Genomic DNA, 144179 nt, shown 5'->3' on the forward strand with positions numbered 1-144179 from the left:
CCCGCTGGCCTCGTTAATCACCACTGCGGCCCATTGTAGACCCTTTTTTGGCCAGTTTGGGGCTCTGTATGGTGGCACGACCGCCATTTTGCCCACTTTCACACATGCACAAATGGCCTCTGCAAGGCCTGTCATGACCCAGGGTCTTGAAGAGGCCATTTGTGCATGCATGGCTGCCATTTTTAAAACTTCTAATTAATTTTTTTTAATGGCCACCGCACGTGCGCAAATGGCCTCTGAGAGGCCCTGGGCCATGCCAGGCCCCTCAGAGGCCATTTGTGCATGCACAGCGGTTGGCAAAATGGCTGCTGCGCCACCATACGGAGACCCGAACGGGCCAAAAAAGGGTCTAAAATGGGCTGCAGTGTTGATTAACGAGGTCGGCGGAGGGAGGGTGAACCTTCACGAAGGCCCCTATGGCCTAGAGGAAACCCCCTGAAGGAGCTAGAGGTTAAAAAAAAAACTTTAAAAAACCAAAACAAAAAAACTTTGCGAATCCCCCTGGGACCGAAACGGATCGAACTGGGGTGGGGGTGGATTCTAAGGGGTGCTGGACTGAACTGGTCTGGTCAGGTTTGAGTCCAATCCGGACTTGAACCAAACCAGGCCAGCCGGTTCCATGCACACCCCTACTCCAAACTGCCATACCTAATATTAGTATACTAGCTGACCTGGCGGAGAGCATCTGTGCCTTAGTTCTCCCTATCTCCCCCACATCTTCATTTTGTGCTCCCCTCCTTCAGCCCCAGTTTGTGCGTCTCCCCCCCCTTCAGCCCCATTTCATGCTCCCTTGGCAGCCAGGCAACCGGCCCGCCACTTTTCCTCCCTTGGTGGCCAGCCAGCCTGGCCACCGCTTCTCCTCCCTTTGCAGGCCAGCCTGGCTGCACTTCTCCTCCCCAGCTGCTTGGCCATTCTCCTGGCCAGCAGTTTCTTTCTGCCCGCCCCCATCACGAATTGGCAGCTTGCTTGCAAATTTTCGTAAGAGCTGCCACGCATGGGATTAGCAACGGCTATGTTTAGGAAAATTATATATATATATGGCATTGCCTCAGATAGTGGCAACACAAGAAAGGAGGAGCTACCAATGCTATCGATGGAGAGACTCTGCCAATAAAGCCAATTTTGCTTATGATCCTTCATGGAATGTCACTTGTAACAGGTGCAAAAAGGGGACACTTTGCTAAGGTTTGCAAGTCTGCAGTCCACTGCATTCCTGATTCACCATATGATGATGAGGCCGAGGAACCACTTCCTGACAGTGTTTTTAGTGTGACAGACTCAGAGCCTGCTTCTCCACCTTGTCAAGTTAAACTTAATGGCCATGATGTGTGAATGCTGGATGATTCTGGTTCTCTGTACACTATTATTTCTCATCTACTTGACAAACAACTCCTTACTACATCAGATCTCCACTTGAAGCCTTCAGACACCCACCCATGGGAATATAGAGGTTCCCCTATTGCCATAAATGGATACTTCACTGCTTTCCTGGAATACAAAGGATTTACTGCAGAAGGGAAAGTGTATGTGTCACAAAAAGGAGAATCAATTTTGGGATGGAAATATGAGAAAGATCTATGGATAGTGTTGGTCCAAAATAGCATGGAATCTGTAATACAGATGGTGGAGCACCCATATGCTGATATGATTGCTGATTTCTCAGACATTTTTGCTGAGACTCCTGGCACTGCCATGCATTTCAAACACAAAATTCTCATGAAGACAAATGCAATATCTGTACAACAGAAAGTGTGGAACATACATATACATTGTTCCAACCACTCAGAGAGGAACTCTTAAAACTACAGCATGCTGACATCATAGAACCTGTTTGGGTCTCTCTCATTGTTCTTGTGCAGAAATCAAATGGTACACTTCTAATGTGTTCGAATAAAGACATGTGAACTCCAACATGGTAGTGGATTGTCATCCATTACCTAATATCAATGAAATGCTGTTTACTCTCAAAGTGGCCTCAGTGTTCACAACTTTAGACTTGTCTCTGGCCTATCATCAAATTCCTCTGCTCAAAAGTTCTCGAAAATACACAACCTTCATTAACCCAGAGGGTCCTTTACAATTCAAAAGACAACCCTTTGGATTAGCCTCTGCAGCTTTGGAAATCCCAAAGAATGATGCATGCAATTTTGGGGACTACAGATAGCATCACTTACTTTCACGATGACATTTTAGTGTATGGCAAAACCATTGAGGAGAATGATGCTAAACTGACAAATGTCTTAAGGAAACTCTGACAACACGGACTTACTATCTCTGCAAAGAAATGTCAGTTTTGCACACACTCAGTGATGTACATGGGACACACAGTATCTCAGAGTGGCATACCTTAAACCCTGCTAACTTGGGTTAGAGGCACCTTTTAAAAATGGTGATTCTCTTTATTGAGTAGGAGGAGAGCAACTGGCCCTATCCAGCACAGCATCCATTCAGTGGTTGTTGCTGGTGTCTATCTTATGTTTCTTTTTTAGATTGTGGGCCCTTTGGGGGACAGGGAGGCATGCGTGCATGCATGCGTGCACACACACACACACACACACACACACACACATTTATTTATTTACACACAAATACATATATACACTTTGGGAACTTTTGTTGAAAAGCAGTATATAAATATTCGTCGAATTTTACAAATTCACCAAAAAAGACTTGGTGAAAGCTATTCAGGAAGAATCAGAGATACACAAGGATGCATTTTGCTCATTTTTAGGACTTTGAGTATTCCTCTCAATTTGTTAGACAATTTGTCTAAAAAATAGCTTCTTCTAAAAGGAATATAGCATTTAACTGGGATATATCCTAGAAGGCTAATTTTTAGACTATCAAGTCAGCCATTGATGTTCTCACTTCTTTTTGACATCAACAGGCACATTATATTGATTGATTGATTGATTGATTGATTGTTAAATGTATACCCCACCTTTCATTAAGAAAATGAATATTGGGGATAAGGTCGAGCAACCCCAGGAATAGCCAAAAGGATCACCACATCTATGTATTTTGATTTCCAGGTAGAATATCTGCCAAGTATATGGAATACAACTGCAGATTGTTTATCTTGACTTCCACTTCCATGCCAAGAGGAAATCACAGAAAAAGAGGAAGAAGGAGTAGTAATTGTGCAAATACCTTAATCCGCTCATGGAGTGATCAGGTTTTCTGAGCGAAAAGCAGCCCTCAGTGCTGATAACGTGTTTACTGAAATTAACCTTACATAACTAATTTATGGCCATGCAAGAATAAGGTATCTGAACATCTTTTACCATAGCAAGTGAGCTATCTCTTCTCAATGAGCTGATGCTGAGGACTGATCATTTGGTGGTTCCAACCTCCTTAAGCAAAAGTGATCAAAATTGCCCACAAAGATCACCTGGCATGAGCTTGACTAAAGGACAAATCAGAGAGGTTTTGGTGGCTATGGACAAACACATTGAAAATGTACTCTGGCACTGTATGGCTTGTGCTGTATGTGACCAATTGCAGAAGACTTTTGCCACCCCCTAGACTCCAGTAGAGTATCCCAATGGTCCCTGGGGGGAAGCATGCTCCGGAGATAATGGGGCAATTTGATGCCCAACCCACAAATGAAAGTTTTCTTATAGTGGTGGTTGATCACTATTCCAGGTGGCCAGCAGTTTCATTTGCCGACATTACTACAAACAAGATGATCTAGTTCATGGCTGCAGTTTTTGTGAGAGAAGCTCTTCCTAAAGAGCCCGTGGCTGACAATGGGACACAGCCATAGAGAAAGCCTTATCTTGAGTCACCACCAAACAAGCTGGTGGCAACTGTAACTGGAATTCTCCAGACAAACTTAGTAGATGGCAGGGGTCATGACAAAGGAAGCACTTTCTTAAATACTCTGGACCCAAGTTGTTAAAGTACGTATGTATATAAATCAAATCAAATCAATCAAGGCTTCATAGATAATAACCAACACTTCATATTTCACTCCGGAACATATTAGTAGCCTGTGTACTTTTGAAATCACTGTTATATAGACACTGAGAGAACTTGCATTTTGGGCAGTATAAAAATGTGTGAAGGAAGGAAGGAAGGAAGTCTCTTTGGGTTGTCCCAGAGACCAACTGGCTGCCGTATTCTGCACCAATTGTAGTTCCTGAACTATGTACAAGGCAGTCACACATAGAGTGCATTGCAGTAGTCAAGCTTGGGGGTTCCCAGCATATGTACCACTGTTTTAAAGCCATTTGTCTTCAGAAATTGGTGTAGCTGATGTATCTGCCGAACCTGATAGAAAGTACTCCTGCCACAGCCTCAGCCTGAGAAACCAGAGAGAATTCTGGATCCAGGAACACTCCTAGGCTATATTATTTTTCTTTCTGGGGAAAGAAACCCAGAAAGAAAGTAACCCCATCCAGAACAGGTAGAGCTAAACCGTCTTGTGAGTCCTGGTCCCCCCTGCCCCCCCCCCCAATCAGTACCTCTGCCTTATTTGGATAATAAGCCCATGACACATTTTTTCCCCACAAGAAACAAACGTTTTCTATATGTTTTAGGCTGATCTGGATGTAAGCTTCTGATCCTCCTTCTCCTAATCTAAACTTATTTTCTCCACATAGGGTTGTGAAATAGGGATGACAAGGGGGTTCAAAGAGGGCAGGTGGTGCAAGGTAAGGGGGCTTGAACTCTTCTGGCTCCTCTAGCCTTGCCTGGATTCTATCAGCTGCCCCCCCTCTGTTTTTGGAAGCTCCAGCTCCGTTTTCCAGCCGTGGATGGAGTGTAGCCTGTCTGCCTGTCATGTTGTTCCAGGTGACCTTCTTCCCAGATTGCCTGACACTTCCCACCTATCGCTGGCTTGAGAGCTACTCATGAAAGGAGGAGATGCTGAGTTCTTGGAGACATAAAAAAGGAGGCATGGGGGTATGGCTTGCTGCCAAGCAAGATGGCTGCCTAAGCTGAAAGCTCTGGATATAATCAGGCCTAGCGGTAAATATGACAAAATATTCTCCAAAAAGTATATAAAATATGTGGGAATGAGCTTTGGTCACTCACAGAAACGGAGTCTTAAATCATATTTTTCTTTGCAAAATCCACCGAGCTCTTCAGAGGCCTCAGAGGGGGAAGATTGTTGCAATATGCTCCGGGGCCCTGGAAAGAACTCTCAAAGCACCAAAGTGACTGAGAGCAGTTCTGCAAGGAGCGAGCTAACTACACTGATTAGGCAATTAAGACATGATTTATCAAAAGATTGGGCTGCTGCACTCCAGCCCATTGAAACTAAACTCAACAAAATGTTAGAGAAGCTGGCAGATCTAGTGGAGACAGCTAACTCAGCAATGAACTTAAGCTTGAAGCACTAGGAAAAGACTGAGGGACTCACTGCCATAACCAGAGAATGCCAGATTAAACTGGAAAACCTGCAGGAGAGGAGGCTCTGGATGAATATCCGAACTAGGGGCCTGGAGGAAAATATGGAAAATTTCTTAGTCATATGGCTGAATGAAGTTTTCCCCTCTCTATAGGTCTCCCTGAGTGACTTATAAGCTCTTTGAAAGAGCTGACCATGCCCTGGGTTCTAAAAACCCTTAACAGCCAAGGGACATAATAATCCGTTTCACAAGGTATGCTTGCAAAGAAAAAAAAATCCTTAGAGCATTAATCACCTTGTATCCACTGGAATGTAAAGGCAATAAAATCTAAATATTTCATGACTGGTGTCCAGAGACTCTCCATAGGTGCAAATTGCTCAAGCTGTTTACAGAACAGCTCAGAACTATAGATGGGGCTTCCAATTTAAGCTCACAATAATGCATAATCAAAGCAGCTCTGTGGAAACAAAAAGTGACTGAAATATTTGAAGCTCTAGATATTGTGATCCTGTGACTGACCAGTATTTAAGAAGGAGGAGAAACAAAATGGGGAAAGCCCCTTCCCTGGAATGGCAACACAAGCATGCTGTCATGGCTCAGACTTCTGACTCAGAAGAGTCAGAGCAGGAGGATTCGGCTGCTAGTGAGGGCTCAGAGGCACAGCAACCGGATTTGGCAGGGAGACCAGACTCTGGAGCTGAGGATTCGCAACAGCTGCCAGACATGATTTCTGATGGGGAGGAGCCTAGGATTTCACCTGTCTTGAAGTTGAGAAGACGTCTCAAGAGGCAAGCTCAGTGGGAGTCATGCAGGCGCAGGAGAAAACAAGAGAGGAAGCTGAAGTGCTGACTCAGGGAAGCCTGATTGGCTGCTGGTTCTCTTGAGCCATATATATTTAGCAGTCTCTCAATTGCTCAGATGCTGTTTGCAACTTTCGCTGGCCGCAGACTGTGTGCTATTTGAATTCCAAACTTTTCCGAGTTCCAGTTTGCCTTGTTTATGCTTTCCTGCTTTGTTCCGTTAATTCCTTGTTCTGGTGTCCTTCGCTCATTTCATTCCTTACTTTGTGTTTTCTTTTCACTTATTACTCAGTTATTGTTAGAGGGGGGTACCTAGTTCAGTTCAGGGGACTTAATTCATTTACTCTTTTCTTTGTGAGCTTTTTCTTCTCCTTCTTGCAGTTTTGCTGCTGCTTTCTGTTATCTCATAGGGGGAGTGCTGAAGGGGGTTGTAAATCCTGTTGGGTTAGCCGAGCTAACAGATTTATGACACATGCAAAAAAAGAAGCAGAAACTAGACCCATAAAGAGACAACTTCCTAAAATATTTTCCACCAAGTTATCTACTTCTGGGGGGATGAAAACTAACTTGTATTCACGACTATGCCCCCCACCCCACTAGTTGTTTAACAGACGCCATATGTGGCTCATTTGAGCTTGGCCATAAGATGATCCAAGTAATGACATTTTGAAGCTCTTCTCACAATCCATGAGAAGAGCTTCTGTTGGGTCTGCAAGGAGAGCTGGCTTAGCCAGCTCTCCCCGCAGACAATCAAAGAGCAGCCCTGGGGCAGCTGGATTGGCTGTCCACATGACTGCCTACTCCGTCATGGAGCCGGTGGGGGCTGTGGGGATCGGGGGCCATGCTGCACCTGGAAGTCCCAGAATGCCCCGTTCGAGTGTGCGGGGCATCCTGGAATGACCCCCAAGTGGCTGGCGGCACCCTCCTGGTTGGGGGTCTACTCATGTGTTGCCACGCACCGCAGCAAAAAAATGAGGTTAATGGAGTACTCGCTGTGTTCACCCCATTTAAGGGGAGGGGGAATTAGATGGGCTAGCTGCCTTGGGAGCACCAGGCTCGCCTGCGAGCCTCGTGGTTCCCACGATCACTGGGAAGTAGCCCGCTTTCCAGTGATCATGGGAATAGCCTTTTTATCTCCTAAGATACATGGCTTTGCCCTGTTCCCAAACTCGCCCCAGGCCAAGTAGACCTGTTGGGTCTGATTGTGTGAAGCTCAGTTTGAGAGCTTTACTCCTATGAGTTTTTTTGTTCAGTTCCAAGTTATTTGTGTTATCTGTTATATGCCAGAAACTGTATTGTTGTAGTCCCAGTATAAGTAGAGTATCTAAGTTTAGTTCGACTGCTAACAATGGCAGTTCTGTTATTGTACTACCTATATGGGACTCTGGATAAACTTAAAATAGTTTCTTATAATGTGAATGTGTTAGGGTGCACAGTTAAAAGGGCCTGGGTTGAAGCAGTGTTGAAAAAATAACACCCTGATCTGATCTTTCTAAAAGAAATGCACCAGAGAATATCTAGTTGCAAAGTCCTAAAATATACTGGGTTTAGAGAACAATTCTCTGTAGCTGGCTCATCTAAGTCATGAGGGGTTGCTGTGATAGTAGCAAAAAAAAATGTCCTTTTATGGTGCAGGATGTACCCAGCGACCCATGGGGCAGATATGCCCTGGTAAAGGGCAATCTACGGAATTATCCAGTAACTTTGTTAGGTATTGCCCTAACAAACAAAAGCAGCAATTTCTCATGGACTTCTTAGACAAATTGGAAGGATTTATAAACATGGGTCAATGATTCTTGGTGGGGATTTAAACCATGCTCTAGAGCAGGGATTCTCAACGTTGGGTCCCCAGATGTTATTGGACTTCAACTCCCATAATCCCCAGCTCCAGTGGCCTTTGTTTGGGGATTATGGGAGTTGAAGTCCAATAACATTTGGGGACCCAACGTTGAGAATCCCTGCTCTAGACCCTAAACTAGATAGAAGTGGAATAGAAATAACCTCTCAAACAAAATATGTGCCTATTTAAAGGAGACAATTAAGAAGCATGACTTATTTGATGTTTGGAGGGAGCACATTACAGGAATCAGAAACTACTCCTTTTACTCTAATAGACACAAAACATATTCTAGAATAGATCTTTTACTTTCTTCTGCTAAAATATTACCTAAATTCCAGGATATTGAAATATGTGTTATCTCTGTCTCTGACCATGCCCCTATTTTGGCTTCACTAACTCTTAAGAGAAGCAGAGCCACATTCTCCAATTTGACATCTTAAACCCAACCTGCTTCTTAAAAGTGTGGTAGTTACCAAGCTCAGAGAAAAGCTACAGCATTTTTTTAAAATAGAGAAAATGAACACCCTACCATATCACAAGTACTTCTGTGGGATGCAATGAAAGCAGTTGTGAGGGACTACTTAATTCAAGAAGCTAGCCTCTTGAAAAAGCAATGAGTGGAAGCTTAGCAGACTTTGTTAAAGGAGACAGAGGAATTAGAAAAAGCTCATAAAATTACAGGGAATCAGAAAATCTACAGGAAATTGTGTGGGAAGAGGGCAGAATTAAATTCGTCAGAGGTAGTTGAAATATAAGCATCCCTAGCATATTTAAATCAATGTTGTTATGAATTTGGCAATAAAAGCTCTAAACCTTTAGCCAATGCCTTGAGTGGTGTGGGGCGGAGGGAGACAAAGGAATTCTATACCCCAAATAATAAATACACATTGAGAAACCATTTGGCATACTAAAGATATTAATTCACTCATTTTTAAAAAAGAATTATATGTTTCCACTAATCCAAACTTGAACCACATTGAAGCCTTATTAGGAAAAATAACCATGTAACAACTTACTAATGAACATAATCAATCTCTTAATATGCTAATCTCAGAAGCAGAAACCAAAGCTACATTGATTGATTAAGAGCCGTCAAGTCAGTGTCAATTCAAGCCAGCATGGTGTAGTGGTTAGAGTGCTGGACTAGGACCGGGGAGACCCGAGTTCAAATCCCCATTCAGCCATAAAACTAGCTGGGTGACTCTGGGCCAGTCACTTCTCTCTCAGCCTAACCTACTTCACAGGGTTGTTGTGAAAGAGAAACTCAAGTATGTAGTACACCGCTCTGGGCTCCTTGGAGGACGAGCGGGATATAAATGTAAAATAACAACAACAACAACAACAACTCTTAGCATCCACATAGATAAATTCTCTCATAAGAACGTAAGAACAGCCCTTCTGGATCAGGCCCAAGGCCCATCTAGTCTAGCATCCTGTTTCACATAGTGGCCCACCAGATGCCGCTGGAAGCCTACAGGCAGGAGCTGAGGGCATGCCCTCTCTCCTGCTGTTACTGCCTTGCAACTGGTACTCAGAGGCATCCTGCCTTTGAGGCTGGAGGTGGCTCTCCAGGATGCTCTGTCTTCAGCTTGGCCTGTAAGGTATCTCAGTAGTGCATTCATTGCTGTTGTAATTGAATCCATCCACCTTGCTGCTGGTTGTCCTCTTCTTCTCTTTCCTTCATCTTTTCCCAGCATTATGGACTTCTCAAGGGAGCTGGGTCTTTGCATAATGTGTCCGAAGTATGATAGTTTGAGCCTGGTCATTTGTGCCATGTGTGAAAATTCTAGATTGATCTGTTCTATGACCGATTTTTTTGTTTTCCTGGCTGTCCATGGTATTCTCAAAAGACTTCTGCAGCATCAAAGTTCAAAAGTGTCACTACTTTTTCTATCTTGCTTCTTCAAAGTCCAGCTTTCACATCCATAGAGTGTCATGGGGAAAACCATTGTCCGAACAATTCTAACCTTTGTAGGTATAGACATGTCACGGCATCTAAATATCCTTTCCATGGCCTCCATTACAACCCTACCAGTGCTAGTCTGTGGCATATTGCTTTGGGGATATGTTTTACAGAACTTTTGCTGAAATTCTAATCCCTCATTTGAGATCTCTGTTCAACAGCATTACGGAGGGAGCTGAGATCCCAGGGACTTGGAAGCGATCTAGAATAGATGTTATACCTAATCAAGCCAAAGACCCCTCATCCCTGGGATCCTATTGCCCCATAGCATTATTGAACCAGGACTTGAAAATTTTGACTACTATCTTGGCCAATAGGATCAACCTTTTCATCACTGAGTATATTCCTGAGGACCAAACAGGTTTAATGCCAAACCGACAAATAGCTGGTGCAGTTAGATGAGTGCTCAATATAATTCATTATGGAAACAATAGCAAAACACCTATTGCTCAGATGTCTTTAGATGCATTTAAAGCGTTCGACACCTTGGAATGGCCATTTTTAGTCACGCTATTGAACAAACGCACTTTTGGGGACAAATTCTTAACAGTCATTAAACAATTATATGCTAAATCAGAGGCAATTATACACACAAATGATCTAGATTCAAAACCAATCAAGCTACATCAGGGCATGAAGCAGGGCTGCCCCTTTCCCCCAGTGCTCTTTGCCATTACAGTTGAAGTACTAGCTGACTTAATTAACAAGTTGTTCTAGTAAGAACTAATCAGTCTACTTTCCTTTCACTGCCTCTACAACTGGACTAAATTTGGTTCAAATCAAGGTCCACAAGCTAGATCTCTTGCACCTCAAATGTTCATGCATCCGCCATCTTGGATCGGGGTGGATGACATCATTACAGATGACACCATTGAGTTGCCCCTGTATGTCACTCACTACAACTGTACCAAATTTGTTTCAGATCGGTTAGATAGTCCTCAAGTTAGTGCACTTGTGCCTCAAAACTTTGTTTGTTTGTTTGTTTGTTTGTTTACATTTTATATCCCACTCTTCCTTCAAGTAGCCCAGAGCGGTGTACTACATACTTGAGTTTCTCTTTCATAACAACCCTGTGAAGTAGGTTAGGCTGAGAGAGAAGTGACTGGCCCAGAGTCACCCAGCTAGTATCATGGCTGAATGGGGATTTGAACTCGGGTCTCCCCGGTCCTAGTCCAGCACTCTGGCTACTACACCACACTGGCTCATTCACACATCCACCATCTTGGATCGGGGTAGATGACATCATCACAAACTATACAATTGGGGCATCCCTATGTGTCCCTACAGCTGTAGCAAATTTGGTTCAAATCAGTTAAGCAGTTCACAAGTGAGCCCATTTGTACCTCAAAAGTTTATGCCTCCACCATCTTGAATTGGGGTGGATGACATCATCACAAACTATGCCATGTGGGTGTCCCTATGTGTCCCTACAGCTGCAGTAATTTTGATTCAAATCGGTTATGCGGTTCACAAGTTAGCTCACTTGCACCTCAAAAGTTTACGCGTTTGCCATCTTGAATCAGTGTGGATGACATCATCACAAACTATGCCATTGATGTGTCCCTATGTGTCACTCACTGCAACTGTACCCAATTTGGTTCAAATGTGTTAGGCAGTTCACAAATTAGCCCGCTTGCACCTCAGATGTTCATGCATCCACTATTTTGAATTAGAGTGGATGACATCATCACACAACATGTCAATAGGGCATCGTTATGTGTCCCTACAGCCAAAGACGCTCTTATTCCTGGACTTCAGGGCAGAAGTCCAGGGCCTTTACAGCCCCTGGGGCCTCCTAAATCCTCTTTAGTCTGTCCCTGGTGTTGTGGTCATCCAGTCGAGCATGATAATGTTTAATTTGCAGGGGAGTGGGGGCTCGAAAGACCTTTAGGTCCAGGATCCAAAATTACCTGGGTGCACCTCTGCCTACATCTGTAGCAAATTTGGTTCAAATCGGTAAAGTGGTTCACAAGTTAGCCCACTTCCACTTCCAAAGTTTATGCATCTGTCATCTTGAATTGGTGTGGATGACATCATCTCAAACTATGCTGTTGAGGTGTCCCTCCCTGTGTGTCCCTACAACTGTACTTGATTTGGTTCATATTGGTCCAGGTGTTGCAAATTTGATAGTGGGGGACACACACATGGACATAGAGACAGAATGCTGGGTGATCTCATAAGCCTACTGGAAAGTAGGCTAAAAATGACACAAAAATTAATGGAATCCAAATTAATGATAAAAGAACACACAATCAACTTATTTGCAGACAACATCATATTACTTTTATCTAATCCATGGGAAGCAATACCAGCAGTCAAGGAAATATTAACACTTTACAAACAAACAGCTGGTCTAGAAATAAATTATCAGAAGTCAGAACTTATATGCATCAACATTTGTATGGAAGAACAAAAGAAACTGCAGCAAATGTCTAATTTACAATATCCAATTGTAATATTGTAATATTACAATTCCAATTGTAATATCCAGCAAATGTCTAATTTACAAGCTTACAATATCCAAGCTTCAAATGTCTAGGGTTGATTATTCCAAAGGATCTAAAACAATTAAGAAAAAGAAACATAGACTCTCTTTTCAACCAATCAAAAAGGTTATTAAAAATTGCACTTGACTGAATCTCTCCTGGTTAGGGAGAATATCAGCAATTAGAATGGTAGCATGGCCAAAATTTCTTTTTCTTTTTCAAATTTACCAATTTGGATTCATCCCAAAAACTTTAAAAAGTGGCAGAGAACACTTGAAGTTTTTTGCAATTATAAGAAAGCAAGAGTAAACAAAAGTACACTATATAGGCACCCAGAGAGGGGTGGATTCAGGGCCCACAAATTTAAGCTTTTTTAAAAAAATGCCTTCCAACTGAAGCAACTCATTTCATATCATTCAAAATGATCAGGTGCTCCCATGGGTTTCTATTGAGCTTTCCTCAGAAGCTTAAACAATTTGAGCTCTCCCCTTTAAACAGGTCACTGAAGCTAAATTATCAGGTTTGAGTAACCCCTTCTTGGCCACCACATTGAGAATCTGGCATCTCTGGGCCAAGAAATTGGCACCACCCACTTCACCACTCTTCCCTATTGTAGATCACTATGCATTTGCAGACCCAAACAAATATCAACAATATGAGAAGTGGGAGTCAAAAGGGATTTACAGACTGAGGGATATTATTGAAAAAAAGAAAGCCAATATCAGAAGCTAAACTTGATACTATGCTGATTCCAATAACTTGGATGCAGAAAATTCAAATCCAGTCCTTTGCATCCCAGTTGCTACAGAAAGGAGAAGCTACTAGATAGTTGACTATCTAAGAAAACTTGTGTGTCTCACCAACTAATAAAATAAGGGGGATAGCCTCGCTTATATACAATACCCTCATCTCCAAATCCTGTGGTTCGTCGGGAGGGCTAAAAGCAACATGGGAAACTGATTTAGGAACCTCTCTTGAAGATAATGAATGGGAAGCAATTTGGCGGAAACAACCACTTAGAACCACATCTGCCCAGATAAGGGAGGCAATATTAAAAGTTGTACATAGATGACATCTCTTACTCCAATCAGTATGCACTATATCACCAAAATTTCTTCCCCATTTTGTTGGTGGGGTTGTAAACACAGAGGTACTCTCCTTCATTTATGGTGAGGTTGCCCATATGTAAAGGGCTATTGGCAATAAATAAATAAATCATATAATCTCTGAAATAGTCCAACTCGATCTTCAGCCTGATCCAGTGTTAGCATTTTTATCAATTTACAAAAGTACTCACAAAGATATACCTCATAAAGATCTAATAATTGCTGCTAACAGCAGCCATGATAGAGGTAGTTAAACACTGGAAATCCTCAAAGGGTCTATGCATTGAAAATTGGTTCAATAGGGTCTGGAAGATCACATTATCTGAAAAGCTAACCCATCAAATCAGGTTAGCTAGAGGAGTAACAAAACAAGACAAGTTTTTGGAAATACGGTATCCATTTATTGAATATGTCAATAAGGGATGGTGAGTTTGTAACCCTCCATCCACTCAAATCAAATTTTGGAATGATGTTCTATCTTGAATTTTGTTTTCAATTGTCACCTATTAAGTTGTACCTGCATGCTCAGCAACCGACAATCTCTTCTTAACACTGGACTTGTGTATACTCTCAAATGGCTCTTAATTTATGGCTTATATTTGAATTATTGTTTGTTCTTTTCCATTGCTGCACAGTTTTTACACATGTGTTGTATTTGTTGGAAATAAAATAAAATTTCCAAAAAAAAAAAGGAGTTACGTGCCACTGTTCCCTCTAAGGCGTGTGCATGTGCGCACGCTCACACATTTTCTGAAGTCCGCTCAGTTAATTTTAGATCCCACTCAGGTTGAATCAGGAAGGCCCTATTCTGAATGCAGGTGCGCACACTGCCCTGATACTGCCGCCCAGAACAAAACTCATTCTGCACACAGATGAAAAAAATTTGAGAGAACACTGGGCACGTCTGAAACAGATAGGAGGACAGGAGGGGTGCAAGGTAAGAGGGCTTGAATTTTGTTGGCTCCTCTAACCTTGCTTGGATCCGCTGCTGTTTTTGAACACTCCAGCTCCATTTCCCAGCCTTGGATGGGGTGTAGCCTGTCTGCCTGTCTCCTTGTTCCAGCTGGCCTTCTTCCCAGATTGCCTGACACTTTCCACCTGTCACTGGCTTGGGAGCTACTCAAGAGGGGAGAAGCTGCTGAGTTCTTGGAGCTATAAAAATAAGGAGGCCCGCCAGAGGCACAGCCGATGGCATAGCTGTTGGACCACCTGTAGGGGACTGGCCTTTGGTGCCGTGCCTTCAGGGTGGGACTGGTGTCTGGCAGGAGGTTTTGTTCGGGTGGGACTGGGGTTTTAGGCTAGAGTTTGCTGCCCCTTCATTTTTATTAGGTTGTGCCAGGCCTGTTTGCAGGTATGTGTTTGGGTTCTTTTGAGAGGGATGGTGCTGGGCAGGGGGGTGTCTAGCGGTTCTGAGGAGACTATTACTGTAGTAGTGGGGAATAGAAGAATTGGTGCTGGCAGAGCAGCTGGCCATTACAGGAGAGGGGAAATCAGTAATTTAGTTACTGTTTCCACTTCCAAATGTGCTGTCAGCTCTCAAGTTTCAGGGTGCAGTTCCGACTACCCACAAAGTCTAGCCTTGCTCCTCTGCAATGCCAGGTCAGTACAGAATAAGACCAAAATCACACATGATTTGATAATGGATGAGGGAGCTGACCTGGCATGTATAACTGAGAGCTGGTTGCGGGAGGCAAGTGGTTCAGTTTGGGCCCAGCTTCTCCCACCAGTCGATTCTGTTGTGGAGCAGGCTAGGGAAAGTGGGTGGGGGGAGCGGGGAGTGGCTGTGGTCCATAAGAATGCCATCTCCCTTACCAGTGCCCCTGTGAGACAGCTGACTTATACTGAATGTGTATTTTTGAGACTGGGAATTAGGGATAGCTTGTGGATTCTGTTGGTATACCGTCCACCCCACTGCCCAACTGATGCCCTAACTGAGCTGACGGAGCTGGTTGTGGAGTATGCATTGGAGTTTCCCAGACTTTTGATGTTGGGGGATTTCAGTGTCCACTTGGAGCTGGCTTGTTTGGTAAAACTCAGGAGTTCATAGCAGCCATGACAACTATGGGCCTATCCCAATTGGTTTCTGAATCAACTCATGTTGCCGGCCACAGACTCGATTTGGTCTTCAGTTTGGATCAGGGGGGTGTTCTGTGGGTGGGGGATCCAGTGGTTTCCCCATTGTCATGGACAGATCACTACCTGGTTAAGGTTGGTTTCACAGCTACAATCCACCCCGTAGGGGTGGAGGACCTATTAGGATGGTTCGCCCCCAAAGACTGCTGGATCCAGTAGGATTCCAAAAAGCCTTGGAGGGTTTTAGTGTTGGTGCTGCCAGTGATTCTGTTGATGCCCTGATGGGATCCTGAAATAGGGAACTCACCAGAGCAGCAGACATGATTGCTCCTAAGTGTCCTTTCTAAATTGCTTCAAAAATGGCCCCTTGGTATACAGAGGAATTGTGGGGGCTGAAGCAGCAGGGTAGATGTCTGGAACGCAAGTGGAGGAGAACTCAGCATGAATTTGACAGGATACAGTATAAGTATAGGACCCATTTGATAGTTTATGCAGCGGTGGTGTGTGCGGCAAAAAAGCAATTTTGGTCTGCATGCATTGTGTCCATGGATTCATGGTCAGCGCAGCTTTTCTGGGTTGTGAGGAGTTTAATTTCTGCTCTTTGTTTTGAATCAGTCCCTGGGAATTTTGTTCTGCTGTAATGCTTTTAAGGGGTTCTTTGCAGATAAAATTTCCTGTATTTGGGCTGACGTGAACTCCACTATTTCTGCAAAGTCTATGAAGGGGGTGTCCAGCAATCCCTCTTGCAGTATTAGATTGGATCAGTTTCAATCTGTGACTCCTAAGAATGTGGACAAGCTGTTTGGGGTGGTGCAGCCTACCACTTGTTCTCTGGATCCTTGCCTGACTTGGCTGCTACTGTCTAGCAGGGAGATTGTTGGAGGTGGCCTAGTTAATATCATAAATGCATCACTGAGGGAGGGTAGAGTGCCTCCTTGTCTGAAGGAGACAATGGTTAGACCGTTTCTCAAGTTGCCTTCTCTGGATCCTTTAGCAATGGATTGTTATAGGCCAGTTTCCAATCTCCCATGGTTGGGCAAGGTGATTGAGAGAGTGGTGGCTGACCAGCTTCAGGAGGTTTTGGAGGAAACTGATTATCTAGACCAGTGGTTCCCAAACCGGGAGCCTCCAGAGGTTGCTGGACTACAACTCCCATTAGCCCTAGACACAATTGTAGCTGGGGCTGATGGGAGTTGTACTTCAGCAACATTTGTAGGCTTCCAGTTTGGGAACCACTGATCCAGACCCATTCCAATCTGGCTTTAGAGCTGGCTATAGGATTGAGATGGCCTTGGTCGGCCTGATGGATGACCTTTACCGAGGAATCAACAGTGTGACTCTGTTGCTTCTTCTGGATCTCTCAGCAGCATTCAGTACCATCAACCATGGTATCCTTCTGGATCACCTAGGGGAGCTGGGGATAGGCGGCACTGCTTTGCAGTGGTTCCACTCCTATCTCTTAGGTAGATTCCAGATGGTGGAGCTTGGTGACAGTTACTCCTCAAAACAGGAGCTGTTATATATAGTCCCTCAAGGCTCCATTTTCTCACCAATGCTTTTCAAAATCTACATGAAACTGCTGGGTGAGATTATCAGGAGGTTTGGTGCTGGGTGTTATCAGTATGCTGATGACACCCATCTGTTGTCATCTTCACCATCAGGAAATGGCATTAATTCCCTAAATGCCATTTGGAAGGAAGGAAGGGGGCAAAAAGGGGACACAGGGCTTTTTTGCTGCTACTGTAATGCTCTCGGTAGCATTAGAAGGGGGAAAATGAAGGGTGGTTTTTTAGTTGCTGCACTGGAGAGTTCAGCACCCAGTGACTCTGTTTATGGTAAAAATTAGGTCACCCACTCCCACCTTCCATGGTATCACTCACACAGAGATAAAAGTTTGTCATAGATACAGTTTATTAAAATGAGAAAGGGGAAGGATACAGAAATATATCTGGGCTAGAATTCACTGGATTTTGTTTACATGATGCCTTCCTGCCCGTAGGAGCACCAGAAGAAAAAATAGCAGTGACACAGAAGGGGCAAAGTGCATTTATGGGTGGGTGAGCTGTGTCCCACATAAAAGGTTTCTGAAACAGAAAGTGGGGGGAGCCACTTTTCAGGGTGGGTCTGTGCTTGCCAGCACTGCCACCCCTCTGGAGCCACTCTTGCCTTCTAATGATATGCTCTCTAGCTGAAAATGTAATGCAGTCATCATGAGTGCAGCCTGAGACCCTGTTGCAAGCACCGAACACACATATAGTGGCATTGGACCACTTCCTGAACAGATGAGAATCTCTGAACAGCCTGTTGTTATCAGTAAATCAAATCTAGTAAAATTGTTGAGCTGCACAGAAGCTAATTTCCTGCCAAAACATCTCTGAAAGGATTTATTTGTTAGCAAAGGAAGGGAACCTCTCAGCCTTACAGATCTGTATGGAGGATTTGAATACTTTCTCAGTTGCAGAGGACTTCAGCTGTGCACCAATAGTTCTCATTATGTGCCATGGCAAGCTTCCTTGATGACATCTCATTATTTCTTGACAAAAGCTGTTCTGACAGGAGCACAAACTATGTGATTTGGCTGCAGGGTTAGGCAATGTACATTCTTGGATAGACACTAACATGAGATCTGATACTCATCAGAAACTGCAACCATTTATTTCTGGATAGCTCTGCTGCTTTCCATGCAATTCTTGTTATGTAAATTAATTGCATATTGTAACCAGTTTATTTTCTGTAAGGCAGAAGCCAGTAGAGCTAAAACAAACACTTGGAGATATTTGAGCTTCAGTAAATGTCACTGTTCAAATCTGAAAGGCAACTTCTGAATTTGAAATTAAAATCTATCGTTTTTTCTTAAGATTGAAGTGCTGCAGATTTTATCTCTTGGCAGGCATCAAAGATGAAATGTCATATGGCTGAGAAGGTTTTGAGGAAACGTTTGGGGGAATTTCAGCTGTAGAAGTCAGCATCTCTTTTTCATCTTTGTAGGAAGAAATCGAGACAATGGTGACCTCCTCAAATGGTTGGTGGCTTGAGGTATTTGAAACTTGTACTCAAACCAGGGCCCCCAAATGCCTGTTGTTCCCCTGCTGTGGAAAGAATGCGGACACAGTCTTAGATTTTGCTCTGCTTGTATAGAAATGCAGTATTGCACATGTGAGACAAAAAACAAAATATTAGCTCCTTGAAAGATGAGACAAGAACCTTAGGATGGCCAAAAGCCTGCTCATTTCTAGAGGCCATTTCCCACAATCCTTTGTTTTTATAATGGTTTTGATCATTCAAGTTTTCAAATATTATCCTATAGTACACAGAGAACATTGAACACCACTTCATTTGTTATTCTGACTATAGTGTAGTAGCTGATAGAGATGGTCTGTTTTCCCTCAGATATTCTTAGATAGCTTGTTAGCTATCCCTGTTGCATTTTCTTCTGCCTTGCTTTAAATTGCCCATCTTTCAGATAATAAGACAGCTGAGGTTTCACAAAAGGGTATGCACACATACTTGCAAACAGACTGCGCTTTCCAAATGCATACTCTGATCTCAGTATCTGAAATTGCCATTCAGCTGCTTGGTTGCCAGTATCATTAAAAAAAATAAATAAATCACCACAGTCATAACTTTTTCAACAATTTGATTTTATTCCTAAAAATTTGTATTTGCAAAAACATTGCCTGTAGTATTGAGGATTATGAGGAGGCAATGGCTTCACTGAGCTGCATGTGCAGTTTCCTCTTCACATAAAGGACTACAGGAAGGACTCTAGATGCAGTTCTAATCCGAGCCTCCTTGTGTTTAACATTTCCTTTGGTGCCACCTTATGTATGCATGGTAAATGCAAGAGTTATCCATACAGTTTTGCATAGTGGTTAAATAAATGAAATTCCAAAATGTATTAATTAATTTAAATGTTAATTAAACATTTAAATGATTACAATAATGGCTGACATTCAGACTAAGGTAGCATCAGTGCTATGTGAGAAGTGGTGGGTTTCCTGCAGACTTTGGCTAACTCTCACTGAACGATAGGGGAGCCATCGTTCAGCTATATATTTCAGCTATCTTCCCTCCCCACCAGAAACACTCTGCCACATGAAAATATGTCACTGAGGGTCACACAGCCTCAAGGGACATATTTTTGTGTGACACAGCACTCTTTCAGGGAAGGGGGGGTCATTGAAATTTGCCCCTCCCATGTGAGTGCCACTACAACATATGTTGGAAAGTCATCAGGAGTGCCACCATTTCTCATGTAGCACCAGTGCTTCCTTAGACTGGGAGTTAGCCAATGGCCACACTAGCACGTAATGTGAAACCGGAGGTTGCTGGACCCACAGTTAATTTTTCAAACCGTGAATCGCATCACAGATGTTCATCCAACTGCAGTCCAGAAACCTCTGTGTTCAGGGCAGGGGAGCCCCTCCCGATTCCTGGTCTGCCAAGGCCACATCCCAGCAAACTCTGTAGCACTTGCATTGCCAGATTGAGGGCATCAGGATGTCTCCAGGGCAGCAACCATTGGCCACACTCTTCAAGGGGGCATGCTGAGTGCTATTGTGCCTTTTCGGAATGGTCCACCGACCTTGGCAGGGAAAGGGCATTTAAATGCCTTTACAATGCAATGCACACCCTGCAAAGCATTTTTTAAAATTATTATTTCTTGTTTACACAGTCAGACAGGTTTTATTGACTGGTTTGTTTTATCCAGACATCGAGTCCTTCCCAAGGACCGGGGATGGCTGAATTTTATTGTCAATTGTTATAGATATCGTCGCAGAATATAGGCTGTTCCCAGTAAAGCTGCTTTTTGTAATTGGCTGATGGTGATTTCTGTGGCCCCTATGGTGTTGAGGTGCTCTTCAAGGTCTTTTGGAACTGCACGCAGGGCGCCAATTACCACTGGGATTATTTTGGTCTTTTTCTGCCACAGCCTTTTGATTTCAATTTGTAGATCTTTGTATTTGGTGATTTTTTTCTATTTCTTTTTCTTCTATTCTGCTTCCACTGGTATTGCTATGTCGATTATTTTGACTTGTTTTTCTTTCTTCTCAACTACAGTGATATCTGGTGTATTGTGTGGCAGATGTTTGTCTGTTTGTAGTCGGAAGTCCCATAATATTTTTACATCTTCATTTTCTTCAACTTTTTCAATTTTATGGTCCCACCAATCTTTGGCTACAGGTAGCTTGTATTTTTTGCAGATGTTCCAGTGTATCATCCCTGCTACCTTGTCATGCCTTTGTTTGTAGTCAGTCTGTGCAATCTTTTGACAACAGCTGATCAGGTGGTCCACTGTTTCATCTGCTTCTTTACAAAGGCGGCACTTGCTGTTTGTGGTGGATTTTTCGACTTTTGCTCTTATTGAATTTGTTCTTAGTGCCTGTTCTCGCGCAGCCAGTATTAAACCCTCTGTTTCTTTCTTCAAGTTGCCATTCTTAAGCCATTGCCAGGTCTTGGTGATGTCTGATTTTCCACTTATATTGTGCAAATATTGAGCATGCAGGGGCTTATTTCTCCATTTTTCTGCTCGGTTCTTGACTTGTTCTTTCTTGTAGGCCTGCTTTGTTTCATTGGTGTTGAATAGTTTCTCGTTCTTGACCATTTGAAGTGCATCTTCTTCACTGTCCTTGATATATTCTTCAAGGCCTCTTTTCTCCTCCTCTACTGTTTGATGGACTTGCAGCATTCCACCTGAGCTGTGAGGGAGGTATAGCCTATCGACATCACTGCGGGGGTGCAGAGCATGATTGATGGTCATTATTTTCCTGGTCTTACGATCCAGAGTCTCTAGCTCTGCCTGGGTCCAGTCTATTATTCCTGCAGTGTATCTGATTACAGGTATAGCCCAGGTGTTTATGGCTTGTATGGTGTTCCCACCATTGAGTCTGGACTTTAGGATTTTTCTAACTCTCCTGATATATTCACTTCCAATTTTTCTTTTAACTTCAGTGTGTGTGATGTTATCAGCCTGGAGAATGCCCAAGTATTTGTAATGTTCTTTCTCTTCCAGGTTCTTGATGTTGCTTCCATTGGGCAGTTCTATTCCTTCTGTTTTTCTTATTTTCCCTCTGTTCATTATTAATGCAGCACACTTGTCTAGTCCAAACTCCATTGCTATATCGCTACTGAATATACGGACAGTGTTTAGCAGTGATTCGATTTCTGACTGGGACTTTCCATACAACTTCAGATCGTCCATGTACAGCAGATGGTTGATTTTACTGGATGTTTTAGATGTTTGGTATCTGAGGCCTGTTTTGTTTAGTATTTGTGAAAGTGGGGTCATGGCGATTACAAACAACAGAAGGGATAGTGAGTCCCCTTGGAAAATGCCTCTTCTAATGCTAACCTGTCCAAGTGTCTCGCCACTGATTGTTAACTGTGTACTCCACATGCTCATTGCTTTTTTTTATAAATATCTGAATGTTTTTGCTAACACCAGTTGTTTCTAAACATTTTAGTATCCATGTGTGAGGCAATGAATCGAAGGCTTTCTTGTAGTCAATCCATGCAACACTTAGATTAGTTTTTCTTCTCTTGCAGTTTTCTAAAATCATTTTGTCAATCAGCAGCTGGTCTTTTGTGCCTCTGGTGTTTGGGCAATTTCCTTTCTGTTCAACTGGAAGCTGTTTGTTAGTTAATAAGTGTTGCATCACTTCATCTGCTATTATTCCAGTTAATAATTTGAACTTATTATTATTATTACATTTTATATCCCACTTTTCCTCCGAGCCCAGAGCAGTGTACTACATACTTGAGTTTTTCTTTCACAACCCTGTGAAGCAGGTTAGGCTGAGAAAGAAGTGACTGGCCCAGAGTCACCCAGCTAGTATCATGGCTGAATGGAGATTTGAACTTGGGTCTTCCCACTCCTAGTCCAGCACTCTAACCACTACACCACGCAATGCAATGCAATGCAATGCAATGCAATGCAATGCAATGCAATGCAAGCTCTGCTTCTGACAGCGATTGCACTGCTACATTTGTAAGAGCCTCACAATAAAACAGTCCAGCACAAACATAATTTCTGGCAGTGGGGGGGATGCTGAGGAGCACTATTCTTCTGTTATTCAGGAAAGTGAAGGGAATATGATTACTAGTCTACCTAGGAGGGGATATGTATATGAGGGAGGGCAAAGGATCCTGTCGTCTGGCCCACTGTGACCAAGGATGCACTTCCGATGGCTCACATTGGCAAAGCAGTCCATGGAGACCAACCTACACTCCTGCCCCCATGTTGGCTTCCCACCTGGGGATTAACCAGGTGGCAGATAGATCTAATGGTAGACCATTTGCATAGCTACCCCCTCCTCTCCAAGGAAACCTTTCATGCACCAAAAGGAGATTTCAACGCTCCATGTGTCTGGGCATGACTGGGTGGGCAGACTGGGGACAGATTTTTATTCTCATTCAAATTTCTGCCATATGCAGATTTGTCACAATGGGGAATTGTGGGAGAAGGGAGCTCTGATTTCCAGTGACCCCAGGAGAGTGGGTTCGCTGTTCCTGGCAAAAATAAGGATGGACATGTTCAAATGGGTGGACGAGCTGACAGAGGGCATGCTTTGACTGCTTCTTCATGGCAATCGCCAAGACAGGAAGACATGTTGCCAGGGTACTCATCACCATGGCTTGCTTGTATAGAGCAACCTCCTGTTGCCCGACCCCCATGCATGTCTTGTGAGAGAGTGGTCTGTGGGAGAATGGATGTAACTGCAAATTATTAGCAATTTTTGCCTCACACCCCGGTCCCCACAGATGGTTCTTCTCGTGAGTTATGAAGGGATATCCCTGTGGACTCACACTCTCATGAGTGAACAGTCCACTCAGGAACACCATCCATCCTCATCACAAAGGAGGGATCTCCCCTCTCAGTGTTGGCAGTGCTGATCCTGCTGCCCAGCCTTTCTCATGAGTAAGCCTAGGGACTGCACACGTACCCTCAACATTGCTGTACAAATAATAGACCTTAGCCATTCAAAAATCCCTGGTTGGGACTGCCTGTTAAAACCAACCCTCATTATCACCACCCAGCCATATGTTGCCCACCTAATGGGTTTGCCCTGTTTATGTTGCCACCTTGTGTGCATTTGCTTGTGAACATACATCTTTGCCACCTCATTTTCGCAGAGCAAAGCACATGGTGCCCATCTTGCCATCCTGTCCCCTTTCTCACCTGATTGGCAGGTGAGGGGAGCAAGAGACAGACTGGGAGCAGGGCGTGCCCCTGTGTGAGTTTGACAGGCTGACAAGTTTGGGATGCAATGTGATGGTGTCCCTGTTGGACTGCTTGGTTGGATTGGAAACAGGGGGTGGGGTGAGTGCTCGGAGAGGCAGCCAGCGAGAAGCACTGCAGGCAGGGAGCGGGTGTGATCTCGAGCAGGTCTGTGCCACTGTCTCTATGATTATGGTCCCAGACAGTGAATGAAACCACGGTTATGAATGAAACCATGGTTATGGCACCATCCGCGTTCGGACATAATTCTGCTGCCAAAAAACCTTGTTATGGTGGCAAAACTCACTACAAACTGAAAGTTCAAACTGGAATTTTGTGAGGCAAATCTCAAGTCACTTTTGACATGAAACTGTGGATGCACACATTTGGATGTCACAGAGTTCCAACTTCTAACCCATTTAACTGCGGATTCACATTATGTGTGAATGTGGCCAATGTGGCCAATTTTGTTTGTTCCTAACCAATTTATTACCAGACAGTGAAGCTCCTTTCTTATTTATTTCCAACCTCCTTTCCCCCTTTATTTATAGCATTTCTCCCTCTAAAAACATCTTCTCAGACGCACTTGGTTAGATTTCAAAGATACATATTGCAAGATTTTGAAGACAAGGGGTTTTTTGTTTTAAAGAAAAGAAGATAATACAGTTTCATTTCTGGGTATTTCAGTATTTGGTATGATATAATCAGTCTACATTTGGTTTTCTCCTAAAAATATCCAGCTCCATTTAGAAAGATTGCAAATTTAACTTGATTTAGCAGCTTCATCTGCTGGAGGAAGAAGCCAAAGGCAAAGAAGTTTTGGATTAACAAATCAGGTGGAAATGACTTTTCCTGCAAGGATTTATTTCCTGTAGGGGAAACTTTCTTAGGGAAAAGAGTACTCTAAAAATACACTGTTAAAAGAGAAATCTGGGTATTTTTATATATGTACTTTCCCTCATAGAGTATCACACAAGTGTAATTTAGTTGCCAAAAAGATATTTTTCAGCATCTCTGTAATATTAACCTGAGTATAATGGCTGATATCCTGACTAAGGAAGCACTGATGTAGCAAGAGAATCAGAACAACAGCATTTCCCAGACTAACTGTATTGTTGCACCAGAGAGGGGGTGATTTTTTTTAATGACATCCCCTTCTCCAGGAACAGGGCAGTGACTAACAATGCTATTCACTGTGGTTTTGATTATTTAGTTAGATTGTTTAGCTAGAACACCCGACTATGACTTGGGAGACCATGATTTAAATCCCCCTTCAACAATGAAGCTCACTGGGCCCCTTGGGCCAATCACTCTTGCTTTGCCTAATCTATTTTACAGGGTTGTTGTGCAGATAAAGGGGACAGAGAACCATGAATGCTGGCTGGAGATAACCTGAGGAAAGGCAAGATAAAAATGTAATAAATAATAATGTAATAAATTAATGTAATAAATTAATGTAATAATAATGTAATAAAATTAATTTATTATACATTAATAAATTAATGTAATAAAATAATAAATAAATGTAATAAATAATAATAATGAAAAAATAAATAAAAACATTGTAAATCCTTAAAGGCTGGGGTTAAGATGGTATTTGGTGCCATATTTGAATTTGTATATCGACTTTTATTAAATAATCCCAAAGTGAATTATTGGATTCCATTGTTTTGCCTTAGGCATAAGATGATGATGATGATGATGATTAATGATGATGATGGAAGGGAAAAAGCCAGAGGGCACAAAGCCCACTAGCGGAAAGTACTGCAAGTGTCCACTCACACAGTCCAAGGTAGGACTTGGAAACTGAGGGTGAGAGACAGAGAAAGCAGAGAGAAGGACGAGACGGCGGGAGAGGGAGAGAGAGAGAGAGAGAGAGAGAGAGAGAGAGAGAGAGAAGCAAGCTGCCTTTGGACATAACAGGGAACCTGAGGCACCTCAGATTCACCTGCTGTGTTGTCTGATTGATTGGAAACATGGATCCCGAACCCAACCATAGTTCTGATTTTGCTGCCAAACCTCAGAATGAACCCTCAATCTCTAGCAGAGGCGTAACTAGGGAAAACGGCGCCTGGGGCAAGCACTGAAATGGTGCCCCCCGCCCCCCACCCCCGCCCCCAACATACTACATTATACTTAGGTTTTTCCTCACAAGTGCCCGCCGCCGCCGCCAAGCCAGGCCACTGACTGGCCACCAGGTGCCAGCAAAACAATGGGGGGGGGGCGCGGGTGGCGTGGAAGGGACCGCTCGTGGGGGAGGGGGTGCCGACGTGCTCCCTTGACTGCTGCAGCGCTGCTGCACTGAGCAGGAAACATTTGTATTAACAATTTTTTTTTAAAAAAAATTAAAAAAATTTTTTTGGTCATGGCGGCGCCCCCCACGTGACCAGAAAATATGGCGCCCGGGGCACGTGCCCCCCTGCCCCCCCTATAGTTACGCCTCTGATCTCTAGTGAGCTTCACTAGAAGCTCAGGATAGAATTGTGATTGTCTGGGAGCAAGCGGGGGAGGGGGATGGAGACAAACTGCAGGTCTATTGGACCCACAGTTTGCTATTATGTGGAGAGAGAGAGAGAGAGAGAGAGAGAGCACACCACTTCCCCTTTGTGACCAGCCTCCCAATGCAAGGAGGCCTCATTTATTACTGGAGGCCACCAGATGGTAGAAAGGGCAAATACTGTATGCTAGTCCAGAGTGGCCTAAGAAATGGGGATGCCCCACATTATCATTGTTATCATGCTGATTGCTGGGGATTCCCTGTGACCCACACTTCTTCACCCTGCGCTACAGCAGGAAAAAAATTAGACCCTCACATTGGATGCCCAGTAGAGCTCATTGATTTACAGATGTGGAGAAACCATCTGAGAAAATTCTTCAATGTTTTTTCTTGGGAGGAACCCTGCAACTCTCTTTTGAATTTCACTTGGAAGAAATTTTAGTTTCAGTTCAAGCTTGGAAGGGCCTAATGTTGCCATGACACAGTAGCAGCAGGATTGAATCAGGGTGAACACATGGGGCCTTAAATGCCTTCCCTATTAATAGGGAACTTGTACCAGTAAAGCAATCGGAGGCATTTTTTGAACCTATGAAGTAGCCTTATACCAAGTCAGGCCACTGGCACAACTAGCTCAACATTTTCTACATTGTCAGCTTTGAAATGGCAGCAGTTCTGCAAGGGTCCTGATAGGGGTCTCTCTTAGCCCTAACTCATCACTGAGCTACAATCACCAAGGTGACGTTCCTTCCAGCCAGACCCTCTCCTTTGTTAGGAAATCACTCATCTGTGACTGTTGTATTTTTTTCCCCTGACAGCCATCTATGATAATTCATAGTACATTAACATTACTGGATTTATTTCACCATTTGTAGGTAATTGATTTTTTTCTCAACCTTTGCTACTAATCACACACCTGTAATGCTATTATTAACTAAAATGTTAATATCACTTTCCTGTTAATCATCAGGTTGTGCTAATTAGCAGAGGTTCTATCAGAGGGTCCCTCCTACACCTACACACACACACACACACACACACACACACACACACACACACACACACACCATTGTAAGTAGATACTGTAACTGGATCATACTGGACTGGTTTGGGATTCACATACTTAAGAGCCTGCCACTTCCACTCAGTCTCTTTGTGACCTCTAACTCCAGCCAAGTGCACATTCTTGATTGTACTGTTTAATTGATGTAGTGGATATGACGGAGGGCCTGCCCAGTGGCTGGTCTCTAGTTCTGCAATCCTCTGGAGATTTGCCAGTGCTTGAGCAATGTGATCTAGTGGCTAGAACACCCGATTATGACTTGGGAGACCAGAATTTAAATCCCCATTCAACAATGAAGCTCACTGGCTCCCTTGGGCCAGTCACTCTTGCTTTGCCTAATCTATTTTACAGGGTCGTTGTGCAGATAAAGGGGACAGAGAACCACGAATGCTGGCTGGAGGTAATCTGAGGAAAGGCAGGATAAAAATGTAATAAGCAAAAAAATTAAAAGCATTGTAAATCCTTAAAGGCTGGGGTTAAGATGGTATTTGGTGGCATTTTAGTACTCTGAGTAAACCACTGGTATCTTTCCTCTAGAAAGGCTCACTGAACAATGCAAGAGCATAATCAGGCTCCTGTATAGCATCTGTGCATTCTAGTTTAGGCTTCAGCACTAGATGTTCCTAATAGACTGTATCCATGATGCTCTACATTGTAATATATGATGCTCTACATTTTAATACAATGTATATTTTATGCAAGGCTTTTGTTTGAAAGTATTTTTGTCTCACCCAATTCTCTTGAAGTTGGACACTGACTCTGCCCTCACTGATTCAGGCCGCTGAACTCTCTAGTTGCATATTGCCTATGCAACCGGCAGAGACTCTCCTGTGTCTCAGGCAAATGTCTTTCCTAGTTCTGTTACCTGAAACTCTCAGGTTGATGCTGGAATTAAGATGCTCTCAGTTGGAGATGATGGGAACTGAACATGGGATCTTATGCATGCAAATCATATGCTCTACTACAGTGCTAGGGCTTTCCTCAAACTGGAGAAGGATGTCTAACACCTATAACAACAGTAAATCACAAAGTATCCTGGCTGCCATTCAGAACAGTGCCATGTTCCCATTTACAGCTATGGTGCATGGAACTCTGAGAGCTTATTCATGGGTGATCTTTCCATGAGGCAGAGTGAAGTAGTTGCCACAGGCAGCAGATTATTGGGCACCTGCAAGGCAGCAAGATGACCTCCAGCACTCTGCTTTTTAAAGGAGTGGGGAAGAGTGGGATTCCTGCAAGAGGAGTGGCATCTGGCACTTTGTCTCAGGTGGACAGTGGTCTTGAGCTACTAATGAGCCCATTGCTGCCTTCCTTGGCATCGCTGACTAGGGGTGTGCATAAAACCGGCTGGCCCGGTTCGGCTCAGATGAGAAGTGGACTTGAACCAGATCAGGCCAGTGTGCTTTGGCACCCTCTCGAAACACCCCCCCCCCCGCCATTCAGTTCGGTTCAGGGGGTTCACAAGCTTTTCTGGTTAATTTTTTTTAACTAATCACCTCTGGGGGGCTTCTCCAAGGCCTCCATTGTGGCTCAAATCACCGTGTTCAGGCAGTCTTTGGCCCATTCTGGGCCTCACCCCTATCATTATTTATTTAATACATTTATATACCACCCCAAACCAAAGTCTTGGGGCGGTTCACAATAATAAAACAATACAAATAAATAAAACATTAAAATCAATTAAAACATCAATCATGGTGGCCATTTTGTAGGCTGTTGTGCATGCCCAACACCCAAGTACACTTTTTTAAAAAAAGTATTTTAACCAGAAAAGTTCACGAAACCCCACCCCCAACAGCTGGCGAGGGGTTTCGATCCGATGCTGAACCGGGCCGTTGAACTGAATGCAGGAGGACTCATTCTTCTACATATACAGCTACTCCTGAGTTCCTCCCTAAGTGGGATTGGATTCCAGGATTCTTCTTGGGAGGAATTGTTTCCAGACTGGAACAGTGATTTGCTGAACTCCAGAGGCTTGTAGGGCAGTAGCATCCCCCCCTCCCTGCACTCCTCCACCAGTATGGTTGTATGGCATAGTACAGATCCTGGAACCCACTCTGCAGTTTGGGCAGACTTCAGAAGTACATCTCTGAGGCCATTACCAAAGCATTTCAGAGCAGAAATGAGTGGTTCTGCCCATCCTTGACATCACCCCTGGTTTTGTTAAAACGATTTTGCTATTTAAGCAATCCAAATTCCGTTGTGCAAATTTCACAGAAGATAGGGCCAAATAATTAGCTCTAAAGCAGCCTGCTGCTGCTTACTATGTGAATCACTGTATCACCACCTACTGCAGAGCAACCGTAGTTTATGACAGCATAATGAAGCCCAAGATTTTGATGGCTGAAGGCTGCAGAATGAACTTGAGTGACTCTCCAGCTTGCACATCTTTACTGTCAAGTCTTGTTGCATTTTTTTTTCTAACCACGTTCACCAGTTTGATGGTAATACAAGCACTTCCCCCCTTCTGTGGTGAAGGCTCATTTTATGAGTCATTTTTACTCTCCTACATAAAATTGTTTCTTTTTTCCCCATGTAAAAAGCATAGCTGATTAAATCACAAGTAATTGCTTCTCTAAAAGAACAGTATTTTACATCTTTCACTGTGAGCTTTTCAAATCAAAGCAACTTCAGTGAATCATTAAGTGTTTCGATATATCCAAATTCTCACAGCTTTAAGAAAATACACAATTTCTCTCCATGTCTTTTCAAGTTAATTAGCTTATTCACATTGGCCTCAACAGAATTAATGCTTCCAATGCTTCAGCATGGTACTGATTATTCAATAAAATAAAACAGAAAAACATAAGAATGGCCTTGGTGGATCAGACTAAGGACCTATGAAGTCTATTCTAATGCCTTGAGATGTTCCCAAGCAGATGATGAAGGTCACAAGGGCGCCCTCTATTGTTTTGTTCTCAGTTTCTCATTTGGAGGTGTGCATTGCCTTTTTCTGCATATGAAGGTCTTGTTGGCTATCCAGATGGATCAATATTCTCCATGAATTTGTCTAGTCCTTTTAAGAATCAATCAGACTTGGCATCACTACAGCACTTCTGGAATCTACAACTTGTGTCACATCTATTCATCTGTTATCTCTGTTTTAATCCTTACCACAATCCTGCAAGGTAGATAAGGATTATTAACCCCATATTGCTGTAGAGGTTAAGAATAAGTGTTTTCCTCAGGCCACCTGGTGAATCTATGGCAGATGTGAGATTTGGATGAGGGAAGATTTGATTCACTGCACAGCACCACCTCCTGATGTAAGCTACTAGCCATTACCATGGCCACCTTCGCACATAGTGTGAAGCTGCAGGTTGACAAAACCAAGGTTAAATGCCAAAAATGGGAATAAATACCATAGATGATTGTCCAACCGTGGCCCAGAAACCTCTAGTTTATGGACAGAGGAGCCCCTCCCTCTTTCTGGTCCACTGAGGCCAAATCCCATCAAGTGGCAGGCCGCTCACATCGCCAGACTACAAGCAGGGCGTCATCAAGGCAGCCACCACTGGGCATGATCTATGAGGGGAGCGTGCCCAATGCCATCATGTCTTTTTGGCCCTGATAGCTGCCTTTGGCAGAGGGAAGACATTTTAACCCCTTCTTCAACACACTCACGGCAGTGCCCTTGCAGGAACTTCTAAGGCACAAAGTCTTGCAGAAGCACACTCATTTGTACCCAAGAATGGCAAAGGATACTTCCAGATGGCAAGGGCTGCTTGCTGGGGTGGGGATGGGGGGAGAGGTGTTCTACACTAGAAAGAGTTATCCCATGACACAACCAAGCAGCTGCTCCTCCAGCCCAAGGTGGATCTCATGCAAATTAAATAGGAATGGTCCTTCTGGGAGATGTTACCTGTCCGGAATGGTGGCGCCCCACCAAGGCATGTGGCCTCCACCTTTGCTCAGGAGGATTTGCCTGCATACTGTGCATCTAGAATTCAGAGCAGGGATGGCAGTCTCCATACCTACTTTACAATCACAGCATTGGGAAGGGCTGTGGTGAGGATTCTGCCCCCACCACTTTCAATCCCTGTGCTTAAGCAGAATCCTGCCATTCCATGGCAGCCCAAGAGCAGCAAATAGACTCTCACTAGGGGGAATCTCGCTAGGGGGAAGCCATGATTCTCAATAAATAGCAAAATAAATGGCTATGTATTGATTAATATGAGGATCCCTTTGTCCCCCTTTGTGGAGGTCCTCTTTTAATCTCCCCATGGAAAGACAAACTGTCTGCTCCAGTTGGGGAGAAAGGTACTTGGGGCCCCTTCCTCCTGCAAAAGAGGTTTGGGTCACTCTCTTCCCACCTTTACAGTTCAAAGATAAACTGAATGCACCTTGTGATCACATCCACACCTGCCGGTGCCTTTTCCACCAAACAAATAACCCATAGTGCATAAGATTGGGAAAGGGTCCCTAGACAATTGGAGAGAACAAAGGGGGGATCAGGATCCCTGCCCCCCACTGCATCTGTGCAATGGCAGACAGCAACAGGTTTCTCAACACCTGCTTCCAGCTATGCTCCTGATTACTCCTGCTCCTGTTGATGGCACAAGGATATTGGTTGCCCATTGTCCCCAGTAACAGGGCATTGCTCCTGTGGGTCCAAAACCACCAATTCCATGCCCCCCACCTTATTTCCCAAAACACTGCCCAAAGCAGCCGCCCTCTTCCCCATCCAAAGCCAAAGCTGGCTCCCCACTCCACAGGCCCCTGCGGTGACTCCACAGTACAATGCAAGCAGAGGATAAGGAGCGAAGATCAACACCCTAGATCCTCTTGAGTGGGGCAGTGGCATGCATTGGAGCCGCTTCCCCATCTTGCCTGGGCACCTACCTGCTCCTGCTCTCGCTTCCTGGTGGGGATGCCCAATCTGGGTGCTCCAACAGCAGGACATTTACCCTGGACTTGCAGATGTTGTACAGGATGCAGCAGGTCACAATGACCTTTGGGACAAGATCCTCCTCAATGTCCAGCAAGTTGTATAGAGCACACCAGCCGGCCTTCAGCCTCCCCAAAGCCTGCTATACTGCCATCCTCACACTGCTGTGTCTGAAGTTGAAGTTCCTCTGGAAGTTGCTCCAAGGTGAATGGTAGGGGATTGCTAGCACTTCTGAAGGCTGTATCCATGGCCCCCAAATATCACTGGCTTCATATGTTGTCCACCAACAAGCAAGGGTGGTGCATTCGAAATCGAAATTGAAATAGAATTAATAATAATAATAATGATTCAGCCATGTCCTGGCCCAAAGCTTTGATGTGAGTGGAAAGGTCCAGAAGATTGCTATGTTGTGGCTTCTCCTGGACACCCCAGCATAGACATCCATGAACCACACGGTGGAGTCTACAACACCATTGTAGTAGGTTCATTGTAGGGTCATTGTGTAGTAGTAGTTGCAGCTGTAATACTCGTCATGGTGGTGGTGGCAGCACTTAAATCTCCACATGTGTCCTGTCTATACAGCCAATGATTTCTAGAAAACCTTTCATTGGGAACCCTGCCATCACCTCCTGTGAGTCACCCACGTGGATCCCATCTTCAAAAAACAGTTCCACCAACAGGATGAAATAACTTACCTGAAATCCTGTATGTCATTGAGGCGCTAACCGCAAACAGGTTGCTGAGTGTCCAATAGTTTGAGTTGCAGCTAGCTTGTGCAACGTGATGGCCAGGTGCTTACGAACTGGAGCCATGTGGTGCATGACTGTGTCCTGGCAGTGGAGGACTGACTCCATCTCTCTGGCAAGGCAGTCAAACTTCTCTCTAGACATCCCGAGGCTGCCCATGAACTGCTCATCATCCCACTCCCAAGTATCTTCCATAGACTGCCAGGTGTTGTCATATCTCGGCATTACCCACCTACTTTCCGCAGACCAGTCCTCCTACAGAAGGTGAGACAGGGAGCAGAGGGCCCCAGCACGTCTCTGGATACTCACCATAGCAGCTCTGGGGTGCTCAATCCACTCATTGCATCTTGTGAATAAATTCTGGAACCTGGCAGCTTCCTGACAGGCAGCTGCTTCCCCTGTGGTTCCCAAGCCTCTGAGAGCATGAAGCAACTCTCTCCTCTGCTGAGAGCTGACTGATTTCTTCCTCCATGCTGTGAAGCTCCATTTCCATGCTGGGTGCCATGCCCACCATTGCATTCCTCGATGCTGGGCAAACAGCTGGGATTTGGCTGCACACACTCAAGGGACTTTTCAGTGTGCAGGTCCTCAGATGAGCATCTCCAATTTAGTGGGGGTAGGCGGGAGTATGTGCCCTTTGACCTGTTAGCCAAGCATGTGACAATAGGCAGTGTTCCAGCAGAGGAGGGAGCTGTACTGGCGGGTATCCTTCCACTTGGTGTGTGGTGGTGGACAATGTGTTTCCTGCTTATAAGAAGATCTTGAGCAGTCAAGGCTCAGACCAGAGAAGGCAGCAAACTTTTGATTTCTCTCCTAAAGAACACAGCAAGCAAGCAAGCAAGCAAGCAAATAAACCAACCAACCAACCAACCAACAAGAAAACAAGGGGGAAAGGATAAGCGAGGTCTGTTAGGGTTTTCTAGAGTTTGATTTCTGACTGTTAAGAGATTTGTGTTTCTGAAAGGGCAGTTTGTCTTGGTGAGGGATTAGGTCCAGGTGAATCACACAGCTTGTGGGAGGGGCCACATTCCTGAAGTGGCTCAGTTTAGAAGCAAAGCTTGAGCAGACAAGGCTCAGACTGGGGGTGGGGGTCTGCAAACATTTGATTTCTCACATAAGAGGAACAAGAACAGCCCTGCTGGATCAGGCCCAAGGCCCATCTAGTCCAGCATCCTGTTTCATACAGTGGCCCACCAGATGGCGATAGAAGCCTACAGGCAGGAGTTGAGGGCATGCCCTCTGTTCTGCTGTTGCTCCCCTGCAACTGGTACTCAGAGGCATCCTGCCTTTGAGATTGGAGGTAGCCTATAGCCCTCCAACTAGTAGCTGTTGATAGCCCTCTCCTCCATGAAGTTATCCAAACGCTTCTTAAAGCCTTCCACGTTGTTGGCTGTCACCACATCTTGTGGAATAGAATTCCACAAGTGGATTATGCGTTGTGTGAAAAAATACTTCCATTTGCTGGCCCTAAATTTCTTGGTAATCAATTTCATGGGATGACCCCTGGTTCTCGTGTTATGTGAGAGGGAGAAGAATTTCTCTCAATCCACTTTCTCCACACCATGCATGATTTTATAGATTTTATTTTATAGAGGTATAATGTCTCCCCGCAGTCATCTTTCTTCTAAACTAAATAGCCGCAGGTGTTGTAGCCTTGCCTCATAAGAAAGGTGCTTTAGGCTGCTGATCATCTTGGTTGCCCTCTTCTCCACCTTATCCAGTTCTACAATGGCCTTTTTTAGATTTGCTGATCAGAACTGTTCGCAGTATTCAAGGTGTGGCCGCACCATCGTTTTGTATAAGGGCATTATAATATTCGCAGTTTTATTTCCAGTCCCCTTCCTAATGATCCCTAGCATGGAATTGGCCTTTTTCACAGCTGCCGCACATTGAGTAGACACTTTCAACAAGCTTTCCACCATGACTCGGAGATTCCTCTCCTGGTCAGTCACCGACAGTTCAGATCCCATCAGCGTATACTTGGTTGGGATTTTTTGACCCAATGTGCATCACTTTACACTTGCCAACATTGAACCGTATTTGCCATTTTGTTGCCCACTCACCCAGTTTGGAGATATGCCTTTGAGTTCCTCACAATCAGTTTTGGATTTCACTAGTTTGGTATCATCTGCCAATCTGGCCACCTCGCTGCTTACCCCTACTTCTAGATCATTTATGAATCAATTAAATAGCACCGGTCCCAGTACAGATCCCTGGGGGACCCCACTTCTTACTTCCCTCCATTGTGAAAACTCTCCACGTATACCTACCCTCTCTTTCCTGTCCTTCAACCAGTTAGCAATCCACACATGTACTTGTCCCTTTATCCCATGACTGCCAAGTTTTCTCAGTAGTCTTTGATGAGAAACTTTGTTGAAAGCTTTTTGGAAGTCCAGGTATACAATGTCAGCTGGATCACCTTGATCCACACACTTGTTGACACTCTCAAAGAACTCCAGAAGGTTTGTGTACATTTGCAGAAGCCATGCTGGTTCTCTCCCAGCAGGGCCTGTTCTTCTATGTGCTTTACAATTTTATCCTTGAGGATGTTTTCCATCAATTTGCCTGGAAAAGACGTTAAGCTAACCGGCCTGTAATTTCCCAGATCACCCCTGGATCCCTTTTTGAAAATCGGTGTTACATTTGCTACTTTCCTGTCCTCTGGTACAGAGCCTGACTGCGGGGATAAGTTATATATTTTAGCAAGGAGGTCGGCAATTTCACATTTGAGTTCTTTGAGAACTCTTGGATGGATGCCATCTGGCACTGGCAATTTGCTATTTTTCTGTTTTTCCAGACAGTTTAGAACATCATCTCTTGTCACTTCTATCTGGCTCAGTTCTTTAGCCTCCATCCCTGAAAATCCTGTTTCAGGAACAGGTATATGCTCAGTATCCTCTGCCGTGAAAACGGACGCAAAGAACTCATTGAGCTTCTCTGCAACCTCCATATGCTCCTTAATAATCCCTTTCACTCCCTCATTATCTAACAGTCTAATCAGTCTAATCGTCTCCCTGGCAGGTTTCCTGCTTCTTATGTATTTAAAGAAGTTTTTGTTATTCCCCTTGATGCTTTTAGCTAAATGTTCCTCAAACTCTCTTTTTGCCTCCCTTATTGTCACCTTGCATTTCTTTTGCCAGAGTTTGTATTCATTTCTGTTCTCCTCATTTGGGCAAGACTTCCAATTTCAGAAGGAAGTCTTCCTTTTTATGGCTTCCTTGATGTTACCTGTTAGCCATACTGGCATCCTCCTGGACTTAGTGATACCTTTCTTCCTTTTGGTTATACAATCTAACTGGCCTTCTAGTATTGTGGTTTTTGAGTAAACTCCATGCATTCTGGAGTGAAGTGACTCTCCTGATTTTCCCTTTCAGCTTTCTTTTCACCATACTCATTTTGGAGACGTTTCCTCTTCCGAAATTCAAAATTTCTGTATTAGACTTCCTTGGTGATTCTCTCCCCACATGTATGCTAAATTTGATGGCACTATCGCCACTGTTCCCTAAAGGGTTGATAACACTGACATCACGCACCAGGTCCTGGGTGCCACTCAGGATTAAGTCCAAGGTTGCCTTCTCTCTGGTTGGTTCCAAGACCAACTGTTCTAGGGCACAGTCATTCAGTGTATCTAGAAATTTGACCTCTTTGTTACTACCTGACTGTGAATTTCCCCAGTCTATGTGTGGGTAATTGAAGTCACCCATTATTACTGCTCTGCCTCTCCTTGACGCCTCCCTGTTTTCCTCCTGCAACTCCCAGATTTCCTCCCAATTTCCTCCTGCAGCTCTCAGATTTCCTCCTGCAGCTCCCAGATTTCCTCCTGCAACCCCCATTTTGATCCAGAGGGCAATAGCATGTCCCCAGTAGCACATTACCTTTCAGGCTTTGTATCATCACCCACAGGGTTTCTGTGGAGGACTCAGGTCCACCTAGGTTTTCTAATTAGTTAGATTCTATCCCTTCTTTAACATACAGTGCTACTCCACCTCCAAGGCTCCCCTCCCTGTCTTTTCTATAGAGTTTATATCCAGGGACAAGTGTCCCATTGGTTCTCACTGTTCCACCATGTTTCTGTTATGCCCACTATATCTATTTTTGCATTAGCAACCAAGCACTCCAGCTCACCCATCTTGGCTCGGAGGCTTCTGGCATTGGCATATACGTGCCTATACGCTGAATCTCGTATCTGGCGTATGCTAGCTTTCTTTTGACTCTTTGACCAGCTGGCACAGCATTCTATCTGTTCTTTATGTGGTTCTGTTCTGTCCCCTTCTTTTTTATCTGAATCCTTTGCACTCTCACACTTTAAAGGATGGCATTTGCCGAATCGGATTTTCCCAGCTCCTGTCGGCTATTCCCCAGGTGTCATTTTAAAAGCTGCTCTGCAACCTTTCTGATTTTAAGTGCCAGCAGTAGGGATGTGCGGTTCGGTTCGGATCCGGACCGGTTCGTCCGAACCGGTCCGGATCCGGCGGCTCGATCCCGGACCGAATCGGGCCGTTCCGGGGACCGAGCCGGACCGAATTCGAGCCGGTTCGGTACCGAACCGGCTCGGGTTTCCCGAACCGGTTCGGGAACGAAATTGAGTCTCTGGAGTGTCTCTTTAAAGTTCCAAGTGTGTCCTCCATTTTGTGTCTCCTTCCCGAAACTTTTGCTCCTCCTTGCATCCATTTTGTGATGCTATTTCCAGGCATTGTATTGGCTGCGCTATTGATCCTTGATTGGCCAGAATGAGTCCTTTGGTCTGGTAGGCTGCTTGGCTGTTGCACTGTTGAGAGCTGGCACCCTGTTGGCCGTGGGGGGAGTGCAAAGGTGGGGGCTCCCAAAGGAGGGAATTTCAAACCTATATAAACCCAAGCCTCTTCTCTGGAAACTTCTCTTGGCTGCAGTTGTGGGATCATCTCTGAGACCTGCTTGCCCTTTGCTGGCTGCTCTGGTGTCTCTGTGAGTCCTGACTGTGTCCTGTGTCTCTCTGTGTGTGCTCTGTCTAATCCTTTGTCCACCTGCCCTTTGTGACTCTCTGTGTGTCTCCTCTCTCTGTCTGTCTCTTGTCTGTATACTGTGTGTTACTTCACTTTACTTTCTTCTTAATTTCCCCCAATTTTCCCTGTTCCTTGTCTGTCTGCTTTTCTCCCCCCTCCCCCCCTTTCCCTTCTCATCCTTTGGGCCTACCCTCCCCCTCCCCCACTCCCACCCACTGCATCCTCATTGCTTTAAATCTTCTTCCATTAATTATTGCTCTTTGTCCTGCCTTGTTTTTGTCCAACTTTTTGATTTTCACATTGCATTCCATTGGTTTCATTTATATATTGCTTGCTGGTTTTGCTTAAATTGTACCATTTTGTTTGTTTCTGCTGACTGCTGCTGCCCTGCGAGTTGGTTCCCTGAATCCCTCCCCCCCACCCCCAGAGGATTCTGTTTTTGTTTCTTGTTGTCCCATATAATCAGTTTTGGTTCCCTGCTCCAAACTTGCCCCTCCAAGTCCAACCACACCCCACCCCAACCCCACCCCATCCAGCCTTCTCCCAAGTTTGCTGCTGCCAAACAGAGTCCAGTTTTCTTTGCTTGCAGTTCCACTTATTCATTTGCTATTATTAATTTGCAGCAATTGTGGTTTCATTGTCTCTGTTCACTTAGTGGCCCCCCTCAGAGTCTGTGTTTGGTTCCCCCTCCCCACACCCCCACACCCAAGTTTTTTCTGCTGGTTATAGTCTTTCTTTTCATTTTTTTTTTAAACTTCTGGCTTGTGTTCTCTTGATATATATTGCTTTATATATTTTGCTACCCTCCTCCTCCTCCTCCCCCCCTGCCTGCCCCCCCACCCTCCCTCCTCCCAGACCCTAGCCCAGGCCCAGCTCCTCCCCCAACCACCCCATCCAGCCTAATCGCTGCTGCTGCCCGAGTTGTTCCAGTTTCTCCTTTGCTGTTTGTTGTTGCCCCCTCCCCATCCCCCCAACACCCCTCTGCCACACACTAGCCCCCAACCACACACACCCTCTCTGCTCCCCCCACCCCACCTCTTTTCCTCCTTGCCCCTGACTCTCTCCACTTACCCCAGGCCCCCTGCCACACACTAGCCCCAACCACACACACCCTCTCTGCTCCCCCCACCCCACCTCTTTTTCTCCTTGCCCCCGACTCTCTCCACTTACCCCAGGCCCCCTGCCACACACTAGCCCCAACCACACACACCCTCTCTGCTCCCCCCACCCCACCTCTTTTTCTCCTTGCCCCCGACTCTCTCCACTTACCCCAGGCCCCCTGCCACACACTAGCCCCAACCACACACCCCCTCTCTGCTCCCCCACCCCACCTCTTTTCCTCCTTGCCCCTGACTCTCTCCACTTACCCCAGGCCCCCTACCACACACTAGCCCCAACCACACACACCCTCTCTGCTCCCCCCACCCCACCTCTTTTCCTCCTTGCCCCCGACTCTCTCCACTTACCCCAGGCCCCCTGCCACACACTAGCCCCCAACCACACACACCCTCTCTGCTCCCCCCACCTCTTTGGACCGCTGCTACTGCTGTGTCCTCCCCCCACAACTGAATCCCCCCTCCCTGCTGCGCTGCGCTTCTCCTCTCTCCTCTTTCTCTCTATCATCTCTCTTTCTCCTCTCTCTCTCTTTCTTTTCTCTCTCTCTCCTCTCTTTCTCTTTGTCCCTGCCCCCCCTCTCTTTTCTCTCTCTCTTAGTCTTTTCTCTCTCTGCTCCCCTTCACTTTCCACCTCCTCTCCCACAGCTGCAGCCGCACACAGTAGCCTACCCACCTGGCGGCTGCCATCGGTTTTTTTTTTCTTTTTATAGTTTTTGGTTGATTTTGTCTCTGCTTGGGGGTGAGTTGAGCGACACAAATAGTGTTGTCTCCTCACTTCTGCCCCTCCATCGTTGTTGAACTACCCCGGTTGCCTGTGTGCCTCGTGCGGCCGCCCTGCTGTGTCTCAGCCCAGGGTGGCTGGCTGGCGGCGGCGAATCCGTGACCAGCAGTGAGCGGCAGGAGAAGGACCGGAAGAAGAGGGGTTAGTGCGTGTGCGATTGTGCACCTTTTGTTGCCCCTTTCTCTCCCTAGCTGGCGGTTTTAAATAGGGACACCCCTATTCTGAAATGCATTTGGGTGTGGGGAGGAGGGAGGGAACCTTGGAGAGGAGATGTACTGTTGTAAAACTTGTGTCTTCATGCCCATGCCCAGTAAAGAAATTGCTGCTGTGTGTTGCGTTGCATTGCATGCGTCTTGCAGGTGGTTTTTGAACAGGTGCCTTCCAGAGTGCTTCCTTGCCTCTGGGGCAGTCTGAGTGGGGTCCAGGGTTCTGATGCGATGCTGCCACTACATGCTGGGCCCATGCCATGCCAGAGTGCTTCCTTGCCTCTGGGGCAGTCTGAGTGGGGTCCTGGCTGGGCTCTGATGCTGCCACTACATGCTGGGCCAATACACACGTATGATGATGATCATGATGTTCAATCCATGAGGCTGCCATCAAGTGTTTGCTGCTGCTTGCTTGCCATGGCATTGGGCGGGCAGAGTCACAGAGTGGGTGGGTTCAACCTCTGTGTTGGTGTGACTGGGTTCTGGTTTTGGTTGTGTGCAATTCAGAGTCACTAAATAGGCTGCATTGAGTTTGATGCTCCCCCCACAGGAGCATTACTTGAGAACCACCCCCCAGAACCCACACTTTGTGTTCCAGTTCACTAAATAAGGGTTTCCTCCTTTGATCTGCAGGTTCCCAAGCGTTGACTGCATCCCTCCCCCACCCCCGGTAGGTGCTGTGCCCTCCCCCCATCCACTCTCCCCCCCCAAAAAAAGCTAAAAACTTGCCACCCACACCACAACTACTCCACCCAACTGCCCGTGCCACCCTCCCACACCGGGGTTCCACCCTTTAACCCCCTATTTTTCTAAAAAAAAACCCTCCCAGACCCATCTCCCCAATTGGCTTGGTGGTTGACTCCCAAATTCAAAAAGGACACCCTCCCCCTCACTTCGATTGGCTTCCCCCCCCATATCAAAAAGTCTTCCTTTCCCCCCAATTGGCTTCCTTTTTTGAAAACAAACTTCCCCCCCGCCGCCTCCAAATCAGCTGCCTTTTTTTTGGCCCCTAAGCCCCTCCAAATTATTTTTCTGACCCTCTCTGGCCTTCCTCCTAAAGTCTCCCTCCTTCTGACCTAGCAGCATGTCTGAGCGCCGTGTGGCGGGCAGGGCTCGCTCAAGGCTGGCAGGCAGAGGTGGGAGAGGCCAGGTGCGGGGTGCGCCTGCGGCACGGGGAAGGAGAGGACGCGGGGAGCCTGAGGACACCCCAGTTCTCCCCATTGGAGAATTCTTTGCTCCGGCCCCATCTTTGGTGCGCAGGATTCAGTTCCCCACGCCTGCTGCCGCCAATCGCGGCAGAGGCAGAGGCACCGTTAGGGCTGTGGCGGGTCCCTCCTCGCCGGCGGCACCAGGTGCTGCTGAGCTACCGCCAGTTGTTGAGGTGGAGGAGACTGTGGAGTTGGAAGAGCAGGTAGAGGGCGGTGAGGACCGTGCGGCTGGCAGCGATGCAGCCAGGTTCTCCCTCCCTCTGGGGCCCCTTCCCCCTATCCTTTCGCCGCTCAGTGGGCCCCCCCCCTCGTGAAGCCCGACACTCTGGTGGGGAGCGGTCTGGCGAGGTGGTGGAGGAGAGGCCTGCCTCTCCGATGCCAGTTGAGCCGGGCCCTTCCTCCGCTGTGGAGGGCGGAAGGGGCGGGTTGGGTGGCAGCAGTGGGCAGGCAGCGGCGGCCGCCCCCCCCTAGGACTGCAGCCACCCTGCGAGAAACGGCCTAGGACGGCGCCCAGGGCGCAGGAGGCCAAGGGCAGTGGTGTATGGGTGCATTTTGAGGTCCCTCAAGATGACCCATTCCACGCCCGCTGTGTCCACTGCAGGATGCTTGTCAGCCGTGGAAGGGACCCTGCGCACCTGGGTACGACGCCTATGTGGAGACACCTAGAGCGTCACCACCCAGGTCTCAGGGGAGAGGCTGGCAGCGCTAGTGCGCCTTGTGCATCTGCCACTAGGGCGGGCAGCGGCAGTGTGCCAGCCAGCCAGCAGGCAGGCTACACTGCCCGTCCAGCGGTGGACGCAGTCCTCGGGCAGCCAGCGTATTGTTCGCGTGGACCATGATCACCTCACCCGCCTCATAGGGGAGATGATTTCCACCGATGACCAGCTGTTTCAGGTGGTCGAGAACAACGGCTTCCGCCGTATTCTCCAATGCCTGGCTCCCGAATACGTCATCCCCTCAAGGACGACGTTCAGCCGGAACGTGGTCCCCTCCCTGTACCGCCGGTGCAGGGAGCTCGTGTCGGCCGAGCTGCGTGCAGCTCCGGCCGGGACAAGCGTGCATTTCACGACTGACCTCTGGACCAGTGTCAGTGGGATGCACGCTTCTTTCCTGGCCCTCACTGCCCACTGGTGGGGACCGGAGAGTGAGGGGACCTCCGCGGGCGATGCTTCCGGGTCCGGCGCGGCTCCCGCTGCACTACGGCACAGGTGAGCTGTCCTGCACGTGGAGACGATGGACACGAGGCACACCGCAGAGGAGGTGGCGGCCGTACTCGACCGCCAGATAGAGGAGTGGATTGGCGGGTGTCCACACCTCTCCCGCGGCTTCATTGTCACCGACAATGGAGCCAACGTTACCGCCGCTGTCGAGACAGTCATGGACTGTGTGAACATACGGTGTATGGCACACACGCTCCATCTGACCGTCAGGGACGCCCTTGGCCTTAAGGAGCTGAAGGCGTCCCAGGAGAAGGGGGCCCGCCCCATCGCAGCTGCTGTTGCTGCCACGGCCACGCTTGTGGATAAGTCCCGCAAGCTGGCCGCCCACTTCCACCGCAGCGAGAAGTCCAGGAGACTGCTTTGCCAGAAGCAGGATGACCTTGGCCTTCCTCGCCATCTCATCCCTACGGATGTGGAGACGCGGTGGAACTCCACCTTCCTCCTGTTCCAGCGCCTGTTGGAGCAGGAGAGAGCCCTTGTCGCCCTGGCGAGGGACGAGTCCTTGGATGTCTGCGACTTCTCGAACGCAGAGTGGAAGCAGATGTCCGAGGCGGTGTCGGCACTCGAGCCCTTCCAGCTTGCCACGAAGGGCTTGTGTGGCGACACCACTCCCTTGAGCCAGGCGCTGCCCACAGCTGTTGGTCTCGAGAAGCTGATGGGTGGACTCCATATCTCTCTGACCACGCCAGAGGGTCGTGCTCTGGCTGGGAGGCTGAGGTCTGGGGTTGACAAGCGGCTCGTTGATGTGCTGGGAGACAGGGAGGAGTATGTCCTCGCTTGTCTCTGTCACCCAGCCCTCAAGGGCAATGCCGTGAGTGCCGACGACTTGCCCAGGTGGAAGGGCATCCTGGTCGAGAAGGTTAGGGAGGAGGAGGCCGCTAGGGCCCGCAGAGACCAGGGTGTTGGTGTTGGTGCGGGGGCAGCCCTCGCGGCCCAACCCGCACCCAGCAGCAGCATGGGCGGCCAGCCGGCGTCAGCTTCCCCTTCCCCTCCCTCTTCCCAGTCCAGCAGCGCGGCATCCCAGGCGGCGCCATCGCAGCAGCCATTTGCTACCGACTCGAGATCCGCCCAGTGGTTTCAGCGGTTCTGCTATGGCGCCATGCCTGGTATGCGGGAGGCTCGACCTGCCAGGCCCCCCTCCAGTGCTGAGCAATGCGTTGCGCAGTACTTGGAGGAGCCTGTGGAGGGAGACGGCGTGGACTGCGCACAGTTCTGGGCGAGCCGCCGCCAAGTCTGGCCGGACCTGGCGGTGGTGGCTGTGCGCCTCCTCTCCTGCCCCCCAACCAGTGTCCAGAGCGAGCGGGTGTTTTCACGTGCCGGGGACGTGGTGACACCCTCTCACTCCCGCTTGGACCCTGGTCTGGTGGAGCAGCTGGTCTTCCTTAAGGTGAACCTCCCCCTGTTGGGCTACCCCAAGCTGCAGTTTGAGACGGGCGAGTGATTACCGTGGGTTGCCCCATGGTTGGTCACCTGCCTGGCTCGACCTCTGCTTATCCCTACCCTCCCCCCTTCCACCTCTAGCTGAGCTGACGTGACAGATGCTGAGCCGTGCCAGCCAGTCGCAGCGTGTAGTGTGCCCACACAGAGATGCAGTTGTAGTAGTAGTTGTAGTGCTGCGACTGGCCAGATGTTTTCAATGCCCACGCCCACCTAAAAAGAAACCCAATGCTGACCAGCACAGGCCCTTTATCTATCCACCTGTCAGCATTTGGGGACCTGGCGTGGGCACGGCACACCCCCCCAAAGTAGCACAGCCCACGGAGTACTAGACTTAGCGGCAGCGGCGGGTATACGTTCAAAAATGCAGTGTAGATATGTAAATACTAGTAAATAAACATGTAAATAATTTTTTCTTTAAAAACCCCATGTCAAAATCAAGCCTCAAAATTATGCAAAAGAAAGAAAAAAAGGTGACAAAGGGAGAACAAAATGATGAATGCCAAATGAATTGATTTTATTGAAAATGTCACCAGAAATCACGTGTGGGGGGCTTGGTTTACATGGAGAAAATGATTGGTTGATTTTTTGAAATGAAACGAATGAATTATTATCATCTTATGTTCATCTTGATTGTGGTCACTGTTGATGTTGGCTGATGGCAAAAAACCCAAAACCATCAGAATAGCAATGAACTGGCTGCCAACACAACATATTGATTGATAACTGTGCAGGGGGGGAATCGGGTCTGTGTGTGTGTGTGTGGTGCAGGCTCAGTCTGTCTCTTCCTGTTGTGTGTCTGTCTGTCTGTCTGTCTGTCTGTCTGTCTGTGTGAATGGATGCCTAGCACTGTCTCTGTGTGTGGATGCTTTCTGGTGTGTGTCTGTCTACATGTTTTTTTTCCTCCCCCCCATGCCTCCCTCCATCCTTCCCCTCTCATCCTCTCCCCTTCCTCTTCACCACCTTCCATCCTCCCTCCCTTCCAGCCCACCACCGCCTCACCTGCCCCCAACCCCGGTCTGGCAGATGATGAGAGTCTGGTCTCTCCCACCGAAGCACACACGTGAGCACGTGTGTGCACAAATATGTGGCTGACCAACTCTGAGCCGGACCCTCCCCCCTTCAATCCCCACTACATCCCTCTCCCCCTCCCCTTTCCTCCCCCCTGCCTCCCTGCCTCCCTCCCTGCCTCCCTCCCCCCTCCTAGCTAGCAGCGCACACATACACACACAAAACACCTGTGGTGGCAAACACCACCAGCACACATGCACTCACACTGGTGCCACCACCACCTCTGCCTTGGGCCTCTGTGTCCTTGAGCAGATATGTGGTGGTGGACCAGAGAAGCATTTCTTTCCAGCAAGGCAAAAGGCATGCACTCACTGCACACACACACACACACACACACACACACACGAAGAGGTGAAGACGAGAAGAGGCAACTTCTAGGACCAGCAGCAGCAGGTGAGTGTCGTGTAATTGTGTTGCTTCCCAAGGCCACTGCCCATGCTCAATGCTCAGTCTGCTGAAACTGAAGAACTAGCTACAATCACCCTTCCTCACACGCAGCTCAGCTCAGCTCAGCTCAGCTGCACAGCACACTGACTAACTAGACACTACAGCTGGTGGTAGAAAAAACAGAAGTCTAGATTCTAGAAGATGTCCTGGTGGATTCTAAACTTTCAAATCTGTGCTAGGATTGCCTTGCCTCCTCCTCCTGCTGCTGCCTGTAATTGTGCCCTCTCCCCTTGCAGTTGCGCCGTCGTGATGGGTTGGTGATGTGCGTGCGCCGTCTACTTGTTAGCTCTCTCCTCCTCATGTTGGCTGGGCTTGCCAGGCACTGGCTGGCAGCAGCTGTTGGCTGTGTGCTAGGCTCAGGCTGTGGCGCGCGTGAATGGACTGGGAATGTTATTGTAGCGGCAACACTGGTTGTGGTGGTAGCAGTAGTAGCTGTTGTTGTTTCTGGGCTGGTGGCTGCTGGCCTGTGCTGACTCTGCGCACTTGGTCTGGTCTGGTCTGGTCATTGGGATGCAGATATAGGGTGTGTGTGCATCATCCATGGGGAGCATCAGAGCAGAGCAGAGCAGGTTGGCTGGCTTCTGTCTGTCGGGCCTAGTCAGTGGCAGGCACTGAGTGAGGCGGTGGTTTCTTTGGGCATCACGTCACCCATCATGCAGAGCGGCAGGTCTGCTGCTCTGCTGCTCCGCCTCCTGCTTCTTCTCTGTGTGTGCTGCTCTTGTGCTTAGTGTGCTGCTCCGCTGCCGCTGCTGTGCTGGCAGGCAGCACAGCAGTGGCCTTTTTGTTAGATCAGAGAGTGGGTGTTGTCTCTCTGAGTGTCCTCCTCTTACTTGCTTGGATAGGAGTGGTGGTAGTAGGTAGGCATTAAGATGGACTGACTAGGTGTTACGTGTTAGGGCGCCCAGAGAGAGGGGCCAAAAAGATGGGGTGGCAATTGTTGGGTTGCTCCTAGTATTATTGGTGAATTTCTGAAGAAATTTTTTTTTTCCATTGGCTAGAATGGGGGTTCGGGGCTGCCCCAGACCCGCCTCTGTGGGGTGGCAGCACCGCCAAAGTGGGTCCGGGGCCATGGCAAAAATGCCCTCAGTCCCTCCCAGCAATCCCCGTAGAGATAGGAGTGATGGTTCTGTTGTTTTTCTGAGGTGTTCTGAGTGAGTGTGGATTCTGTGATAGCAAATGAGAGTGGATTCTTGGTGTCTCATTGGAAATCTCATTAGCTATCATAGAATCTACACTCAGAACACCTCAGAAAAACAACAGAACCATCACTCCTATCTCTACGGGGATTGCAGGGAGGGACTGAGGGCATTTTTGCCATGGCCCCGGACCCACTTTGGGGGTGCTGCCACCCCACAGAGGCGGGTCTGGGGCAGCCCCAAACCCCCATTCTAGGCAATGGAAAAAAAATTTTCTTCAAAAATTCACCAATAATACTAGGAGCAACCAATTGCCTTGGGATTTTTGGGGTGGAGGACACCCATGGGTGGCTACCACCCACCCCAGCTTTTTTGCCCCTAAGGGCTCCACATTGCGAGTTATGGGCAAGAATTAATTTTAAAAAAAAATTTGTAAAAAATCAGAGGAAGGTCCAATCGACTTGAAATTTGGGTGGCAGGTAGAACACAATGTCCCCTTCAAAACCAGCCACTTTTTGTGATCCGAACCGGACCGGGGGGGTGGTCCGGCAAAACCAGAACCGAACCTCCCCGGTCCGGTCCGGACCCGGTCCGGACCCGAACCGAACCGGGAGAACCGGTTTTATGCACATCCCTAGCCAGCAGTCTGGTTCCAACTTGGTTCAAGTGCAGCCCATCCCTTTTGTACAGGCCTTGCTTGCCCCAAAATGTGTCCCAGTGCCTAACAAATCTAAACCTCTCCTCCTGGCACCAATGTCTCATCCATGCATTGAAACCCCTCAGCTCTGCCTGTCTCACTATACCTGTGTGTGGAACAGGTAGCATTTCTGAGAATGCTGCCTTGGGGGTCTTGGATTTCATTACACTACCTATCAGCCTAAATTAGGCTTCCAGGACCTCCTGACTACATTTCCCCACATGGTTGATGTGACGTTGCCGACGACAGCTGTCTCCTCCCCAGCACTGCCTAACAGCTTATCTAGACGCTGTGTGATGTCGGCAACCTTCTCACCAGGCAGGCAAGTTACCATGCAGTCAACACGCGGGTCACAAACCCATCTCTCTATACCTCTAATGATCGAATCACCGACTACAAGGAGGCCCCCACCCTGCAGAGGAGTATCCCCTGTGCAAGAGGATATGGGCTCATCATCCATGGAAGGGGTCCCTTCTAAAGGAGAATTTCCCTATTCCTCTGACCGATGTCCTCCTTCCCCGAGACCTTCATTCTCCCTGATAGCAGAGGAACTATCAGCCCTGGAGTGGGATGCCTCTACCACATCCCTGAAGGTCTCGTCCACATGCCTCTCTGTCTCTCTGAGCTTCTCCAGATCCACCACCTTGGTCTCGAGGGAATGAACTTATTCTCTGAGAACCAAGAGCTCTTTGCATCGAGCGCACACCCATGACTTCTGCCCATGGAGCAAATAGTCATACATGTGACACTCTGTGCAATACACTGGGAAGTGCCCCCTCTCCTGCTGGCTTTCTATCTTCATATTGGTTTTGTTGGCTGTTTACAGCATTTAGAGATAGTTTATCAGAAGGATAGGTCTCAGCTGTAATGGTCAGCTATTTAACTGTCCAAATAGCCTTTCTCAAGAATATGAGGGAGGGATTTATACTTACCTTCTCTTCTCCACCAGGCTCCTTGTAATCACAGGGGCTTGTTCCAGGCTCTCCTGCACACTTCCCACTAAACTCCCATAAAAGAGCCAGCGTGGTGTAGTGGTTAGAGTGCTGGACTAGGACCGGGAAAACCCGAGTTCAAATCCTCATTCAACCATGATACTAGCTGGGTGACTCTGGACCAGTCACTTCTCTCTCAGCCTAACCTACTTCACAGGGTTGTTGTGAGGAGAAACTCAAGTATGTAGTACACCACTCTGGGCTCCTTGGAGGAAGAGCAGGATATAAATGTAATAAATAATAAATAAATAAAACTCCAACTTTCTGTTTGCTATCCCTGTTGGCTATGCTCTGTTCACTATGCTCTTGGGCCTTCACCTCTTATATAGAGAATAGGCTTCAAACTGACACAATTTGATGTGTCTCAAAGGAGTGTGGGGCCTCCCACAGCCCTAGCTTGCTCCACCCCCTCCAGGCAGGGACAAACAAAAACCCAGGAGTTTGCTAGCCCTGGAAAATGCTAGCCCTGCAAATCACACACACGCACGTGCAGATGTATCCCTTAAAGAGAAACCAGCCCCTCAAAATCTCCCTTCCTCTTGTTAGTCCGCTGGGAGAGGTCATCCGGGGACTTGGACTGAGTTGTCAGCAATATGCGGATGACACTCAGCTCTATCTCTCCTTGTCATCTGATCCTAGGGAGGCGGTGGATGTCCTGAATTGGGGGCTGGAGGCCGTGATGGGTTGGATGTGGGCTAACAAACTGAAATTGAATCCGGATAAGACGGAGGTACTGTTGGTCAGTAGGAGAGCCAATTGGGATGAGGAGATTTTACCGGTTCTGGATGGGGTTGCACTCCCCTTGAAGGAGCAAGTACGCAGCTTGGGGGTACTACTGGACCCGGCTCTGCTTTTGGAAGCTCAGGTGGAGACGGTGGCCAGGGGTGCCTTTGCATGGCTTCGGCTAGTGCGCCAGCTGCGTCCCTTTCTCGAGAAGGCAGATCTGGCCACAGTTACCCACGCCTTAGTCATGTCACGGCTGGATTACTGTAACGCGCTCTACGTGGGGCTGCCCTTGAAGAATATCTGGAAACTGCAGCTAGTGCAAAACGCGGCAGCGAGAGTTTTATCCGGAGCTGCCCGTTGGGAACATATCACCCCCATTTTGAAAGAGCTGCACTGGCTGCCGGTTCGTTTCCGGGTCCAATTCAAGGTGCTCGTTTTGACCTTTAAAGCCCTAAATGGTTTGGGCCCGGGGTATTTGAGGGACTGCCTGCTCCCAAGGGTTGCTGCCCGCTTGACGAGGACATCTGAGGGGGCCCTGCTCTGGGTGCTGATAATGAGGGAGGCCTGGCTGTTGTGCACTCGGGACAGGGCCTTCTCTGTTGCTGCTCCTAGACTCTGGAATGCTCTCCCAGTGGCCATTCATTCCTCGGACTCCTTCACGGTTTTTAGAAAGCTTGTAAAGACTTGGCTTTTTACCCAGGCTTTTACATAATCGTTTTTACTGCTGCTTCAGTGTGTTTTTATTTGTTGTATTGTTTTTATGCCTGTTTTAATATGTTTTTAGCTTGGTGTTTTTATTGCTTTTAATTGTATGTTTTAATTTTTGTAAACCGCCTTGGGGTTGTTTTTAACGAAAGGTGGTATAGAAATGTAAAAATAAATAAAATAAATAAATAAAAATTAGTTAGTTAGTTTGAAGGGCGGGGGAAGCTACATGTTGTTGATTAGAAAAGCTTGCTCACCTCCTGAAGCTGTTCCTGCTCTTCCCAGAGTAGGCTTCAAACTGAGACACAGGATGTGTCTCAAAGGAATGTGGGGCCTCCCACAGTCCTAGCAGATTCCACCCCCTCCAGGCAGGGACAAACAAAAACACAGAACTTTGCTAGCCCTGGCAAATGCTAGCCCTGGCAAATCACACATACACAGACTAGGACTTATCCCTTAAAGAGAAACCAGCCCCTCTCCTAACGAAGACGGCAAAGAAACAAGCAAGCAAGCAAATATATATATAAATATATATTTGTCTTTTCCACTGTAAAGATGGGGACACAGTGGGGCAGGGAGTGAAAGAGACTATAGTGATGTGGGCCGTGCTCCATGACTTCTGCAGCAAGGGAACCATGCTTGCGTTCAACAATGTTTAATGGGTCACTGGAGATCCTTCCCTACTGTCATCATCTCCATCTGGTATGCTTTTCATGCCATGGCACACCACTTTTCCAAAGCATGAAGCTGAAAGTTCCACCAATGTACTCCTATCTCTTTAAATGATGTAACTGGAGCAACTGCTCTTGTTGCCAGGCAGCAGCAGGAGGAGAAAGGCAATGGCAAGGGGGTAGGAGGCAGGCTCAGAGAGGCAACCAGTAAGAAGCGTGTCAGGGATGGAGATGGTGTGTTTCTAGGCTTGTTTGATCTAACCTCTCTGTGGTTTTGGGAGCAGGCACAGCACAAAACCCAGGTTTTTGGACAACTTGCAGAATTTGGACAACTTGCCACCACCTCCAAACTTGAGGTTTGAGCATCAAAACTCACTACAAATCAAAGGTTAAGTTTGTGGTTTGTGGAGGGAAATTGGGTTGCTCTTGTGATGAAACTGTGGGTGTCTGAATTGACACATTAGGATGACTGGCTGCCTCTGGCAGAAGGACACTCACTTGACAAACCCTGCTGCTTCTTTTCCAAACTCTTGTTTGTTCTGACTAGTCTGTAACTATAGTCAGCTGCTACTTCTCTCCAGTCTTCTAATGCAAATTATCTCTAATCTGTTGGAGCTAAGAACCTGGCAGCATCAGCTCTCAGCTGCAATGCCTCATAGTGACTAATGGGGAGGGTTAGGGGCATGGATAAAAGTGCTGGACTCCTCCCATCTTTATTCTTCCAGAGTTAGTTTCCATTTTGTCTCTCCAGAGATGGCTGTTGGTTTGGGTGTTTCTCTTCAGCCATGAGCTATAGCTGTAATTAAGCTGCAGGTTTTTTCACATTTGTTTGTAACTTTTTCTTTAACTAAACCTTTCAGTACTAAAGAACTGTCTCAAGACCTTTTGCTTTGCTGCTTTTTCACTAAACTGCTTTTGCTTTGCTTTTGGGGGACTGTGATTCTTCCCCTACATAATCGTGGCTATGTTCCCTACAGATGGCTGTTATGACTTGTGCTCAGAGATCAAAGCCAGTTTCTCTCTTTGTAGGGGAACCTCCTACTTGATCATCCTGTGCCACATGAAAAGTACCAGAACACTGATGTTGGCAAAGAGACTTCACTTTTATGGATACAGCTGGGCTTTGGGCTTCTGTTTGTGCTAGGTTAAGAGGCTTCTATAGGGAACACTCTGGGCTTTAAGGATACCTAGTTGCTGGAAGTGGCTCTTATTTCCTCTCCAAACTCTCCCTCCCTCTCTCTTAGTTATAGCTAACTTTGCAAGGAAAAGTGCTTGCCTGACAAGTGTAAATGGATGACTGGTAAAAACTGTCAAGAGCAAATTTTTTAAAAAAATCTTTGAATTTAATTTCACTTTTCTCAGAGACACTCCAGTGCAAGGTATAAAACAGCCCTTCTATAAAGGAAGGGAACTTTTGGATACAACTCAGTGTGCATTAACAGATCCCCAGCTATTTTAAGTGCAGATTGCAAAGTACCATATTTAGGTGAATAGAAGACAACCCTGAATTTAAGGTGATTTCTTTAAAAATGTGGACTAAAAATAGGTTATACTACTTTCCCAATGGAAGAGTACCTTACATTTAAGACAACTACCCAATTTCTAACATCAATAAACTTGGAAAAAACTTAGTCTCGAATTCAGGTAAATACATCATCAATTTTATTACAGCCATTGGCCAGCAAGAATAGAAGTAGCAAATATGTCCAATACAACAATCAATAAGGGTAAATACAATATAGATAGAAGTTGTATTGCATTGTCTCAGGCTACCACTGGAGGCAGCAGAGTGTACTCTACACACTTTTTCACTTCTTTACCAGAAATCCAAAATGGAGGACTGAATAAAAATGTAAATTTTTCCTCAAGATCAAATGGTGTCTGCCTGTTCCTGAAAGACCACAACATAACACAGATCATGCAGGTCAGGAGTTTCTTACGTAAGCTTCAAATGAGCATTGCAGCATGGGGCAGAAGTATTGTACAAATGATTTCATATATCCTTCTCCCAATATTCTGGTTTTGCAATCAATGCAGTATTATATGTCAGTATTTTAACCTTAGCTTATAAGAGTTCCTGAATATTCAGGAGCATGGAGACTCATCTAAATAATTATATCTCTGCCAAATGATCAGTTCCGAGGGATCATGCTATTAGGCTAATGTGCCAAGCTAGTATATTTAGTATTGTTCCTGCTGACTGCTGTGATTATTCAATAGTCCACCAAATAGTTAGAGCTGGTGGAGCTTTAAACATAGATTGATAGCGTTTTCCCTCCCTGTATGTAATTAGTATGTGAACCAGCTTGTTGCCCATTCAGAGTCAAGGAACTGACTGTGTTTCCATGTACATCTGCTTCATGTTGTCATCAAAGGTGACAATTTTGCATAGGGATAATTTGCACCTTGAATTAAATTACATTAAAATGTGGAACTTTTTTTGACATTGGTAACATTCGAACCAAAGCATCCGTGTGCATGGATGCACCCATGCTGAGGAAGACTCCCAGAGGACCATAGCTTAGAAAGTGTGTGGGGTGAGATTTTCTCTGATCTCTACTTTCTTCAAAATGCCCAATGGCACCCAAAAATATGTCACTGAGGGTTGTGCAGCTCTCAGGGTCATATTTTCAGGTACTTCTCTAGTTAGGATTTTGGCCAATAATTTTGATAAAATTCTACTACAAGCCTAAAAATGGCTTTTTTCCATTGAAACAATACACAAACTGTAATAAGACAAAAGCACTGGGATGTGGTGAATGGTGCAGGTTTCTTCCATGAGAAAATCTTCTGGCATAGAAAAACAAGGGCAAAAATTTAATTGTGAAAACCAGTGTGGTGCAGTTGTTAGATTATTGGACTAGTGGTGTAAAATATGGCAAACCATCTATGCCCCCCTGAGCTCCTTGGAGGAAAGGCAGGGTTGCTATAGCTCCTACCAGAGCTGGTGTGTGTGGTGGTGGTGGGGAGTTCACTAGAGTGTATCAGACTGTAAGGAATTTACTGTAGGCTGCCACCATCCACTTTATTTTAATGTGGGACAAACCACTCTCTCCATAAGAAGATTCCTGGTCGAGGGGGTTAGTGGCAAAACCCACCCTAGAAGGGTCTGAGCATTCCTAGACCTCCAGAGGCATGTGACTAAGACAGACCCAAAATGATAAGTAGCTTACTTCACCAACAAGGGTTTATTATTAGATTAAAAGGAAAACAAGTATGCAATAAGACCAATTGTTTCTTCATAAAGCAGATTTTAAGAGAGAGAAATTTTCCATTAATCAGGCAACTCAGATTCAAGCAGTACAATAAAGAAAAATAACTTCCCTCATGTGTTTAACTGAACTAGTCCCTGAGGCGGGTCTCACGATCAGTGAAACCCACTTTTGCCGGGTCTCCCCGCAGATGATCAGGCAGACCTGCCTGGGTGGCCAGATCGGCTGCCCACATGACTGCTGGCTCCATTATGGAGCCGGCAGGGGCTGGGGAGTTTGAGGGCTGCGCGGCCCCCGGAAGCTCCAGTATGCCCTGCGTGTGCATGCAGGGAATACTGGAGAGACCACCGAGCCGGGAGGCTGCTTTTCAGCCTCCCACCGGGGATCTATTCATGATTAGCCGTGGCTACTCACGATCCCAAAAACCGGGTTTGTGGAGTGCCGCTGCAGCCCCTGCCACAACGCCACATCTGCCATCCCCACTGCACCATCTCTGCATTCATCCAATTGATTTTAAAGGAACATAATGCATTTTTCCTTGCCCCCCGGCGGCCACCACCATTTCATCCCCACCTCAGCTGCCATCACCGACTTGTTTTTTAAGGTAAATACTACTTTCCCCTACATTTTTCCTTGCCCTACCCTCACAATTACCCTCAGCAAAGCCCTTTACTTGTAAAAAGGAATCCTTGCCAGATTCCCCTTTACCAGTATTATCCTTGCAAGCTGACTCGGTGGGCTTGACGATCAGACCGGACTGGGCCCCAACACGGATGAGCCTGAGCTGCCCAGTTCTGTTCAAATTTGTCTCGAATTTGAACCGAATCAGGAAATCTAGTTCCATGCACATCCCTACGTCTATAGAAGGGAGGTGAGCTATGTTATATTCCTTTCAATGCAAAAATGCATTTTAAAAATTGAATCCCTTTGAAATGATTTATTTATTGCCTAGCTGTAGGCCTTTTAAATTAAGTTCATCAACCATATACAACAATAGAACCACCTGTCATAGAAACCAATCAGTCTAATTAAATTTTAGACTGTAGACAAGCAGGCATTAATAAAATTCATTCTTTACATTATTTGAAGCCTTTTGATTCTCACTTTTCTTACCACCACAGCAAATAAGTATACCTTATGTGCAACATACCAAGCAAAACTAATCCCTGATCATCTCCTACCCTTCATTTCAGTTGATTCACCCTTTATGTAGTGGGAAGTATAGTCCGTGTAGAGGAGGCAAATATACTTCCTACTAATGTGCGTGGTGGCTGCTTCTAGGAGAAATGTTATTTTTCAGTTTAAATCAAGTACTTTTAGCAAGATTAAGTAGCTTAATAAAGAGGCTATTCCCACAATCAATGGAAAGAGGGCTAAGGGAGCTTAGCCTGCTTTCTGTGGAGCACGGGGACCACCAGGCTCGCGGGTGAGCCCGGTGCTCCCAAGGCAGCTAGCCTGCCTAGAACACCCTCCCCTTAAATGAGGTTAATGGAGCGCATCGCTCTGTTAACCTCATTCCTTTGCTTGTGTGTGGCTGTGGTGCATGGCGACACACAGGTAGACCCCTGACAATGCAAGCAGCCTCCCAGGCTCGGGGGTCTCGGTCTCTCCAGGATGCCCCATGCACTCTCATGGGGCATCCTGGAACTTCCAGGGGCTGTGCGGCCCCCGATCCCCGCAGTCCCCGCCAGCTCCAAGATGGAGCCAGAAGTCATGTGGGTGGCTGATCCGGCCATCCGGGGCTGCTCTCTGATCATCTGCGGGGAGAGCGGGCTTAGCCCACACTCCCTGCATATCCGACAGAAGCTCTTCTCGTGGATCATGAGAAGAGCTTCAAACATTGTTAAAATCTTTTTAAAATACTTTGAAGTTTTAGTAATGTATCTCGATTGAGAGTAATAGGGGGGAAAAAGAAATGGACTCAAGAAAACTTCAGAACTGCCTGGTTCTGTGCTCCCTTTGCCCCTGCTATCTGAAATAATTTGTGGCACATGGGGACAGATTTACTCAGAGATCCACAAATTTAGGCTTAGCTCACTAGCCAGCTGTTTTTGTGATCATCACCAGTCTTCCCTCTTATTTGTGTGCACGTGCACATTCTCACAAGTTTTTTGATGTCCACTCAGTTAATTTTAGATCCTGCTCAGGTTGAAATAGGAAGACCTCACTCTGAATGCACATGTGCACACAGAGGTGCACCTAGGTAATTTTGGACCCTTGACCTAAAGGCCTTTGGAGCCCTCCACAGCAAATTAAGCATCATCTTGCTCAGTCAGGTGACCACACCACCCTGGATGACTAAAGAGGATTTGAGGGGCCCCAGGGGCTGTGGAGGCCCTGGACTTTGGCCCTGAAGTCCAGGGGTCAGAGCACCTCTGTGTGCACACATTGCCTTGATACTGCCACCCAGAATGAAATTCATTCCATACACAGATTAAAAGATTAGATGGAACATTGGTCACCACCAATCCCCTCTTTCCTCTCAGATCCTTTTCTGGCATACAGGCAGAAGAGAGAACATAGGAATATAGGAAGTTATCATATACCGAGTCAGACCATTGATCCATCCTGTGAGAATTCCCCTTTACAAGTATAGTGGTGGGGGACCCTGGCTCTGTGAAGGGGGGACAGAGAGAGAGACAGCTAAAAGGCCCAGTTAAAACTCCAAGCACACTGCCTGCGCCACTGCTTGTCCCACCCCCCCGCCCAGCGCAGCCCATAATGAAAGCAGACGTGCTTCTACCTCTTTTAACAAGCTGCCATGCGCACAGCGGCTTGGTAAAAGAGGCAGGAGCATGTGCACTTTCATTATGGGCTGTGGCAGTGTCGGCAGTGCTCTTGGAGGTAAGAGGGCCTTTTAACTCTCTCTCTTGCCACCGCCCCTGCTGCTTGTTCACAAGAATCAATCCATGAGAACTAGACCTGGTTCGGTTCGAATGTGGACTGAACAGCCCCAGGTTCGGTCTGTGATCGAATGTCTGAACCTGTCCAAGGTGAGCCGGTTCCACACCTAACTGTTCATGCACACCCCTAGTCCAAGTATGTGTGGTAACATTTTAGGCTACAAATGTAGATCGTACCTGACTGCATGACCCTGTTTTGGTGTTGAGAACTAGCCTCATCCTGGGGAAGTAGTGATGGTTGGTGTTGGTGCTGCTGTTCTAATATATGTTGCTTAGGTTTCTTAGCACTGCATCTCAAAAGCTGTAGGCGCACTGCAGTTCAACCCTCAAATGTACATGTATACAAGTTTGCAACACTGTGAGGTGGGTCTCACAATCAGTGAGACCCGCTTTTGCCAGTTTTGTGGGGAGAGTGGGCTAAGCCCACTCTCCCCGCAGATGAGCAGGGAGGAAGCCCTGGGCGGCTGGATCGGCCACCCACATGACTGCTGGCTCTGTGATGGAGCCGGCAGGGGCTGAGGAGTTCGGGGGTCGTGCGGCCCCTGGAAGCTCCAGTATGCCCTGTGCAAGAGCTCAGGACATACTGGAGAGACCCCCAAGCCGGGAGGCTGCTTTTCAGCCTCCCATGGGGGGTCTACTCATGAGTAGCCGTGGCACGGAGCCATGCCACAGCTACTCACAATTTTAAAAACCGGGTTTGTGGAGTGCTCGCTCCGCATACCCGGTTTAAGGGGAGGGCTAATTTGGCAGGTTAACCACCAGGAAGCCACTGGTCTCGCTTGCAAGCCCGGTGGCTCCCACGATCAGGAAAAATCGGGCTAGGCTCCCCTAGCCCAATTTCACCTGATCGTGGGAATAGCCCCTGTGTGTAGGCAAGTGTTGTTGCAAAAAGGGGTTTTAGAGGCAAGAGAGGCAGAGCCATACAGTCCTGTCCAAACTGTTTCAAGTAACTGTAGCTCTAGTGATGCAAGCTTCAAACTGCACTGTAAAATCTACTGCAGAAAAGAGAGAAAGAGAAGCATGGGTGTGCTTTTCACTCTCCAGTGTACAGGACTAGGTGCAAACTGCAGAGATTCATCAATAATTGTATGAGGGGGGAAATACAATATGTCGCTGTAAGCAACTGGCATTCCTTTTCCCATTTTTAAAGTGTGCTCAGTGGCACAGTGTGTTGAAAAATATGTTGAAGAGATGAACAAGACAGCACAAGACTCCTATACTGCCCCATCTTTTATGAGGGATAATAATATCACAGCACAGTATTTCAGCAGTAAAATATGTTCCTTCTCTCCTACTCTGCAGGATGTTCCATGAGATCCAACCAAATGGTGCACCTACATTGAGGCACACCTGCATAATGGAAGTGATTGACAAAAAATTGCCACAGGGCTGGATATCAATGCTACTAAAAGGGAAATAAATAGTACAGTTCCGCAAGCATTATTGACTTGATCAAAGCCCAAAATAATGCTTCTGCCAAACGATCGACAGTGAATTTGTGTTCTTTAGTGTCCACCATGCTGGTCTTCCACCTCTCCCTATAATAATACACATTTTCTTACAGCAAATGGTGACTTTAATGTACCATTGCAGGACATTTTGTAATGTTATGTCATTGGCCCCTCCGGCTCATGTCATCAACACAAACTCTCAGTTGGAATACATGCCTAGAAAACTACTCTGGATGCTCAGTAGCTTAACTGCCATATCCATTTGCGACACACTGCTGTCAATTAAGAGGGTTTGAGAAACAAACTCCTTTTCCCCAACAGCAACCTCAAAATGTTTTGGATAGTTGGTTTAAAATTTCAACACAATTTAGTTTCATTTTCATTTTTCCTGGCTCACTAATGAGAGATGATACCTCGCAAAACCTATTTTACCCACATACTCTGAAATATGCACTTGTTTAGTACTCATCCATGAAACTTAAAATGCACTGATAGTGTGGTATTTCATTAAGGACAAAGCTACAACTAAGGGACCTTGGGAACTGGTCAATGTTTTATTTTTACTCACTTATTTCTACTGTCATTAATTCCCAACAAACGTACTAAACATGATTTTTTAAAACCCTCCTTTTTGTAGTCTTCCAAAGCAACTTGGCAAAGAGGCACCTTTTAAACGTGGTGATTCTCTTTATTTAGCAGGGGAGAGTAATTGACCCTCTCCACCCCCAGACTGTTGCTGGTGTCTGTCTTATGTTTCTTTTTAGATTGTGAGCCCTTTGGGAACAGGGATCCATCTTATTTATTTCTTATTTTTCTGTGTAAACTACTCTGAGCAATTTTTGGAAGAGCGGTATAGAAATAAAATAAATAAAGTAAATAATAAACTGTTTCAATTTCTCCTCAGTCTTTTCAAATTGCTGCTGTCAAACAGCTGCATCTTCAAATTACTTGCTCAACCACAACAAGTGTCTAAGTAGTGCTCTGCTTTGCTAGTTATGGACCAAATTGAGGAGAGGCCACAGCCAGTGAAAAGCTGCTTGACATGGTATAAAGTACCTTCTTATGTTAATTTGAGGATGGTGGCATGTACCCTGGCTTCCATTCTCTTTGCATGCTCAAATTTGGAAACTAGGAACTAGGGATGTGCGAACAAGTTCATAACTGAACTCGTCTGACTTCGAGTCTGTTCAGTTCAACAGTTCAGGGTTGAGCTGAACCACTACCGGTTCGGCTCATCCCTGGGAACTTCCCCTGGCCATTTGGAGGGTTTGCGGACCAAATAGATAGATAGATAGATAGATAGATAGATAGATAGATAGATAGATAGATAAAATTTCAACTTACCCCCTCCAGGGGGCTTCTCCGAGGTGGTGGGTGGTCCATAGAGATTCCCCCTCTGCCCACCAGCCTCTGTTCTTACAGCCACTATCCAGTTTGGGTGGTCTTCAGCCCTTTCCAGGCCTTTCCCCTGGTGTGTCAGCCATTTTGGAGGCTGCAAATGGCTCCTGCAAAGCTGTACCGTGGGAAAGGCCTGGAAAGGGCCGAAGACTGCCCGAACCAGATGATGGCTGTAAGAAGAGAGGCCAGCAGGGGGAGGGGGGAACCTCTGCAGACACCCCCGCCACCTTGAAGAAGCCCCCCGGAGGGGGTAAGCTGAAATTATTTTTCATTATTTGGTCTGCGAACCCCCCCCCAATGGAACCGGGGGGTTCAAGGGGTGCTGGACCAAACTGGCTAAGCAGGGTTCACTCTGGTTGCATATGAATGGGAGACTAGAAGTGTGAGCACTGTAAGATATTCCCCTCACGGGGTGGAGCTACGCTGGGAAGAGCAGAAGGTTCCAAGTTCCCTCCCTGGCAGCATTTCCAAGATAGGGCTGAGAGAGATTCCTGCCTGCAACCTTGGAGAAGCCACTGCCAGTCTGTGAAGACAATACTGAGCTAGATAGATCAATGGTCTGATTCAGTATATGGCAGCTTCCTATGTTCCTAGTCTCTACTCACCTTCCCTCTCTGGGCAATGATGTGTATGAGACTCACAGGTAGGAGCAACTGAATAGGTAGTGGTGACAGTGCATTGAGTGTGCCAACTCAAAGAGGAAAGCTCCCTGAGGTACCTGCCTCAGGGTCTCCGAAGCCAGAAACAGTTCCTGTTCCCATGCTGATCTCATTCTCTGCACTTACCTTTAAAAAGTCTGATTAAAATGATGCCAGAATGGAGAACTGGATCCAACTGTAAAGTGATATTGTCCAATATGCTAGTACCCTAAGTACAAGTTAAAGATATCCAAGGTCTGGCCTAATCTAGCAAACTAATAGGGCTAGTTCAGATGATACATTTGAACTGGTCACTTACTGTATGATTAGGGACATGCACAAGCACATCTTGCTCCCTCTCCTGGTGCACTTTCCCCTTCTCCTAATTGCATTGAGGCGTCATCCAAAAGAAATGCTTGAAATGTCAGATAAATGTGTTATTTGGATGGGATGACCCCTCCCCCCACGCCCCAATATTTTTATTAGAAGGCCAATATTATTATTAGAAGAGGAACATGTGCCAGGAGGAGGAACAGTATGTGCTTCTGCACATCACTAATTACATGGCAAGCAGGCAGGCTGGCCCACACCCTTTGTCCAAACCTGTCCAAAAACTCAGCCCTTCAGGAGACTAGCCATATTACAACTAACATAAGTAATGCACTGAGATTTTGCGTTTCAAGCCCTCATTACACTACCTTCATTAATGAGCCCCACTAACTGAGGCCTTAACATGTAGATGAAGATAGGCGTTGTATATTAGTTCATATTGTGTGCAGAAAGTAGTTCATTAAATAGTCATACTTGAAAAATGTCTATCTGCAGCCTTGTAAAGTTTTATTTACGGTCCTAGACCAAACAATCCATGCATACAAATAGCAGAACAATTTATAAAAACTCTATAGGTTCTCATTATACATCTTAAAAGCAATATAACAAAATTTAGCTACAGAGTTAAAATTAAAAACATTTTCATCAGAGAGTAAAAATTTAACAATTTGTTCAGCAGATCAGTCTGTCTGTTTACAGACCAGAGGTAGAATTAAGTGCTCCCTTGATTGCCTATGTATTTTACAGGATAATAGAATATGCTCAATAGATTCCATTTCCCCACTGCCGCATCTGCAGAAGCGTTCTTCCAGGGGAACACCATTGTATCTCCTGGCTAATAGTGCAGAGGGAAAAGAATTTGTTCTTGCCCTTGTAAATGCCCACCGGAATTTGCTGAGTGTAATATGGGACAAATAATTTGCTGGTGAAAGATCCCATCTAGTTCTTACTCCTTTATAGAATTCTGTCAAAGAGGCCCAGTTATTTTGCAATTCAATATCTGTCAAACGCTGTTTTACTATTCTTTTAGCATTTCCCAAGTCTAACTCCAGCAGTTGTTCAGGGTCTATTCCTAGAGCAGCAAGCTTTTTACTAACTACAGTGCACCACTGCGGTTGTGGGTTTAACGATAGAAACTGAGGAATTAGGCCCACCGGGCGTAGGTGGACTCTCAACCAAAAGTAAATGATTAATAGCCAGGTACGAGATTCGATCTTTATGAGGCCGGCCTCCAAATCTGCAGCCTTGGAGGTAGTGGGGAACTGTGGTTTTAGATGGTGAATCAATTCAATGTAGATGAATTTTCAAACAATCAAGATTTCATTTTTATGAATATGTCTTTTAGAACTACAGTGAAGCATTAAAAACTAGTCTCCAAAAGTCAAATACACAAGCTATTACTACCACATTTCAGTGTTTCCCACAAAGCATCAGCTGCCTGTTAATGCACTGCTGACCGCCAATCTCATAAAACAGCTCATAAGAAACACACATAATCTACTGTCCTTTATTGTTGTCATTTTATTGTTCTCTGGGGAACACTTTAGAATTAAGAGCATGTGAGACTTGGTGTTAACAGAATTGCTTTCATGTAACCCATACTGAAAGGGAAATTAGCCACTTCACAACAGTTCAGAGGGAACATACACATTTTTTAAAAAAAACAATTACTAAAACAATGAATTTAATTCACTGTGTGCAATTGACATTATTAGGGGTGTGCATTTTGGAATTTTCTTGTTTCGATTTGTATCCGAATCGAAACACCCCCGTTTTGTTTTGTACCCAAATTTTCTGAATCCGAATCAGCCCTGTTTTGTTTTGTAGCCAAATTTTCCGAATCTGAATCAATTTGGATTTTTAAAAAGGGTCCCAGGGCAAAAAGAGTGGGTGGTGGTGGTAGCGTCCAATGGGTGGAAGCTACCAGCCAAATTTCAAAGGAATTAGGCAAAGGGATGATTTTTTGTGAATTTTTTAAGTTTACACATCTTTAAGAATTTTCCCATAGGGAATAATGGAGATTCCAGCAAATGTATCGCTTCAAATCAAGGGGAAAGGGGTGACCCAGAGTGGAGTGTGGTGGGTGGTAGTGCCCAATGGGGGCAAGGACACTTCCAGAATTATTTCAAAGAAATTGGGCAAAGGCTGGTCTTTTGTGATTTGATGAAGTTTACGTGTATAAGATTTCTCCCATAGGGAATAATGGAGGTTTAGGTTTCAGCAGCCCCATAATTCCACTTGGGAGGCACTGGGGTTGCCCAGAGTGAGTGGTTGTGTAGTGCACATAGGGTGCCAACCACACCCATATCCACAAGCCCGTGGGGTACTAGGTTTTGTTGTTTCTGAGGTGTTCATTGTAGATTCTCTGGTAGCATATGAGATTTTCAGTGAAAAACAAGAATCCACTCTCATATGCTACCAGAAAATCTACACTCAGAACACTACAGAATCAACAGAACCCAGCACCCCATGGGTTAGCAATCCTTCCCCTGGCCAATGTGGGGTGAGTAGAGAGTGGCAAGAAGCAAAAGAGCCAATGCGGAACAAGGAGGGAATTGTCAGCAGGTCAGCCCATGATTTAGGTCACCGATCAGAAGGCTGGAAGGGTGGGAAATTCAAAAAGATGTCAAACACAAAATGGAGACTGACTCAGAGATCACCACAAAATGGAGGTCCGAAACAACAAAATGTTTTGTAGCCAAAACAGGGACGTTTTGTTTTGTATACAAAACTTTTGGATCTGGAAAATGAGTGTTTTGTTTTGTCTACAAAACACCCAAAACAGGCTGTTTTGGGTACAAAATGTTTTGTATCCGAAACGTTTTGCACATCCCTAGACATTATAGCCTCTTTCAGACTTCCAGAATCCACGTGTGTTCAACATACAGAGGGGGAGTGGGCACTCCCCCTCCACATGGTATTATACACAGATTTCAAGCGTCCAGGGAGAGGGGGAAACTTTGAAAGCTATTTTATGGGGACACAATTGAAATGGTGGCTTAGCTACAATTACGGTTGTGTCCCACATGATTATTACTCTCAAGTGATATTGTCTAGAAGCTCAGACTTTCATTTTAAATTTAGATTAATCTTCATGTCTTGATTCTCTAAGCCTACTACCACTAATCATGCTTTCTTCTGTGAAAAATAAGGCAATGTTATTTAAATAGAGTGGGAAAGTAAAGGGTGGGGGGAAACCAATGCATTGTTCAAATTTAAACACATCTGGCGATGTAAACACTATGAAACTTCATCTATTGTCCTACCAAGTGAATGGATCTCATGAAGCAGCAGAATTCATAATACTTTTAATATTATATAACTAATGATGTGCAAAGCCTGCAGAAGGAATTCTATTTCTCGTTCTGTTTACCAAGCAGCAGAATCCTGTAATATCTGCTTGCCAATCCAGATTTCAGTTGGTTCTCTTTGCGCTGCTATTCCCTCAGTACAGGTGGCCTTCTTTATCCATTGGCACTGTATTCGTAGTTTCATATATCCGTGATTGGGTCTTAGAGACCCAGTTTCATTGTCTGCAGCTAGAAAAATAGGTGAAATTTGCCTCTCTTTTGGCTAGAAATGACCTGGATGACTTCTGATGTCATTTCCAGCCACCATTTTCCAGCAGAGAGCCATTTTGTGGCTCTTTAAAAATAATTGGCAAATATTCATCCATTTTCAGGGTTGGGGGGCATTGTGGAAGACCTGGAGAATAAGGTACTGTCCTTTTCTTCTCTTATTTCTGCCCCCTCCTTACTTGAGGGCTCTCTTTTGGGCAAGGTTTCATTATTCGTGGTTTCTGTATTCGTGCCTAGAAGTGAAAACAGAACTCCCAAGAATAACGATGGCCACCTTTATTGTCAATTGCTTGATTTATTTGTAAAAGCCCATGTATTTTCATGTATGCTTTTTCACTCACAGGTACAATATGCCATGGGATTTCGATCCTTAAGGTTGCACAAACACTGTCATGTATTCACATCTAGTTCTAAGTTGCAGCACATAATAGATTTTGTAATCCTGAAGCTACATAAACACTACTCATGCATGTGTATGTGACTGTGGGTTGATATTGTGGGATTTGGTGAGATCACAAGAGATGTTATGGCATGAAAGAATTAAAATATCATGAATATACAGCTGGTTTGATTATGGCATGAATGCAGATATTATAAGAATATATGCTAACTTGGCAAAGAGGCACCTGCTAACCCCTGCTTGACCCCTGCTAACCTGGCAAAAAGGCACCTTTTAACGTGGTGATTCTCTTTTATTTAGCAGGGGGAGAGTAACTGGCCCTATCCACCCCCTGCATAGTACCTCCAGTGACTGTTGCTGTTTCCTTTTAGATGCCCTTTGGGGACAGGAATCCATCTTATTTATTTATTATTTCTCTGTGTAAACTGCCCTGAGCCATTTTTGGAAGGGCAGTATAGAAATTGAATAAATAAATAATATATGGTGCTAGTTAGCATGTAACCAACAATCTATGTAGCAAAATCATCTGAATAAGATGGATTTTGGCATGGCCATCTTAATTGTTGGTTAAGGATTCAGAAATGCTGGAACCACAATATTCAACTTGATTTTGTGTGCATGCATGTGTGTGGGGAAACGTTTGGCCTTAAATTTACACATATAGGCATCTGTTTGGGGCACCTGTACCCCAACATTAGACCCAGAGGTACCAACTCAGAAGTATATGGAATTCAGGCCTGTGTCTGATTCCATTTTATTAAGAGATCAATTAATGCCTGAACTCAAGGTGAACTGACACCCAGGTCTCATGACTGCCTCAGCTAACTGCTCTGTGAAGGAAGAGGCAATCCAGCATTGTATTGTGAAATAGGTACTCAAAGAAACACAAAGGCCAGGCCTGAGCAATCCAAATGCTAAAATCTAACACACTATCAGATAATGTCTGGAAGAAGTGAGACGCTTAGCTCTCACTTCCTCCTGCAAGGTCTATGTTAATCCTTGTCAATGATTGCTCTGCTATGCCCAAAGGGGATACTCAACTGCTGTCTATAGAAATTCCACTGTAGGTAAATGCACACAAAGAAAACACCTGTATATTTTAATTCTTATTTTATTAACACCAGAAATCTGGGGACAAGAGAAGATGCCCATTTGCAGCTCAGAGATGCAGAGTTGCTTTGGGCAAAGTAGAATGTCCCCTCCCCTTAATAGAACCTTACAGAAGATGGGATTCGGATCTCCCTTAACTGAGCTAATATCCTGAATAATTAAAAGACAATATCCAGAAGGTAACAGCAAATTGTCACCTTTTGGGGACCCAGGAAGGGTGAGGATATTTTGAATAGACTCTATGGAGATCAAAGGAAAATACAACTATAAAGAATGAGGCTTACTGGACAGAGTCAGCAATTTTGCCTAACAAGCATACTTGCTCAAGAGCCATCCCAGAGTTTGCTGCTAAGCTGCGGGGCAACAAGCAGGAACTCTGTCCATGGACAGGAACTGTCTGTGACTTCTACTGCTCAGTGAGAAGTCAAGACTTCCCCAGCTTTCACTCTCTGCCTCGTTCTGAGCAAACTGCCTGCTTGACCATCGCTCCCAAGCTCCTGTCTACAGATACAGCCTCTCTCCTTCAGTTGAAAGCCCCACTGCTCTCAAGCCTCTGACCCTGGTAATATGCTGCTCCACAAGCCTTGGATCCCTCCATCCTTTCTCCTCCTTCTCCTTTCCCTTCTTCCCTCTACTAATTCCTGATCTCCCCAAACCATGCCAGTCCTCAACCTCCCTTACCCCCCCTTTCCCGTCTATACCTGAATTATATTAGGCTCTAAGAAGATTTAATACACAACATATGTTAGTTAGGAACACTGGGTGAATGTTGTTGCTGGATATGGTTGAAATATTGTTAGTAATACGGATAGATTGTTCTGTTTTCTGCTCAGTTAGATTGATGTTGTCATTCTTTTATACTCAGTAAAGCCCATTGAATCATTTAGGATTGCTTTGATCTCCTTTCTTCCTTGTGCCCAGACTATACATGGTCACCGTATAAAAGAACTGGTCACTTTGTGACGCTGGTGAAGCCAGCCTAATTTAGATGCTAGCTCATGAGCATATCTAGTATACAAATCGGGCTTGGTTCACAATAATCAGTCATAGAAAAATGTGACACATAAGAACATAAGAATAGCCCTGCTGGATCAGGCCAAAGCACATTTAGTCCAGCATCCTGTTTCACACAGTGGCTCACCACTGTGGCCCACTGGAAGCCACAGGCAGGAGCTGAGGGCATGCCCTCTCTCCTGCTGTTACTCCCCTGCAACTGGTACTCAGGGGCATCCTGCCTTAGAGGCTGGAGGTGGCCTATAGCCCTTCGACTAGCAGCAAATGATAGACCTCTCCTCCATGAAGTTATCCAAACCCCTCTTAAAGCCATCCAGGTTGTTGGCTGTCACCACATCTTGTGGCAGAGAATTCCACAAGTTGATTATGCGTTGTGTGAAAAAGTACTTCCGTTTGTTGGTCCTAAATTTCCTGGCAATCAATTTCATGTTATGACCCCTGGTTCTAGTGTTATGTGAGAGTGAGAAGAATTTCTCTCTATCCACTTTCTCCACACCATGCATGATTTTATAGACCTCTATCATGTCTCCCCACAGTCATCTTTTTTCTAAACTAAATATTTGCAGGTGTTGTAGCCTTGCCTCATAGGAAAGATGCTCTAGGCCAGGGGTCCCCAACCTTGAGTCTCCAGATGTTTTTGACTACAACTCCCATCATTCCCAGCTACAAAGGCCTTTGGTCTTTGTAGCTGGGGATGATGGGAGTTGTAGTCCAACAGCATCTGGAGACTCAAAGTTGGGGACCCCTGCTTTAGGCCCCTGATCATCTTGGTTGTCCTCTTCTATACCTTTTCCCATTCTACAATGTCCTTTTTTACATGTGGTGACCAGAATTGTACGCAGTACTCCAGATGTGGCTGCACCATAGTTTTGTATAAGGGCATTATAATATTAGCAGTTTTATTTTCAGTCCCCTTCCTAATGATCCCTAGCATGAAATTGGCCTTTTTCACAGCTGCCACACGTTGAATCAACACTTTCAACAAGCTGTCCACCATGACCCCAAGATCCCTCTCCTGGTCAGTCACCGACAGCTCAGATCCCAGCAATGAATACTTGAAGCTGGGGTTTTTTGTCCCAATGTGCATCACTTTACACTTGCGAACACTGAACCGCATCTGCCACTTTGTCGCCCACTCACTCAGTTTGGAGAGATCCTTTGGGAACTCCTCACAATCAGTTTTGGATTTCACTACCTGAAAGAGTTTGGTATCATCTGCAAATTTGGCCACCTCGCTGCTTACCCCTACTTCTAGAACATTTATGAATCAATTAAAAAGCACCAGTCCCAATACGGATCCCGGGGGGACCCCACTTCTTATTTCCCTTCATTGTGAAAACTCTCGATTTATACTTCTCCAATGAAATAGGATGGGTTTTCATATCTGCTCTTCTCTCTGCTCATATCAATTAAGTTTCATATTTTCTCTGACAGTTTGACAACATATTTTGGGTATAGTTATGCTTAACTTTTTATTTTTATTTTTACATTAACAATGCTTGGCAATAAAAGAAGCACAGTTATCTGGGGTTAAAATGTTTCCATAGAATTGCCCTAACTTGGCCAAATATTGCAAGAAAAGTCTGGGAATAATGGGGCTCCCAGTCCCAGTCTTCATCCATGTCCCAGTACGCATGTACAGACAGTCAAGGCCACTAGAGAGGAGGCTCACATACATCAAATCAAGCTTAGAAAATTGCAGAGGCTTAGGTCTGAGACTGTTCTCACAGGGTGTTCTTTGAGCCTTTATTGTGCTATTTGTGTGCATGAGTGGATGTTAATCTGGTATAGAATGTGGAGAAGAACCCTTTAAAACTGAATGCACATTCTGGTAAATGTAGCATTTGCATTTGAATTACAGGCATAAGAAATGCCAACAAGTTTTGAGAGCATATTTGAGATTTCTTTTGCTATTTATATGCACATCGAATTTTGTGAATGCAGGATAAAAGGTGGAGGAGTACCATTTTAAAACCAAATGCATATTCTAGCTAGACTTGGGGAGAATATACTCCAAAAGTTCTTGGGGGGGGGGAATACAAGGGGGAATTTCTGAGGAATTTCTGTTGAACTTTAGAATACTATCCATAATTCTTATGAAGATCTTTTTCTTCAACATAGCAGCTGACTTTCCAGAAATGACATTTCCCCCAGCATGTTCCTCATTCAGGAGAAGAAAATAAAGAAAATATAGCATCCAGCTGCAGCTTATGGAGACAGAAACAATAGAGAAGGCTTGGATTGTTGCTTGCTTTCTATAAAGGGCAAAATAATTACCCCCACATGGCTGATAGATTAGAATCCATTTAATTTTATAACCAAGTTTATAAACAATTTTATGACTCTGCACAAGATCAGGAACTGTGGACATACTAAGATTCATAAAAAGCAGATTTGGGTCCTAAACTCAGCACATGCTCAGAATGAACAGTATACATAACTGAGTAACAGGTTGCATGGAAAGAAGGGAGATACATAAGAGAAGTTGATGGTGAATTGAATACCTGTTAATGACTCTTCCCTCTGGTTTGCAAAATAACTTTCTGCTTCTCAGGTGCCTTTAGAATGGCAAATTAACATTTTCTGACAGAAAGAAAGATTTTTCAAGACAATGAGGGACTTTGATCCTCTGATCATGAAAAGAATATGATTTTATTCATAAACTTAGTCTTAAAATTAAATATATTTTATCAGACACTTGTGCACTCTTAAAATAAACATCAGAAGTTTCACTTCATTGGGTCCCCCCCTCCCAAGCATGCTTAAGATATTCTGGAGGTCTGCTTCCTCTGTTAGCCATGCCCCCAATCAATGGATATGTGAATTATTCCTCTCTGAAGAAATTAACAATGAGAACTTGTGAATCTATCTATCTATTTTTCTTAAACATACCTGTCCCTAATCCCATGCATGGCAGCTCTCACGAGAGTTCATGAGCAGCTGCCGGATAGCAACAGGGATGGGCGAGTGGGGGAAAAGAAACTGCTGGCCAGGAGAATGGCCAAGCAGTGGCCATTGAGCAAGGAAGGTGAGAGGAAAGTGATGGCCAATGGGCAGGGAGGGTGAAAGGAAAGCGGCAGCCATCAGGCAGGGAGGGTGAGAGGAAAGTGGCGGCCATTGGGCAGGGAGGGCGAGAGGAAAGCGGCGGCCATCGGGTAGGGAGGGCGAGAGGAAAGCCGAGAAGAGAACTAGAAGAGCAAATGCTCTGTGCCTGGTTCAACTAGTTGGCGAATAATTCTCCCAGGCACTCTCCTCCCACCCAGGTGAAGAATCGAAAAAACAGTAACTGGGAAATATTCTCATCCATGCCTACTTTTCAAAGTCAAAAATAGCCCTTTGAACTATGCAAGAGAGCTAGTGGACTTGCTTAGCGAGCATGAAGTTGCCGGTTCAAATCCCCCTTGGTATGTTTCCCAGACTATGGGAAACACCGATATTGGGCAGTGGCGGTATAGGAAGATGCTGAAAGGAGGGATGCTGAAGGGAGATGGCAATGGTAAACCCCTCCTGTATTCTACCAAAGACAACCACAGGGCTCTGTGGGCACCAGGAGTCAGCACCGACTCAATGGCACGACTTTACTTAGTACAAGTGAATTTGAGATATTTATGACACTGGCCGGTATAAGTGATAGCCACTCTATCATGAATTACTTGCAGATGATGACTTGTCTTCCAAAGCAAGCTGACATGCAATACATTTCCAATAGTTATCTGTGTTTTTATAACCTCAAGGAATGGCTATGGCAATGTTCTCTCTCTTCCTTGAACAGAAACTGCTGTGATGCAAAATAGAGCTATGCACCTGCAGACAACACTCTTACTAAAATCTACATACCTAAATAACAATATTTTGTTGACAAAAATTGCTGTCTTTACTCTTGCCTCACACACTGGAATATCTGGGATTGTTCAATAAACATTGGCTTACACCATTTTGGATTTCCTTCTCTTCTGTTGTGTTGCAACCACTGGTGCCACTTCTTTTGTTGTCTGTTCATTGGTTGCCAGGCTCAACTCAAAGCATTATGCAGCCTGCTCAGAGGTGGAGCTGTAGTTGTGCACACAGAATTTGAAGAAACCATGTGCAGCTGCTGCTGGGGTTGCCTCCAGCTCTTTCGGAGGATGCCACGATGACAGGCACCTGGTGGCAGCCCCTCTGTAGCACAGCGCCCCTTCTATCCCAGCTGCTGCAGGCATCTGGTGGCGCCGCCATGTGGTGGCGGCCTCCATTCTGACTGAGCAGCCCAGGGTAGGCGGCCACTCAGCTGGCAGCCATACATGCACAATGGCCAGCTAAGAGGTTGGCATGTCATTCGACTGCCTTGCCAACTACTCAAATGGCCACCATGTATGCACAGCAGCCAGCTGAGTGTCAGAGGAAGGGCAGCCTACCCTAGGCTGCTTGGTCAGGAAGACCACTGCCACACATACATATGCAGGGGGTGGGGGAGAGAAGTGGTGCCACACAGGGGGCTACCACTGGGTAGGACCAACCACAGGCTGCCTATGTACTCCCTGTACTTGGTATACCTTAAGAGATGCTTTCCTCTCATGGTCTCTCCCCATAACCTCTCCACTTGTGAAGTGAAATCAGTAAAGCAACAGGGCTGCGCTTTCTCACAAGCAACACCCATCTTTGGCACTCCTCCTCCTCCTCCTCCTCCTCCTCCAGGTACTGCCAAAAGACCATGTTTCAATCATTTTGAAACTTTGTGAAAATATTTTTATTCAGCCAGGCTTTGGGGAGCTTAAGTACTGGAGGAGCTTTAATTGCTGCATGACACTGGTTTCTGAATGCACATTGTAGTGTTAAAAAGTTGTATTATATTTTATGTGTATCACAATGGAATTGTTTCTATAAACACACCTAGTTGTTAGCTACCTTGAAATGAGAGGCAGTGTATACACTTAATTATAAAGTACATCTGATATTCAATTCAAATTACAACAAATGATTGTCTGGTCCCAGCTACTCAGTATCCATTATTTTGTAACATATAGTTCAGATGCATTGTTTTGTGTGGGGGGCGGCTGTTTGCAGACCTTCCCAGCGATTTCATTTGGTCCAAAAAATACTGCTGAGTTTGTTGACCAGGACCAGCCACAGAATACCAGCACTGAATCAACTGCACTGGCTTCTGGTCAATTTCTGGTACAATCCAGCTTGAGACCCAGGTATTGGAACCATCACACCCACATGAACCTGCATGCATATTAAGATCTTCTTTGGCCCTTCTTTGGGTTCCTCTGCCTTTAGACGTCAGGTTGGTGGCAACTGGAGAAAGGGATTTTTCCATTGTGGCCAGGGGCATAGCTATAATTGGGCACAAATATCGCTGGGTCCCCAAAGGAGCGGGTGATAACTTGTGCTTCTGCAGCAAATATGGGAGAAGGCAAGCAGGAGGGGGGAGGCTAGGCACCCACTATACCCTTGCTTCACCCCTAGGTGTGGCAGCCTATTTAGCAGAGGACAGCAGGTCTTGTGGTAGTAGGCACAAAGAGAGACTTGACAAGACAATGAGGGCTTTCTCTGACCTTGAAAAGAATATGATTTTGTTCATGAACTTGGTTACAAAATTAAATAGATTCTATCAGCCACTTGTGTAACTTTTTTTAAAAACAGAGAAGGCTCTGTTTCCCCCTGAGTATGCTCCTTACGGTATTATGGAGGTCTGATTGCCTCCAAGGACCCTTCTCTGGATATGCCCAGTGTGAAGAAATTTGTGAGATGTGAGAACTTGTGAAGTGGAGAGTAATTCTCTTAAGCATTCTCCTCCTCTCCAGGTGAAGAACATTAAAAAGAAAAAAAAAACAGTGGTCAGAGAATATTCTTGTCCCTGTCTAAAATTTCTCGCTAATATCTGTTTTACATTTGCATAACAGATGTGGAAAATGAAAAGAGAGCTTTTAGAGCATTGTGTAATAATGCCCTGAGACCTAAATCATCCTGATTCAGACCAGTTCAAGTCTTATCTAAACTGCACAGCCCTACTCATAATTATTCCTGTATAATTATCACAATTACATGAATTATGTAGAATTTTTCCTAAGTGACATCAATATAAATGAATCAAATGCATCCCCTGCCCCATACACACCCACAACCATTTTTCTCAGGCTGAAACATTGTATTGGTATGGACATGCATGGAAACACATGTGGCTTTTATATGTAAGAACAACCAGCCCTGCAATGTTAGAAATGTCTCAGGATCTACAACATTTGCTGCAATAAAGTCTCCAGCTTAGATAGATAGAATATAGCCAAAATGGAATGCAGCCATATGCTAAGGGTTAAAGCTTATGGTTTCCTCAAACTTTGGCATGAACAAAGCTGAAATGATTGCATATTTTAATGGTAATTGTCCTTACATGTAGATTACACATCCCAGGGGATGAGGTGGGCTCCTAGCCCTTCTTAAACTCTAAAATAACTGGAGCACCACCAAAAAGGTCAGCCTCAGGAACAGCCAGAGGAGGAGGTTAGCTTCTCACCTGAGTCCATCTCCTGGCTTGCTGCATTCATTCAGTTCCCTCTTCTGGAAAACTCTGGGCTCCCATACTCAGAAGCACTTCCACCTCCTCCTCATCAGCCAATCCCTTGTCTTTAAATATCCCAGTGGAGAGCTGACAGGGCTTAAAGCCTACTTCCAGCCCCACCCCCTTCCTGACCTTGCTTCCTGTTTCCTGCCACACCCAACCTAGCTGTCTCCCTCAAACTGTTTCCTGCAGCTTTTTCTGCCTTGTTCTCTCAACTCCACTGGGATCCGATCAGCCTGGGCCCTTCTCATCCCCATTGCTCCCTGAAGGGAATGAAAGCCCCACAGGAGGGATGCCACATCCTTCTCCAGACTTCACAGGGCCACCCAAGCGACCAGGTAACATGCCATCCTGACACATGTTATGAATCTGAGGAATACCTACTAGACTCTAGCTATTTGTTGCCTATGTAATTCATTGGAAGGGCTCGCAGATCTTTAGAGACTTCCAACATTTGAATTCTATCATACACATCTATGTTTCATGTATTCTGTGGAGTTAAAGTACTGACAGCACATAAGTTCAATATTCTTAAAAGATACAGCACTTGGATAGATAATAAAACAAGGCCTAGCTATCTACCTGTCTTTCTAGCTAGGGTGCCTGCCCTGAGAAGTTTACAATCTAAAAAAAATGTACACAGGGAAAGCAACAATGACTGACACAAAGAGAAGAAGAATAGAATATATGTTTGGTTTAATTCAACTTGAGTGTAACTGAATCTAGGTTTTGCATTTACATTACAAATGGATTGCTTTAATTGGTGTGTAATGCAAATCCTACATGTTGGTGTTAGAATGCTCATTCACATTACAAGTGCCTCTCCTACTTTCCCTTCCTCATGAACAAAGCACATAGGAAGCTGCCATATACCGTCAGACCACTGGTCCATCTAGCCCAGTATTGACTCCTCTGACTGACAGCAGCTTTCCAATGACTTGCCACCTAGGGTCCTCCCACTGGACTTTGAGAATTGGATGTTCACTGAAATGGGATGTGAGAGGAGGTGAGTCCTCTCTAAGGGTAGGGTACTGGAGTCCAGTGTAGAAGGCATAGACTAGAGGGAAAGCAAAAGAGCCTGTAAAAATATAAAAAGAAGCGCTACGCTTGAACAATATAATTACATGCATTTGTAGACAATTATTGCTCTCCCAGGACCTTATAATGTTCTCTTTCCCTCCCTATCTCCTTATGTGGGGAACCAAGGAAAATTACATGCCTACTGGCTTCTGTTGGAAATTTCAAAGCTGCCAACATCTGTTTACTTGGCTATTGTCAACCAGATTGTTATACCTTGCTCTTAGCTTTCCATGTTCTGTTTCTAAAGTTGTTAAGTGATTTGATGTTCTAATTTATTTTAATTGCAAACCGGCCAGAGACACAAGTTTTGGGCGGTATAGAAATGTAATTAATTAATTAATTAATTAATTAATTAATTAATTACTGTATTCAGAAGTTATTGGTGACTTAATGAACTAACAAACCTCCTGAGCAGGAAGTCCCCTTTCCTAGGGCTTTTTCTGTTGGGGCAAGTAGAATATGAACCTCTTGTTCTGAAAGGTTGTTAGATCTCCTCTGTGCCAGTGCTCCATCACTGTCAAGTGACATGACATTTTCAGAAAATATTTGGTTTCTCTGCAGTGTATTCATTTTTGGCTGTTTATTAGCCTCTGGTTGTTTTGTTCTATTGCTTTGTAGAATATTTTAAATATTGTTGATTAGTAATTGTATATTCTAATCTATTGTTTTTCAGTTTAATCCTGTAATTGTGAGTGTTAAGGATCATCTTCTTCTGTATGAGCCTGCCCAGGCTCTGAGATGCCCTGGGTCATTTGGCAGTGACACAGGGACAGAGCCTTTTCTATAGTAGCTCCCAAGCTGTGGAAATCTGTTTCCTTGGAGATCTATCAGACCCTCTTCCACTGATGCCTTTTGCTGCCAAATGAAAACATTCTTATTCTGCATGATTTCTGCGTGATTTCTTTGCTAAATTAATTCCCAATGCCTACGCCCCCCCGCCACTGATAGATCAGCTTGATTTGATGCATCCACCTGCCCGCCCCCGCCAACTGCATCATCAACATGATGCAATAATTACCAGTATCAGATTGGAACCATTTCCAGTATCAGTAATCTCCCTGGTACACAGCCCTAATAGATGTAAATACAAACAGGCTGCCATTTTCTTTTGTGAGAGATCTCTATAATTTCTTTTCTTAAGAAATTAATAGTTACAAGTTGTTTTCATGAATGGGCAATCTCCCTGTAAGCTGGGGTTTGAGACTTCCAATGTGGTGTGGCCAAAAAAAAAAAGTAATTTGTTTTGCTATTTTGATCTGGGCTGAAAGAGTGAGCGAGAGGAGCTGGGAGTTTAGCTGGAGTTGCCTGAAACTTGAGTGCAATTGCTTCTCTTTGAGGATCTCAGTGGTTGTCCTGCCTGCTTGCTTTAGGCACCCCCTTGCTTTCAGTATGCTCTGCTTGTAAATAAACAGATAGTACAAAGACATCCAGTGTTTCTCAGAACACGGGGGCGAGGGGAAACCCCTGTAGAGAGTCAATTTTTCAATCTGATTATTGTGTTTTTCAAGCACAATCTGATTTAGGATGGTAAAGTACATGCAATTATTCCTCGGGACATTTATATCTCTGGCCAACTAAACACTGTGTGGATATAGTTATAAGCAATAATATGCCTTTTTAAAAAACTGACTAGAGCAACACAAGCAAACTTTTAAGCCACATTGAATTCAATATAAGAATTTTAAGGATGCATTTAACTTTCTCTTTGAAAATTAATAAAATGCAAAAGTGCTTAATTTTGGTTGGCTTGTGCCCAACGCATGCATGTCAAAGACACAAAACCACCTCCACAACCACAGTATGTTTGATCTTCATGGATAACAATGCTTTAGTTATTTTGCAAACTTTAAAAAAGTAACCACGATGAAAAACTTATAGCTTAACCAGCGGGAAGAATATCCAATACATGGCTGAAAATAGATGCACCACCACCCTTCCCTTTACATCAGCCTATTATCCTTCATCTTCCTATAAAAGATGGATCTCAGTATCTAATCATAGCAATATGCAAACATCTGGTGCTATTTTGTTCAATGAGAATACTTGTAAATCAGAAGAGGGGCTGTGAATTAGAAGAACCAGGTGGGAAAAATAAACTGAGAAACAAAATGCAGCCAATACAGACTCTGATGGTCTAAACAAGTATTTAATTACTTAGTGGTATTGTTTGACAGGCTTCTATAAGTCATGGCAGGAATTAGCTTGTGGGAGTCTATATGCGCAGAGAATTTGAGGGAAGCACCTGTGGCCAATTAGCCAGCTGATCAAGAACAGAAAACAAATGGAGGTGGAATAAATCAGAAAATACACTTAACGCATGCCTTTATATTTCAGTTTGGGTTTTAAAACAGTACATAATTGAGAATTAATTGGGTACATTTGAGGGGTTGAGGAATTTTGACTGCAGTTTTACACACATATACCTGAGAGTAAGCCCCATTAATCCCAAGGGGACTTAAGTCTGAGTAGACTTGTATAAGCTTGTACTGTAAGCTTGTTCGAACAAGAACATTTCATTGGGTGGTTACTAAGATGATGTTTCATGGGAAGATATTTCTCTCTCTTCTTTTATACATTTAAATGGATCACATTGCTTAACAGCAAGCTGACCTGCCTTTTCTGTTAAATTTTGTTAATTTTGCACAGTAACAGATCTAGTGAGGAATGTAGAAGTTTGGACTTTGACTGCTCAAAAGGAATTATAAAATGGATCAGAATTATAAAATGGCCTCAGTTGCCAGAAGCCTTGTAGGGAGGAGGAGGCTTCAAAATCTGCTTCCCAGAGACAGTGGCTGCCCAGTGGTGAGGGCCTGTGTTGTTGCTCTCTGTTGTTGTCAGCTTGCCAGCCTGTGTGCCCCCTAACATGTGGGGCTGTGGCTGTTGCCCTGCATGTGAGTCTGTGCCGGATCGGGGGCAGAGGGGATGAGTCAGCAGTTCCTGAAGGTCAGCTGCCCAGATTAGCCATCTTTCTTGGCTTATAAAAGGACTGCTGCCCTGTGGCGGTGGGCCCACCACCGGTGAGGTCGCCCATTTGGGGGAGTCTCTTTAGGGGGCAAAAAGGGAGAGGGCATGGTGATATTTTTTGGCTTCTGTTGTTTTTGGATCCTGGGTGTTCCAGATATGTCTTGGTTTGTCTGTGGCTGGGGAGACAGGAGGTGTGTCCACTGACTGTGGGGTGGCTATTCCGGTGGTGGTGGGGAATAGAGGAAAAAAGGTTGGCAGGTCAGCACGTCGTTACAGGGGAAGTTAGAAATCTATTAGCTGTTTCCCCTTCCGGCTGCCCTGCCAGCTCTTTGACCTTGGGGAGCAGTGCCAACCTCCCATAGACCCTCACCTTGCTCCTCTGTAATGCCAGGTCTGTCCAGAATAAGTCAGAAACCATCCATGATCTGATTCTGGATGAAGGGGCAGACCTGGTGTATTACACAGACTTGGTTGGGGGAGGCTGGTGACCAAGTCTGGTCCCAGCTTCTTCCTCCAGGGTACTCTGTTGAGGAGCAGGTGCGGAGATGTGGACAGGGAGGTGGAGTGGCTGTGGTCTATAAGAATAACCTCTCCCTGACCAGGATCCTTGTCGAAGTGTCTGACCATACTGAATGTGTGTACCTAAGTTTAGGGACCAGGGATAGACTGGGACTTCTGTTGGTATACCGATCACCCCCCTGCCTGATGGAGTCCCTAACTGAGCTGACAGACTTGGTCTCGGGATTGGCGTTGGAGTCTCCGAGGCTTGTGGCGCTGGGGGACTTCAATGTCCATGTTGGGGCCAATTTGTCTGGGGCAGCTCAGGAGTTTATCGCAGCCCTGACAACTATAGGCCTATACCAAAGGATCTCAGGACCGATGCACATTGCCGGTCACACGCTTGATCTGATCTTTCACTCTGATCAGGGTGGTGTTCCATGGGTGGGGAATCCTGTGATTTCCCCATTGTCATTGATGGACCTCCATCTGGTTAAGGTTGGACTCACAGTCACACCCCACCTTTGCTAGGGTGAGGGGCCCATTAGAATGGTCCTCACCAGAAGGTTATTGGATCCAATAGGGTTCCAAGAAGCCTTGGAGGGATTTAGTGTTGGCTCTGCTGGTGATTCTGTTGATGCCCTGGTGGAGAACTGGAACAGCAAGCTCACCAGGGCAGTAAACATGATCGTACCTAAGCGTCCTCTCCAACCCGCTTCAAAATTGGCCCCTTGGTATACGGAAGAACTACAGGGGCTGAAGCGGCAAGGTAGATGACTGGAGCGCAAGTGGAGGAAGACTCGACTTGAATCTGACAGATTAGAACATAGAGCACATTTGAAGATCTATGCTCTGGCTGTACGGGTGGCAAAGAAGTGTTTCTTTTCGGCCCGTATTGTGTCCACAAGTTTACGTCCAGCGGAGTTGTTCAGGGTTGTGAGAGGGCTAGTGAGTGCCCCTCCTCCCTTGAATCAGAATTTGGAACCATCTATTAGCTTCTGGGACATGTTTAAAGAATTTTTTTGTGGATAAAATCTCTCGTATTCAGGCCGACTTAGATTCAGACCCCACAATTACAGCAGTGTCTGAATTGGAGGTGTCCAGTGACTCCTCTTATGTAGTTAGGCTGAATCAGTTTCAGTTTGTGATTTGTGAGGATGTGGACAAGCTTCTTGGAGCGATGCTGTCTACCACCTGTTCTCTTGACCCTTGCCTGATATGGCTAATACTATCTGGCAGGGAGGTTGTTGTAGAATGCTTAGTAGAGAGCATAAATGCTTTTCTGAGGAAGGGCAGGATGCCTCCTTGCCTTAAGGAGGCAATTATTAGACCACTTCTGAATAAGCCTGCCTTAGATTCCTCGGAGTTGAGCAACTATAGGCCTATCTCCAACCTTCCGTGGCTGGACAAGGTAATTGAATGGGTGGTGGCCTCTCAGCTCCAGGCAGTCTTGGATGAAACTGATTATCTGGACCCATTTCAGACTGGCTTTCGGATGGGCTATGGGGTGGAGACTGCCTTGGTCAGCCTGATGGATGATCTCCAATTGGCAATTGACAGAGGAAGTGTGACTCTGTTGTTCCTTTTGGACCTCTCGGCAGCTTTAAATACTATCAACCATAGTATCCTTCTGGAGCATCTGAGGGGGTTGGGGGTGGGAGGCACTGCTTTGCAGTGGTTTATTATTTATTTATTTATTTATTTATCCACTCTTATCTCTCGGGCAGATTCCAGATGGTGTCCTTTGGGGACTGTTCTTCAAAAATTGAACTTCGGTATGGTGTCCCTCAGGTCTCCATATTGTCTCCAATGTTGTTTAACATCTACATGAAACCGCTGGGAGAGATCATCAGGAGATTTGGTGCAGGGTGTTATCAGTATTCTGATGACACCGAAATCTATTTCTCCATGTCAATATCACCAGGAGAAGGCATAATCTCCCTAAATGCCTGTGCGGAGGCAGTGATGGGCCGGATGAGAGGTAACAGGCTGAGACTGAATCGAGATAAGACGGAGGTACTTATTGTGCGCGGTAGGAACTCGGGAGATGATTTTGATCTGCCTGTTCTGGATGGGGTCACACTTCCCCAGAAGGAACAGGTACACAGTCTGGAGGTGCTTCTGGACACATAACTCTCCCTGGTGTCCCAGGCTCAAGTGAGTGAGTGCCCATTTCCAAGATTGTCTTGGCACTTGAGCCGATCTTTGTTGCCATCAACAACTTGTGTGCCAAGGCAGCAACAGAGTTCCGCTTCAATATTCCACCTGGTGGTTCACAGAAGGCTTCCTTGGCACCTTGCCAGGTGTGCAGGGGGAAGCAGTTGTTTGCACTGCAAAAGTAAAGGAATCAAAAGTTGTTGTTGTTGTTGTTGTTTAAGTCAGAAAAGCCAGCAGGCACTCTCTGTCTCTCTCTTCAGTCTCAAATGGGCCAGATAGGCAGGCCCAGATCACCAGTCCACCACTACTCTGCTCTCAGTGCTGCTGCAGTCCCTGATCCAGCAATCCAGTCTGATGTACTATCCTCTTCAAGAGGCAGACACCATAAGGGCTCTCTCTGGTCCAGAGTCCCCTTAAATAAATTTGAAACTCCCTCCTTTGGCCTCCCTCGCCTGTTCCCCACTGCCCCCAGCCAATGGAGGCACAGTTGCCCATGTCAACAGTTGATCTGAATGACAACCAAAAAGCAAGGATATCTCAAGCTAATTGGAAGCCAGTGCCAGAAAACCAATAAGCAAGGGGAAGATTGCCCTCCAAAATGGCTCTTGAAACACTCAAATTGATTTTGAGCTCAAAAAGGGGTCATTTTGATTCTAGCTCAAAATAGATCTATTTTTTAAAAGGGTGTTTCATTTCAAGTCCGCAACACTCAAAATGGTGAGTTTTGAGCACAAATCAACTTGATTTGAATTGCTTTGCATGTGTCTAGTGAAAAAATAGATAACACACTAATATGTTATCTGTATTATATCATAAAAGTAAAATGTATCCATCCCACCAGACCCCAGCTGAACTGATTCAAAGGAAAGTTCTGCTACAATCTCAGTTTAGGGGATCAGGCGGACATACAAATCAATCAATCTGTTCAGCCTTCCAAAGAGTATATTTTCTAAACCCTTTTGCAGTCTACTCCTGATAGTCCATTCCCCATATAAATAATATGTTATTGCTTCAAATAAAAGTAAACAAAATATATACTTAGATGAGCATACATTAAAACTCATCCTACCACACCAATCATAAAACTAATGAGATGCTGCAATTGTTCTGTTGATCCAATTTTCTGTTTTCCGTTTATGGCTCAAAAATCTAACTATAAACATTTTCTATTGCTTTCCCTGATACCCAGGTTTAGGTCTTCATCTCAACTCAAATTTGACTCCTCTCTTTTCTGTATTAATCTCACCCCCTTCTGTATCCTCTTTTGTTATTTGCATTTGTCATCCACTGGGGGCCTGCCTGGCAGCACTACTGCAGACACACCCTTGTCATTTTAAGTTCAAGTTCAGGTTTACTACACTTTTGACAGCTAAAGGCCAGGGCAGAAATTACAGATATTAGACCTGCTTTTCACTTCAATGTTTGTTCAGTTTAAAACTGATATAAATCAAAGCATATAAATGGGCATGAAAATAACAGTACTGAAATCCTGCCCCCCATAGGAAACTAAAACAATCGGAGAAGCAGAGTACAAGGAACCATTGCCTCGGTAGCCCTGTTGTGTTATTTTTCCTTCAAACCCATGCAGCATTTATAAGCACATGTTGCTCCAGCTGTGGTTAGATAAAGAGAGTTTCTAAAGTGATTGTGGTTACTGAATTAACGGAGAGATTATCACAAGAAACTGGATGGCTGAAAGCGCATGTAAGTAAATCCAATAATTGGTGTTTTAGAATAAAATAAACATTGCCCTTTTGGAATGTCTCCAAATATACTTGCAAGATCTAGATTGGATCCAGATAATTTCAAAGCAGTGTTTTAGGCACGGAAGGGGCTCTCCCCACCCTCTCTGGAGCCACAAGCACCTCTCCCCCAAAAAGGCCTATCTTGAAAGTCTGGGAACCCTTGAGTATAAAATGGCACAGTGGCTAAAGACAGAGGGAGGAGTCGGTGGAAAGGATGCCCTCCCCAATCAAGCAGGAGCGGCATTCTGCTTGTAGGAGACACCTCTGGATCCAACCTCTGGAAACTACAAAATGTTGGAGTTCCAGATTCCTGGACAAAAGATAAGCTAGTAAATTCACAATGAAGTATTTGGATTTTTTATAGTTACAAAAATGTGTAAGCAGTGGGAGGAGTATTTTTGCTAGCCATGCTTGGGCTAAAGCCAAGTTCTTTTAAAAAGGCAAATTCAAAATCAAGGATGAAAGAGCCAGGAAAAACAAATCCCTTTGCATTCGCCTATGGCAAGGAAACATTATAGCCCTGAATTTACTTTGGGAAACATATTAAGAGAGGCTTTTAGAAATACACATATGAATTTCCCCTCTCTTTAAAGCTAATACTACAGCTTCTTGCTAAGGAACATTCCTCAGCAGCCATCTCTGCCTTCCCTAACAGACTGTGAAAGATTTAGTCCAGACTTCTGTTCTGATCATGTCATGTCTGTTTGCTGCTGCCTCATGCAGGAAGAGACCAAGAAAGACAGATGCTTCAATCTTCCAGCCACTCGTCACTTTACATCACCATCATATCACAGAATGGTGACGCTTTCTATTATAGCAACCACTAAGGGAAGGGGGAGCTTGGGTATCCCAGTCATGGCTGGAAATAGAAGCAGTGGATTATTTGGACCACAGGATTTTTTCAAAAAAATTTTTTAGCTCTGCTTGTTCATGAGACATATGAACTGCCAAGAAGATATGAATAAAAAAGGAGCACCTATACTCTGCAACAGGATGGAAGACCAAGGGGCTTCTGGGCACCATGCAGGCCTCAAACTTATGGGGTACAGGGTTCTATTGTTTCTGAGGTGTTCTGAGTGTGGATTCTCTGATAGCAAATGAGAGTGGATTCATGGTTTGTACTGAAAATTTCATTTGCTTCCAGAGAATCTACATTCAGAACACCTCAGAAACAACAGAACCCTGTACCCCATGGGTTAGAAACCCATGGGGGTGGCTGGCACCCTCTGTTCACTACACTGCCACTTGCTCTGGGCCACCCCAGCACCCCCCAAGTGCAGTTATGGGGCTGCTGAAACCTACATGATTCCCTATGGAGAAAAACCTTAAAGATAAACTTCAACAAATCACCAAAAATCAGCCCTCTGCCCAAATCCTTTGAAAAAATGCTGGTAGCTTCCTTGCCCCCCTTGGGCACTACCACCAACTCCACACCACTCTAGGCCACCCCTTTCCCCCCAACGTGAAGCAACACACCTCCATTATACCATATGGGGGAAAGCCTTAAAGATGTGTAAATTTCAACAATTCACCAAATCAGTCCTTTGCCCAATCCCTCTGCAATCTGGTTGGTAGCCTCCACCCATTAGGCACTCCCACCCCACTCTTCCATCCCAGATCCCACTTTATTCCCTAAATCTGCCTCAAAGACACTAAAACTTCAACAATTCACCAAAAATCAGCCCTTTGCCCAATTCCTCTGCAATTTGGGTGGTAGCCTCCACCCATTAGGCACTACCACCGCATCCCACTCTTTTGACCCTGGGACCCATTTTTTGGTCCAAATCTATTCAGGTTAGGATTAATTTGGATCCAAATTGAATCTGGGGTGATTCGGATGGGTCAGATTCGGACCCAAAAACAAATCAGGTGTGTTTTGATTCAGATCCAAATCGAAACACCAAAAATCCAAATTGCACACCCCTACCCTGTAAGTAAAAATGAGCCCATTACTGAGAAAACTGTCCCCCAAAATGGGTGTTTTGAACAAAGACACAAAACTGTCAAATTCTTTTTTTTAAAAAATGAGCTGTACTGCAAGGGACTCCAAGTCAGTCATTCTTAATTCTTTTCATCTGAAATTCCACATGGAGAATCTTCAGATGGACCTGTCCTAATGTGGGAAATGTCAAGCCAAACTGACCCTTCCCCTGGAAAAAAAGCTGAAGGTAATGACCCATTGTGTTGTACCCCAACAAAGAGAGGTTCTTTTCTGGGTCAGTAGCCAATACACTTCACCAGCTGAGGATTATAAAAGGCTTTATTTGCTCTATAGTAGCAAAGGTCATGGATAGCTCTCGCTCAAGTCCAAGACGCCGTTCATTTACAAGCATGACATATTTATAACCTAGGAGATACTGCCCCTTTCCTTTGTCTGGACTTTCAGTAAATTTCCAGCTAACTTCTGCGCATGTACTTTAAAGTGAATACCTCATCACCTTCTTATCTTGTCTCTCCTGGCCCTCCTTGGTACAGAAAAGCAACTCCTTATAAGGAATCCCCTAGGCCCCCCTTACACAGACAGAATATATCAAAGGTAACATGGCTTTGGTCTGGTTCAGGCCTACACCAATTCCCTCCTCTTTCTTTGTACATATTAATTCTTTAATACAGAGTTTGCATATCGAGGGCTTGTATGAACTAATCCTCAGCCTGTGGGGTTTCCTACTCTAGTAGCATGGCACACATCCTTAGCACATGTGGTTATTACAGGAAAACATTGTAAGCAGCAACACATTATTACACAAATTCCTATTCCCAAAACAAAAAGAATAAACAATCCCTTTAATTCAGGAAAAGCTGGGTAACCATCCTGTTAACCAATCCCACAAGTTCCAATCCGGGTCTGGTTTCATATGTATTTCACTAGCTAAGTCTCTGAGTTCTTGTTAATCCAGTTTGATCATTCTGCTCTGATTGAAATAATAACAACATGTTTTGTTAATAAAAATACAGATCCCATTCCAGAGGGGTGATAACTGCTTTCTCGCCCATTGTCCACAAATCCAATATATCACAGGGGTTCTGCTGCATGGTAAACAAAGGTTCTGGTCTGCTGACGCTCTCAAACTCCAGTGCGGCAGCGTGTTTATACAGTGAAGATAAGAAATAAGTTCCGTTTCTCAAAAAGATGAGCTCATTCTCCCAACAGTGTAGATAAAACAGAAGAAATAGGTTTCACTTTTCCAGCAGGACAAGACATAGCTTTCACATCCATCTTTAGTGCATGCCCAAGCCTTATTATGCTTGTTCTCTGCTTGCATGGCCATTACAGCAAAGAAAGATAAAAGCACCTAATAAAATAATACTGCACAGCCTCGCCCCAATCTTTGTGTGCTACATGCGTGATCCTAAAAGCAAATGGCATTACTGTGGTTCTATACGTCAATCCCTCCTCTTATTTGAACCAACCTAAATCTTTAGGTTAGCATTCATGTCCTTAACTTTGCCTTGTTCACTAAAATTGAACTTACCAGCCACAGTCTTTAACACTTGCTGAGACTGATTCTGACTACCACATCAGTCAGGATTTAAGGACTAAATAGTACATAGTTGCTATGAAAAAGTGGATCAAATCAACTCTCACCCCCCTTTTGTGTCCTTTTAGGGTCTGTCATGGCCAAAGGAAACCATGGAGAGCCCTAGAATGTAAAAACCAAGAGTCCTTGGTCTTGTTCAGTGTTGCAGGATTTTGGCTATCATGGATGTCCTCCTGATCCACTTGTATTGCTTTGGCTTGTTTGGCTAGTGTTTATAGACAAGCTCGGATGTCCATGTGCTTGAGAGCCTTGGCTCCCCCCTCATGGGCAATGTGGAATAATGTCTTATAACTTCATAGAAAAATAAACAAAACAGATACTTTAACAGTTCAATATCTGGCTGGCCTGTTAGCCTTCAGGCCTTCTTCAGATATTTGGCATCAAATCTTTAACTACAGCACTCTGGGACGCAGGAGGATCAGGAACAAGAAACCTGCATCACGGCCTTTTCCTCGAACACAAGACAGGGGCAGCCGATGGATGTTCCGTCATCATTGGCCTGGACTGGGAATGCAGATGGGGAACCCCCCTCAGGTAGCAGCTGTTGCTGATGATGGTTAGCCCGGTCTGTCACACTGCCGATCCTTCTGAAAGCTCCTCTCTCTCTCTCACTTGACCACTGCTTTGGTCTGTAACAGAAAGACGTCCCTCTCGGGAGAGACAGTTCAAGGCAATCCTGCTTATGTTAGAAATAAAAGACATATGCATGAATTACCAATTTCCCTCCCCTGGGTAGGGACAACATGCTGAAACTGAGTTCCTGAGTAGCCCAATACAATAAATAAACCTGAGGCTATTTTCAATTTGATCTTTTGGCATTTTCTTTCCAATTTATGTTTTTGTTTTCCTGTTTGCCCTCTTTTCTCCCCCTGAAGTCCAAAACAGGGGATGATGGCCTCATTTGGGGCTTGTACTTCACCTGATGAGCAATCCTGAGCAGGAGGCAAAAACAATGAAAATCAAAAAGAGAAAATAATAATAATGTTCACATTACCCCCTTGTGGGTTTGTGACAGAAAAGGCATTAAAATCTGACAGGTCAAACAGTCTTATCACTCGAGAGGCCACAACATAAACTCCAGTGCTCGAATATCCAGCTGTTCTCCCGAAAGGTCCAGAGCGTGTACTACATAAGTTTTTTCTTTTCACAACAATCCTTCGAAGCAGGCCAGGCCGTTTAAGTAGCTGGCCCAGTGTCACCCAGCAGTGTGGTCGAATGAGGATTCAGACTCAGGTCTCCCAGTCCTAGCCCAGCACTCTAACCACCACTCTGGCTGCCTACATACTTACAGACTTCTGTCAGGGCAATCAATCTCTGTCCAGTGTATCTGACTTCATGATTCGTCAGTGACATCTGGCCTTTGGGATTTTCACTGCCCCCATCTAAGCCACGTGTAGGTAGTGTTCCAGCTCTCCATCTTCAGCCTCATCACTAGCAAGCTTGGTAGGGCAACAGTATCCTCATAAAAACCTATATAAAAGAAACAGTCCTTGCCCCCAAGGAAAAATACTATACCTTGTTGAAAATCTCTTTTGCGAGGTTTAGAGTCTCATGAAACAAACAGGCTTCTTTAATAAAAAATGTTATCAGAGATTGTCCATAGTCTTGCAGAAGAGTAAAGCCTGTGATAAACACAATTTATTATCAAATCTCTAATCAGGAGCTGTGAAAACAGGGTGTGGGTTTTACGATAACACACAAAAACTTGATCCCTTTTAAAACTGGGAGGTTTTCCAGGTAAAATGCAAACCGGTCCTTTGGAACTCTCTGCTACTTGGTATAAATAATCTGGAGTCCTAAAGTTCCCTGTGAAAGCAAAGCAGGGCTGGTGGTAGGACAAATTTATAAATTTTGAAGCCTCAGACCCATTGATAATACTCTTAGTTTACATCAAAATCAAGTGGCAGAAATATTTCATACATATTGCAAAAATATAAAACAATAACTCCATTTGACTATTTGACTTAAAATCTCTTTTCCTTCTCACCCACAATAACAAGTTGCTGTTCAGAGATCTTCCTTCTCACTCAATATTTGGCGTGGGGAGACTACACTCTACATAGGCTACCATTGGCTCTGAATTCGACCAATTCCATGTTGGAGACACTTTTCCGTGTATAGTCTATATAAAAAACAACTTAAACAAAGTTAGAGGAACCGATATACCTGCTTGGTGTACCTATACACTTACACTCAAGCAATTTCATTACAGCCATAGGCCATACAGAAAACGTGAAGAAAATTAAAAGCATACATTTATACAAAGCTTTTCTCCAGCCTCCCTTTAGCTCAAGAAAGTATTACAGGTTTGTAAATAAAGAAGTCACCAAAGGCCAGTACTACAGTGTAAAATCACATTTGGCAAAAACAATTGCATCTGAATGACAAGAAGGACACATACAAGCTGACATCGGGAGAATGGAGTGGACAGAACTTGCCCTTTCTTCTGCATATACATTAGTAGCAAGTCACTAAAACACTGTCACAAATACAGCAAAAGTCCCACCTGTACCAAGATGAGTGGCAGAATACTCTCTGTATTTTAACAGGACGTGGAATCCCACACAGAGAAACACACACACACACACACACACACACACACACACCCCTCCTGAAAGTAGCATCAGGCACAGTTAACATTTAAACAAACATTTTTGATGGGAAGCAGGGAAGTTCACATTTTAAATACCATTTTAAAAACACAACAAATGAACAGCTACATATTTTAAACTGCATTTAAACAAAATAAACTGTGATATAACATTTAAGCCTGTTTAGGGCTTAACCCACGAGCAAGTTAACCAGTCATGCAGAACACAAAAACCCCCAAGAAAACACAGTCATTAGCAAAATGGTCTATAAATCAACATTTTTCCCCCAACCTATCTCAGACCACATTCCTTATACCATCCAAAACAGGACCTTTCCTCTTGACTCTGCTATCTCACAACTCAACCCACTATTCCGTTTCCAGCATGCCAGTTCCAACCTTTAAATCGCAACTCAACCCACTTTATTCCGTTTAAATAAACTTCCCTTTTGTCCTTCAAATTTCAAACCACATTACAATACATTCCATCCAGAATTACTTTTCTCTCCTAAGTTCTCTCCTTCCTTCCTCCCTACTTTTTATCTCTCCAAGCAGTGCTTGGTAACAATTATAGCAGGATAAGTGAAGAAAGAACTGAGTTTTCATAGTGCTCAAAAATAGCTAATTAAGCAACAGCAAAAACTGGAGGAGGGGCATGCAATTTCACCCTTGCTCCCCCCTTTTTCTCAGCTGAAGCAACCAGCAGCTGTTTGAGTTTGGAAACAGGAGACAGACACCATGATTTTAGCAAATTACAATCATCCCTCTTTCTCTTTCAATTCCATTCCATAAACCTTTGAACATATAATATTAAACAAACTTCCCAGGTAGAACTGAATAATCTTCTGATAGTAAAACATACGGTGGGGGATTTTTTTTTTTTTTAGTGGGCCGGCAGGTACGTTGCCGACGGCGACCAATGTGGTCTTCCAGAACCCACAACCCTTCATCAGCTGGTCTCAAGACCATAACTACAAAACAAAAGCAGCTGCAAAATATTTTGGTAGTCCTTGGATCCTTCTGGATCCCATTTGGCCCCATTTTCTGATATGGCCAGGAGTTTTGACGAAAATTAATCATTTTCTTCTTCCCCAACGGGTCGCCGCCCGTAAGAACCTGCCAGTTCTTTAAAACACATTCCAGCGGGGTACATGACTCCCCTCCTGTTTTGCTCTGAGCTCTCCCCATCACTATGTGGGGCTTGGGACTATTAACCCAGCGGGTGGGACTAACCCAATGAGTGGCTCTTAAACCAAGTGGGACTCTGACCCACCCTGTGCACCTGGACTATATTAGGACCCTAACTCTGCGTTGTCTATAGTGTCCAGGCTTGCACAACACTCACCCATTCCTTGGGACTCTAACCCTTGCGCGCTTCTTCCTCACCAATGCCTTCCTTCTCTTTTGTCTGGCACACTGCTTGTGGAGGAGCTCAGGCGGTCCGGACACGATGCGACGTCCCGCAAAATGCAGGTATAGCCGGCTTGCGTCGATTCGGTCCGGATTCGCCGGGGATCCTTCCGCCCAGAGGGAGCCAGAGGTGCCCACACCCGTGTAGGGAACGTGGCCCCAATCTGAGTCGCAACGGCACCAAGATTGTTGTACCCCAACAAAGAGAGGTTCTTTTCTGGGTCAGTAGCCAATACACTTCACCAGCCGAGAAAGATTATAATAGGCTTTATTTGCTCTATAGTAGCAAAGGTCATGGATAGCTCTCGCTCAAGTCCAAGACGCCGTTCATTTACAAGCATGACATATTTATAACCTAGGAGATACTGCCCCTTTCCTTTGTCTGGACTTTCAGTAAATTTCCAGCTAACTTCTGCACATGTACTTTAAAGTGAATACCTCATCACCTTCTTATCTTGTCTCTCCTGGCCCTCCTTGGTACAGAAAAGCAGCTCCTTATAAGGAATCCCCTAGGCCCCCCTTACACAGACAGAATATATCAAAGGTAACATGGCTTCGGTCTGGTTCAGGCCTACACCAATTGCATCTTGTTTATAATGATAGGATGTTAACTGTATCACACACCTTTAATAATAAAAGTGCTGTCAGACAGGCACTCCATAATAATGCTTAGCATTTATATAGCACTTTCGAAGTATTCAAAGTGCTTCATATACTGCCTGCAACTTTGGAGAAACCGCTGTCAGTACGTGTAGACAATACTGAGCTAGATGGACCTATGGTCTGACTCAGTATACGGCAGCTTCCCATGTTCCTATGTAGCCTCTCAGAGGCATCTAGTGTGCCACTGTAGGAACGAGGATGCTGGACTAGATAGGCCTTGGGCCTGATCCAGCAGGGCTGTTCTTATGTTCTTACATGTGTATGGCTTATAACAATATTAGTGTGCATTAGATTGATTGATAGGAAGATAGGAAGCTGCCTGACCATTGATCTATCTAGCTCTGTTTTGTCTATACTTACTGGCAGTTACTCTCTAGGGTTTCAACTGGGTCTTTCCCAGCCCTATCTGGAGATGCCAAGTACTGAATCTGTGATCTTCTGCATGCAAAGCATGTGCCCTACCACTGAGCTGAGACCCATCCTAAATAAACTAAAAAATAACTCCAGTGCTGTTCTCTTTAGCACTATTAGTTTTTGTTGCTGAACAATTAGAAGTATCATAATCATTGCTTATTTGCACTGAAGATTTAGATCTTTATCTTTTCCTTGATAGACCCTCGCCAGAACAAGGCAGCAATCTATGCTGGTTCCTATTTATCTGATGCATATGTTTGTACTGTATAAATAAAGAAAATGACCAAATATTCCTAATAGAAGGTGCAATTCATTGGCAAGTTGTAATATGTACAATATTTGAATATGAAATGCAATCTATTTGCCTTGTTTTACAAAGCATTTCTACTCTTTTTGTATCTGTAAATCAAAATTAAAAGAATGCAGACATGCAAAAGCTACATACACACTCACACCTGGTTACCCTAGCAGCAGAAAAATAAAAGCAGAACTGAACAACTCAGGCTCTGCAACAAATAGAAACATTAACATGCCTAGATCTAAAAATAGCTGCATATTGGTACTGCTCATGAAATCTTTACTTAGCTGCTCATGCTTCTGTGTAGAGTTCTGATGAAATGGTGCAGGACTACTTTTATGCAAATTGGCTTAGAACTCTTTGGAGCTGTCAATCATAAGAGGCAGTTAAAGAGTGACAAAAGTTGGCAGTCAGTGAGAGTGGGGATTTGGGTCTGGGTAGGAATAGTATCAAAGGGGAGTTGTTCTGAGACTCAAAGGATAAGACAGTCTTTTTAAAAGGACTGGGTTATTAGGGCAGTATGTAATAAACACTGGGTTGTGAAGTACTGTACAGTTCTGGAACTGGTGGAAAACCTTATATATTGGGTGTAAAGTTTTTTCAGGCTGTACTTTTTCACACAATGCATAATCAACATGTGGAATTCTCTGCCATGAGATGTGGTGACAGCCAACAAACTGGATGGCTTTAAGAGGGGTTTGGATAGCTTCATGGAGGAGAGGTCTATCAACGGCTACTAGTCAGGGGGCTATAGGCCACCTCCAGCCTCAAAGGCAGAATGCCTCTGAGTACCAGTTGCAGGGGAGTAACAGCAGGAGGGAGGGCATGCCCTCAACTCCTGCCTGTAGGCTTCCAGTAGCATCTGGTGGGCCACTGTGTGAAACAAGATGCTGGACTAGATGGGCCTTGGGCCTGATCCAGCAGGGCTGTTCTTATGTTCTTATATATGGTTTTTCACCTTTGAACCAAGTGCTGTGAGAAGTTCAAATCATCAACTTTGTAACCACACAATATTTCAGCCCTACTAATCAGTAGTGAAACAAACCTCAGATAACATCTTTAAATCAATATTCTTGTTTTGTTTTAAAGTACATCTGACTGATTTCTGTAATGAACCCTCCTCACGCCTGAGTAAAGAAACCAACAGAGTTACTGAGGCTTCATCGTATAATTGGTGGATGTATAGTGGAAATATAAATACACTTATACAAGCCAAAGTAACATCTAAGGTGAAAAACAACTGAAAATATAATTAAAAACACCCCTGACTCAGACCAAATGTCACAGAGTACATTCAACCATCAAGAAACAAGGCTGGTTTCAATATTGTACATAGTCCCCCCCCCCTGCAAAAAACCCCATTGTTGCGCAGCATTCCATAGCTTTAGTATCTTAATTCAATTAAGTTAATTGTTTCTAACATGCTGCTGAATGGGAGCTCTGGAAGCACATTTTCACATTTCCTCAAATCAGAAGCTGTTATATTGTTACTGGAAGTCAATAGCCCCAGCTCTGTACAGGAAATAAAAGAAGAGGAAGTAACAGGACTACTGCTAGGGATTCAGGAGTGGGTTATTATTATTATTTTTTAAGTGTATCTGGTGGGCCTCCTGTTGGTCACAGTGCAGTGGGAATTATTTTTTCTTTCTCACAAGAGTGCTACCAGCTGCACTTCTCTCAGCTTTGGGGGGTTGGTGGCTGCCATCTTGGATCCTAACAATGCTCTGGATGTTGAGTCAACCAGAGGCATTATAAGAGGAAATGTGGCTTATACTACAAAACATGGCTGTCTCTCTGGCAGTCTCTATGGTTTTTGGTCATTGCCTTCTATTTCCCTACAAGGCCCAGAAAGACTAAATAGTCAGAGCATTGTTGGAATCTGAGGTGGCAACTGCCAGCCAACAGAAGCATTTTTTATTTTATTGTAGAAAAAGAGTATCAGCGGTGGACCCTGCTGCTTGGGACCCCATGAGGATGCCATGTTATGATGTTACACCTGGAGGATAACAAGATGTGCCAGACACTGAGAAGTTGAACATCACCGCCTATCCCAGTTCTAGCATTTTACCCTGGAATGTGGGAGCTGGCATATTTTTGTGGTGGAGGACATCTCTTCCACAATGCTTTGGAATGACTCAACATCTGGAGCATTAACAGAAAACAAGATGTAGCTGCCCGTACCCCTGGAGTAAGGAAGAGTGGTGAATTTTACCTCTCCTCATAATAGAGTCCCCGGCAGCATTCCCTCTAACAGGGATTCCTAGATGTTGTTGACTACAACTCTCATAATTCCCAGCCAAAGGCTACTGCGGCTAGGGATGCTGAGAGTTGTAGTGAACAAAATCTGGAAATCCCTCTTAGAGGGAACAGTGGTCCCCAGTATTAATGGTCAGCCCTGCCGGGGCACTGAAATCTGGTAGCTGCCTGCCTGAGGATGTTGCATGCTGACCCCAGGTCTAGGAGATAAAAAAGAGATGCTTGCCAGGTAGCAAGAAGCTCAGATGCATGTACAGTTATGGAACCAGAGGCATTGATTTTCCACTGGAAGTCAAAGCTTTGTATGAATCTTCATATTTATACAAGCAAGTGGGGTGAGAATTGTACTTAACTCTTTCCCAGCAGGCAATTTTCTTATCTTCTCCAGTCTGCTTTTTGCATCACAGGTGAAAGGATATGATGACTTTTGATATAAAAACCAGGTCCATGGAGATAAGCACCACACACACACACACACACACACTTTAGAACCTTTCAATCAATACAGCAGTTTGCGAATCCAGATTGCAGTTGCTTCCAATCTTGGTATTTTGTGATAGATAGATAGATAGATAGATAGATATTTTCCTGCAAAAATACTCATGCATCTGAGTGTCAAGTATAGTCTGATCCTAAGAGGTTCTATATGCAGAAACATGAGGCAATGCAGTGCCAGATCTCTCTGTATTGTCCTTGGCCAAGTTTGCTGCCTGCTGGTCTCGCAGAGGAGAGCTGGTCTTGTGGTAGCAAGCATGACTTGTCCCCCTAGCTAAGCAAGGTCTGCCCTGGTTGCATTTGAATAAGAGACTGTGAGCACTGTAAGATATTCCCCTTAGGGGATGGGGCCGCTCTGGGAACAGCAGAAGGTTCCAAGTTCCCTCCCTGGCTTCTCCAAGATAGGGCTGAGAGAGATCCCTGCCTGCAGCCTTGAAAAAGCCACTGCCAGTCTGTGAAGACAATACTGAGCTAGATATACCAATGGTCTGACTCGGTATATGGCAGCTTCCTGTGTTCCTATGTTGTCTGACCAAGAGACTTGCCGCACTTGGTTCTGAATGCCTGGCACACAGGAATCAGCATGGGGACTGAGCTAAAGTGGCCAGGAGCATAGACTTCTCAATTTCCGGGGGCGGGGGGTGGGGGGAGACATGGGAGGATAACTGATCTTATAGTAGCAAACATGAATTCTCCCCTTTGTTAAGCACGGTCTGCCCTGGTTTGCATTTGAATGAGAGACTACATGTGAGCACTGTAAGATATTCCCCTAAGGGGATGGGGCTGCTCTGGGAAGAGAATCTAGCTTCCAAGTTCCCTCCCTGGCATCTCCAAGATAGGGCTGAGAGAGAGACTCCTGCCTGCAACCTTGGAGAAGCTGCTGCCAGTCTGTGTAGACAATACTGAGCTAGATGGACCAATGGTCTGACTCAGTAGAAGGCAGCTTCCTATGTTCCTAAATAATTTTTCTAACCCAATCATTCTCAAGCAAAAAAAAACTGTCCTTTTGCTTGCAGTGCAGGCTTACTGCTGAGGCCCCCAACTGGTAAATGGAGAGGCAAATTCCATGCTAGGAAGGGGACTGAAAACAACAATGCTAAAATTATAATTCTCCAAATGATCAGGGGGGTTCTTCAGAGCACCAGCACTGTGCCGCTTCCCCACCGATATTTGTCATCCTCATCGCTGGGGGGGTGGGGGGTGAGCAGCCGAGCGGAGTAGGTCTCCCTCTGCATCTCCATCTCCCTCTCCATCGTCATCCTCATCATCCTGCTCTTCAGCCTCCTCTCTCAGGCAAGGCAGTTGCTGCCACTGTTGCAAATATCAGTGGGGCAATGGCAGTTGCTGGACACAGCGGGGCAGGCGTTGGGAAGTAGCCCAGCAGTGGGGCTCTGGGGAGGCCCCCCCCATACAGAGGAGACCACGGACCTGATCCCCAAGGCCCGTAGCTAAATCTGCCTCTGTGTGGAACACAATGATGTTCTAGGTAGTCCTTGGGCCTAATCCAGCAGGCCTGTTCTTATGTATTCCATCAGTCCTGTTAATCTTTCTTTCCCCTCCTCCAGACTCTTTCTCCATAGTTTCTTCACAAGCAGTATTACTCACTGCCTGCTGCAAGTCCTTCTTTATCTTTGCCTTGTCTGCTTTATCTTTGCCTTGTTTGCCTTATCAAATAAAACAAGCAGCATGCCTCTAAAGAACTTGCTGAGTTCCTACAAAGACAACAAAGACTGACTGATGAACTTGACAGCACAAGATCTTACTGATGCTACCTGGTAGCCCTGACACTACCAGGCATTGCCCCCACTGGGAAATCTTGGGGGATTTCCACCTCCCCTGAGGTTTACACCCCTGAAAGTGGCTTCTGGGTGTTAGCTGCACTGAATCAACACATATAGCCCTTGAAAATCCTCCCATCTGGAAAGCACCCTCATGTAAAGAACAAGCTGAATTTGGCAGGTGTGTTGTCTAACTGCTGCTAGAATCTTTGATAGCTACACACACAGACTGAAAATGTCAATATTTTCTTGCTACTGAAAACAGGTTGATTATGAGAAAATAAGGCTTAATTATTTAGGGATCACCACAATAGATGGCTTTAGCTTTACAGAATAATCTCTCTCTCTCTCTATGTAATTGCTTGGGCAATTTGAGTTAATTGCTTATCATGCAGAGATTTTAAGATATTAATTAATGCTTGTTTCCTTTATCAATTAACAGTATTTCATAAGGTCCCCACAGCAAGGGGGGACCAATATTTCTATTGCTTACATGTTCCCCAGGTTGCAGCTTACAGTAGCATTAATCTTTTTTAAATCTAAAGTGTACTCAGATTTGAATGTCAAATACATAACTGAGCATTTCTTGTCCTTGTCATAGTTCTGCTGTGTTCTGCAACAGGAAGGAGTAAAAGGAATAACTATCTCTGTTATAGTTTTGGGTAGCGTATGCTGGATTAATGTAGGCACTGTGGGAGGGAAAAAAACAGAGATTGGAAACAATGAGAAAGTTATTCTGTTTTAATTTCATAAGTCATCATGGGAAGTGTGTATTGAAACAAAGCTATTACCTCCATGCAGCTCCTATGGCAAGTATCATAATAATTAATTCCTTATTTAAGTTCATATATCTACCTGCCCAAAAGTAGGCTCTTCTTAGCTGTGATTGATATCCACTACTAACTCACTGGACAAGGCACATGGCTTCACATAAGAAGCCCCAAACTTCCTTCTCAAAGGTGTTTAGAACTGTTCCACTCATGTTCCTTGCAGCAGGGATGTGGACAAAACCAGTTCTGTCATTTCGGTTTGAATCTGAACCGGGAGAGAGAGAGGTTTGGTTTTGGTTTTGCTTGAACCCCCTGGTTTGGTTCAAATTTGAACTGGTTCAAACCTCCAAAAGTGGGTGGGGTGGTATTTGGCACCCATTGGTGCCTACCACCCAAACCCCAAAGCAATCGGCCAATTGGACACTCATACAATTTTTTATGATTTTTTTTTTTAAAAAAAATTCTCATAGGGTATAATGGGACTCGAACTAGCCCATTATCACCTATTGTGGAGCACTCCTGGGTACCAACTACCACCCAAACCCCGAAGCAATCGGACACTCCTACGATTTTTTATAAATATTTGAAATATTTTTAATTTTTCTCATAGGGTATAATGGGACTTGAACCAGCCCATTATCCCCCATTGTGGAGCACATCCCTACCTTGCAGTCCATAGCTCCAAATACATCATTCAGTTTCTTAATATGCTGCAGCCATGTAGACCAGTGCTTCTTAAACTTTCCTTTACCACGGACCCCCTTTAAATATCTCTTGTTATTGCGGACCCCCAGGAATTAACTCAATATTTGAAGTCCTACCTAAAGTGCATCAAGGGTCTTCAATTTTAGGAAGAGAGAAATAAATAAATGCAGACACTTTTATTATAATACTCATATTTTTATACAAAATAATAATAATAATAATAATAATAATAATAATAATAATAATAAATAGAACTGCCCAATTGAAGCAAGATCAAGAACCTGGAAGAGAAAGAACCTTACAAATACTTGGGCATTCTCCAGGCTGATAACATCGCACACACTGAAGTTAAAAGAAAAATTGGAAGTGAATACATCAGGAGAGTTAGAAAAATCCTCAAGTCCAAACTCAATGGTGGGAACATCATACAAGCCATAAACACCTGGGCTATACCTGTTATCAGATACACTGCAGGAATAATAGACTGGACCCAGGCAGAGCTAGAGACGCTAGATCGTGAGACCATGAAAATAATGACCATCAATCATGCTCTGCACCCCCACAGTGATGTAGATAGGCTGTACCTCCCTCGCAGCTCAGATGGAAGAGGAATGCTGCAAGTCCATCAAACACAGTAGAGGAGGAGAAAAGAGGCCTTGAAGAATATATCAAAGACAGTTAAGAAGATGCACTTCAAATGGTCAATAACGCGAAACTATTCAACACCAATGAAACTAAGCAGGCCTACAAGAAAGAACAAGTCAAGAACCGAGCAGAACAATGGAAAAATAAACCACTGCATTGTCAATACTTGCACAATATAAGTGGAAAATCAGACAGCACCAAGACCTGGCAATGGCTTAAGAATGGCAACTTGAAGAAAGAAACAGAGGGTTTAATACTGGCTGCACAAGAACAGGCACTAAGAACAAATTCAATAAGAGCAAAAGTCGAAAAATCCACCACAAACAGCAAGTGCCGCCTTTGTAAAGAAGCAGATGAAACAGTGGACCACCTCATCAGCTGTTGTAAAAAGATCGCACAGACTCACTACTAGGGGTGTGCATGGTCCGGAGTCCCCCCCAGTCCGGCACGGGGGGGACTGTAACTTTAAGCGGGGTGGTGGTAATACTTACCCCCACCCCGCCGCTTTTCCCCCTCCGGCGCTGGTCCAATGAAGAATCTTCTTGGGGCAGCAGAGTTCCTCCCTGCCGCCCCTGCCCCCATCGTTGTTCCTTAAGGTGCAAAAGAGACGAGCGCTAGCGGTGCGCATGCGCCCTGTGCGGTGCGTGCACTCGTCTCTTTTGCACCTTAAAGAACGACGACAGGGGCAGGGGTGACAGGGAGGAACTCTGCTGCCCCAAGAAGATTCTTCATTGGACCAGCGCCGGAGGGGGAAGAGCGGCGGGTGGGGGGAGTACTACCACCCCCCCGCTTAAAGTTACAGTCCCCCGCCCATCCGAACCTCCGGACCGCTGGACTTCCGGACCGGTCTGGAGGTCATCCCAATGGTGCCGAACCAAAACCATGCACACTACTACTGACTACAAACAAAGGCATGACAAGGTAGCAGGGATTATACACTGGAACATCTGCAAAAAAAATACAAGCTACCTGTAGCCAAACATTGGTGGGACCATAGAATTGAAAAAGTTGAAGAAAATGAAGATGTACAAATATTATGGGACTTCCGACTACAAACAGACAAACATCTGCCACACAATACACCAGATATCACTGTAGTTGAGAAGAAAGAAAAACAAGTTAAAATAATCGACATAGCAATACCAGTGGATAGCAGAATAGAAGAAAAAGAAACAGAAAAAATCACCAAATACAAAGATCTACAAATTGAAATCGAAAGGCTGTGGCAGAAAAAGACCAAAATAATCCCAGTGGTAATTGGCACCCTGGGTGCAGTTCCAAAAAACCTTGAAGAGCACCTCAACACCATAGGGACCACAGAAATCACCATCAGCCAATTACAAAAAGCAGCTTTACTGGGAACAGCCTATATTCTGCGACGATATCTATAACAATAGCAACAACATTGACAATAAAATTCAGCCATCCCAGGTCCTTGGGAAGGACTTGATGTCTGGATAAAACAAACCAGTCAATAACACCTGTCTTACTGTGTAAATAAATAAATAATAATAATAAATAAATAATACTAAGCAGTGAACGATGGCCTAATATTACTTTTTAATTTTAATTAATTAATGAGAAGGCTGGTGCTGCATTTCACTTACAAGTCTTGTTATATCGGTCTTAATAGCTGAAACTTGTATTCTGAGTTCTGACTCTACGTTTGCCAAATGGTTTCTATACTTATTTTTAAGATAAAGGAGAGCAGAGAATGATTTTTCACACAAGTACAGGTGAAACTCGGAAAATTAGAATATCGTGCAAAAGTTCATTAATTTCAGTAATGCAAATTAAAAGGTGAAACTGATATATGAGACAGACGCATTACATGCAAAGCGAGATAAGTCAAGCCTTACTTTGTTATAATTGTGATGATCATGGCGTACAGCTCATGAAAACCCCAAATCCACAATCTCAGAAAATTAGAATATTACATGGAACCAAGAAGACAAAGATTGAAGAATAGAACAATATCGGACCTCTGAAAAGTATAAGCATGCATATGTATTCAGTACTTGGTTTGGGCCCCTTTTGCAGCAATTACTGCCTCAATGCGGCGTGGCATGGATGCTATCAGCCTGTGGCACTGATGAGGTATTATGGAAGACCAGGATGCTTCATTAGCGGCCTTCAGCAATTCTGAATTGTTTGGTCTCATGTCTCTCATCCTTCTCTTGGCAATGCCCCATAGATTCTCTATGGGGTCAGGTCAGGCGAGTTTGCTGGCCAATCAAGCACAGTACACTGTTTACTTTTCAGAGGTCCGGTATTGTTCAATCCTTGTCTTCTTGGTTCCATGTAATATTCTAATTTTCTGAGATTGTGGATTTGGGGTTTTCATGAGCTGTACGCCATGATCATCACAATTATAACAAATTAAGGCTTGACTTATCTCGCTTTGCATGTAATGCGTCTGTCTCATATATCAGTTTCACCTTTTAATTTGCATTACTGAAATTAATGGACTTTTGCACGATATTCTAATTTTCCGAGTTTCACCTGTATGTTGTTATGAAAGGCATCAATACTTTCAGAGCCCTCTTCGATAGTTCCGGAAAGTCTTCTTGTAAGTGAGCCCTGAAATTTGGAACGGACTTTTCCTTGAACTGCAGTTTCAAAGCACCATCCATGAATATTTCTATGAGCTTGTCTTCCTCTGTTGCTGTGAGCCCTTCTAGTTCATAAACATTAACTGAAAATAGATCTCTAATCCAGTTATTGTTTGCATCAGGGACAGGAAAATATTCACGGAAACTATGCAGCAAACTTTCTAAATGTCGTGCAATGAGTGATGTGTCCTCCTCGGACACATTGTTGGTGGAACCAAGAAAGTTTGTGAGGTTTGGAAATGCCTCATAGTTCCGTTGCGATAGGCGATGATGCCACAATTCCAACTTTTTAATCATTGCTTCAATCTTGTCTTCAACTTGAAAAACTGTAACTGTAAATTCTTGAAGATTTAAGTTTAGCATATTTAAATGGGTAAATATTTCTGACAGATATGCTATTTTTACTAACCATGAAGAACCACTCAAACAATCACTGAGGTGAAATTGCTGCTCCATAAAATATAATCTTATCTCGTCTCTCAGTTCCCAAAGATGAGACAAAACTTTACCTCATGATAACCAACGAACTTCACAGTGTAGCAAAGGTGGATAGTTTTCACTGTCCATTTCTTTGCAAAGCTGCTCAAAAAGCCTTGAATTCAATGCTTTGCTTTTTATAATATTGACTATTTTGACTGATTCGTTTAAGGTCTGTTTTAGTTTTTCTGGTATCTTCTTAGCAACTAGAGCTTCCCTATGTAAGCAGCAATGGTACCAAGCCACAGACAGTGTGATTTCCTTAATCCGTGCCATAAGTCCAGTAAGCTTTCAAGACATTGCTTGTGCTCTGTCTGTGCTAATTCCAATGCATTTCAACCAATCAATATAGTATGATATGTTACAAACTCATTTAAGCTGTAAAATACTTCTTCAGCTGTGGTGTGTACCAGTGAGGAGATTGCTTCACTTTGCTTTGAACAAGATGCACCCTCATCATTACCGTTAGTACTTCTGCGTTTCAAATTCAGCCAGCGATCCATCCTGAAGGTCAGTCAAAAGGTAGTCACAAAATACACTGCGATAACATCAAAAAGTCGCATTACTCGACAATACGTAAAGAATGGAACCAAATAACCACAGAAATCGAAGAAAACACGATAATTCCGAAGTGCATCCAAACACTCACTCACAGTGACTGACTCAGACACAAAAACAATCATCCTTTTATACATGAATTTCTTCGAGAACATTCTTGACATGGCCAAAACCAACAACTGGCTCCTTGTAACAAGTATAAAAGCTCGTAACATTTCTTCAAGCCTTCGTGGACCCCCTGGGAGGGCATGGCGGCCCCCCAGAGGTCCGCAGACCATAGATTAAGAACCGCTGATGTAGACCTCTGCCTGTGTACAGTATGATTTCCAAAATGGCAGTGGGCCATAACTGGAGACAAAGACTCCGAAGGGTATAGGTCATTAGGTGTAATCCCCTATCTTCCTCCACAAAGAAGGAAGGAGAAGCAGCTGGAACATTTTGTTCACTCAGAATCCTTTGCTCTCATGAGCAGCTTCTCCTCCTCTGTCTCCTTCCCCTTCCTACTGATCATCCATTCAGTGGGGAAGCCAGAGGGGAGCTTCTCCTTCAGTGGCAGGTTGCAGAGCCATGTGATGCAGGAGAGGGATAGGTGGGCCCGGCAGGTGCAGCTTGCTTCCTTCATGTGCTGGAGGTGGTAGTGGCAGTGAGAAGTTAGCAGTTAGTTAACTAACTACTCTGTTAGCAGTTACCCTCCTAAGTGAGTAAAAAGGCACCTTTTAAAGTGGTGAATCTCTTCTATTTATCATGGAGAGAGCAAGTGGCCCTATCCAACCCCAGCACAGCATTCCTTCAATTGCTGATTGCTGGTGTTACTTTGCTTTTTGCTTTTCTTTTCTTTTTTGGGGGGGCGATATTTTGAGCCCTTTGGGGACTTATGGGAGCATCTTATTTCTTTTTCTTTGAAAACCACTGTGAAACCTGTTGAAAAACTATAGAAATGTTTGTAGTCGTAGAGAACAGCAGGCAAGTGGGAAAATGTACATGCAACGCTGCACAAGCATGCAAAGAGGCCAGCTCAGCAGCTAGCCAGCTGCCCTGCCCTGAGCCAAGAGGTGAAGTTGCTGGCGTGGCTGGGGAGAGCAGTCTGGGTGAACCATCGGGGAGGAGGACAAAGGACTGTATATGTGGTAAACCTAACCAGGAGATGGATTTATGGTTATGAAGCAGGGGCCTTGGGAACTCAGCACCAGGACAGCAGAATGAGCAGACACACGGCTCACCTGGTCATCAGCATTACAGTAGTGAGCTATAATTTGATTTATTATCAAATTATCCATTTTTTTTCATAATATGCATGTATAATACCAATAATCATATGCAAATTTTATGCAAAGTGGTGACTTTTTGGAAACTTTTTTGGTTAAGTGTTCTCTGTTTCCACTTTTTGGCTGATGGATATCGACTCTTTTCACCACCTGGACCTGGCAACCCTAACACAGGCAGAGACCAGAAATAACTGTTTAATTTGCTATATTTTCTTTCAAATTCAATGGTTATTTGGGTCCTTAAGAACTCATCACAACGGTAAAGCGGGCAAATGCTTTATTGTTTCTGAATAAATGCAAATAATAAACAGTTGAATGAATATGTAAGTCCCCATCCTGCCTATTATCTAAAATGTTACAAAAAGCACATTTGATAAAACAGTTCACCATCGAAGTGAGGAAGGGACTAGAGAAGCAAATGCAAATGGTCTTGGGGATGGAGGAGACCACACATCCAGGTAATATATGGTCTACAGCCCAGAGAAGATTGCAGAATCCAGGCCTAACGCAAGTGAATAACATGGCATGGCACACAGGTGAGCTAATGAATAAGCTTACACCAGCTATCTTTGTGAGCCACACAATCCTTTTTGTTAGATGTCTATCACAGCATTTACTAGTTGAAAGAGAGACTAATATTAAACCTTGAAGGTGGGGGGACCCTGCTTAAACATATTTTAAAGAGCCAAGTCTTCTGGCAAAGTCTTTTTTTTTTTTAATTATTGAGAGGTTTAAGATTCATGAGAATCAACTAAGGGACTTAAAGAAGATAAATCAGTTGGTTGTTATCAGAATAAAGCTGCAAAATCTAATATCTGTGCATTTCCTATGTGAATAATCCTTTATTTTATCTCATTTTGAGCTATGGGGACTCATAAGCCATCTATTTCTGTCACCCTGTGAGTATTTTAAAAAGTTTCCTCAGGGGCTTCATTAGCATATTTTTGACTGTATCTGCTTTCAGTCGCCTGCCAAATAAAAATCTCATGTACTCTATTTGTCAAGACTATATAAACAGACAAAAATATATAAGCAGACAAAAATCTTCATTTTGAACTGTTTTGAATATGCTGAATGGATTGGTTCTCAGGAATCTGTTATCTGGGGTTTCTCCAAAAGGTTGACTCCACAGTAAAGAAATGTTAAACATCCTTGAAATATTAATATGACCAGTGGTGCCATTTAAGAAAGGCAGGAGGACAGCCTCCCCCATGTTTCAGATCTTATTGGATGATTCTACAAGAGCACTTATTAGCCACCTAATGGTAAAGCGGGGAAATGACTTGATAAGCAAGCCAGAGGTTGCCGGTTTGAATCCCCGCTGGTATGTTTCCCAGATTATGGGAAACACCTATATCGGGCAGCAGTAATATAGGAAGATGCTGAAAGACATCATCTCATACTGTGCGGGAGGAGGCAATGGTAAACCCCTCCTGTATTCTACCAGAGACAACCACAGGGCTCTGTGGGCACCAGGAGTCGACACAGATTCAATGGCACACTTTCCAAGAGCACTTACATCTCTGATGTTAAAAAATGTAACTATTACAAATGTTCTTAAGGTACTATATTGCCTTGCTTTGTACTTTAATTATGAATAAATGCAAGAGTGAGTCTTACTATGTCTCTCACCTGACACCTACTGAGTTTTTTTGCACAGCTACTGAACTCCGAAATGATACCCCTTGAATATGACTGTATATTTTTAAAGTAGTGTTCACTTATTTTGTAAAAGGTAAACAGAACCTACCTAAGTTGGGTTTGCTTGAAACAGCATATCATTTAGAGGCATTTGGCACCAATTGCAGACATGGAGGGCAGGTCCATTTTTTGTCATAACTGTAATTACCTGGATTTGGATGTACACAAATTGAAATTGGAGGCACCTTCACCTCCATTTTCATGTTATGGGCAAATGTGGCCAGTAGTTTGACCTATACTAATCTGGCAATGGATAGTATCGCTTCTCATAAATATTTGAGTGTGCAAAGCAATCCTAGCTAAATGCAGCACATGTCCAATTCTTTACTAGAAGGTCATTCTGTTCTAGAGTAGGGGTGTGCAATTTGGTATTTTTGGTGTTTCGGTTCTGACCCGAACTGAAACACCCCGTTCTGTTCTGTGCCCGAATTTTGCTCACCCAAATCACCCCCCGATTCGGTTCGGATTCGGATTTACCCAAATCCGAATCCGAATCAATTCGGGTAAGAAAAACTGGTCCTGGGGCCAAAAGAGTGGGGTGGCGTGGTAGTGCCCAATGGGTGGAGGCTACCACCCAAATTTCAGGGGGATTGGGCAAAGGGCTGATTTTTGGTGATTTTTTTGAAGTTTTAGTGTCTTTGGGGCAGATCGGGGGCAGAAAGTGGGATCTGGGGTAGAAGACTGGGGTGGGGTGGTAGTGCCTAGGCTACCACCCCAATTGCAGAGTGATTGGGCAGAGGGCTACCACCCCAATTGCAGAGTAATTGGGCAGAGGGCTGATTTTTGGTGAATTTCTGAAGTTTACGCGTTTTTAAGGTTTTCCCCCATTAGGTAGAATGGGGGGTGTATCGCTTCACGTCGGGGGGAAAGGGGTGATTTCTGCATTGAAATCAATGTAGGCAAAAAGGCGGGAAATTCAAAGAGACGTCAAACTGAAAACGGAGGGGGAAGAAGAAACTAGGGTTGTGCGTTTTGTTTTTTTTTTCTGTTTTGTTCTTGGCCCAAATCCGAAACACCCCCGTTTTGTTCTTTGTTTGAAATTGCAAAATCCGAATCCGAAACATTTTGGATTTCGAAAAATGGCCCCGGGAAAAAACTAGTGGGTGGGGGTGGTAGTGCCCAATGGGTGGAAACTACCACCCATATTTCAGAGGAATTGGGCAAAGGGTTGGTTTTTGGTGAAATTTTGAAGTATAAGATTTTTCCCATAGGGAAGAATGGAGGTTTCAGCAAAAGTATAGCTTCATGTTGGGGGGAAAGGGGTGGCCCAAAGCAGAGTAGGGTGGGTGGTAGTGCCCAGTGGGGGCAAGGAAGCTGCCAGAATTATTTCAAAGGAATTGGGCAGAGGGCTGATTTTTAAAGATGTAATGGAGTTTGCGCGTCTGTAAAGTTCTTCTCCCTAGGGAATGATGGACCTCCATAATTCCTGCCCCATAACTGCACTTGGGGGGCACCAGGGTGGCCCAGAGCAAGTGGTGGTGTAGAGCACATAGGGTTGCTAACCCACGGGGTACTGGGTTCTGTTGTTTCTGAGATGTTTTGAGTGTAGATTCAGATTCTCTGGTAGCATATGAGAGTGGATTCATGGTTTGTCATTGACAATCTCATATGCTACCAGAGAATCTATACTCAGAACACCTCAGAAACAACATAACCCAGCACCCCATGGGTTAGCAACCCATGGAGGTGGTTGGCACCCTGTGTGCACTACACCACCACTCACTCCGGACTACCTCAGTGCCCCCAAGGTGGAGTTATGGGTCTTCTGAAACCTCCTTTTTTCCCTGTGGGGGGGACCTTAAAGAAGCGTAAACTTCAACAATTCCTAAGAAATCAGCCCTTTGCCCTATTCCTCTGGAATAGGGCAAGTGGCAGGCACCCCTTGGAGCACTGCCACCCAACCCATTGTTTTGCCCCTCAGGCCCCCTTTCTGCCCCGAATCTGCCCCAAAGACATGTCAACTTCAGAAATACTTTAAAAATCAGCCCTTTCCCCAATTCCTTTGGAATCTGGGTGGCAGCAGGCACCCATTGGAGCATTACCACCTGAACCACTCTTATGCCCCAAAGCTCCTTTCTGCCCCCAATCCACCCCAAATGACATCAACATCACACATTAACAACAGCAGAGCTTTGGAAAAAATCAGGCAGATTTCCAAAGGTCATGCACATCCACATCCCTCCCGCCCTAAATGCAATTGATCTATACACAACAGCGTGGAACAACAACAATGAAATGCACACTGCCCCACTGGGCAATGACGGTAAATGCACACTGCCCCACTAGCCAATGAGGGTAAAACTTATCCTTAAATTTGCTTAAAAGGAATAAGGAGGCAATTGCCAGCAGATCAGCTCATGCTTTCGCTGGCCAGTCTGTGGGCTGGAAGGGCTGGAAATTCAAACAGATGTCAAAACTCAAAATGGAGACTGAAGGAGAAAGACTTTTTGCGATTGCATAATGGAGTTCCAAAACAGCCGAAACAACAAAACATTTTGTATCCAAAACAGGGACATTTTGTTTTGGCTACAAAATTTTCTGTTTTGAGCATTGGGTGTTTTGTTTTGGCTACAAAACAGCCAAACCGGCCTGTTTTGTGCGCAAAATGTTTTGTATCCGAAATGAAACGTACATCCCTAGAAGAAACAAGGCTGGCATTTTTCTAGGGCACAAAAAGGAGACCCGAAACACCCGAAAAATTCGGACCCGAAACAGGGGTGATTTGTTTCGGGTCCGAAAATTATCAGGTCTCATCATGGGTGATTCGGTGCGGCTCCAAATCACCTGAAATTGGTCATTTCGGGCACAGATCGTTCTGTGCCCAAAACGTTTTGCACATCCCTATTCTAGAGCAGAGACATTCAACAGTGTTCTGACACTCAGATGGTCACATGAACATGCTGCTGTCACATGAACTTAGCCTATAAGTTCAATTAGGTAAAAGGTTATTGTGATGGGAGGCAATAAACTGAGGCACATTGCACTTCTTCTTCTTCTTCTTCTTCTTCTTCTTCTTCTTCTTTTGAAATAAGTAGAATGCATGGTCACAATGCCATTGAAATAAACAGCAAATAGCAAATAAAGGATGGCTTTGTACAGTTAGCACTGATGGTTTTGGATGGAGCAACTAACAATCCATGGCAGATTGGCCAGAAACCTGCCACAGTTGTCCTCTATTCTCTCACAAGGTCCGCAGACAAAGAATTATTTCATGGGGCAGCGACAGGAACCAAAACAAATCCCAGCCATACTAGGTAGTAATTAGACACTGTCCCTTCACTGGATGAGCACTCTGCTGAAGGCTGCTCCCACCCGCAAGTCAACACCATCCACTAAGCTGCTGTTTTCCCCCGCCTCCCAGCCCAAAGCGAAACATGTCATCTTGCTATCCCACCAAATTGTGACAAACAAATCAAAAGTCTGTGAGCCTAATCTAACAGACCTATTGGATAATGGAACAACCCAATGGGGATGAAAATCTCCAGACTCTTCTGACACCCACTGAATTGGGTGCTCAGAGTGAAGGTAAAAATTCCCTTACACCCTTTGAAGTGTGGCCAGCCTAAAGACTAGAGCACTGGTTCCCAATTGAGGATCTTCCAGATGTTGCAGAAGTACAACTCCCATCATCCCCAGCCACAATAAATTGTAGCTGGGAATGATGGGAGTTGTAGTTCAGCAGTGTCTGGGGAAACCCGGGCTGGGAACCACTGGTCTAAAGAAAGGAACAATGAAACCTAAAGGGAGGGAGGATGAGTGGGTTTCTGGACCCACCTTCAGCAAGCAACAATGAACAGCAAGCAACAATGACTGTCTGGCATATGAACCCCCACTTCTCACTTCTTGTTCCCAACTCTCATGAAAATAACCCCTTAGCCAATGATAAGCCAAATTAACATATGTGTACAATCCACCTATGTGTACAATACAATTGTGCCCATCACAAATAATCTTCCAGCAATTGCTGAGGAGAAGGCTTCATTACTGTGGAAGAATGAAATTGCTATCATAAATAGATGGGGAAACCACCCCAAAATATTGAGATACTCCACCAAACATCTTCTTGACCCCTTTGATGAGCCTGCTAAGTATTTGCACTAATTAGCTTGCTAACCATATGCAATAAACTGAGGCGACAATAATTTTTTACATAACGTTCCCAAGTGAAAACAGCTTCACTGAGAAGTATCTCTATAAATAATTCTCTAAGGCGTACCTGTGGCTAATCCTCTGCATGGCAGCTCTTGTGAGAGTTCGCGAGCAGAAGCAACGTGGTGATTGGGCAGTTGGGATTCCATATGCAGACAGGGAGGAGGAGCCTGTGATGGTTAAGGTCAGTTGGATTACAACTTGTACTGGTCAGAAGGGGTCGTGAGGGAGGAAAGAGCCCCTTCAGGAGAAGGAGGCTGCCATTGTATGAATTAGATGAGGGAACAAGATGAACAAGATCTGTTAACTTGGGAAGGGAGAGAGAGAGAGAGAAGAAGGGAGGGGAAGAAAGACAGGGGAAGAGTGAGTGGAGGAGAGAGAAAGAAAAAGGGAAGAAAGAAAGAAGGAAGGGTGAGGGACAGGCCCAAACCTGTCAGTAGCCTGAGGGGAATGAGTGGATATGGTGGTGGCAGCAGCGGCAGCAAGGAAGGGCCTAATCAACCACTGCTGCTGTTTGGGGCTACCAAGACCATTGGCAGAGGGAGGCTGGCCAGCAAGGGATGGGCCCAGGCCTGTCAGTGGCCTGAGAGGAACAAGCGGCCATGGCGGTGGCAGCAGCAAGGAAGGGCCCGGTTAACTGCTGCTGCTGCTGCTGCTTCTCCTGTGGGGAGGAGCAGAAGTGGGGCTAGGATGAGGGTGGGGAGGTCTCTGGGGATAGAGGACTACAGCTTAGGCAATAGGCACCACAATGCTGCAACCATGGCCATGAGGGGTGAGGGCGATAGAGCAAAGGGATGGAAGAGTGACCAAGAGGGGTGAGGGGGATGGAAGCAACAGGATGGAGGAGGAGGAGGAACAGGAGTGCGGCTCAGGTGATGGTGGAGAAATATCTGAGGTGAGGGTGGCTGTGGCACGGGGTGAGGGAGCAATCAAGTACTAGGGCACAGATACTCTGCACGGGTTAAGCTAGTTCAAAATAATATGGTAACTAATCATTTCAAGCTAGTATAAGATATTTTTAAGGGGACTAGAATTAATGTGCGGAACAGTTATACAACCAAGTGCACTGCATTTATAGTAATGAAGAACACTGCCAAAATCAATCTGCCCAGAAAAGTCAACAACCCTGCTACCCCACACCCACACACACACCAATATTGAAATTCTATTATGCAGGAGTTAAACATTCATTCTGTGGCTCTTTTTATAGCCACATATCACATGTCATTGTAAACTTATATAAAACAGTATTCAGTTAACAGAGCTGCTTTTTATCAAAGAGGCTAGTTCTGTGATTCACCACACAACGACAATAAAGGAATGGCTTGAGGGCAGAATTTTCAGCTCTGACACAAGGAAACACATTGTCTCTGTGTATTGGTACTGCTACTCTGTTCCTATAATATATTATCAATCGATCGATTTATTGTGGTCCATAGACCAGAAGAAAACTCCTGTATTATAGGACTGCAGGAGCAGTCAGTATGAAGGTGCAGTGAGGAAAATCTCCCATTTATCAGGACCAAGCTGGGATGACCAGTCTGTATCCAGATCTGGACCTTCCATCTCGGGCTTCCAGAGGTCAATGGAATTGGGTTGGGAAAGCTAGACCCTGAAATGCACTAAGCTGACAGTACAGCTCTGTGGACCTGCCAAAAGAAGAAATCCAGTCTCTTGTATTTATACTAAGTCTGACTAATCCAGAGGTTGGTCGTACTGCCTGCTAGCTGCAGTGGCCAATGCAGTGCTGGCTCCAGGTTTTGAGTGGCATGATGTCTTCACTGGACCCTCCAACCTCATTGAACTTGCTACCACAATGCCATCATCATTACTATCTGTCTGGGGAAGAGTGAGGGAGTCGGCTAGCAAGTGAACAGGCTCCAGGGGCTGTGACTGCTTCTCCTTGCTACACTGCTACCTGAGTAGGGTGAGGAGGAGGAGGAGGAGGATCAAGAACCTCTGTTGTTTGTTCAGCTTCCTCTATGATAAGAGATTGGGCCTATTCAGTTGCTGAATAGTCTGCCACTTCTAGTGATCTAAGGAAGCCATAAAGGAAGCATCATCTTGTGCTCAAACCTGATTTTTGTGGTGCACAATGAGAGGTTTGAAAGCAGAGATAGCTGTAGTACTGAGAGCATTGGACTAAGGTTATCCTACACTTTGATATCTGAACTGATGCTGAACAGAAATGGAATGACGTGACTCAGTTATCTCCAAATTGAGCCACAATCAGATTCAGGCCAAACTGGGCCAATTTGTCTTGCTTCTATTCGGCAATTATTTAGGACTTCAGGGTTTCATTTTGTTTTTTTAAAGGGGTGGAATTTTAAAATGTACTTACACAGAAGTGCCTGGAGTCATTTACCTGCAATCTGGAGGACTTAAAACCCTCCCAAGGGACTAAAATATTGGCAAGTTTTATCTCATTCTACAATGAAACAAAAAACGTAAAGACATTTTATTGATTGATTGATTTGATTTGATTTGATTTGATTTGTATACCGCCCTTCCAAAATGGCTCAGGGCAGTTTACAATTAAAACAAACCACTAAAACAATAAAGAGCTAAAACAAATGTAAAACAATATAACAACAATTAACAATTTTAAAACATTTTAAAACAACAATTAAACAATTACAGTGATTAAAAGCCCCCAAATCAGGTTAGAATATTAAAACAGATTTAAAAACCCTGGAAAGCCAGGCCAAACAAATACGTTTTAAGGGCTTTCCTGAAGGCTAAAAGACAATTCAAATTGCAGATTTCCACAGGGAGCGCATTCCACAGCCCTGGAGCAGCTATAGAGAAGGCCCGCCTCCAAGTCGCCACCAGACGAGCTGGTGGCAACTGGAGACGAACCTCCTCAGATGACCTTAATGTGCGGTGGGGATCATGCAGAAGAAGGCGCTCTCTAAGGTAACTTGGGCCTAAGCCATTGAGGGCTTTAAAGGTAATAACCAGCACTTTGTATTTTGCCCGAAAACATATTGGCAGCCAGTGCAATCGTTTCGAAATTGCAGTAATATGGTCTCTCTGGGCTACCCCAGAGACCAATCTGGCTGCTGCATTCTGGACTAATTGAGGCTTCCGAACTACGTACAAAGGCAGCCCCCACATAGAGCACATTGCAATAGTCAAGCTGGGAAGTTACCAGCTGGTGCACCACTGTTTTGAGGTCATCCTCCTCAAGGAATGGACGCAGCTGTCGAATCAGCTGAAACTGATAGAAAGCACTCGTGGCCATGGCCTCCACCTGAGAAACCAGGGTGAGGCCTGGGTCCAGGAGCACTCCCAAGATGCGCACCTGCTCCTTCTGGGGGAGTGTAACCGCATCCAGCACAGGAAGATCTAACTCACTCCTCAGATTCTGAGCCCCCACAATGAGCACCTCTGTCTTGCTTGGATTCAGCTTCAATTTGTTATCCCTCATCCAGCCCATTACTGCCTGTAGGCACGCATTTAGAGAATGAGTGCTATTTCCTGAAGATGAAAGGGAGAAGTAGATTTGGGTGTCATCAGCATACTGATAACACCCAGCACCAAATTTCCTGATGACCTCACCCAGCAGTTTCATGTAGATATTGAAAAGCATTTGTGGCAGAATGGGGCCTGAGGGACTCCGTATAACAGCTCCTGCTTTGAGGAGTGACTGTCACCAAACTCCACCATCTGGGATCTACCCAAGAGACAGGAACGGAACCACTGCAGAGCAGTGCCCCCTATTTCCAACTCCCCCAGGCTACCATGGTCGATGGTATCGAACGCTGCCGAGAGATCCAAGAGGACCAACAGAGTCACAATCCCTCTGTGGATTCCCCAGTAAAGGTCATCCATCAAGGCAGCTAAGGCTGTCTCCACCCCATAGCCTGCCTGAAAGCCAGTTTGAAATGGGTCTAGATAATCAGTTTCCTCCAAAATCGCCTGGAGCTGGTTAGCCATCACCCTCTTGATTAGCACTTACATTTATATACATTTTTATACCGCTTTATAGCTGGAAGCTCTCTAAGCGGTTTACAATGATTTAGCATATTGCCCCCAACATTCTGGGTACTCATTTTACCGACCTCGGAAGGATGGAAGGCTGAGTCAACCTTGAGCCCCTGGTCAGGATCGAACTTGTAACCTTCTGGTTACAGGGCGGCAGTTTTACCACTGCGCCACCAGATTACCTTGCCCAGCCAGGGAAGATTGGCCTATAACTATCCATCACTGAGGGATCCAGGGAAGGCTTCTTAAGAAGCGGTGTAACTATTGTGTCCTTCAAACAACTGGTAGGTCGCACCGCCCCAAGCAGCTTGTCCACGTCATCAGGCAGCACAGATTGAAACTGATCCAATCTAATACTGCAAGAGTGATTGCTAGATACCACCTTAATAGACTCTGCAGAAACAGTGGAGTCAAAGTTGGCCTGAATACAGGAAATTTTGTCCGCAAAGAACCCATTAAATCTCCAAAGTCCCTGGGGATTGGTTTGAATTGTAAGGAGCCTGAATCAAACTCCTCACAACCCAGCACAGCTTTGCCGGCAATCCTGTGGGCAGAACTGACACTACACAACTGACACTACACAAGGCACTGTATCACACATTTTATTCCACTAAATATTACAAGGAAAGGGTAGGTTGTCAGTGAGTTGCCATGTGTCCCCCCTAGTAATGAGTAAGCAGGGCTATACATTGAACAAATATTCAGTCTGGAAGCTTCATAAGAGAGTCTGCAAGTTATATGATTCAATCTGCTGCCTTGGCAGCAAATTAAGCTTCAGTTTGATCCACTTCAAGGGGTTGTTTCTTTTCAGAGATGATGATTTGGCCATGGAATATAATATGAAATCATTAAAATGATTTGTTTCTTTTTAGAATGGAATGAGACACACAGTAAGCTCTTCTGAGGCTATGATGCCCTCCAAATTTCAGAGCAATAGCTCCAGTGGTTTATTTGCATGCACACTTTACAGTTTTACCAAGTTTTTGCCAAAGAACACCTATAAGGGTTTTTTTTCCTTGTTAGAATTGAAGAAAAACTGTAGGCATGTTAGTCCCTTGAGAAGGCATGATGCCCATGAAATTTCAGGCAAATACTTCCAGGGATTTCTGCGCAACCACACTTATCTATCTATCTATCTATCTATCTATGTAAACTGCTTTGGAAACTTTTGTTGAAAAGCGGTATATAAATATTTTTTGTTGTTGTTAAAAATGCTGACTTTGCTTTTTGATATCTAGCAGCCACCAATCAGAAGCAGAGAAAGTAGCAGAAGGACACATTTAACTGGCTCATTAACTTTAAAGGAAAACCACTAAAATGGTTCTCCTCCTTCTTCACGGAGGAGAAGGTTTGAGGGTCTGACTATCATTTCCTCCCTCTCCCCCTGCTTGGACTTTACATCTGGCCCCTCTGGGTTTGCTTTTCCATCTTGCCCAGACGAGGAGCTGTCTGCCAGCCTGCTGCCTTCAGAAAGCCTGACAATTAACACTTGTGTCAGCCAGCAGTCCTTTGTGGCAGAAAGGGCTGCTGGGAAGTTTCAGAGGCTCATAAATATTGCTGAAGACACGCCAGCAGCGTGCCTAGTGGCATGGCCGGCGGCCTGCGTGTAGGCGGCTACCAAAGCTGGCCACCAAAAGGGGCCGGCCTTTGGGGCCGGGCCTTCGGGGGTGGGACTGAGGGCTGAGGGATGGTTGTTCTGTGGGTGGGTGGATTTTTGGGTCAAAGTGCTGTTTTTATTGCCCTGAGTTGTGCCAGGCCTAGTTGATGAGATGTGTTTGGGCTCTCCTGAGGGGGATGATGCAGGGGGTGCACCTGGCAGCCTTGGGGCAGCTATTGCTGTTGTGGTGAGGAATAGAAAAATTGGTGCTGGCAGAACAGCTGGCCGTTACAGGGGAAGAGAAATTAGTAATCTAGTAACTATTTCTACTTCCAACTGTTCTGACAACTCTCAGCCTTGGGGAGCAGCACCAACTACCCACAGAGCCTGACCTTGCTCCTTTGTAATGCCAGGTCAGTTCAAAATAAGACTAAAATTGTTCATGATTTGATCATGGATGAGGGAGCTGACCTGGCATGTATAACTGAGACCTGGTTGCGGGAGGCGAGTGGCCCAGTGTGGGCTCAGCTTCTCCCTCCAGGTTACTCTGTTGTGGAGCAGGTTAGGGGTAGTTGGTGGGGGTGTGTGTGTGGAGTGGCTGTGGTCCATAAAAATACTATTTCCCTTACCAGGGCCCCTGTGAGACAGTTGACTTATATTGAGTGTGTATTTCTGAGGCTGGGAACTAGGGACAGATTGGGGATTCTGTTGGTGTACCGCTCACCCCGCTGCCCAACTGACTCCCTAACTGAGCTGACGGAGCTGGTCGCGGAGGTGGTGTTGGAGTCTCCCAGGCTCCTGGTGCTGGGGGACTTCAATATCCACTTTGGGACTGGCTTGTCTGGTGTGGCTCAGGAGTTCATAGCGGCCATGACAACTATGGGCCTATCCCAATTAATTTTTGAACCAACTCATGTTGCTGGCCACACACTGGATTTGGTCTTCTGTTCAGATCAGTGGGGTGTTCCATGGGTGGGGGATCCGGTGGTTACTCCATTGTCATGGACGGACCACTACCTGGTTAAGGTTGGTATCCCTGGTACATGGCGGAGTTGCGGGGGATGAAGCGGCTTAGTAGGCGACTGGAACACAAGTGGAGGAGAACTCGGCTCGAATCTGACAGGATGCAGCATAGAACCTATTTGAAGACCTACGCAATGGCAGTGCGCGCAGCAAAAAAGTGTTTTCGGTCGGCGCGCATTGCGTCTGTGGGTTCACGTATGGCAGAGTTATCCCGGCTGGTGAGGAGTATAATTTCTTCTCCTTCTGCCTCAAATCAGCTCCTGGAGATACTCTGCTGTGACGCCTTTAGTGGGTTCTTTGCGGATAAAATCTTTAGTATTCGGGCCTACTTGGACTCCACTATTTCTTCAGGGTCTGTGAGGGAGGTATCCCGTGATCCCTCTTGCAGTGTTAGGTTGGATCAGTTTCAATCTGTGACTCCTGATGATGTGGACAAGCTGCTTGGAGCGGTACGGCCTACCACTTGTTCTCTGGATCCTTGCCCAACCTGGCTGCTTCGATCTAGCGGAGAGATTATGGGAGATGGCCTAGTTAATATCATTAACTCATCGCTGAGGGAAAGTAGGATGCCTCCTTGTTTGAAGGAGGCAATTATTAGACCACTTCTTAAGAAGCCTTCCCTAGATCCCTCAGTGATGGACAGTTATAGGCCGGTCTCCAATCTCCCATGGTTGGGCAAAGTGATTGAGAGGGTGGTGGCTAACCAGCTCCAGGCAGTTTTGGAGGAAACCGATTATCTAGACCCATTTCAAACTGGTTTTGTGCATACCCCTACTACCAATCTCTGCAAATTTTGTGACAATGAACTGTCACCAGCCTAGTTTCTGTGTGCCATTTTGTGCTAAGTAAATGCATTTGTTTCTCTTTGAATTGGAATCTTTTACAGCCCTTTTCAACTATTAAAGAATCTTTCAAATGGAAAAACACACTTTTTACAGTTCTATTACAGGAAAAATACATTATAGTTACTGCATATGTTTATTTCTAATTTTGCCCTTGGGAGTTCTGCCATTCAGTGTCTGCCTTCTTTTTTTGCTTATTTTTTCTTTAATCTTGTGCCATTTATTTCTTTAGAAAGCATTCCTCCATGTTTTCACAGATTCATGTAAGCCCTCAGATAAATATGTAACAGTAAAGGAAGAACTGGACAGAAATTTCCATTATTAGCTCATTATATTATTTTTCCTTTGATTGCTAAGATTTAGAAATAAAATAAGTGAGCTACAAACTCAAATTATCATTTATATAGAGACTGGCGGGGGATAATGGGAAAGCCACTATTACCCCTCCAAATCTGTCTTTTCTGCAAGTCCCAGTCTTCTTGAAGAAGTGAGAAACATTATGAGGGGAGACATCATTGGTTCCCATAATTGACTTTGGATGTGTAGAAACAACCTCATTGCACTTTTAAAAAAAACATTTTTAACAAATAATATCTTATTTTTATAACAAAATATACAAATATTGAGCATCACAAATGTGAACATGCTAGAACTTACACAGGATCTCATGAAAGAGTCCAATTCTACCACTTGCCCCAGACTGCCAATCATAGATTTAACTCCCAAACGGGGCCGCGGGGCCCCATTTGGGAGCTAGATGGCCAGCACTGTGTTCGCATCATGGCCAGGAAAGGCTCTCCCTGCCTTTAATGCAGGGAAGAGCTGCTCCTGGCCTTGCTGCGAATGCAGCACTGGCTTGAATCTGACTCCCAAATGGGGCCGTGTGGCCCTGTTCAGGAGCCAGACCACACACCCCTTGCATCTGAGGTCAGACGTAGGGGACAGGGCAAGCAGGGCCACAGCGGTGGCTAGACCGCCACTGGTCTGGCTCCACTACTAAATCAATAGTAAAGAATCCAGCAGTCAAGAAATATGCCACAGACTAGCACTTGGTAGGGTTGCAATGAAGGCCTTGGAAAGGATATTTAGATGCCGTGACGTGTCTATACCTACAAAGCTTAGAATTGTTCTGACAATGGGTTTTTCCCATGACACTCTATGGATGCAAAAGCTGGACTTTGAAGAAGCAATGATGTCTCTTGTTACTCAGCCTCATGGCGCAGCCCCTGAGGGGCGGTGGCCCAGGTTCTTTGAACCCGGTCGCCCAATGGTGGCTACACCCCTGTATTGATGGTTGATCCTAAAAGGTAGATGCTCTCCACCACTTCAATGTCTTCATTATCAGTTCTGTGGCTGGTTGCTGTACCAGATGTCATTAGTTTAGTCTTCTTTTCATTTAATCGTATTCCTATTTTTTCACTGTGCTCCTTGACTTTCATTACTAGAGCTTGCAGATCATCCGGATTCTCAGCTATCTGAGTGGTGTCATCAGTGTAGCGTAGTGTAGTGTAGTGTAGTGTAGTGTAGTGTAATAATCAGTGTAGATTATTGATGTTTCTTCCTCCAACTTTAAAACCACGCTCATCTTCTTCCAATCCAGCTTCTCTCAGTATACACTGTATATGTTCAGCATATAAGTTGAATAAATAAGGAGAAGGTATACAGCCTTGTCTTACTCCTTTGCCGATCTGGAACCAGTCTGTTTCACCATGTTCCGTCTGGTCTGTGGCTTCCTGTCCTTTGTATAGGTTTCTCATGAGAACAATGAGATGTTCTGGGATGCCCATTTTCCTAAGAATATTCCACAACTTGACATGGTTGATGCAATCAAAAACTTTTTTGTAGTCAATGCACATATTGACTTATTTTTGGTATTCTTTGGCCTTCTCAGTTATCCAGCATGCATCAGCAATGATGTCTCTTGTTCCTCAGCCTTTTCTGAAACCTAAACTCCTAGATTTAGCAGCTGCAAAAGAGCCAAATTAAAAGGGAACTCGCCTCATGCCTTCCCCAGGCTGTGATACCTAAGAAGATTCCCAAAAAAGTTAACTCGCAGCAGTTAACTCTCCGTTCAAGGTCTCTCTGCACGATTGACCCTCCTTTGGTTTATCTCTCCTCCATAGATGTCTAAGCTAAAAGCCAATTGCCTCAGTGGGAAGTCACATAAGGCTCCATGAATGTGCATTCCCTCTTTATCAAAATAAGGCTAGAGTGAGTGATAGAAATGTACTCATTAAAATGTTGATTAGTTTACTAGGTGTTTCCTACTGAAAAGACTTCCCATGTTTGCACGTTCAAAAACTCGATTTGCATTAACCTATTCATGCATTGTGTTGTAACTCAGCACAACAGACAAACACTGGGATCTTTTGAAATTCCCCAGAACTGCCCTAGTCAGTTGGAATGTCCCCTCAGGACACATTTTGGGCTTTAACTGCCCCTGGATGCTTGAGCCAGTGTGCTCCCCTTGGTCTCCAGATCTACCCGTTTGGTTTCATTTCTGCATTTTGGAGTCACCCGTTACTTGGATGCTGCAGTGGACACTTGCTATATCACTTAGCAGTATTTTGCTCTGTGGACCAACCTTGCTTCTAGGCCCTAGATCAGCTCCCTTGCTGGATCCGATCTGAATAGCCCTCCTTGCTACCACCTGTAGTTGGCTTCAGAAGAACAGACACCCATCCCTGCTACCTAACTCCCTTGATTCTTCACTACTACTTGCAGCTCCCTGGTCCATCCCCAAGGAAAGAGGACCTTCGATTGTCCCCAAACCACGAGGGTCCATCTGCTACTGAAGGAAGAAACAAGATTGTAAGATAACTGCTGTGCCACGATCTGGGCTTCCATGATCCAGTCCTTATCTCTTCTCTCTTAAATCCAAGAGCCTGTTTCTCTGAGCCTCCTTTCTCTGGCCAACCTAGAAGCTACTTTAATTTGTACATTAAGCTACATTTCCTTTTAGCAGTTGTATGATTAATCTTGTAATATATATTTTAGTAATAATATTGCTTTAAGTGACTCTCTTACTCCATTGTACCCCTTACCCTCAAATAAAACCTTCTCTGTTTTTTAACATATCTCTCAGTCAGTCATTTTCCTGTAACCAACATTTTGCTTTAAATTTATTCTGATGTGGAACTGCTCCACTTTGAGCTAATTTCCCCACTCAAAGCCCAAACGCAATTTTGCAACATGGAAACAACCCATTCACATGGCCTATAGTTTAGTGGCAGTTGGAACTGAAAACGCATATCAGTGAAAAGATACAGTATTGCCCTCTAAAGCAGGGTTTCTTCACCTTGGGCCCCCAGATGATGTTGGACTACAACTCCCATCATCTGTGAAAAATCTGTGACAATTTGAATTTTTTAGCCTATTCCTCACATGCACTACAGCAGGAGAAAACTGTTAAGAGAGTAAATCTGTCAATCAAATAATTCTCACCCACTGGATTTTTGGAAAGCAGAAAACTTGAATTCCTTCAGGGCACAAAGCTGCTTCTGTGGTGCAGCTTCATTTGCAAATGAAAAATTATCTGCTAACTTTAACACATCAATAAAAGGTTGATTGGCCAGATATTAGTGCCAATTATCGCTGTCCCTTCTCAGTGTCTCTCCGGAATCTCCCCTGTAAGACAGTCTCCTTTTTAGGTGCCCCTCGTGCAGAAATAAGAATTTGGTTTTTTTATTAATTTGATTTTTGATTAATCTCAGCAAGTCAAGACTCAAGAATCTTCACAGCATCCATATAGTGTTAGCATGGAGAGCTGGTCTTGTGGTAGCAAGCATGACTTGTCCCCATAGCTAAGCAGGGTCTGCCCTGGGTGCATCTGAATGGGAGACTTGATGTGTGAGCACTGCAAGATATTCCCCTCAGGGGAATAAAGCCACTCTGGGAAGAGCAGAAAGTTCCAAGTTCCCTCCCTGGCTTCTCCAAGATAGGGCTGAGAGAGATTCCTGCCTGCAACCTTGGAGAAGCCGCTGCCAGTCTGTGAAGACAATACTGAGCTAGATAGACCAATGGTCTGACTCAGTATATGGCAGTTTCCTATGTTTCCTATATTTCCTAGCATTAATGAACAGGACTTGCCTGTGAAGACACACACACCTCCTCTTTCTGCAAGCTCACACAGAAAAACAAAAAAGTAAACCCAACATTGTGAAATGGAAAACACCACATCTTTTGTGTTGCTTGTGCTGTGCTGAGCACAAGACAGGGAGAGCGGAGTTCAAAATCCCCATTCAGCCATGAAACCCAGACTGTGGGTCATTTGCTTTTCTCTCAGCCTAACCTACCTCATAGGCCAGAGTTGCTGTCGAATTATATAATGATCAGTCCCATTTAGACTGGTATCTATTCTCTTCTAGGTCCATTCACACATTATGTTCAACACTTATACAATGAGTGTACTGTGTATACAGATACAAACCTGTACACAGGTACAGTCATTCACATGTTATTATTTATTTAATTTATATACCGTCCCTCCAAAATGGCTCAGGGTGGTTTACAACAAATAAATGTTATGCTGAATGTAGGTAAAGAAGTACACTTCCTATCTGTACCATGCGTTTGAAGGGCCTGTATCCAGGTTCACTTTTAAAATCAACACAGGTACAGTCATTCACACAGACACACGTATGAGTATACAGACACCTGTACACTTGTATAGCATAATGTCTGAATAGGGCTTCTGTATGTACTGAATTTATTAAGTTACACAAAGTACTTCATAAACCTTTTCCTGGAGGTTTTTTTTTTAAAAAAAACATTAAATCTCTAAAACGCTAGTAATGGAAAGGTATAGATATATTTAAAATAACTAAATTAGATAGATAGATAGATAGATAGATAGATAGATAGATAGATATAATTAATTCTCCAAGATGGGCCATGCGTGGGGATGTGGTAGAAAGGAGGCAATTGGCTGACAGAGTTTGCAAGCAGAAGCACCTGATTGGGCAATGGAGATTCCATATGCAAATAGGGAGAAGGAGACTGTGATGGTTAAGGTCAGTTGGAATGCAACTGTTACTGGTCAGATGTTCTTGATTGTAGAGGAGAGGAATATCCTATATAATAAAAGGATAGCAGGCAGGGGTCTGCAAGAGGACGGGTTGTGAGGGAGGAAACAGCCCCTTCAGGAGAAGGATGATACCATTGTGTGAATTAAATAACTCAGGGAGGGAGGGAGAGAGAAATAAAATGAAGGGAGAGGGAAGAAAGAGTGGGGAAGAGCGAGTGGAGAGAGAAAGAGAAAAAGAAGGGAGGGGGAAGAGAGACAGAAGGAAGGGCAAGGGACGGGCCTGAGCCTGTCAGCAGCCTGAGGGGAATGAGCGGCCATGGTGGTGGCAGCAGTGAGGAACGGCCTGGTCAACCACTGCTGCTGCTTCTGGAGGGAGGAGCAGGAGTGGGGCTCTGGTGAGGGTGGGGAGATCACTGGGGATAGGGGGCTGCAGCTTGGCCAATAGGCGGCAGCAATGCTGCAGCCACGACCAAGAAGGGTGAGGAGGATGGAAGCAACGGGATGCCGGAGGAGCAGGAGTACAGCTCAGGTGAAGATATCTCTGGGGATATCTCTGAGGTGAGGGGAGCAATCAAGTACTAACGCACAGATGCTCTAGAGCGTGCAAGAGTTCCAGCATTGAAGCGGAGAGAAATAATGGCAGCGGTCAGGATGCAGAGGTGGAGGGCCAGCAGGTGAAGCCCCTCCAGCCAGAAGAGCTGGGTGGATGGCAAGCGAAGCCCTGCTGACCAGGAAGAGGAGGCGGTGGTGGGGAGAAATAATGGCGGCAGCGAGGAAGTGGGCAGATAGCGGGCAAAGCCCTACCAGCCAGGAGGAGGAGGTGGAAGGAGGTGGCATGATGGCCTGGCCCTAGCCTGCCCAATGGGGAGAGCTGCGGGGGGGAGAGAACGAGCGAGCGAGCTGTGGGGGGAAAGCGTGAGCGAGCAAGCTGCAGGGGGGGAGAGCAAGTGAGCAAGCTGAGGTGGGAGAGAGCGAGTGAGAGAGCTGCGGGGGGATGCCACAGGCTCAGTGCACAACTGCACAGATGCTCTGTGCAGGGTCAGCTAGTATATATATATTTTAGGGGTGCGGCTTGGTGGGACTCCAACTAGCAGTAATCTTTATCACACAAACAGTTCTCTGCTTTTCACAAAGTATTAAAACTTGGCTACAACATTTTTTTAAAAATGTAACAGCCGCTTGCTCTTTTATAGACAGCAAGCCACAAAGTCTCAGTTCGTTCTTTCATCCATTATTTCTAAATTATGGATAGGAACATAGGAGGCTGCCTTCTACTGAGTCAGACCATTGGTCCATCTAGCTCAGTATTGTCCACACAGACTGGCAGAGGCTTCTCCAAGGTTGCAGGCAGTTATTTCTCTCAGCCCTATCTTGGAGAAGCCAGGGAGGGAACTTGAAACCTTCTGCTCTTCCCAGAGCGGCTTCATCCCCTGAGGGGAATATCTTGCAGTGCTCACACATGAAGTCTCCCATTCATATGCAACCAGAGCAGACCCTGCTTAGCTATGGGGACAAGTCATGCTTGCTACCACAAGACCAACTCTCCTCTCCTTATATTCCTTCATTTTCCTTCATTTTCTGCTTCTACAGGTGAAACTTGGAAAATTAGAATATCGTGCAAAAGTCCATTACTTTCAGTAATGCAAATTAAAAGGTGAAACTGATATATGAGACAGACGCATTACATGCAAAGCGAGATAAGTCAAGCCTTACTTTGTTATAATTGTGATGATCATGGCGTACAGCTCATGAAAACCCCAAATCCACAATCTCAGAAAATTAGAATATTACATGGAACCAAGAAGACAAGGACTGAAGAATAGAACAATATCGGACCTCTGAAAAGTATACAGTGTACTGTGCTTGATTGGCCAGCAAACCCGCCTGACCTGACCCCATAGAGAATCTATGGGGCATTGCCAAGAGAAGGATGAGAGACATGAGACCAAACAATGCAGAATTGCTGAAGGCCGCTAATGAAGCATCCTGGTCTTCCATAACACTTCAGCAGTGCCACAGGCTGATAGCATCCATGCCACGCCGCATTGAGGCAGTAATTGCTGCAAAAGGGGCCCAAACCAAGTACTGAATACATATGCATGCTTATACTTTTCAGAGGTCCGATATTGTTCTATTCTTCAATCCTTGTCTTCTTGGTTCCATGTAATATTCTAATTTTCTGAGATTGTGGATTTGGGGTTTTCATGAGCTGTACGCCATGATCATCACAATTATAACAAATTAAGGCTTGACTTATCTCGCTTTGCATGTAATGCGTCTGTCTCATATATCAGTTTCACCTTTTAATTTGCATTACTGAAATTAATGGACTTTTGCACAATATTCTAATTTTCCGAGTTTCACCTGTAAATGAGGATGATACTGGGGAATACTGGATTTCCTTCATTTTCTGCTTCTAAATGAGGGTGATACTGGGGAACAAAAAGCATTCCTGGAAATGATAGCTTGAGAATTTTTCAGAGAATATTTGAAAGCTCAGTCAAAATTTCTCAGAATTTCCCACCTCATCCCCCCCACCCTGAGAATTCTTGGAAAATATTTTGTGGGCATATTCACCTCAGTTCTAATACATATGTCTGGAATATTGCACTGAAGGACAAATTAATTCAGCAAATTTAAATTTCTCAAGGGGCTTCTACCTCAGATGGTTTTATTAACTGCTGATATCCTCTTCTGTCATACACAAACATTCATAGTTCCAAAAGACATTTTACATTTTGGAAGGATGCTCTTTCTCTCTGAAATAAGAATAGTCCCTTTTGTTCTATTTTTCTTTTTCTGATTGTGTTCAATCTTTTTTCCCCCCAAATTCAATTTTTATTGATTTTAACAATAATATTATTATCATTCATAACAAACAGAATAAATGAAAATGGACTTCCCGCACACCTCTCTTCATGAATGATCAACTATAAAATTTACCCTTGCTATAATAATAATTCAAAACATAAATTTAAACCCTTACAAACACAGTTAGTCTTCCCAACCTGCATTTTAAAAAAAATTTCAAATCCTGCTGCAACATCCATAGTAGGAAAGTAATTTTTTAGATACAACAAAAATGGTTTCCAATCTTCTTTAAAACATTCTAAGTTTTGGTCTCTTATCAGTGTTGTAAGTTTTGCCATCTCCGCATATTCCAAAATTTTTATCAGCCAATCTTCTTTTGAAGGCAATTCATTACTCTTCCATTTCTGTGCATATATTATTCTGGCCGCCGTAGAAGCATACATGAAGAGTGTTAAGTTATTTGTAGAGATTACTCCTTGTGTTATTCCCAGTAGGAAGGATTCTGGCTTCTTAGGAAATGTCATTTTAAATATTTTCTTTAACTCATTATATATCATATCCCAGTAGGCCTTAGCCTTCCCACAGGTCCACCACATATGAAAAATTACCTTCAGAATGCCCACACTTCCAACATTTGTTTGAAACATTTTTGTACATTAATGCCATTTTTTTGGTGTCAAGTACCATCTATACATCATTTTATAATAGTTTTCTTTTAAAGCATAACATGCAGTGAATTTTAAATCATTTTTCCATAACTTTTCCCAGGCTGCCATTTCTATATTATGCCCCACATCTTGAGCCCACTTTATCATAGTCGTTTTAACCACTTCCTCTCTTGTCTCCTCCAGAAGCAGCAATTTATACATTTTAGAAACTAATTTTTCATCGTTTTGACATAATTCCTTCTCAAAATTTGAAATCTGATCCTCAAACCCAACTTTAAAGTCTTTCTTATAAATCTCATTTAACTGATGATACTGAAACCAATCTCTGACCAAATTTTGTATTTCAGTTAAACTTTTTAACTTACAATCCTTTTCCTGAAAATGTAACAAATCCCTATAGGTACCCCAACACATTTGCATATTTACTTCTTTACGTGATAAGGCTTCAATCGGAGATATCCATAACGGAGTTTTAGGTTCCAACCAATTTTTATATTTTAACCACACCCTCATTAAACTCCTTCTCACATAGTGATTCAAAAAGTCTTTATGTATTTTACTTTTTTCATACCACAGATATGCATGCCATCCAAACCTTCTGTCAAATCCCTCCAAATCAAGAACTCTAGGGTTTCTCAATGTTATCCATTCTTTTAACCATGTCAAACAAACAGCATCAAAGTACAACCTTAAGTCTGGCAAGATGCAAAGGAAAGAGGTGGTCTTGGTCTTGATTGTGTTCAATCTGATAGGTATTCCCTGTAATAATATCTTGCTGCCTATTTGCTACTTTTTGCTTGTGAAACTGCTTTGTTGATCCCACCTCCATTTAAAAATATTTTGTAAAACTGATTAATAAAAATTAAATTTAAAAAAAGAATCAAGAAGAACTGTAAATTTGTTTCTACACATTAAAACTCACTGGAACATAGGGAGATGGTTTTTAAAAAATGAATCCCATCCTGAACTAATTTTTGGACTGGTTTTTGTTTTGTTTTGTTTTTAAAATTTTAAAATTCAAAATACTTGAAATGGCCCATTTCTAGTTGTAATGTTTTGACATCAAAACTTTCTGCACATCCCTACAGCAGATAAAGTATCGGCCCATAGTCAAACATGGTTTAATGAATGAAAGGCAAAAAGAGTGAAGTTCATTTTTAAATAAGTTATTTTTTGCAGTCACTTCATGAAAACAGAAAGGTTATTTTCATATCTTGAACTGGTGACTTGTTACACAGCTCTCAGTGACCAAATAGGCAAAGATAGCCCTTTAGCAAGTGTGTGGAAATAGGATGAGATAAGCTGAGGCATGAATCCTGGAAAAATTCACATGCGGCTCTTCCTGTCAAAGCAATAGGTTTCTTCTTATATAGTGAACCTTTAAATTTTTTGCAGCGTTCTTAATCACAACAGTTGAAAGGCCGCTCTCTCTCAGCCTGCTACACAATCTGTTGCCACACTTAGACAGACTTTGAGGTCAAGAACAAGTTGCTCTAACAAAAATAGAGATGGCTCAAAAGCTTATTTTGGATTCTAGGCTCGGAACACTCACTTCTGTCTCTTTCCTTTGATTTTCAGTTTTTCAAATGACAGGCTGTAAGGAATTACAAATAGGAAATATTCCAGATCAAAAAACACTCCTTGATGTACTTATTGCCGATCCAATATTATCATCTTTAATATTATCCATCACATACAGATGGTTGGCAAAATGATGCCATGAAAATTGATGTTACATTAAAATATGATGTAACAAAATAATATGATGTAACTAGCCGATCTGCACAGAGCATCTACGCGCTCTTTGGGGCCGGCTGTCCCCCCCGCCCCACTCTCTCTTGCCCCCTTCCCATCCCTCCTGCCCCCCTGCCCCTCTCCCCCTCCTGCCCCTCTCTCTTGTCCTCCCTCCCCTTCTGTTCCTCTCCTCCCTCCCCTGCACCCCCACCTCACTGCCACCACAGCCAGGTCCTCCTTACCGGGCGGCGGAGGGCCGAAAAGGGCCCCACCGCCACTGTTCCTCCTCCCAGGCAGCAAACTGGGAAGTCCTGCCACCCGTTTCCCTCCTGCCCCAGGCTGCCTCACTCGCTTCCCTGCCCCCTTGCCGCCACCTCCTCTCCCCCCGCCTGGGCCTGGCTGTCCTGCCACTGCCTCCTGTTCCCGGTGCCCAGGCCAGGCCTCTGCCACAGCTGCCGCCGCCTCCACCTCCTCCGGGACAGCCTGGCCAGGCCAGGCCATCCTGCCACCTCCACCTCCCAGCAGCCATCCGAGGCCACTTCCTCTGGCTGTTTTGCGGCCCACTTCCACCACCATTTTTTCTTTCCCTTCAACTCTCGCCCAAGGCCGGAACTCTTGCAATGTGTTGCGAGAGTTCCACCGCCAAATTCAGGACACGCATGCTGGCTAAGAGAATTAATTATATAGATATTGGCCATTGCCAATATTGACAGTATGGCACCTGTTAAATGCTGAAAACTGTGCAATCACAGAAGAGTCCTGTGACAGTACAGTTTTCAGCATCAAAAAGTTTATCTTTGCACCATTTCATTCCCCTAGGACAGGGATTCCCAACCAGTGGGGTTCCCAACTAATGGCATTTCAGATGTTATTGAACTACAACTCCCTAAATTGTAGCTGGGGGTTATGGGAAATGTAGTTAGGCAACATCTTGAAAAGCACAAGTTGGGAAACCCTACCCTAGAAAATATTTTCATTTGGCTTGTTGGTTCTCTTATTACGTACCTACAGGTATTAGGAGAGGAGACTATATAGGCTGTGCCCCTAGTGCAGTGTGTCTGTGTCTGTGTGTGAGGAACAGTGCTTTGCTGCTGCCTCCCCACTTTCAACGAAGTCTGAGCCTGCACCTGCTTTGCTTCCAGACATATGAGGGTAGGGCCAGCCAAGGTATCGTTCTGGGATGAAGTGTTCCTGGTGTCAGAGTTTTACACAGGAAGTGATAATATTCATGCAGCAAAACCTGGGGAAACTGTCACAAATCGTACAACCTGGATATTGAGCAGGATAATCTCTATGTTATCTCCTGGAATTTGGCTCACAGTATAAGTTAGGATATAAGGGTTTTATTAAATTGTTATGTAGTAGTGGGGAGGGTTTCAGGGAGGACTAGGCCTCATTTGGAGCAACTGCTGGGAGGGTAGGCCTTTCCTAATAAGGGAGAAAGTCTGGGGAAATCAAAACAGAAGGACCAGTCCAGAGGACTGGGTGAGAACTACACTCACAGCCACCAGCAGAAGAAGAGAAAGCTTTGTTTTGTTGTTTGTTCTGTCCCAGGAGTGCTCTGAGGAAGCAGTTGGTTGAGAAGCTTCTGGGGAAATGGGAAAGCCAAAGCCTGGAGGCTGAAGACAGTAGGAAGGCCCCTGCCTGTGAATAATAAGTTAGGAACCAATTCAGTTAGATGCATGAGGGAGGGAAGTTATTTTCCTTATTTGTATTGCTTGAATCTAGTTGCCAGGTTAATGAAAACTCTGAACCCTTTCTCACAATTGGTGAGAAAGGTCTACAGGATCAGCAGGGAGGAAGACTAAATGCTTTCCTCTCCGAAGATCCTTGTTGAGAGTTTGGGCATGGAGATCATGCGCCCAGACACGCAGCTGCCTCCTCAGGGAGCGCAGAGATCAGGATGCTGGGAGGCATCGCCCCTCCCCCCAGCAGGAGTGTGCAATGCATCATGGGGATCCCACTTCACTCCCCGAAGCTGGCTGGGACCCCCATAGTATTTCAGCCCCAGCTACAAGCAGTTGGGACTGGCAGATGATTACAAAGATGGGGTTAAGAGAGTGCTTGCTCTCTTAACCTTATTTAGGGGGGTGGCTGGCTTGGCAGGTTTTCTGCCGAGGCACTGCTTGGATTGGGCCCGATCTTGGCAGTTTTCATGCATGGGCAGGTCCGTATGTATGTATGTATGTATTTAATATACCGCCTGACTCCAAAGGTTCTAGGTGGTTCACAAAAACCTTGGCTTTGTTAGCCCAGTTTGTCTGCATGAGAAAACAGCCTCTCTCTCACACACACGTACAATCTGCTTTATGAAGAGACAATTGTTCTTATTGCATACTATTGTTTTTCTTTTAATCTAATAATAAACCCTTGTTGCTGAAGTGTGCTACTCTTCATTTTGGGTCTGACTTAGACACACACCTTTGGAGGCCAAGGATGGCTCAGCCCTTCTAGGGAGGGTTTTGCCATTTTAACCTCCTATAGGAATCTTATATGGAGAGAGTGGTTTGTCCCACATTAAAATAAAGTGGATGGTGGCAGCCTACTGTGAATCCTTGACGGTCAAGGATTTACCCCAATGAATTCCTCCCTCATCCTCTGGCAGGAGCTATGACATATTAAAATGGATTTTATTAAATTATTAAAATAGTTACAAGAACAATAAATTGAGACAACATATATAGACAACTTTATGCAATATCCCATTAATGTGAATCAAATAATCCCGTTTGATTCTCAAACAAAGCCAGCTTTTTAACAGTCTTGCATAGTATAAATAACCTGCAGTTTTTCTGGACTCTTATAGTTAATCTTACTTCTGTCAATTAAATTTAAAAATGGTAACCATGTTACTAGACAAGTATCAATATGCCTAGGATTTAATGTTATGTTGATATGTCTGACAATTTGCATTAGACTAAAAGATCCCAGATCCTGTCAAACCAAAATCTCATCAGAGTTTTTTTGTTTTGTTTTGTTGTTGTTCTTCTTCCAGTTCCTTGCTATAACAAGTTTGGCTGCTGTTACTAGTTGTATAATCAAAGATTTCACACTACTAATGTTTTTACTGCTAGTTCTATTGCGGCAAAAGTTACCAAACGTCACGTTCTTGTCTTCCCTGTTTTAACTGAATGCTTCTAAACACATTTATAATCCTGAATCCATGGGTGGAATGGGGAGTCTCAGGGTCAGACCATTTCTTGTAAACACATTATTTTGGAACACAAGAATTATTAATAATTGAAGTAACGAATATCCTTATCTCCTAGCTGATTATTCCTGACAGCCAAATTCCAGGAGATATTATGTAGATTGTGCTGCTTGATATCCAGTCAATTTATATACCCTATGAAGATTGTAATTTGTTTCTTCATAGTGATGTGTAAGTGAATGCCATAAAGAATTCCACCCTAGGGCCTCTGAATGCTGTTTTAAAACATATATTGATTTCCCCCATTGTTTGCTTGCATTCATCAGCTGACACCACATTTCATTTTTTATCCTGAAAAATTTAAAATAGTGCTACTTTAAGACTCTGGAAAATGTCATCTATGTAAAATGAAATTGTAATGAAATTGAATGGTACTTTCCACCAAGTTTGGCATCTGTCTGATGAAAAAATGTTTCACATGGTGAAGACAGAGTTCAACCTACCTTTCCCCAGATGATCGATGTTCATGTCTTCTGTGTATGAACCATGCGCCCACATGATCCATGCTGCTCCTGGCAGCACAGATCAACAGAGGCCTGGACTCATTTTCCCAGCCTCCAGATAATCTACAAGGCTCCACACGATGGGAGCGGTGCCTTGGGGGATTCCTAAGAGCTAGGCTAAGGAGTGGGGTCAGGCTGGGCGGGAGCACCAGGGTCCATGCAGATCCTAGCTCTCCACACGATCAGCCTAGCCCAGGCTAGGCTGCCCTAGACTAGGCTACTCATGGGAACATCCTCTGTATAAGGCAGCTGCACAGGTTCACAGAAATGATTTAAATCCTTTTGTCTGGCATTTATTTTTAGTAATCTGTAATGGCTTTTTTGTGTTTTGCCTTTTTTACCTCATGGATTGTGGGCCATCTTGAAATATTCCTATTAAAGGAGAGAGTTAAAATTTTAAAATAAAATATTTTCACACAGTCAATTTCACGTGATGGATTCTCATGGGCTGAAACTGGGGATTTGGTAGCAGTGCCAGGCACCTTTACTCTCTTTGCTGCTTAGGTAGTGCATGAGCAGAGGGGACTCTTCATCCAGTGCTTGCTGTTCTGTTACACTACTGTGATAATGGCTGGAAGGTGTACTGTGCGGGTGGGCAGATGTGAGACCTCCAGGAGCTACTTTTTTGTTTGACCAGAAGCTTGGGAGCAACCAGCACAAAATGGTGGCTTGAGGAGGTGGAATGAGTTGAAAATGGCAGCTTTCATAAAAATGTACATTGACAAAATAAGGTATTTGTTATGCCCCTGATCCCAACCACTACATTCTAGAAGTATCTTTCTAAAGGACAAGAGGGGAACAAGAAGCACTGCTTAAGCGGGGGGGGGGGACACAAAACTGGAGATAAAGTAATGGGAGCAAAAGTAAAATCAACCCTGAGCACTTGAAAGAAAAATGCTGCTTTAATATTGACTCTTTTACAATTTAAGTCAGTCTTTATTCTTATTTCTTTTGTCATTCAGGAAAGCAACTAAAGGGGGTGCTAAATGTTTCTAACAGAGCTATTATTGGCTTTTTACTGTTCTTTTATTATATTTTTATTCTATTTTTGAAAATAGTTTTATTTGTTTGTAAACCACCTTGAATTCATTTTATGAAAATTTGGGGCAGTACACATTATTTTCAATAAATGTTCAGAGCACTGTATTTGGATCCAAATCCACACACGCTTCAGAATCAGCAGGTGCCTTAATTTAGCATTTCCATGCTTTTTGGTGCATACGTGAATTTGTAAATTCTTCACCTAAATTGAGAGCCTTTTACTTTTTGAATAATAATCTATATGCTTCTTCCGTTTTAAAGTGTCCCAAGTGTCCCAATCTGTACATCAGAAGCCAGCTTCTGTGGTTCCTGAGTAATAGTTCTGTAATGTTTGGAGAGATTCTGAGGCAATGGTGGTTTAGAATGGCATTCCACCCCCTCGCCTGTGCCCACCAGTGGGATTACAGTGTTGGCATGGCAGGCTTGGAATGCAAAATTCCATAGCATTGATAGCAGTTTTCTGCTGTCTTTCTTAACTATATTCCACAAGCAGTGCAGCAAGATAATAAACAATTATGGCCCAATAATATGCCCCAAGCAGTTGACTTTTCTGTTCTGTTCAATACATTGTACAGCCCTGACTTGCTGCTGAAGATGCCAAATTTAATTAAGTGTGTGTGTGCGGGGGACATATATGATACAGCCAGATCTTCAGGGCACGGTCAGGACTTATTATAGCCTGGTTCTAAGCATGCACTCAACTGTAAGCACTACTGATTTCAATGAGATGGCATAGGATTGCAGCCCTTGGCATCCATGGCCCAAAGAATAACTGGCATATAGACAGTCACAGCTTTCCATTCTAAGAGTGAGTGTAGCATAGTGGCTAACTACAGGAAATCCTCCGTTTGAAGCTGACCTCTGCCATGAACTCACTACTAGAGGGCCTTAGGCAAGCCACTCCCTCTTGGCCTCAGCCACAATATGGGGATAATAATGCTTACTACTTTTACTGGGTTGTTGTAAGGATTACAAGATAATACATGTAAAGTGCTTTGAACACTCAAATGTTCAATACAAGTGCTAAGCATTAATTAATTAATTACTACTACTACTGCTGCACAGGCATCTGTAGACACAGATCCCCATTCTTCTACTGCCCCAGTAGAAGTGGTGATCTTTGAATCATTTGGAGTTCAAAATTCACAAATATATTATTACTATTATTTATTAAATTTTTATACCACTCCATCCACAGGCTCTGGGTGGTGCACAACAAGTAAAAACAAAAAACCCACACCAATTAAAACAAACTGCTTTAAATATTATAAAAACAAATTTAAAACAGTTCAGAGCCATTTAAAACCAATTAAAAATACTTCAGAAAAATTTAAACACCTTGGAATGCCAGGCTAAACAAGTACATTTTTAGGGCTCTCTTGAATACCAACAATGACCCCAAACTATGGATATCTGCTGAGAGTGCATTCCACAGCCCAGGAGCAGCTACAAAGAAGGCCTGGTTCGGAGTCACCACCAGATGTACTGGTGGTAACTGGAGATAGACCTTTCCAGATGACCTCAATGTGTGATAGGAATAATATAGAACAAGGCACTCTCTAAGGTAACCCGGACCTAAGCCATTCAGGGTTTTAAAGGTGATAACCAACACTTTTTATTTTGCCCAGAAACGTATTAGCAGCCAATGCAACTGTTTGAAAACAGGCATGATATGGTCTCTCAGGTTACCCCAGAGACCAGTCTGGCTGCCGCATTTTGAGCTAACTGAAGTTTCTTAACTATCTACAAAGGCAGCCCCACATAGAGTGCATTGGAGGTTACCAGCTGATGCACCACTGTTTTGAGATCGTTCTCTTCAAGGAATGGACACAGCTGATGAATCAGCCAAAGCTGATGGAAAGCACTCCTGACCATAGCTTCCACCTTAGATACCAGGGTGAGACCTGGATCCAAGAGCACTCCCAAGCTGCGAACCTGTTCCTTCTGGGAGAGTGGAACCTCATCTAGGACAGGAAGATCTAACTCATCCCCCAAATTCTGATTCCCCACAATAAGCTTCTCCATCTTGCTTGGATTCAGCTTCAATTTGTTATCTCTCATCCAGCCCATTACTACCTGTAGGCAGGCATTTATATTCATCAGCATACTGAGAACACCCTACACCAAATCTCTTGATGACCTCACCCAGTGGTTTCATGTAGATGCTAAAAAGCATTGGTGACAGAATGGAGCCCCAAGGGACCCCATATAATAGCTCCCATTTTGAAGAGCAACCATCACCAAGCTCCACCATCTGGAATCTGCCTGAGAGATAGGAGTGGAACCACTGCAGAGCAGTGCCTCCTATCCCTAATTCCCCCAGGCGCTCCAGAAGGATACAATGGTTGATGATATTGAATGCCACGGAGAGATGCAAAAGAACTAAGAGAGTCACACTCTCGCTGTTGATTCCCTGGTAAAGGTCATCCATCAGGCTAGCCAAGGCCATCTCAACCCCATAGCCTGCTCTAAAGCCAGTTTGAAGTGGGTCTAGATAATTGGTTTTCTCCAAAACTGCCTGGATGGAGCTGTTTAGCTACCACTCTTTCAATCACCTTGCCCAAGCACGAGAGGTTGGAAACCGGCATACAGCTACCCATCACCAAGAGATCTAGACTTCTTAAAAAGTGGTCTAATCATTGCCTCCTTCAAACAAAGAGCCTCAGCAAAGAGTTAATGATATTTACTAGGCCACCTCCAACAATTTCCCTGCTAGATTAATTTATTTATCTGTTTATTTTTAAATTTCTATACTGCCTTTCATTAAAATAATCTCAAGGCGGTTTACAAAACATTCAATAATATGAAACCATTAAAACTACACAATAAGAATTAAAATTGAATTTAAAAACACGAATCTAAAAAGTTAAAAGAACATGTACAATATAACCATAAGATACAAAGCAGCAGCAAACAAAATACTCATTTAAAAGCCTGGAAAAAAATCAAAAATTTTCTTGCTTTCTAAAAACAGTGATGGAGACTGGGGAGCAGAAGCTCACTTGGAGAGCATTCCAAAGTCTGGGGACAATGACTGAAAAGGCCCTGTCCTGCGTGACAGGCAAGCATCCCTCATTGTAGACACTCAGAGCACTGCCCCCTCTGATGACCTCGTCAAGCTGGCAGAAACCTTGGGAGCACGTAATCCCTCAGGTATCCAGGGCCCAAACTGGTTAGGGCTTTAAAGGTCAAAATCAGCACCTTGAATTGGACCCAGAAGTAGATTGGCAGCCAATGTAGCTCTTTCAAAATGGGGGTAATATGGGAGTGCTGGAACTCTGGAATGCTCTCCCAGTGGCCATTCGCTCCTTGGTCTCCATCACGGTTTTTACAAAGCATGTGAAAACTTGGCTTTTTACCCAAGCTTTTATGTTATTGTCTCCTCTGCTGCTTCTTTGTATTTTGTATGTTGTTTTGTGCATGTATTTTTAAATCTTTTTAGTTAGATCTCCATTTTTATTTTTTAGCTTAATATTTTAATTGTGCAATTTTAGTCTTGTTTTAATTTTTCTATGTGAACCGCCTTGGGATTGTTTTAATGAAAGATGGTATACAAATTTAACAATGAATGAATGAATGAATGAATGAATGAATGAATATGGTCCCAGTGGGCAGCTCCAGATAACATCCTTGCTGCCACCATTTTACACTAGCCGCAGTTTTTTAATATTCTTACAGCCCCACGTAGAGCGCATTACAGTAATCCAGCCGTGGCGTGACTAAGGCATGGGTAACAGTGGCCAGATCAGCCTTCTCAAGCAAGGGATACAGCTGGTGCAGTAGCCGAAGCTGTACAAAGGTGCCCCTGGCCACTGTCTCCACCTGAGCTTCCAAAAGCAGAGCCGGGTCCAGCAGTACCCCCAAGCTGCGCACTTACTCTTTCAAGGGGAGTGCAACCCCATCCAGGATTGGTGGAATCTCCTCATCCTGATTGGCTCTGCTACTGACCAACAGTACCTCCATCTTGCTAGGATTCAATCTCAATTTGTTAGTCCACATCCAACCCATCAATGCCTCCAGCCCTCAATTCAGGACGGCTACTGCCTTCCTAGCATCAGGTGATAAGGAGAGATAGAGCTGAGTGTCATCTGCATATTGCTGACAACTCAGTCCAAGTCCCCGGATTACCTCTCCCAGTGGTTTCATGTAGCTGTTAAACAGCATGGGGGACAAAACCAAACCTTGTGGGACCCCACAGGCCAGTGGCCATGGAGCCAAGCAGTAGTCTCCCAGTACCACCTTCTAAACCCTTCCCCCAAGAAAGGACTGAAGCCACTCTAAAACAGTGCCTCTAATCCCTATACTTGAGAGGCGGTCCAGAAGGATACCATGGTCGATGGTCAGAAATGCCGCTGAGAGGTTGAGCACAACCAACAGGGATGCATTCCCCCTGTCTAGCTTCTGGCATAGATCATCCACTAGAGCGACCAAGGCAGTTTCAGTCCCATATCCAGGATGGAAGCCAGACTGAACAGGGTCTAGATAATTGGTATCATCCAAAACCCTCTGCAGCTGGGATGCCACCATACTCTATCACCTTGCCCAAAAAGGGAAGGTTAAAGACAGCTCTATAGTTATCGAGGTTTGAGGGATCAAGGGAGGGGTTTTTTAAATAATGGTCTTACCATCACCTCCTTGAGGCATGATGGCATCTTGCCCTCCCCTAATTAAGCATTGATAATCACCTCCAACCACCTGCCTGTAACCTCCCTAGCAGCTTTTATTTGCCATGAAGTGCAGAGGGTTAAGAGCACACAATGTCACCCACACACCACCCAGGGTCTTGCCCACATCCTCAGGCTGTACCAACTGAAAAGAGTCCAACTCAGTCGGGCCAGATGGTACCAGAGGCACATCTGCCAGAACTGCCAAAACTCTAGAGTACAAATCAGCATGGATGCAAGCAACGTTATCTGCAAAGTGACATGCAAATTGATCACAACAGGCTGGAGAAGCAACCAAGTCAGGCAAGGATCCAGAGAACAAGTGGTAGGCTGCACCCCCGCAAGCAGCTTGTCCACGTCCTCAGGCATCACACATTGAAACTGATCCAATCTAATACTGCAAGAGGGATTGCTGGACACCAACTTAATGTACTCTGCAAAAATAGTGGTGTCCAAGTCAGCCTGAATTCAAGAGATTTTGTCTGCAAACAGTCCAGTAAAAGCATTACAGCAGAGCATAGCCTCCAGAGATTGGTTCAAAATGGAAGGAGCCTGAATCAAACTCCTCATGACCCGAGACAACTCTGCTGAACACAAATATGCAGAAGCAATGCACATAGACCAGAATTGTTTTTTTGCTGTATGCACCGTTTCTGCATAAACCTTCAAATGGGTTTTATGCTGTGTCCTGTCAAATTCGAGCCAAGTTCTCCTCCACTTGCATTCCAGTCACCTACCTTGTTGCTGCAGACCCTGCAACTCCTCTGTATACCAAGGGGTCCATTTTAAAGCAACTCGGAAGGGACTCTTAGGAGCAATCGTGTCTACTGCTCTGGTGAGTTCCCTATTCCACGTTCCCACCAGGGCATCAACAGAATCACTGGCAGCACCAACATTAAATGCTGGTGCTCCATGGCGCTCCATGGCTTTTTGGAATTGCTTGACTCATCCATTCATAGCCGTGAGGCTTGGATATGAGCACAACATATGGTCACTGCCTTATCACAAGAATTTGCATCCCTCCCTGTAACTGTTGCAAATCTCTGTTAAAAGCTGTGGCCTGAGTCTCACACAAGAACAGCCCTGCTGGATCAGGCTCAAGGCTTTGCTCTTACTTCTGGATATGAGCACAACAAAGCATTTCCTAAAACATAAAACTTTCCTAAGACATGATAAGAAAACATGAAGAAATGCAATCTTTCCCTGTGAAAACAAGGTGGTAAAAATCACTGCACACAGATCTGTAAACTATAAAATAGCCACCAAAACCACTAATTCTAAATATGACTGTGGAAGAACTGCCCTCTATTCCTCCTAACCTTTTTAATGCTGTCACCAAGTAGACTTTTGATATGGCTGGGTCCACTACAACAGCCAAAATACCCCTCAGTAGTGTGGAAAGTCTTATAAGGGTGGGGTGGAGATATTCAACAAGCTTAAAAAAAATTATAACAAGAAAATGTACTTTTAGAAAAATTGATTCAATTAAAACATTACTTTTGCAGCAATAAAATAATACAAATTCAAAACAGTTATTAACAGACCAGGTCAGGGAAAATAAAAATTGGAAAAACTCATCTACTAACTGACTCTATACTGGTTCCTACTCCGAGTCCTCTGTGCTTTCTTGTCAGCTTCTGGCTTGCTGGGTGGTTCTGATTGCAGCACAGGTCTGGGGCTCAATCCAGCCTGTCTGTTCTTTTTCTTCTTAGTGGTTTTAAATTGGTTTCTCCCTCCAGCAGATTGACTTCCAGGACTCTCTGTCATCTTCAACCTTCAGTTCTGACTCTCTCCCGCAGACTTGACTTCTCTGGCTTTCAAGACTCTGAGGCTCTTCACATGATTAGTGTGAAGAGCTGTAAGGTGGGTTGCGGGGAGAGCAGGTTTGACCTGCTATCCCCACATACAGTCACCAGCCTGTTGCTGGGCAGGTGAATCAACCGCCCAGATGATCAACGGCTTTGCTTGGACACTCCTGCGCCTAGCCATGGCTCACGTGGCAGCTCTGGGGGCTGGGCACAGGGAAGTGCTGCTGCGCAGCACCCCACCCCTGGAGCCCCAGTAATGCACCGCGCAAGTGCGCAGTGTATTCCTGGGGCACCCCTCCCCTCTCCTCCCTCCCTGTGTGTGTCTGTCATGGCTGCAAGCAGCTGCAGCAGACACATGACCAAAAAAATAGGGTTAGCGGAGTGCTCGTTTAAGGGGGGCATTTAGTCAGGCTTGCCGCTGGGAGCGACACAGCTCCTGTTGCTGCACGCGAGCAACTGAAACTGGGCTGGGTTCCTTTAGCCCAGTTTCTGCTGCTTGTATGAATTGCCTCTCTCTCTTCTTCTGCAACCTCCAGCTCTGAGTTGTTCCAGCAGACTCTCTTGACTTCTTCTTCTAGGTCTCTGTCTCTCAGGACTCTGTTGACTTCACTCTTCCCTCTCAAAGCACTCCCAATATATACAGTTTCTCTGGCCCAACAATTTTTTAAGCCATCCAATTAGAACAAACAATTTTAATCCATTTCTTGAAATCTCAATTCCCTCCAAAGATCAACCATCAAAAATGCTAAACCAAGAGTGAAACTACAGAAAACCAACAATGAACTTTTGACCCTGCCATCCTTCTCCATGCACAAGGATTGCAAGCACAGAAATCCTATTTACAACAATACAGGGGCTTTTAGAGATATATTATAAATTACAATTTATTCATCAGGGCTTATTTACAAGAAGAGGTACAGGGATATTAATACCCCAATATTAATACAACAATATTGTATTAATACAGTACAGGGGCTTACTTACAGAAACCCAAGAGGTCTAGGCCTTGTTCCTCCACAATGACAATAGGTCAAATGAGCAGCAATCATTTCAGCTAGTATTAGGTAATTGGATTCCAATGCACAGTGAGAGCTGTGAGTTAATGTCCCAAAGCCAGTACTACTTGTTCCCATTTGTAATTGGTGTGCCAGAGGTCCATATCAGGAGGTGATGTATATATCATTGTCTCCACTGACTTATGAATAAGGTCTCTAGGTGCCCTGCCTGACGACTGATGCATCATCAAATCAATTTTCAGATGCCAGTTGGACAAGTCCAAACAAGTTATGAGTATTATAATTCACGTCTGACTATAGACTTATTTAATGAAGAATCCTCTTAATGAAAGAAGCTTTGATATTGTAATCCAGCCATGCATACGCTATAGATACAAACAATAAATCATGTTCTTTAAGGGAATGGAGATAGCAAATGCATAAGTAGATGAGAAATGACCCTTGTAGTCACTCCCCATTATGAAATATAGATGGTGACACTGAGGACATATGCACTTGAAACAAATGTCTTTGGAGAAGAGAACAGACAGAAGTTACTCTACCATTGTATCACCTTTTTTATTTCTCACTGCGGAGTGTGAGGGAGGAGGGAGAATATCCACTACTTGAATATTCCAGGAAGCCACCTTTTAAAAAAAAGGTAATTTTAATAATAAAACACATCTTTGATAAGCAGGTTTGGCCTAACTAGTATATGTGGATGAGCCTTCCTAGAATTATTACTATGGAGATTTTATTTTACTGGCATGGTCATGCCCATATAGTTAATATAAGGAGTTGTTTCAACGTTCTACCATTATACCTACAAACAATTAGGTAGGGGGGGGGAAGTGACTATTTGGAAGCAAGGTAGGAGAAAAATCTGGGTAGCTTTTCCTCCTGCTTTGCTTCTACACAATCACACTTCTCCCTCCTCCTACCTAATTGTTTGCACCCACACAACCAAAGCTTGGAAGCACACAAAGCTCCCAAACCTTATGTGAATGACCTCAAATAATAATTATAGCGAAGTGGCTGAGATTTCCTGTGTACCCCATTATTCAGAAACCAGTTTTGTGCTCTTGTCATTCTCTGTGCTGGCACACATCACTGATAAGAAGCAGTTTCCCTTGAGGCATGAAACTTTCTAAATGGCACTTGAATAAAACAGTCCTCACTTTTTGAATAGATGTTGTTGCTGTTGAATTATACTACTTGCTTTGCAAATTTACATAGCCCAGTCTTCTTCCACGGTTAGTATTTATTCTTGTTATGCCTTTATTGTACTGTTACAAATCTGCCAGTTAAGCTCTATGCATCTCTGAAACATATTGTCTAGAATGAAACAAGCAATTATTTCTTCAGGTTTGGTGGCATAATATCCTAGGAAACCAGCAATTATGGAATCAGAGAGGCATCAAATTGTGTATAAAGGCGTTAGCATGCATTATTTCTTAAATAGCAGTTACGTGAGCTCATAATCAATGGGTATTAAGTGGTAAATGCATCATAAGTAACGCTTAACAGTTCAGTTCTACAAACAGTACAGGCAAATACTGCCGTCCTACTCATTGTGAATATAGAACATGGGCAGAATAAGCAGTTGTAGGTCTGGCTCTATTCACCAGGGACAACATATCACTAGTACTTATGTGCAAGCCATAAAGATGACAGCCTCAAGGCACACCATAGCCCAAGGTAAAAATATCTTGTGTTGTAATCTTACCTTTAGATGAACTTTTAACTTGTTGAAAGTGAATGAGAACTAGGATGCCTTTTAGCCTCTAGCTTGTAGTGTAAATGAAATTATTATCTCAAAAGGACATCCTGTGATGCTGGGTTGTGTGGAAAAGATATTTTAACTTGGAATAGGTATGTGATTTGGTTTTTATATTTATTATATTTGTATCTTGACTGCCTGTTCCCTGCTTGCACTGTTGTTGTTTTTTTAATTTCAACTGGGATCAATTATTCTCTTATCACTTTCTGGGCAATTCCCAAAGTTTCAAGCACAATCTCAAAACCCAGATCAAAACTCAGGCTAGCAGAGGTCCTGGAAATTAATCTCATTCAAGTATGCTAAAGCCACAGCATGGTGAGCCCTTGTTTCACACGTTTACCCAACATGAAAGGATGGGAATGGATTGGGAATTGGCTCAGGAGTCAACATTAACATTTTATTTTGGACACAATAAAATCGTTCTCATGACCAGCCCTACCTGAGTAGGACAGGGCTAGCCCAGATAGGGCTAGTTGTGTGAAGCCCCGGGATAACTCCCAATTTGGCCACCTCTCCCTGGGTAGCCCAGATTGCAAACCCAGGCTTACAGTGAAGGTAGGAGGACAAGTGTGGCCTCCTACCTCATTCACTGGGCATGTGCGTTGGTGCACTGCTGGCAGCTGCTCCTGGGCTACCAGCAGCCATCTTAATCATAGAGTGGTAGGGAAATCAGTGTGGCGCATTATGGCAGCCTGGCTTCCTCCCTCCCCCCCATCCCCATTTCTTCTTGTCTTGCTGCTGTGCTGTTTGTGTGGGTGGGCTTATTAATTTAGGGCTACCCAATTTCTGGTGGAGATATGAGCCTGGTCCATAAAGTGACTTTAGTTGCCATTTCTTAATGGTCAAGATTCCATGCTGCAGTGGTAGATCTGAAACTGGGCCTACATGGGTTGAGTGGATTATGTGATTTTTTAATTATTATTTCAGCATCGCCCATCTGTGATAGCTGGCAGAGCTGGTGTAGGAAATAATCATGTCAGTCTCCGAAGGTATACAATTTCTGTACAGTAAGTGACTTGACAAGTGAAGAACAATGTGTGTATAAATATAACTAGAGTGGGGGGCATAACTGCATAGAGTGAAATACTAAGCCAAAATGATTAAATGAAGTCAGAATCTTGTAGTTGTGGAGAGGTTGATATGCAGTTTCAGTTGTTGAGTATATACCAGTAACAAGACTGTAAGCTCCAAAAACATTTGCTGCTTTTTCTTAAGTATTTCCCCTTTTTTCCCTTGATTTTTTTTTTTAAACACATATTCTAAAGAAACCTTTCTAGATCAAAAGAGATTGGGGGGCGGACACAATGAAGTAATTTAAAGTCCCTGCTAAAACCCCTGCTAATTTGGCAAAGAGGCACCTTTTAATGTGGTGATTCTCTTTATTTAGCAGAGGGAGAGTAACTGGCCCTATCCACCCCCAGCACAGTACCTCCAGTGACTGTTGCTGCTGTCTATCTGATGTTTCTTTTTAGATTGTGAGCCCTTTGGGGACAGAGATCCATCTTATCTTATTTATTTATTATTTCTCTGTGTAAACTGCCCTGAGCGATTTTTGGAAGGGCGGTATAAAAATCGAATTAATGATGATGATGATGATGATGATGATGATGAAGTCTACTTGGGACCTCACTTTGCAATCTAAATGGTTTCAGGGATAAAAATGGTAAACATGTATATTCAAAAATCTAACATAATCTCTTAAAATGTGCATACAAGGACAGATAACATCAAACAGCTTGAGGATTTCTAACACTACTGATAGTGTATTCTATCAAGTTTCTGAGTTGGGAGAAATGACATTTTTTGTTGGAAAGCAGTATATAAATAGTATATATAATGTTATCTATTTGAGCAAGAGGATTCACAATTTCATCAGTTTCTAGTTTGTATTCTAGGAGCTCCATCTGCAGAATCTTGATTCAAATGATATCATCTTCAGGAGAAGACTGACAGCACTGTCTTGAGGAAAGGGATTACGAAGTTTTATTTAAAAGGTTAGAGGAAACCTCAGGAGCACAAACATCCCAACTATTTAGAACACTGGAAAAGAGCTCCTCAATTACATTCCTCTGTTTCAAACTGTAACTAATAACACCTGGCACCATATGTTTAAATGCTCAGCTATTTTAATGAATCAGGAGGCAAGGTTTATAAATATCTTCAAGATTTTTCTAATCCAGAGATAAGAAAATTAATTTCCTCCCTCCTGATTTTGCCCATCTACAGGACTGCATCAAAGCACCTTAATCCTTGTTTCCAACATCTCTTGGAATACTAATCCCGCATCTTTGTTCTGTTCTGCAGTGGAGATCTGTGCATCTTTTGAGAAGTTTCCTATCTGCCAGACACAGAGTCCAGTTTGTAAACAAAGTGAAGAAAGGAAAGGTAAATTTAATTCTGCAATCACAAGGCAGTAAAATACTCCCCCCCACACACACCTTAAAATGCAAGTTGCCACTGTATCACAATTTCAGGATAGTCCTATTATATACAAGTGGTGGAGACATCAGATGGAACCTTGGTAAAAGTTAACAAAAGTTTCCAAAATAAACTGAGAATGGCATTCATTTTTTTCAGAACCATGGCTTGAAAGTATCCTGCCTCCTGTCTTCACTTCCCAGGAAGGACTTGTATACAATCCCTGGCTGCCTTGCCCTGCCCTGCTCCTCATCCCATCACCAACTTCCCAGACATTGGTCCCAGTTTCAAATGGAGCTGGTTCCCTGGAGTAAGCTCCCTCGCCTCTTTCCACCGTTTTTTGGAGTTCTCTGGATGCTCTTGGTTCCCTATAGAAAGCAAAGTAATCGCACAGTTGAGCAAAGGGGAGACAGGGCACACAGAAAAGGGTGAGTTGCAGGGATGGAAGGAGAAACTGAGGAAAAATTCTCATTGATGGAGTATTACTGGGAAGCAGTATTTTGGGAAGGTCACCCCTGAAGTGTTAGAGCTATTGGAGGGAAAGAAGGGGAAGTTTGGAGAACAAAGCTTCATGGTGGCCAGTTAACATGAAAATGGTCATACAGGGATATTCATTCTATGTATTCCTTGGGCTTTGTCAGCAATGGCAAAAAAACTCAGAGCCTTTCAACTCTGCTCTTGGTAAGAACAGAATAAAAAACAGAATGGAGGGAGGATCATTTTGAGAAATGGATTTCAGTGTACTTTGAGTTGTCCAATCCATTGCTGTGTCAGTTGGCTGCTTCTCGACTCTAGTTCTGGCATGAATGAGAGTAGCAGAAAGGCAGAGCAGTGTACAATTGCCTCTGGTAAAAGCCACAGGATTTTAAAGGGAAAGTAGGTCCGGTTAGAGGTTTTGTTTCTTGGCAAAGATCAGAGTGGGAATGTAAGGAGTTGCTAGGCAGACTAGGGGAGGTTTCACACTGGCACCCGTGAAAGGTGCAGCCTAGAGTGGCCATGTTTTGCAAGTGCTCTGGGCTAGCATCACTGAGAATGGCAGACTTTGGAGTAAAAAATAAAAGACACAAACTACTGTTATGCCTTCAGACATAAAACAGAACTAAGGCTAACCTTAACCTAGATGTACTAGCCAGTAGGGATGAGCGAAACATTTCGGGTACAAAACGTTTTGTACTTGAAATGGGCCATTTTTGGTGTTTTGTAGACAAAACAAAATTCCCATTTTCCAAATCCAAAAGTTTTTACACAAAACAAAACGTCCCTGTTTCGGCTACAAAACATTTTGTTGTTTTGGACCTCCATTTTGTGGCGATCTCTGAGTCAGTCTCCATTTTGTGTTTGACATATCTTTGAATTTCCCGCCCTTCCAGCCTTCCAATCGGTGACCTAAAGCATGGGCTGGCCTGCTGACGATTCCCTCCTTGTTCCCCATTGGCTCTTTTGCCTCTTTCCACTCTTTACTGACCCCACATTGGCCAGGGAAAGGGTAGAAGAAGGGGCAAGGGTGGGGGGAGTTCAAGGAGGGGTTTTCAATTCATTCAACAAGTTAGTTACTCATTCACCATTCTGCTTTTCTCCCTCATTGAAGAGAGAGAGAGAGAACTAGTTTGCATTGCATGGCATGCCTCAATTTGCCATGATGATGCCATGCCATTGCCTAAGCCTGCCTGCCTTGTTGCCAGCCTGAGCCCAGCCTGCCAGCCTGCTATGGCTACTGCATGCCAGCCTGGGAATGGATTTATCTGCTGCATTGCCTTTTTGTTCCAGAAGAATTTTTTTCACCCCTTTGAGAGATGCCATGCCATTGCCTATGCCTGCCTTGTTGCCAGCCTGAGCCCAGCCTGTAGATTCTCTGGTAGCATATGAGATTTTCAATGACAAACCATGAATCCACTTTCATATGCTGCCAGAGAATCTACACTCTAAACACCTCAGAAACAACAGAACCCAGTACCCCATGGGTTAGCAACCCATGAGGGTGGTTGGCACCCTATTTGCTCTACACCATATGCTCTGGGCCACCCCAGTGCTCCCCAAGTGCAGTTATGGGGCTGCTGAAACGTCCATCATTCCCTATGGAGAAGAACCTTAAAGACGTATAAACTCCATTAAATCTTTAAAAACCAGCCTTCTGCCCAATTCCTTTGAAATAATTCTGGCAGCTTCCTTGCCCCCACTGGGCACTACCACCCACCCTACTCTGCTCTGGGCCACCCCCTTTTCCCCCGACGTGAAGCTATACTTTTGCTGAAACCTCCATTATCCCCTATGGGGAAAATCTTAAACTTCCAAAATTCACCAA

The sequence above is a fragment of the Hemicordylus capensis genome, chromosome 2 (assembly GCF_027244095.1).
Source record: "Hemicordylus capensis ecotype Gifberg chromosome 2, rHemCap1.1.pri, whole genome shotgun sequence".
Lineage (NCBI taxonomy): Eukaryota > Metazoa > Chordata > Lepidosauria > Squamata > Cordylidae > Hemicordylus > Hemicordylus capensis.